This window comes from Trachypithecus francoisi, unplaced genomic scaffold (assembly GCF_009764315.1).
Source record: "Trachypithecus francoisi isolate TF-2019V2 unplaced genomic scaffold, Tfra_2.0 Lachesis_group9, whole genome shotgun sequence".
Classification (NCBI taxonomy): domain Eukaryota; kingdom Metazoa; phylum Chordata; class Mammalia; order Primates; family Cercopithecidae; genus Trachypithecus; species Trachypithecus francoisi.
This window is the reverse complement of record NW_022681474.1, coordinates 58,207,088-58,349,890: the sequence shown is the minus strand read 5'-3', so window position 1 is coordinate 58,349,890 and position 142,803 is coordinate 58,207,088. Positions and strand designations below refer to the sequence as shown.

At 50.4% G+C, this 142,803-nt stretch overlaps 1 protein-coding gene and 1 pseudogene across 2 annotated transcripts; one reads left to right on the top strand and one right to left on the bottom strand.

The window, feature by feature from the left end:
* Window positions 1–9,836: 9,836 nt before the first annotated feature.
* Window positions 9,837–12,735, bottom strand: LOC117082268 (annotated as a pseudogene). The gene has a single exon (XR_004436531.1). The product of XR_004436531.1 is annotated as an NADH-ubiquinone oxidoreductase chain 5-like (transcript).
* A 71,748-nt stretch (window positions 12,736–84,483) lies between these two features.
* Window positions 84,484–137,372, top strand: RET (ret proto-oncogene). Its single transcript, XM_033208985.1, has 20 exons — window positions 84,484–84,772; window positions 107,629–107,892; window positions 109,525–109,812; window positions 112,130–112,371; window positions 113,598–113,793; window positions 116,238–116,437; window positions 118,361–118,619; window positions 119,263–119,388; window positions 120,016–120,126; window positions 120,718–120,837; window positions 121,649–121,905; window positions 123,755–123,902; window positions 125,566–125,673; window positions 126,718–126,932; window positions 127,232–127,354; window positions 129,084–129,154; window positions 130,743–130,880; window positions 131,948–132,047; window positions 133,623–133,770; window positions 135,160–137,372. Exons 1-20 carry the CDS (start codon window positions 84,697–84,699, stop codon window positions 135,315–135,317), a joined length of 3,348 nt encoding a protein of 1,115 aa, XP_033064876.1. The 5' UTR covers window positions 84,484–84,696; the 3' UTR covers window positions 135,318–137,372.
* Window positions 137,373–142,803: the final 5,431 nt, after the last annotated feature.

Below are 142,803 nucleotides of genomic sequence, written 5' to 3'. Positions count from 1 at the left end.
CTAGGGAAATCCAGGGCTCTGGGGAGACTGAGATTCTGACTTTCATCTTTGAATGACTTCAATCAGTTCTCATGTTTTTCCTGGACATTTTCTGATGAGTTTATGTCTGTCAGGAGCCTCAGGACCGTGCTAAGCTCCCAGGATCTTAGGGTAGGAAAAACCATGTCTTGGATTTCCTGCAGACATTTAAGCATGATGGAAGGCTCAATGAAACTTCCACCTAAACTTGGCAGACTGAACACTTCATTGGTTTTCACTCTCTCCCAGAATCCTATCAAATGATCATTAGTAAATAGAGAATTCCAAACCCTACAAAGAAAAATGCAAGCAAATGAACAATGAATCAGTCAAAGCCTAGGAGAGGCCGTAGAATGACTGAAGCACACCCTGTGGGCCTGGAGGGCAGATGGTTTCAAGGAAACAGCCCTCAATGCCACAGAGGGAACTGGAGGAGCAAAGTGACCAACCCCCAGAGCTGGAACGCAGGCCCCTAACCCAGCCTGCAGGAGGTGCAACCTCGTTCCCAGGAGAGGTTGAGCCAGAGAGGCCCTGCTTCTGGGCACATCAGGTACAACCCAAGAAGAGGGAGGCACCAGGCTGGGGACAGGGGAATGAATATTTGTCTGGGAAGCAAAGACACAGCCCCTCCCATTCTCCAGGAGGCAGCAGCCCAGATACCAGCAGCCAGTCATGGGCTCCTCAGGTCAGAAGTGGGAGGACTTTTCTCCAGGGAAACTAAACAGGCCCAGAGAAGACAGTGAAGGGGAACCTTTAATTTAAATGCTGGCTCATCCATCACATCTCCCTAAACAAAGCTTCCAATCCATCTTTTAAAAATAAGCTTTTTGTTTTACAAAAGTTTTATTTTTACAAAGAGAACTTTATTTATTTTTATTTATTTTTATTTTTTATTTTTATTTTTTTTTGAGGCGGAGTCTTGCTCTGTCGCCCAGGCTGGAGTGCAGTGGCCGGGTCTCAGCTCACTGCAAGCTCCGCCTCCCGGGTTCCCGCCATTCTCCTGCCTCAGCCTCCCAAGTAGCTGGGACTACAGGCGCCCACCACCTCGCCCGGCTAGTTTTTTGTATTTTTAGTAGAGACGGGGTTTCACTGTGTTCGCCGGGATGGTCTCGATCTCCTGACCTTGTGTTCCCCCCGTCTTGGCCTCCCAAAGTGCTGGGATTACAGGCTTGAGCCACCACGCCCGGCCGAGAACTTTATTTTTACAGAAGAGCTTTAGATTTACAGAACTATTGTGAAGATGGCACAGAGAGTTCTGACACACACCACCCCAATTCCCCTGTTACTAACATCTTACATTAGTAAGGTGCATTTGTCACAACTAATAAACACTGTTGATGTGTTGGTATTAACGAAATAGCATGTTTTATTCCGATGTTTTTAGTTTTGACCTAGTCTCCTTTTCCACTTCCAAGACATCACATGACATTTGCTCGTCATGTCTCTTGGGCTCCTGATGGCTGTGGCTATTTCTCAGATGTTCCTTGTTTTCAGTGACCTTGAGAGTGCTGAAGAGTGCTGGCCAGGTGCTTTGTAGAATGCCCTTTAACTAGGATTTGGCTGATGTCTGTGTCATGATAAGATGAAGATAGTGTGTCTTGGGGAGGAAGACCACAGGAAAAGTGTCACTCTCATCATGTCACACTAAGGGTATTTGCTACTAACATAATTTATCACTGTTTTTTTTTTTTTTTATTTTAGATTCAGGGGGTATATGTGCAGGTTTGTTACATGAATATACTGCATAATGCTGAGGTTTGGGCTTCTACTGAACCCATCACCCAAATAGTGAACACAGTACACAACAGGGAGTTTTTCAACTCTTGTCACCCCCTCCTCTTTTGGAGTCTCCAGTGTCTATTGTTTCCATCTTTATATCTGTGTATACCCACTGCTTAACTCCCACTTATAAGTGAGAGCATGTGGTATTTGGCTTTCTGTTTCTATATTAATTCACTTAAGATAATGACCTCTGGCTGCATCCATGTTGCTGCAAAGGGCATGATTTTACTCTTTTTTATGGCTGCATAGTATTCCATGGTGCATATGAACCACATTTTTTTAATCCAATCCACTGTTGATGGGCACATAGATTGATTCCACATTTGCTACTGGGAATGGTACTGTGGCTCATCACTGTGGATGCTGACTTTGACCCCGCTGGCTGCGGCGGTGCTTGTCAGGTGTCTCTACTACAGTTACTCTTCCACACTGCACCCTTTGGAAGGAAGTCATTAAGCACAACACCCACTTCAGGAGTGGGGAGTTTTGCTACCTGACCTGAAGGTTGGGGTATCTATATAATTTGTTTGGAATTCTCCTGCACAGAATATTTGTCTTTCCTCCCCCTCTCCATTGATTTATTTATTCAGTAATTTATTGATGTCAATATTGACTCATGGATATTTATTGTATAACTTGGGTTATAATCCGATACTACTTTATTTTGTTGCTCAAACTGTTCCAGTTTGGGCTGTTAGGAGCTCTTTCAGTTGACTCCTGTGTCTCTTTAGCATAGTCCTATCATTGTGGGTTGGTTTTTTGTTTGTTTATTTGTTTTATCATATTCTTGCTTTCTGGTGCTACAAAGTGCTCTAGGCTCAACTTGAATATTTCTTGCCCCATTCCTAGAAACAACCATTCTCCAAGGATCCCTGGTTTCTTTCACTGGACAATGGTATTAAAAACCAAGATATGGGTGCTGGGGATGCTCATTTCTACTGGGGGCATTGTAGCTTCTAGGCCCCCTCAGTGGACAGAGCAAGGAAATCTGTATGGAGGCTCACCCATGTGTGTGTCCATGTGATGGTTAATTTTGTATGTCAGCTTAGCTAGGCTATGGTGCCAAGTTTTTTGGCCAAACATTAGTCTAGCTGTTACTGTGATAGTATTGTTTATATGTAATTAACATTTTAATCAGTAGACTTGGAGTAAGGAAGTACCCTTTACAGCACAGGTAGGTCTCATCTTATCCAATCATTTGAAGGCCCTAAGAGTAAAGACTGAAGCTTCCTGAAGAAGCAATTGTGCCTCCAGACTGCAGCCTAGAAACCCTGAGTTTCCAGCCTGCAAATTTCAGACCCAAGACTGAAACATCCATTCTTCCCTTAATTTCCAGCCTGCAGGCTTGCTCTACGTATTTCAGATTTACCAGGTCCCACAATCACATGATAGGACTCAGGTCCTTAAAAATTTCTGTGTGTATGTGTGTGTGCGTGGACGTGTATACACACACACAATTAGTTTTGTTTCTCTGGAGAACTCTAGTATAACACATATCTATGTCTCTATCTATATCTCCATATCTACATTAAGCTAAACGTTAGTCCACATGATGTCTCCCCCTCTAATCCACTATCACATGCATCATTCTCCCCTTCCCACCACCCTTGCTTCTTCTGTAACCTCCCACTCAAACAGCGAGACACTGGCTCCCACCATCCACGAGACACTTATCTAATTGTCTGATCCACATGTATAGTGGTTTCAGAATTGTTAACCCATACTTCTGTGGGGAACAACTTTACCAAAAGTAATACAGTGCTTACGTGCCTTTCTGTTTGTCTTTAGTCTTAGAAAAATCCACTCATTCCCAAAATTACTTAGGTCAGCACCGTTTCTCCCACCTTCTTCAAATGAGATTATTTCAGACATTTGTAATGCAGTTACATTATTTTGTCACATTCTGCATTCCATCCTAGGATCTCCAACATCCTACATTTTAAAAATGTACATGCATTTGTGTCAAGTTCTGTGTATTTTGACACACGTTTAATATCTTGTATTCACCTTCACAAAATCATACAGAATAGTTTCACTACGTTAAGCAATTTCCTCTGCTTCACTTGTTCAATGCCCCACTCCCAATCCCCTGGCAGCAGCCAATCTGTTTACCATCTCTACAGTTTTGCCTTTTTCAGAATATATCATTGGAATCACATGGGATGTAATTTTTTCAAACTAACAATATACATTTATAGAAGATTTATTCATGTCTTTTCATGGCTTGATGGTTCTTTTTTTATTGCTGATTAACATTTTATTGCATGGGTATAACATAGTTGGTTTATCCATTCTCTTGTTAAAGGCATTTTGGTTGCTTTCAGTTTTTGACAGTTGTGAAAAACACTGCTACAAACATTCACGTAGATTTTTTGTGGACCTAAGTTTTCAATCAGTTGGTAAATACCTGGGAGTGTGGTTGCTGGATTATATGGTAATCCTGTGTTTAACTTTGTAAGAAGCTGCCAAACTATCTTACAAAGTGACTGGCCCACTTTGCATTCTCAACATAAATGAACGCAAGCTCCTGTGGCTCTCTGTTCTCACCAGCAATAGGATTGTTCATTTTTTAGATTTTAGATATTCTAATAAGTGTGTATTAGTATCTCTTTGTTGTTTGAATTTGCAATTTCCTAATGACAAATGATGGTGAACATCCTTTTACATGTTATTTTATAATCTGTATGTCTTCTTTAGTGAGGTGTCTGTTCATATCATTTGACCATTTTTAACTGGGTTTTTCTAATTGTTAAGTTTTAAGAGTTGTTTGAATATTTTGTGTACAGGCAATTTATCCGACAGATGTTCTGCAGAGATTTTCTTCCAGTCTGTGGTTTGTTGTTTCATTCTCTTAAGTGTCTTTTAGGAAGGCAGAATTTTTTAATTAATAAAAGTCCAACTTAAAATTTTTTTCTTTTTTTTTTCCAACAACCTCTTGTCCAACAGAACCATTTTTTTTTTCTGTTTGTTCCATTTTGTGGAGAACAGGATCTCATTTTGTTGCCCAGGCAGGTCTCAAACTCCTGGGCTGAAGCTATCCTCCTGCCTCTGCCTCCCTAAGTGTTGGGATTATAGGCATGAGCCACCATGCCTGGCCATAACCTATTTTAATGGATATAATTGTCAATATTTGGTTGAGTATTTTTGAATCTATATTCATGAGAATTTCTGGTCTGTGGTTTTCTTTTCCTGTAATGCTTTCATCGGTTTTTTTGAATTAGGATAATCACAGCCTCATAAAAGGAGTTAGGAAATAGTCCCTCTTCTATTTTATATCTTAAATGTTTGGTAGAATTCACTGGTTCTTGTATTTTTTTAATATTATTAATTATTGATTCAATTTCTTTAATAGGTATAGGCCTATTCCAATGATCTATTTCTGCTTCTGTAAGTCTTAGTAGCTTGTGTCTTTCAAGGCATTGGTTCATTTAATAATGTTATCAAATTTGTGGTCATAGAGTTGTTTATAGTATTCCTTTATTATGATTTAAATGTCTGTGGAATCACTCCTCTTTCATTTCTGATATTGGTAATTTGTGTCTTTTCTCTAACCTGGCTATTGGCCTATGAATTTTATTGGTCTTTTCTATAAAAGATAGTTTTGTTGTTTTCGTCTTTTCTATTTCATTGATTTATGTTCTATGTTTTACTATTTCATTTTTCCCTCTTGATTCATGCTTAAATTGTTCTTCTTTATCTAGTTTCCTAAGGTGAAAGCTTAACTTATTAATTTTACGTAGTTTTTATTATTATTATTATTATTTTTCGAGACAGAGCCTCACTCTGTCACCCAGCCTGGAGTGCAGTGGTGTGATCTCGGCTCACTGCAACCTCTGCTTCCTGGGTTTAAGCAATTCTTGTGCTTTAGCCTCCCCAATAGCTGTGACTACAGGCATGCATCATCATGCCCAGGTAATTTCTTTTGTATTTTTAGCAGAGGCAGGGTTTTGCCATGTTGGCCAGGCAGGTCTCTAACTTCTGACCTCAATGATCTGCCTGCCTTGGCCTCCCAAAGTGCTGGGATTACAGATGTGAGCCACCATGCCTGCCTTTAAATTTCTAATACATGCGTTTGATGCTATAAGTTTCCTGTTTACCAGTCCTTTCACTGCATCCCACAGATTTTGATAAGTTATAGTTTATTTTCCTTTAGTTCAAAATATTTTTAAATTTCTTCTTTTTCTTTCTTTTTTTTTTTTCTTTTTTGACAGGGTCTCGCTCTGTCACTCCACAGGCTGGAGTACAGTGGTACGATCATAGCTCACTGTAGCCTTGACCTACCCTATAGGTAGGGTGGGGTAAAAAAGAAATTAAGATTGAGAGTAGTGGGATGAAATGAGGGTTATGTTAGTTGAGGGGTAGCAGTTAAAGTTGTGCATAGCTAAAAGATGGAAACACAGGCTCTGGCTAAGTGGATTAAGGGTTTTGTTTTTGGGGTTTGGCAAAAGTGTATTTTTAGGGAAAAAGTCAGAGATGGGGGAGGGGGGTTTGGAAAAAATTTGTTGTAGTTTTATAGTGTAAAGAGGGATATGTTGTATAGTCGATTATTGGTATGTCCTACAAGCATGAATTAAATAACACCTTATGGTATTATGCGGAGCTGGAATATTGAACGTAGGTGCGATCAACAGTGGTATGTACTAGGAATCAAAGACAGATCCTGCGACATACGGTGTGGCGGGGCCAGCTTTCTGCAATGGGGTCGCGTGCACACCCGAGATAAAAAAATGCCAAATGCATGGAGAGCTCCCGTAACTGGTTAATAGAGTGATAGACCCGTGATCCATCGAGATGTCTAATTTAAGGGGAACGTGTGGGTGATCTTGATTCTTATGGCCCTGAGGTAAGAACCAGACGCCGGATACAGTTCATTGTAGTTAACCCCACGAGTTATGGGCCCGGAGCGAGGAGAGAAGCACTCTTGTGTGGGATATTGATTTCACGGAAGATGGTGAACAAGGGACACCTAACTGAGGGGGGTATCCGTGGTGACAAGGATTTATTTGACCGAAATGTGCTATTTCCTGTGAATGACTTAATGTACTATGTACGATAAATGAACAGCTGTGTCGGTTGACATCCTTGGGGAGGTGCTTGGTCTTTGAGTGTTTGTGTTATGTTCTATAGTTGGTTAAGTCATTAGGATTCTTGCTTGTAAGCATGTTTTTGAGAATAGATAGTAAGTATGTAAGAATATGTGCTATGTAGAGTCAAACATTTGTAGTACTATATAATATTCATGTTGGCTAGCAGTAATGCATGATTTACATAAGGGACTGATAAAATAAATTAGTACTTAAGTTGCATTTAAAGCTTGCACCCCATAGAATACAGAAAGTAGTTTAAATTAGAATGCCAGTTTTGGGTGTTGGTGGTGAAGTTGGGTACATTCTTTCTGAACTGTCCTGGGGAGAAGTTTCCATTTCCAGTTTACAAGACCGGTGTATTGATTTATACTACAAGGGCAGGTTCATTTGAGTAGACTGTTTTCGGTTAAGGAGGCAAGTGGTATTAAGGTTAGGATTGTAGTAAAGTATATTATGGATGCTCCTTGTCCAATAATGATGAAGGGTTGGTTTATTGGTTGGCCTCCGATTCAAGTGAGGGTTAGTAGAATTATGATTAGGAGTCAGAATAGGGATTGGCTAAGTGGGCGGAATGCTATACTTTGTTGTTTGGATTTGTGGAGTATGGGGATGAGTGCTAAGATAAGGATTGACAGGAGGAGTGCTAATACTCCTCCTAATTTACTAGGGATAGATCGTAGGATTGCATATGCAAATAGGAAGTATCATTCTGGTTTAATGTGCGGGGGAGTGTTTAGGGGATTAGCTGGAGTATAGTTGTCTGGGTCGCTTAAAAGGTCGGGTGAAAATAATACTAATATTATTAAGGTAAGAAGGAGAAGGACTAAACCTAGGATATCTTTAATTGTATAGTAGGGGTGAAAGGTAATTTTGTCGGAGTGAGAGGAAATTCCGGAGGGATTGTTTGATCCTGTTTCGTGTAGAAATAGTAGATGTAGAGTTGTGAGGGCTGTGACAATAAAGGGTAGGATGAAGTGAAGGGTGAAGAACCGTATGAGAGTGGGATTGTCAATGGAATATCCGCCTCAGACTCATTGGATGAGGTTAGTTCCAATATGTGGGATGACTGATAATAGATTTGTGATTACTGTGGCGCCCCAGAATGATATTTGGCCTCATGGGAGTACGTAGCCTATGAAGGCTGTTGCTATAGTTATAAGTAGAAGTATAATGCCGACATTTCAGGTTTCTAGAAGAAGGAATGAGCCGTAATATAGGCCTTGGCCAATATGTAGAAAGAGGCAGATAAAGAACATAGAGGCATCGTTAGCGTGGAGATAGCAAAGGGTTCAGCCGTAGTTTACATCTCGAGTGATGTGTGTGACTGAGGAGAAGGCGGAGGAAGTATCTGGTGAGTAGTGTATTGCTAGGAATAAGCCTGTAATGATTTGTAGGGTTACACAGGTTGCAAGGAGTGAGCCAAAGTTTCATCATATGGAAATGTTAGATGGGGTGGGTAAATCAATGAGGGAGTAGTTGATTATTATGAGCAGGTTAGATTTGCGTATTGGGGTCATTGGTGTTTTTGTAGTTGAAATACAATGATGGTTTTTTATATCATTAGTCATGGTTAGAGTCCATGTGGAAACAATGACATGTATTTTATTCTTATTAAGTGTATTGTTGGTTATGGGGTTTGTGGGGTTTTCTTCCAAGCCTTCTCCTATTTATGGAGGTTTAGCATTGATTGTTAGTGGTGTGGTTGGTTATGTAACTATTTTAAATTATGGGGGAGCTTATATGGGTTTAATAATATTTTTAATTTATTTGGGAGGTATAATGGTTGTTTTTTATTATACTACAGCAATAGCTATTGAAGAGTATCCTGAGGCATGGGGCTCAGGGTTTGAGGTTCTGGGGAGTCTTCTAGTAGGGTTAGTGATGGAGGCAGGGTTGGTTTTTTTTTTTTTTTTTTTTTTGAGACGGAGTCTGGCTCTGCCGCCCAGGCTGGAGTGCAGTGGCCGGATCTCAGCTCACTGCAAGCTCCGCCTCCCGGGTTCACGCCATTCTCCTGCCTCAGCCTCCCGAGTAGCTGGGACTACAGGCGCCCGCCACCTCGCCCGGCTAATTTTTTTGTATTTTTTAGTAGAGACGGGGTTTCACCGTGTTAGCCAGGATGGTCTCGATCTCCTGACCTCGTGATCCGCCCGTCTCGGCCTCCCAAAGTGCTGGGATTACAGGCTTGAGCCACCGCACCCGGCCAGGGTTGGTTTTATGAGTTTTAGATTTTGATGGATTAGTGGTGGTGGTTAATTTTAACAATATAGGGAGTTGAGTGGTTTTTGAGGGAGAGGGGCCGGGGTTAATTCGAGGGGATTCTACTGGTGTGGGTGCTTTGTATGACTATGGGCGTTGGTTGGTGGTAGTTACTGGTTGAACATTGTTTGTTGGTGTGTATATTGTGATTGAGATTACTCGGGGTAATAGGTTACATTATTAGAAATAATGTTAGGGTGAGAGGGATAAGGAAAGAGAGAAAATAAAATTTGATTATACCTTTTTGAGTAGTTGTGATGATGGAGGTAATAATGTGGGTGTGTGAGATTGTTTTAGGTATAGATTTTTCTAGTCAGATTGAGTCTAGTAAAAGGGAAGCTAGGTTTTGACTTATAAGCAGGTTTTGGGCCGGGCGCGGTGGCTCAAGCCTGTAATCCCAGCACTTTGGGAGGCCGAGACGGGCGGATCACAAGGTCAGGAGATCGAGACCATCCTGGCTAATACAGTGAAACCCCGTCTCTACTAAAAACTACAAAAAACTAGCCGGGCGACGAGGCGGGCGCCTGTAGTCCCAGCTACTTGGGAGGCTGAGGCAGGAGAATGGCGTGAACCCAGGAGGCGGGGCTTGCAGTGAGCTGAGATCCGGCCACTGCACTCCAGCCTGGGCGGCAGAGCCAGACTCCGTCTCAAAAAAAAAAAAAAAAAAAAAAAAAAGCAGGTTTTGGTAGGGGGCTATGCGATGAATTGTACTGGGAAATATCCTAGTATATTAGAGAATTTAAATATGTATGATGGGGTGTATATTTTAAGTTTATTGGTTATGAGAGTGAGATCCAAGGCTACTAGAAAGCCTAGAGCGGTTATGTACAGGGCCGAGAGTTTTAGGTGAGATGATATTGTTAGTTGAGGGGGTGAGGTGGGAGAGATGCTATTGGTGATTAGAAATCCTGCGAGTAGACTGCCAATTGTGAGGCGTTTGATTGGGTTTAATAGGGTGGGGGTGTTTTCGTTAATGTTGATTGAGGTCAGGAAGCGAGGTTGTCCTGTTAGGGTGAGGAAAATAGTTCAAGTACTGTAGGCGCTTGTTAGGGAAGTGGCAATGAGAGTAATAAATAGGGCTCAGGCGTTGGTATACGACGTGTTTGCGGTTTCCATGATGAGGTCTTTGGAGTAGAAGCCTGTGAGAAAAGGCATGCCCATGAGTGCCAGGTTACCGATGGTTAGGGAAGTTGAGATGAGGGGTATTGTTTTAAATAATCCTCGTATTTTTCGAATGTCTTGCTCATTGTTTAGGTTGTGGATGATAGACCCAGAGCAAATAAATAGTATGGCTTTGAAGAAGGCATGAGTGCGGATGTGTAGGAATGCTAAGTATGGTTGGTTGATGCCGATAGTGACTATTATTAGGCCTAGTTGACTTGAGGTAGAGAAGGCTACGATTTTTTTGATACCGTTTTGTGTTAGGGCACAAATTGCTGTGTATAGGGTAGTAATGGCTCCTAGGCAAAGTGTAAAGCTTTGAATTAATGTGTTGTTTTCCATTAGGGGTGGAAATGGATGCGTAGGAACACTCCAGCAATGACTATGGTGCTGGAGTGGAGTAAAGCTGAAACTGGGGTTGGGCCTTCTATGGTGGAGGGTAGTCAAGGGTGGAGACCAAGTTGAGCTGATTTTCCTGTTGCTGCTAAGAGAAGGCCTATCAGTGAGAGAAGATTTGAATTGGAGTCTAGGATAAATATTTGTTGAAAGTCCCAAGAGTTATAATGTAGGAGAAACTATGTTAGGGTTAGGATAAAGCCAATGTCGCCAATGCGGTTGTATAGGATTGCTTGGGTGGCTGCTGTGTTGGCGTCTGTCCGAGCATGCCATGAACTAATTAGTAGAAAGGATATAATTCTTACGCCTTCCCATCTGATAAAAAGTTGGAAGAGGTTGTTGGCAGTGACTAGAATTAATATAGTGGTGAGAAAGATAAGTAGATACTTAAAAATTTGATTAATATTTGGGTCTGAGCTTATATACCATAATAAGAACTCCATAATAGATCAAGTAATGAATAGTGTGATTGGAATAAATATTATGGAAAAATAGTCTTGTTTGAAGCTTAGTGTTAATTCTAATGTTTGGATTGTTGTTCAATGTCAGTTTGAAATAATTATTTCTTGGTCTAGGAAAATACATAGAGTTGTGGGAAGGAGGCTAGTAATAAAAGCAGATCTAATAATTGTTTTTACATAGTTTGGGTACAAGTGTTTTTTGTTAGGGTTGATAAAGGTAATAATGATAGGGAGGATTAGAGGGGTTAGGGTTATTATGTTAACGGAGGTGTACATGGTTATTACTTTTATTTGGAGTTGCACCAATGTTTTTGGTTCCTAAGACCAATGGATAACTGTTATCCTTTAAAAGTTGAGAAAACTGTCTTGTTAAATACGGAAGCATGGGTTAGCAGTCCTTGCGAGCTTTCTCGGTAAATAAGAAGTAATAGGCTTCTATGGTTAGATTCATAATCTAATGTTTTAGTTAAACTATATTTACAAGAGGTGAAACCTAGAATAATATTAGGGTTAAGGGATAGAAGGAGAATAGGAGAGAGGTGTATGAATATTAATGTGTTTTCTCGTGTAAAGGAGGGTTTTATGTTAATAATATGGTGTGTAAGTGTCCTCGTTGTGTTGTGGTAAATATATGGAGCGAGTAAAGGGCTGTAGTTAGTATGTTGAGTCCTGTAAGTACAATGGTGATATGTGATCAAGAAAATGAAGTTATTATTACAAGGAGATCTCCTATCAAGTTGATAGTAGGGGGTAAGGCAAGATTGGTAAGATTTGCTGCAAACCACCAGAAGGCTATTAATGGAAGTAGAGTTTGGAGCCCTCAGGAAAGTATTATGATGCGGCTATGAGTTCATTCATAGTTTGAGTTTGCTAGGCAAAATAGTATGGATGAAGTGAGTCCATGGGCGATTATAAGGATAATTGCACCAGTGAAGCTGCAGGGGGTTTGAATGAGGGAAGCTATAATTACTAGGGCTATGTGGCTTACGGAGGAGTATGTGATGAGTGATTTTAGGTCTGTTTGTCGTAGGCAGGTTGAGCTTGTTATAATTATGCCTCATAAGGATAGTATGAGGAATGGGTAGGCTATATATTCTGTTAAAGGGTTAAGAATAGAGGTGAGTCATATTATGCCATAGCCGCCTAGTTTTAGGAGTACTGTGGCAAGGACTATTGATCCGGCAATAGGGGCTTCAATATGGGCTTTAAGAAGTCATAAGTGTAGGCCATATAGGGGTATTTTCACTATAAAGGCTATTATGCATGCTAGTCATGTAAGATTGTGGGATCAGGTAGTTCTTAGTTTTTGAGCTATAAGTGTTAGGAATATTGTGTTTAGTGAGCCTAGATTATTATAGGTATAGATTAATATAATAAGCAGGGGGAGAGAGCCGGCTAGCGTGTAGAATAGAAAGTATGTGCTTGAGTTGAGGCGTTCTGCTTGGCTACCTCACTGGGCAATGATAATTAGGGTAGGAATGAGGGTGGTTTCAAATAAAATATAGAATATAATTAGTTCTGTAGCTATAAATGTTAGAATTAGAGAGATTTGTAGGGAGATCGTTATAGAGAGATAGAGTTTTTTTCGTGAGGGAGGTTCATTGTGTAAATGGTACTGGCTTGCTATAATTATGAGAGGTAAGAGTCAGGCTGTTAGTGTTAGGACGGGCATTGTTAGTGGGTCGGAAGATAAATAGGTTGAATGGTTGAAGAGATTATTATTGATTTGGTTGAAGAATAGTAGGGGAATAAGGCTAATAATTACACTATGTATGGTCATATTAACTCAGATTATACTGTTTTTGGAAGACCATGTTGTTGGTAGTAGTATAATTGTAGGAATAACTATTTTTAACATTGGAGTAAGCTTAGCTTGTGGATATAATCTAGGCCATATGTACTAGAGATTGAGATTAGTAAGGCAAGGCCTACTGCTGCCTCAAAAGCAGCCAATACTAATAGGGCAATGGGTATGATATTAGCTAAGGAGAAGTGCATGTTTGAAGCTGTAAGAGTACTTATAAGAAAAAGTGATAGTATTATTCCTTCTAGGCACAGTAAGGAAGATATTAGGTGTGAACGGTAGGTTAGTATGCCTAGGAGTGAAACGGTAAATGCTAGTGCAATGTTTATGTATATGGAGGGCATTTGGTGAGTATGATTACCATAATCTAATGAGTCAAAATCATTTGTTTTGTTTAAACTACTTACCAATTCAGTTCAGTCTAGTACTTTTTGAGTTCACTCATAGGCTAGACTAAGAATGAGAATAATAATTAACATGATGGATGATTTAGTTATTATGGGAAGGTTGGTTGTTTGGAGAGCTCATTGTCGGGGCAGTAGTAGGGCAATTTCTAAGTCAAATAATAGAAAGGTGATGGCAACTAGGAAAAATTTTATGGAGAAAGGAATACAAGCAGAGTTTAGTGGGTCAAAACCGCATTCATAAGGATTAGCTTTTTCTATATAAGAATTGAGTTGAGGTAGTCAGAATGTGATAGTTATTAGTAGTAAGGCTAGAAAGGCATTAATTGTTAAGGCTAATACTAGGTTAATTATTCTCTTTCAAATGCTATTGAAACTAGTTGGGAAGTCAACCGTACTGATTATACTAAAAGAATAGGATCCTCATCAGTAGATAGAAATATATAGGAACAGTCAGACGACATCTACAAAGTGTCAGTACCAAGCGGCGGCTTCAAAGCCAAAATGCTGGTTCGATGTAAAATGATGTAATAGTTGGTGAATAAGGCAGATAATAAGGAATGTAGATCCAATGATGACTTGAAGTCCATGGAAGCCTATAGCAACAAAGAATGTTGAACCGTAGATACCATCAGAAATAGTAAAAGGTGTTTCAAAGTATTCTGAGGTTTGTAGAAGGGTAAAGTAAATGCCTAGTAGGACTGTAATGAGTAGAGCTTGGATTGTTTGTTTTCGATTATTTTCTATTACGCTGTGGTGGGCTCAGGTGATTGTGACTCCTGATGCGAGTAATACAGAGGTATTTAAAAGAGGTACTTCTAGAGGATTTAGGGGAGTAATGCCTGTTGGTGGTCAGTGTCCCTCTAGTTGTGGGGTAGGGGCAAGGCACCACACCTGGCTTAAATTTCTCTTGAAAATTCTTTTTTGACTCGGCTGGGAGCAGTGGCTTATGCCTAAAATCCTAGCACTTTGGGAGGCCGAGGTGGGTGGATCACAAGTTCAGGAGATCAAGACCATCCTGGCCAACATGGTGAAACCCCGTCTCTACTAATAATACAAAAATTTGCTGGTGTGGTGGCACATGCCTGTAATCCCAGCTACTTGGGAGGCTGAGGCAGGAAAATCTATTGAACCAGGGAGTGGGAGGTTGCAATGAGCTGAGATTGGGCCACTGCACTTCAGCCTAGCGACAGAGCAAGAGTCCATCTCAAAAAAAAAAAAAAAGAGAAAATTCTTCTTTGACTCATGTGTTATTTAGAAGTGTCTTGTTTAATTTCTGTATTAAATACTTGGGGGATTTTCCAGCTATCTTTCCATTATTGATTTCTACTTTATTTCAACTGCAGTCTGAGAGCATACTTTACAGAATATCTATTCTTTTAAATTTGTTAAGGTGTGTTTTGTGGCCCCAGAATTTGATGTATCTTGTTGAATATTCCACACAAGCTTGAGAAGAACCTGTATTTTGCTGTTGTTGCATAGAGTCTTCTACAAATGTCAATTAGATCAATCTCATTGAAATTGCTGGCCGGGCGCGGTGGCTCAAGCCTGTAATCCCAGCACTTTGGGAGGCCAAGACGGGCGGATCATGAGGTCAGGAGATCGAGACCATCCTGGCTAATACGGTGAAACCCCGTCTCTACTAAAAAAAAAAAATACAAAAAACTAGCCGGGCGACGAGGCGGGCGCCTGTAGTCCCAGCTACTCGGGAAGGCTGAGACAGGAGAATGGCGTGAACCCGGGAGGCGGAGCTTGCAGTGAGCTGAGAGCCTGCCACTGCACTCCAGCCTGGGCGGCAGAGCCAGACTCCGTCTCAAAAAAAAAAAAAAAAAAAAAAGAAATTGCTATTCAGGTTAACTTTAGCCTTTATTTTACACCTGCTTTATAAATCAGTTACTGATAGGTGCTGAAGTCTCCAACTATAATAGTGGATGTGCCTATTTTTCCTTTAAGTTCTATTAATTTTTGCATATATATTTATTTAGGTGCATATAAGTTTAATATTGTTATGTCTTCTTGGAGAATTCAGCCAATTGTTTTTACATAGTGCTCTTATTTATCCCTCATAAGTTTCCTTGTTCTGAAATCTGCTTTGTCTGAAATTAATATAATTGCTCCCATTTTCTTTCAATTAGTATTAGCATGGTATATTTTCTCTATTCCTTTGCTTTTAACCTATCAGAGTCTTCATATTTAAAGGGTTTCTTGTAGAAAACAAAAAGCTAGGTGTTCATTCTACTTCTTTAATCCACTCTGAAAATCTCTGTCTTTGAATCGTGTGTTTAGATCAGCAGTACTCAACCTTTTTGGCACCAGGAACTGGTTTTGTGGAAGACAATTTTTCCATGGACCAAGGGTTGAGGGAGATGGTTTGGGGATGAAACTGTTCCACTTAGATCATCAGATTAGTTAGATTCTCATAAGGAATGCATAACCTAGATCCCTTGCATGTGTAGTTCACAATAGGCTTCACACTCCTATAAAAATCTAATGCCACCACTGACCTGATAGAAGGTGGAGTTCAGGCAGTAATGCTCGCTCACCCGCTGCTCACCTCCTGATGTGCAGCCTAGTTCCTGACAGGCCTTGGACCAGTCCACAGCCCAGTTCCTGTCAGCCTGTGGACTGGTTCACAGCCCAGGGGATGGGGACCACTGGTTTAGACCATTTACATTTAAAATGATTATTGATGTATTTGGATTATTATTATTCATAGCTGTAACTATTTTCTGTTCATTGCCAGTGGCTTCTTTTTCTGCCTGGTCTGGCTTTCATTAATCATTTTTATGTGATTCTATCTTATCTCCTTAGGGTATCAATTAAACTTCTTTTCAAAATTTACTTAGTGATTTCCCTAGAATTGACAGTGATCATTTTTAACTAATCTAAGTCCATCTTCAAATAACACTATCCTGTTTCACATGTAGTGTGTGTATTTCATGATACAATATTTCCATTCCTCCCCTCTGTCCCTATGATATTGTTGTCTTTCATTTCACTTATCTGTAAGCTGTAATCACCAATACAGTGTTACCACTATTACTTTAAAAGTTATCTTTTAGATCTACTAAGAATTTAAAAAAGATCTTACATTGCTTTTCTTTATTTTTGTGGATCCAAGTTTATGACCTATTTCAATGTTTTCCTGCTTAAAGAAAATTTTTGAACATATCTTGCAGGGAAGATATTATAATATGAATGTTTATGTCCCCTCAAAATTCATATGTTGAAATCCTAACCTCAAAGGTGATATTAGGAGGTGAGGCCTTTGGGAGGTGTTTAGGTCACGAAGGTACGACTTAGTACTCAGAAGTGGAGGGGGCTGCCATAATAAATATGTAAAATGTGGATGTAGCTTTGGAGCTGAGTAATGGGGAGAGGATGGTAGAATTTTAAGGCACATGCTAGAAAAAGCCTACACTGCTGTGAATGGTTCATAAAAGGAAATTCTGGGGAGGAATCTCAGAAGGAGAAGAGGAGTGCTATAGAGGAAGACTCAATCTTCTGAGAATATCTAAGTTGTTGTGAGCTGAATGTTGGTAGAAATACGGACAATAAAAGCCATTCTGATGAGTCTCAGATAGAAATGAGGAACATGTTATTGTTGGTAATGGAGGAAAGGCCATTTTATCATAAAGTAGCAAAGAATCTAGTTGAATTGTGCTCATGTCCTAGTGTTTTGTGGAAAGTTGAACTTGCAAGCAATGAAACTGGATATTTGGCTGAGGAAATTGCTAAGCAAATAGTGAAAAGGTAGGCTGGTTCCTCTCAGTTGCTTAAAGTAAACTTCAACAAGAAGAAATAACTTAAAAGATGAAATTGTTTGTCAAAAGGGGAAGCAGAACTTAAAGATTTGGAAAATTCTCAGCCAATCCACATTGGAAATAATGAAAAAGCCTGTTCAGGACACCTTATGATAAAGAGATTACTATGGATCAGCCATCTCACCAGAAGCCTCATGCTATACATCAAAATAAAGGGGAGATTCGTCAGTCATCTAAACAGAAGACAGGACCTAAAATCTAAGACAATGGATGACTACCCGCAAAGGCATTTCAGAGATCATCAGGGCTGCCCCTCCCATCACAGGACTTCAAAGGAGGGGCCATCACTATCCAGTAGCCTCACATTGCAGGCTGTGCTCTCTACTCTCTATCACCACACTCTCCAGTAATCCCACGTAAGCACTGCACCAAGCAAAGCCATAGGGGGCAGAGCTGGATTTCAAAGGATGCCCTAGAGAGCATTGGGGCCCAGGCAGAGAACCACCACAGGGCAGGGCCACTGCAGAGAGCTCCCAGCTAGGAAAATATCCAGAGAGCAATGAAGGCTTGACCTCAGACTGGTAGAGCCACTACCATGCAATTCCAGGCCCAGGAGAGCCACAGGTCCACAATTCCAATCCATGAGAGCTGTGGCATGGGCTATACACAGCAAAGTCATGGAGGTGGGGCTGTCCAAAGCCATGAGGGCAGGCAAAGCTGAGGAGGAGAGATCACCATCCCAGTAGGTCCAGAAGGCTGTCTTCCACCCCAGTGGGTGGTGTCAGGTCAAGGAATATTGCTCCTGAGCCTTAAGGGTTTGGACTTATTGAGACCTGTCACACCTTTCTTTATTCCTATTTCTCCCTTTTGGGATGGGACTGTCTGTCCTGTAACTGTCCCACCATTGTATTTTAGAAGCAAGTAGCATGTTTTATTTTAAATATTCAATTTGGAGAGCTGGAGAGCAATGGCTTAAAATGAATCATACCTTGAATCTCATCCATATCTTATTTAGATGACATTTAGATAAAACTTTGGTCTTGAGACTTTCGAGTTGATGCTGGAATGAGTTAAGACTTTCAGTCTGTAAACCAGGAAGAAGTTGAATCCCTGAATAGAACATTAACAGGCTCTGAAATTGAGGCAATAATTAACAGCCTACCAACCAAAAAAAAGTCCAGGACCAGATGGATTCACAGCCAAATTCTACCAGAGGCACAAGGAGGAGCTGGTACCATTCCTTCTGAAACTATTCCAATCAATAGAAAAAGAGGGAATCCTTCCTAACTCATTTTATGAAGCCAACATCATCCTGATACCAAAGCCTGGCAGAGAAACACACACACACAAAAAGAATTTTAGACCAATATCCCTGGTGAACATCAATGCAAAAATCCTCAGTAAAATACTAGCAAACCAAATCCAGCAGCACATCAAAAAGCTTATCCACCATGATCAAGTGGGCTTCATCCCTGGGATGCAAGGCTGGTTCAATATAAGCAAATCAATAAACGTAATCCAGCATATAAACAGAACCAAAGACAAAAACCACATGATTATCTCAATAGATGCAGGAAAGGCCTTTGACAAAATTCAACAGCTCTTCATGCTAAAAACTCTCAATAAATTCAGTATTGATGGAACGTATCTCAAAATAATAAGAGCTATTTATGACAAACCCACAGCCAATATCATACTGAATAGGCAAAAACTGGAAGCATTCCCCTTGAAAACTGGCACAAGACAGGGATGCCCTCTCTCACCACTCCTATTCAACATAGTGTTGGAAGTTCTGGCCAGGGCAATCAGGCAAGAGAAGGAAATTAAGGGTATTCAATTAGGAAAAGAGGAAGTCAAATTGTCCCTGTTTGCAGATGACATGACTGTATATTTAGAAAATCCCATCGTCTCAGCCCAAAATCTTCTTAAGCTGATAAGCAACTTCAGCAAAGTCTCAGGATACAAAATCAATGTGCAAAAATCACAAGCATTCTTATACACCAATAACAGACAGAGAACCAAATCATGAATGAACTCCCATTCACAATTGCTTCAAAGAGAATAAAATACCTAGGAATCCAACTTATAAGGGATGTAAAGGACCTCTTCAAGGAGAGCTACAAACCACTGCTCAACGAAATAAAAGAGGACACAAACAAATGGAAGAACATTCCATGCTCAGGGATAGGAAGAATCAATATCGTGAAAATGGCCATACTGCCCAAGGTAATTTATAGATTCAATGTCATCCCCATCAAGCTACCAATGACTTTCTTCACAGAATTGGAAAAAACTGCTTTAAAGTTCATATGGAACCAAAAAAGAGCTCGCATTGCCAAGACAATCCTAAGCCAAAAGAACAAAGCTGGAGGCATCATGCTACCTGACTTCAAACTATGCTACGAGGCTACAGTAACCAAAACAGCATGGTACTGGTACCAAAACAGAGATATAGAGCAATGGAACAGAACAGAGCTCTCAGAAATAATACCACACATCTACAACCATCTGATTTTTGACAAACCTGACAAAAACAAGAAATGGGGAAAGGATTCCCTATTTAATAAATGGAGCTGGGAAAACTGGATAGCCATATGTAGAAAGCTGAAACTGGATGCCTTCCTTACACCTTATACGAAAATTAATTCAAGACGGATTAGAGACTTAAATGTTAGACCTAAAACCATAAAAACCCTAGAAGAAAACCTAGGTAATACCATTCAGGACATAGGCATGGGCAAGGACTTCATGTCTAAAACACCAAAAGCAATGGCAACAAAAGCCAAAATTGACAAATGGGATCTAATTACACTAAAGAGCTTCTGCACAGCCAAAGAAACTACCATCAGAGTGAACAGGCAACCTACAGAACGGGAGAAAATTTTTGCAATCTACTCATCTGACAAAGGGCTAATATCCAGAATCTACAAAGAACTCAAACAAATTTACAAGATAAAAACAAACAACCCCATCAAAAAGTGGGCAAAGGGTACGAACAGACGCTTCTCAAAAGAAGACATTTATGCAGCCAACAGACACATGAAAAAAATGCTTTTCATCACTGGCCATCAGAGAAATGCAAATCGAAACCACAATGAGATACCGTCTCACACCAGTTAGAATGGCAATCATTAAAAAGTCAGGAAACAACAGGTGCTGGAGAGGATGTGGAGAAATAGGAACACTTTTACACTGTTGGTGGGACTGTAAACTAGTTCAACCATTGTGGAAGATAGTGTGGTGATTCCTCAAGGATCTAGAACTAGAAATATCATTTGACCCAGCCATCCCATTACTGGGGATATACCCAAAGGATTATAAGTCATGTTGCTATAAAGACACATGCACATGTATGTTTATTGCAGCACTATTCACAATAGCAAAGACTTGGAATCAACCCAAATGTCCATCAGTGACAGACTGGATTAAGAAAAGTGGAACATATACACCATGGAATACTATGCAGCCATAAAAAAGGATGAGTTCGTGTCCTTTGTAGGGACATGGATGCAGCTGGAAACCATCATTCTCAGCAAACTATCGCAAGAACAGAAAACCAAACACCGCATGTTCTCACTCATAGGCGGGAATTGAACAATGAGATCACTTGGACACAGGAAGGGGAACATCACACACTGGGTCCTATTGTGGGGAGGGGGTAGGCGGGAGGGTTAGCATTAGGAGATATATCTAATGTAAATGACAAGTTAATGGGTGCAGCACACCAACATGGCACATGTATACATATGTAACAAGCCTGCACGTTGTGCACATGTACCCTAGAACTTAAAGTATAAAAAAAAAAAAAAAATGTGGCACATATACACTATGGAATACTATGCAGCCATAAAAAAGGATGAGTTCGTGTCCTTTGTAGGGACATGGATGCAGCTGGAAACCATCATTCTCAGCAAACTATCACAAGAACAGAAAACTAAACAGCACATGTTCTCACTTGTAGGTGGGAACTGAACAATGAGAACACTTGGACACAGGAAGGGGAACACCACACACTGGGACCTGTTGTGGGGTGGGGGGAGGGGGGAGGGATAGCATTAGGAGATATACCTAATATAAATGACAAGTTAATGGGTGCAGCACACCAACATGGCACATGTATACATATGTAACAAACCTGCATGTTGTGCACATGTACCCTGGAACATAAAGTATAATAATAATAAATAAAAAGACTTCAAGTCTGTTGGGATGAGATTAATATACTTTATACCTAAGAAGGATATAAATTTTGGAAGACCAGGGTGGAATGTTGTGGTTTGCATACATATTTTGTATACAGGCAATTTATCAGATAGACATTTTGAAAATATTTTCTTCCAGTCTGTCTCTCCCTCAAATTCATATGTTGAAATCCTAACTCCTGAAATGATGGTATTTGGGGGTGGGGTCTTTCAGGGGTGATTAGGTCATGAAAGTGGAGCCCTCATACATGGGATTAATGCCCCCTATAAAAGAGGCCTGAGAGAGACCCCCTGCCCCTTCCACCTTGTGAGGACATCACAAGAAGGAACCATCTATGAACCAGAAAAGGGTTCTTCACCTGGCACCAACTCTGCTGGCAACTTGATTTTGGACTTCACAGCCTCCAGAACTGGGAGAAAGAAGTTTATGTTGTTTATAAACTACGTAATCTATGGTATTTTGTCAGCAGCTGAAATGAACTAAGACAGTAGGTCTGCTGGTGATCAGGCCCCCCCAGTTTTTATTTTTCTGAGAAAGTCTTTATTTGCCTTTCACTTGAACAATGAGTTCACTGGATATAGAAATCTAGGTTGCTGGACTTTTTTTTCTGTCAATACCTTAAATATTTCACTCTACTACTGACTGGGTGGGTAGAGTGGGTTTTAATCTCCACAAAATGCCCCATCCCAGAGGAATTATCACTATTTGTGTTGTCTAGTAGTTCCCTAAAAAGCTGCATGCTCAAGGCTTGCCTTTATTTGACCTGACTCAGAGCTCACTGTGTATAAACAACTCTATACCTAAGGTGTTTATTGAAAAAATGAGCAATTTTTCTACACTGTAACTGCCTGAGATAATAATAACAGCTGTGGCTAACAAAGGCTAACCAAAACCTTTTAAAGTGTAAACCAAAGATAAAATCCTAAGCCCCCAACTGACTGAATGAACCCCCTCTCAGCCAAAGGGAACCCAGAGAAACCTGAAAAACTAAATTCCAGGCCATGATGGGAAAGGAGACTGGACTTGCCTCGTTATACTCCTGCCTTTATGGAGTTTAGGCACAGGTGACCAGCATTAACATTAAAACTGAGATCATAACACTGACTAAACCGACTCTTTGTGACAATAAGATACCAAATGGCAACTCGATTCTGATACAGTATCACATGACAGATAGCAGACCCTGAAGGAAATAAAAATATTTTATCCCAAAATATATTTCTTTGACATATTTTGAAATGGCTGCCACGAACCAGCAGATTGATGTGGAGGAAATTTGCATCGGAGGAGAATCTCCATTAATGCAGCCAGGCCTTCCCTTTCTAGGCCGTTTCTGGATCTAGAAAAGAATGAGAGTCTGACACCTTTAAGTTTAAAAAGAAACCTTTACTATCTAGTCTCTCTGAGGGCTGCCACCTAAGAAGCTTCATTTACACAATAAGAACCTTATTGTTCACAACCTCCTTATCTTAACTCAGGCATTCCTTTCTGATTTCAAGCCTTTAGACAATAGCTTAACTCTCTCAACCAACCATCAACTAAAGAATCCTTAAAACCCATCTAGGACTCACTTTGAAATGTCCCACCTTTCTGGGCTGAACCAATGGGTACCTTACATGTATTTATTTATGTCTTTACTGTAACTTCTGCATCCCTAAAATGCATAAAACCAAAATGAAACCTGACTGCCTCAGGCACACTTCCCAGAACCTCTTGAGACTGTTCCCTGGGCCATGGTCACTCATATTAGCCCAGAATAAACATCTTTAAATATTTTACAGAGGTTGGTTTATGTTCATCAACAAAAGGAAAAACTGAAAAATGAGATATCCATAATGGGCTTAGGAAAGTGATGACATATTTCTATAAATCTAAACACCATATGCAAGTGCAGGGCTGTGTACATGCTCAGGAAAAAACCTGATAAAGATCTAGTCTCTCACTTATAGCTTAATTTGAGGTTCTGCATATGCAGGAAGTGAAAGTTAAGGCAGATGTATAAACTGCAGGCCTGAGCATTGACAGTGTGCTCCAACATATACACAGAGTTCCCAGCAAAGACTGGGAGACTCATTGGTCCAAGACATTTGAGGAAATGTCTGTCCAATCATTAGCTGACCACTATACCAACTAAGAAGAGACATCAGTGGCTGCACATAACCAAGAATACAGACTTTACAGAATTAACCTAGGAAATTCACCAAACAAACAAGCAGAAGCAACAATAACAATAATAAATAAACAAAAAAGCTTGGTTGGAAAGGGGAATCTTATTTTCCATGTTGCCACATTATATTGTTTAATATATTCCGTTTTCAACAAGAAAACATAGGAGATAGGCAAAGAAACAGGAAAGTATGGCCCATATACAGGAAAAAAGTCAGTCAATAGAACTGTTCCTAAGGAAGAGCAGATGTTGGACTTACTAGACAAAGACTTTACATCAGCTATTGTAAATATGTGTAAAGAACTAATGAAAATCATGTATAAATAATTCAAAGAAAGCATGACAATGACATCTCACCAAGTAGATATATAACTAAAAACATAGAAACTACAATAAAAACAAATAGAAATTATAGAATTGAAAAGTACATAATTGAAGTTAAAAATCACTGGAGGGGCTCAACACAAGATTTTCTCTTACAGAAAATAGAATCAGTCAACCAGAAAATAGATGAATTGAAACAATACATTTGTAGAGTAGGTTGAAAAATTAGTGAAATAAATGAACAGAAGCCTCAGAAATCTGTGGAAAAACATCAAGTGTGACAACATACAGGCAATGTGAGTTAAGAAGGATAGGAGAGAGAAGGGGTCAGACAGAATATTTGGAGAAATAATGGCTGAAAATGTGCCAAATTTTATAAAAACATTAATCTATGTATCTAAGAAGCTTAATGAACTCCTAGTAGGATAAACTGAACGTGATCCACACCTAGATCCATCATAATCAAATTGTCAAAGTGACAAAGGCAAGAAGAATCTTGAAAGTAGCAAGAGAGGCTAGACACAGTGGCTCATGCCTGTAATCTCAGCACTTTGGGAGGCTGAGGCAGGAGGATTACTTGAGCCCAGGAGTTGGAGACCAGCCTAGGCAACATAGTGAGTCTCCATCTCTACAAAAATACAAAAATTAGCCAGGCATGGTGGTACATGCCTGTGAGCCCAGCTATCAGGAGGCTGATGTGGAATAATTGCTTAAGCCCAGGAGATGGAGGCTGCAGTGAGCCATTATCACGCCACCGCACTCCAGCCTGGGCAACAGAGCAAGACCCTGTCTCACAGAAAAGAAGAAAGTAGCAAGAGACAAGCAATTCATCACATGCAAGGAATTCTCAACAGAATTAACAGCTGAGTTCTCATCAAATATCATGGGAGCCAGAAAGCAGTGGAATGACATATTCAAAGTGCTAAAAAAAAATTACTTTTAACTAAGAATTCTATATTTGGCCAAACTGTTTTTCAAAAAAGAGCCAGAAATTAAGACATTCCTGGATAAACAAAAATTGGCAGAATTCATTATTAGTAGACTTTCACATAATGACTCAAACAAATACTAATGGGAGTGCTTTAGTTGAAATGAAAGGACACTGGACAATAACTAGATTCACATAAGGAAATAAAAGTCACAAGGTATCTACAATGTAAATATGAATGACAATTTGTTTTGTGACACTTTTCTTCTATCTGATTTAAAAGACAACTACACAAAGCAATAATTTAAATGTATAAAGATGTAACTGTATGACAATGGCAGAAAGAAGAGATACGGAATAGATTTATATTGAAGCAAAGTTCTTTGTATAGTATTGAAATAAAATTCATATTAATACCAACTATACTGTTTTAATTAATATGCTATTGTAGTCCTCAGAGGCCCACTAAGAAAATAACCATATATATGTATATATACATATATGACAGACATAAATCCATTCTTCTCAGGAATTACATTAAATGAATTAAACACTCCAACCAAAAGTCAGAGATTGGCGGAATGGATTTAAAAAGTGTGATTCTACTATACTTCAGCAAGACACATACTTTAGATTCAAATACACAAATAGGTTGAAATGAAAGGACGAGAAAAGATATGCCATGCATATAGCAAACAAAACAGAGCTGGTATGGCTACACCAATATACAAGATAGGCCTTAAGGCAAAAATTGTTACTAGAGACAAAGAAATACTTGTATAATGATAAAAGAGTCTACCTATTAGAAAGACATAACCAAAGTGGTTATGTCTTGCCATCTAACAACAGAGCTACAAGATATATGAAGTTAAAAGTGAAAGAAAGGAGGAAGAAATAGTTCAACATAATAGCAGGAGACTTAAACACTCAACTTTCAATAATGGATAGAACAACTAGACAGAAGACCAATAGGGGACCCGAAGACTTGAACAACACTCTAAACCATTAGACCTAACAAACGTCTGTAGCACACTCCACCGTACCACAGCAGAATACATATTCTTCTCAAGTGTACATAGGACATTCTCCAGGATAGACTATATGTTAGATAATGAAACAAATTTCAATAAAATTTTAAAGATTAAACTCTATAAAGTATCCTCTCTGACCACAATAGAATTAAACTAGAAATTAATAACAGAAGGAAAACTGGAAAATTCACAAATATGTGGAAAATAAACAATGCGCTTCTAAAAACAACCAACGGGTCAAAGAACAAATCAAGAGAAAAATTAGCAAATACTTTGCAATGAATGAAAATGAAAAAGTACATGATATGGTTTGGCTGTGTCTCCATTCAAATCTCAACTTCTATTTTATCTCCCAGAACTCCCACATGTTGTGGGAGGGACTCAGGGGGAGGTAATTGAATAATGGGGGCTGGTCTTTCCTGTGTTACTCTTGTGGTAGTGAATAAGTCTCATGAGATCTGATGGGTTTGTCAGGGTTTTCCCTTTTGCTTCCTCCCCATTCTCTCTCTTGCTGTCGCCATGTAAGAAGAGACTTTTGCCCTCTGCCATGATTACGAGACCTCCCCAGCCATACGGTACTGTAAGTCAAATTAACCTTCCTTTTTTTCTCAGTCTTGGGTATGTCTTTATCGGTGGCATGAAAACAGACTAATACAGTACAAAAACAAAAAATTGTTTCATTTAAAAGATAATCAGAATTGCAAATCTTTAGCTAGACTGACCAAGAAAAAAGAAGATTCAAATTACTAAAATCAGAAATGAAAGAAGAGACATACACATTCTTTATATTATTATAAAGAATTATTTATATATTATTGTAAATAATTATTTATATTCCTTTGGGTATATACCCAGTAATAGGATTGCTGAGTCAAATGGTATTCCTGGTTCTAGGTCGTTGAGGAATCTTCCACAATGGTTGAACTAATTTACATTCCCACCAACAGTGTAAAAAGCATTCCTATTTCTCCACAGCCTTGCCAGCATCTGTTGTTTCTTGACTTTTTAAAAATCACCATTCTGACTGGTGTGAGATGGTATCCCATTGTGGTTTTTGATTTGCATTTCTGTAATGATCAGTGATGTTGAGCTTTTTTCATATGTTGTTGGCTAAATAAATGTCTTCTTTTGAGAAGTGTCTGTTCATGTCCTTCACCCACTTTTTAATGAGATTGTTGGTTTTTTCTTGTAAATTTGTTTAAGTTTCTTGTAGATTCTGGATATTAGACCTTTGTCAGATAGATTACAAAAATTTTCTCCCATTCTGTAGGGTGTCTGTTCATTCTGATGACAGTTTCTTTTGCTGTTAGTTCCTTTTTCTTTTAGATCCCATTTGTCAATTTTTGCTTTTGTTGAGATTGCTTTTGACATTTTCTTCATGAAATCTTTGCTGGTACCTATGTCTTGAATGGGCCTAGATTTTCTTCTAGAGTTTTTATAGTTTTGAGTTTTACATTTAAGTCTTTAAGCCATCTTGAATTAATTTTCATATGAGGTATAAAGAAGGTGACCAGTCTCAATTTTCTGCATATGGCCAGCCAGTTTTCCCAGAACCATTTATTAGAGGAAATCCTTTTCCCATTGCTTGTTTTTGTCAGGTTTATCAAAGATCAGATGGTTGTAGATGTGCGGTCTTATTTCTGAGGTCTCTATTCTGTTCCATTGGCCTGTGTGTCTGTTTTTGTACCAGTACCATGCTGTTTCAGTTACTGTAGCCTTGTAGTATAGTTTCAAGTTGGGCAGCGTAATGCCTCCATGTTTGTTCTTTATCTTAGGATTGTCTTGGCTATACGGGCTCTTTTTTGGTCCCATATGAATTTTAAAGTAGTTTTTATCTAATTCTGTGAAGAATGTCAATGGTGGTTTAATGGGAATACCACAGAACCTATAAATTGCTTTGGGCAGTATGGCCATTTTAACAATATTGATTCTTCCTATCCATAAGCATGGAATGCTTTTCCATTTGTGTCCTCTCTGATTTCCTTAAGCAGTGGTTTGTAGTTCTCCTTGAAGAGGTCCTTCGCTTCCCTTGTTAACTGTATTCCTAGATATTTTATTCTCTTTGTAGCAATTTGTGAATGGGAGTTCATTCGTTATTTGACTCTCTGCTTGTCTATCGTTGGTGTACAGGAATGCTTGTTATTTTTGTATGTTTATTTCATATCCTGAGACTTTGCTGAAGCTACTTATCAGCTTAAGAAGCTTTGGGCTGAGACAATGGGATTTTCTAGATATGGGATCATATCAACTGCAAACAGACACAGTTTGACTTCCTCTTTTCCTACTTGAATACCTTTATTTCTTTATCTTGCCTGATTACCCCTAGCCAGAACTTCCAATACTATGTTGAATGGAAATGGTGAGAGAGAGCATCTTTGTCTTGTGCCAGTTTTCAAGGGAATGCTTCCAGCTTTTGCCCATTCAGTATGATATTGGCTGTGGGTTTGTCATAAATGGCTCTTATTATTTTGAGGTATGTCCCATCAATACCTAGTGTGTTGAAGGTTTTTAACATGAAGTGATGTTGAATTTTATCAAAGGCCTACATCTATTTCCTGCATCTATTGAGATAATCATGTGGTTTTTATCTTTAGTTCTGTTTATGTGATGAATTATGTTTATTGATTTGCATATATTGAAGTAGCCTTGAATCCCGGGGATGAAGCTGACTTGATTGTTGTTGATAAGCTTTTTGACGTGCTGCTGGATTCAGTTTGCCAGTATTTTATTGATTGAGGATTTTTGCATTGACGTTCATTGGAGACAATATCTTTCATTAAATAGACATAAAAATACTAGCAAACCAAATCAAGCAATGTATCAAAAGGATTATATATTACAAGCAAGTGGATTTATCTAGGAATACACGGTTGGCATAACATCCAAATATAAATCACTGTGAAATAATATTTTTTTGTAATAGACAAAAAAAGCATCTGACAAAATACAACACCTTTTTCTGTTTAAAAAAAAATCAACAAACTTAAAATAGAAGAGAATTTCCTTAACCTTCTACAGGGCATCCATGAAAAACACAATAATGTAGTAAGAGACTGAATACTTTCCCACTAAGATAAGGAACAAAACAAAGATGTCTGCTTTCACTACTTCTATTTAACACTATACTGGCGGTTCTAGCCAGGGAACTATTAAAAGGCATGCAGACTGGAAAGGCAGAAGTAAAACTATCTCTACAGATGACATAATCTTGTATAAAGAAGATCCTAAGGAATCTACAGGAAAATTATTAGAGTTAATACATGTATTCAACAAGGTTGTGGGATACAAAATCATTAGAGAAAAATTCATAGTATTTCAATGCTTTGAATGAACAATTTGAAAATGAAATTAAAGGCCAACCACAGTGGCTTGTACCTGCAATCCTAGCACTTTGAGAGGCCAAAACAGGGGGATCGCTTGAGCCCATGAGTTCAAGATCAGCCTGGGTAACATAGGGAGACTCAGTCTTCTCTACAAAAAAAAAAAAAAAGCCGGGCATGATGGTGCACGTCTGTGGTCCCAGCTATTCGGGAGGCTGACGTGGGAGGATCACTTAAGCCCAGGAGATCAAGACGGCTGTGATCACACCACTGCATTGCAGCCTGGGCAACAGAGTGAGACTCTGTCAAAAGAAAGGAAAGGAAAGAGAAAGGGAAAGGGAAAAAGAGGAAAAGGAAGGAAGGAGGGAAGGAAGGTAGGAAGGAAGAAAGGAAGGAAGGGAGGGAGGGAGGGAAAAGAAAAGAAAAAGAAAAAATTCCATTTATAATAGCATTAAAAATTTAACAAATGATTTGCAAGACTTGTTCACTGAAAACTACAAAGCATTTCTGGAAGGAATTAGAGAGCATCTAAGTAAATGGGAAGGCATCCCATATTTATAACTTGGAAGATTTAATGTTTCTAAGATGACAATACTCTCTAAATTAATCTACAGATTTGATGTCCTAAAAAATAAAATCAGATTTTTATCTTTCATTTTTATAATTTGTTTGTTTTTACTTTTTTGCTGATCTGATGTTAAAATTCATATGAAAATACAAGAGACTCGGAATAGCTAAAACAATCTTGAACAAAAAGAGCAAAGAGAACTCGTATTTCTTGATTTCAAAACTTACCACATTTGGTTATATTTGGTACAATAATCAAAACATTGTGGTACTGACATGTGGATAAGTCAATATTTCAATAGAATAGAATTGACAGCACAGAAATAAGTGCTTACATTTATAGTCAATAAGTTTTCCACAAGGGTGCCAAGACAATTCAATTAGGAAAAAAAAGTAACATTTTAGATCTCTCCCTCACATCAACCATATACAAAATTAACTCAAAATGGATCACGAACTTAAATGTAAGTGCTACAACTATAAAACTCTTTTTTTTTTTTTTTTTTCTGAGATGGAGTTTCATTCTTGTTGCCTAACTGGAGTGCAATGGCATGATCTCGGCTCACCGCAACCTCCACCTCCCAGGTTCAAGTGATTCTCCTGCCTCAGCCTCCTGAGTAGCTGGGATTACAGACATGTGCCACTATGCCCTGCTAATCTTTTTTGTATTTTTAGTAGAGACGGGGTTTCTCCATGTTGGTCAGGCTGGTCTTGAACTCCCGACCTTAAGTGATCAGCCCGTCTCGGCTTCCCAAAGTGCTGGGATTATAGGCGTGAGCCACCGCACACGGCCTATAAAACTCTTTTTTTAAAAACATGGGAGTAAATCTTCATAATCTTGAATTAGGCAAGGTTTTTGTTGTTGTTGTTGTTGTTGAGATAAAGTCTTTCTCTGTTGCCCAGGCTGGAGTGCAGTGGTGCAATCTCAGCTCGCTGCAACCTTCACCTACCGTTTCGAGTAGCTAGGATTACAGGCCCATGCCACCACGCTCAGCTAATTTTTGTATTTTTAGTAGAGACGGGGTTTCACCATGTTGACCAGGCTGGTCTCAAACTCCTGACTTCAAGCCATCCACCCAACCCAGCCTCCCAAAGTCCTGGGATTACAGGCATGAGTCATTGCACCCAGCCTTGAATTAGGCAATGGTTTCTTAAATACGACGTCTAAGGCAAAAGTGACAAAAAATAAAAAATTGATAATTAGATTTTCTCATTTCCTCAAAATTAGATTTTCAGGGTATTCAACGGACACCATCAAAAAAGTGAAAAGACAACCCTGCAGGATGGGGACAATATTTGCAAATCATATATCTGATAAAGAACTCTTAAAAACTCAATAGTAAAAAGATAATCCAATTTAAAAATGGGCAAAGGACCCATTTTTTTCAAAGAAAATTTTCCAAAGAAGATACACACAATAAGCATGTGAAAAGTCGCTCGCCATCATTTGTCATCAGGGAAATGCAAAACTAAAGCATAGGAGATACTGCTGCCCATTTATGAAGATGGCTAGAATCAAAAGCAGCCAACAACAAGGCTTGGCAAAGGTGTGGAGGAATCTGAACCCTTTTACTGCCGATGGGAATGGATGATGGGGCCACTGCTTTGGAGAAGAGCATGGCAGTTCCTCAGAAGGTTAGCCTCAGTGCCACGTGATCCAACAATTCCACTCCTAGGTATCTTTTTTTTTTTTGTGATGGTGGGGGACGGAGTCTCACTCTGTCACCCAGGCTGAAGTGCTGGAGTGCTAGAGTACAGTGGAATGATCTCAGCTCACTGCAATTGCAACCTCCGCCTCCCAGGTTCAAGCAATTCTCCTGCCTCAGCCTCCCAAGTAGCTGGGACTAGAGGCATGCGCCACCACGCCCGGCTACGTTTTGTATTTTTAGTGAAGATGGGGTTTCACCATGTTGGCCAGGCCGGTCTCAAACCCCTGACCTCAAATAATCCACCCGCCTCAGCCTCTCTGAGTGCTGGGATTACAGACGTGAGCCACGAAGCCCCACCCTAGGTTTCTATTAATACCTAAGAGAGCTGAAATATATTTTTACAAAAAAGCTTGTCCATGGATGTTCATCAGCAACACTGCTCACAATCACCCAAAAGTGGAAACTGCCCAGGGTCCATCAGTTGAGGGCATTTATCTGAGAGGAGTTTTCAGGAGGCGGGAGGTAAGACAGGATAGGAAGAAAGCTCAAGGCCCGGGATGCATTCAGCAGTGGCTGGAAAGCCTGCCGCAGGGCCTGTGTGCTCCCTACTGCACTCCCACCCCTTGCTCCATGGAGAACTGAGACCACAGAGAACTGAGATGAAACCTTGAAGATCCCAAATGCAGTTGATGGAAATGGCAGTTGCTGTGGTTATTATCTACGGAGTGCCTGTGAGAATCTAACAAGATAATGCACTTAGAGAGCCCCATTAGCCATGCCGAACAGGAAGCTTGGGTTCTCTGTTTCCAGTTCCCTCACTGCCCTGTCCTGCCCTGCCCTCCTTCCCACTCAATGGCTACACAGAGTCACCATTGGTATCACAGGAGGTCTTGGAGCTGTGTGTGTGTGAGAGAGACAGACAGACATAGACAGACAGACAGAGTCAGTGGGAGCCAGAGAGAGAGCATGGGAGCTAATTTCTCCCTGGCTCCCAATCAGGAATGAGGACAGGCAAAGTCATACAGCATCCAGGCTCCTTGGTACAACTGGATCCCAATTCCCATCCTCCTGCCATCAGCCTCGGTCTGTGCCCACCTTGCCACTGCCCCCAAATTAAACGCTTCCAAGCATTTACCGAAACTGTTTTTCTCACATCACCCACCCATTCCTATTCCCTTAGTCAAGGCTCTGCCCACCCTTAGCCCACCGGACAGTCAGTTTTCCCAGCTGCTGGTGAGTTTCTGGTTTGCCAAGACCCAGAGGCTGGGGGAAGCCAGAGAGCAGGTGGCGGCTCTCCCGGCTGAGGAGAGGAGAGGGACAGGGCTGGCTCCTCTACATGAAGAGGTGAAGGAGCTGTGCCAGGATCAGGCAGACAGTGTTGCTGGCAGGGGCCGCTGCAAGGGCACAGGCCCTGAGGTGGGGCTGAGCTGAGCTATCCCAACAGTGAATGGCAACCCCTCGGGGGCCTTAGAGGGTGAGAAGGGGTGGAGAGAAGTGGGGTAGGGTCACCAGGGGCCAGGTCACACCAGGCCTCATGGGGTCTGGTGGCAGCTTCAGGTTCTATTTTTGTTGCAGGTTTTAATCCCAAGAGTGGTGTACCCTGGTCACACTTGAGAAACGTGGGCAGCTGCTATATTGAATGCAGGTTGAAGAGAAGGGGCATTAGGGGGGTTTGCTGTGGTCGAAGTGGGCATGATGACCACATGGGCTAGGCATTGGGGGGACAGGCTGGAGAGACACAGGAAGACTGGATGTGTGAAATGATGTCACCTGCCCAGGACTTGCTGAAGCCACAGCAAGTGCATGAGGAAGCACGGAGTCCAGGGACTCCTGGCCTCCAGCCTGAGCAGCGGGTAGACAGGGTGTGAATCCCGGTGTGGGGACGTATAGGGCTTGGTGGAACCCTTGCTAGGTGGGCTCTGAAGCTCAGGGCCCTCCCAGGCATCATTTTATGTACATCACGGTGCAGGCTGGGTAGTGCTGTCTTGGGGCAATGTGAATCCATTATTTATTGTGGCACAGCAGTATTGTCATTTTGTTTATTTTCTCAGTTATTGTTCATCCTTTGAATAGAATTAATAACTTGCTGAAGTATTCTTTGTGCCTAGAACAATGCTGGCACAGGGCAGGGGCTCAACTGATATTTGTTGCATGGGTTGATAAATGGATGAATGGATGGATAATGGATTATTGGTGGATAGATGGTGTATTAGGGTTCTCTAGAGGGACAGAACTAATACATATAAAGGGGAGTTTATTAAGTATTAATTCACATGATCACAAGGTCCCACAATAGGCTGTCTGCAAGTTGAGGAGTAAGGAAAGCCAATCTGAGTCCCAAAACTGAAAAAAATTGGAGTCCAATGTTCGAGGGCAGGAAGCATCCAGCACTGGAGAAAGATGTAGGTTGGGAGGCTAGACCTGTTTCCTTTTTTCACAATTTTCTGGCAGCTTTTCATATTCTAGCCATGCTGGCAACTGATTAGATGGTGCCCAACCAGATTAAGGGTGGGCTGCCTTTCCCAGCCCACTGACTCAAATGTTAATCCCCTTTGGCAACACCCTCACAGACACACCTGGGATCAATACTTTGGATCCTTCAATCCAACCAAGCTGACACTCAGTATTAACCATCACAGATGAATTGATGGATGAATGGATGAATGGATAAATGGATGGGTGATGGATGGGTGGATGGATGGATATAGATGGACGGACGGACAGACAGATGGATGGATGGATAGATGAATGAATAGATATATGGAAGAAAATGCAAATAGATACACAGATGGGCAGATGGATAAATAGAAAAATAGATGGACAGATGGATGATGGATGGATGAATCATGGATGGATAGATGGTTGGTGTTAAGGACTTAATTGTGTCCCCCCAAATTCATACTGAAGCACTAATACGTAATGTGGTTATATTTGGAGACAAGGCCTTTAGGAAGGCAATTAAGGTTAAAAGAGGTCCTAAGGATAGGGCCCTGATTCAGTGGGACTGGTGTCCTTATAAGAAGAGGAAGAGACACAAGAGAGCTCTCTCTCCATGTGTGCACAGAGGAAAGACTCTGTGAGGACACAAGGAGAGGAGCATCCTACAAGCTGGCAAGAGAGGCCTCACCAGAAACCCGCCCTGTTGGCACCTTGATCTTGGATTTCCAGTCTCCAGAAGCGTGAGAAATTCAATGTATATTGTTTAAGCCACCCAGTCTGTGGTATTTTGTGATGATGGCCTGACACGGATGACATAGATGGATGGAGGGACTGATGACTCCCCCAGCCCCTCTGAGTCTTCCCTCTCGGTGCAGGCAACCCTCTGCAGGGACAATATGAGTGCATGGATGCTGCTGGAAAGACCAGTCTTGGGAACTGTGGTTATGTTTGACTTCCTGGCTCTTCAGTTTGATGCTCTCTAGTCCCAACCTGGGACAGGGCTCCTTTCCTACAAGGTTCAAGTTTGCACAGGGACCCTGGAAACCCTGAAGGCAATGCCTCGGGGCCTTCACACCTGGACCCACTCACACATTTCCAGGTATTGGTGCCTTCCCCAGGAGCTTGCCTGGAGCCCTTGTGGAGGACCTGGGGCAAGGGAACAGGACGGGAAGCTGAGAGCCATTTTCCTTGGAGCTAATGGAACCTCTTCCATCACCACTGGCTTAGCCTTTAATCATCCTCACTTTCAAGTGGAAGGCAGCACTCCCCAGACACCAGACGGGTCAGGGCCATCATCTTCCAACTAGGGGTGCACAGCAGGACTAATGAGTGAAAGGAGGCCACCTCAGGGCTTGGGGAGGGGATTGGGCCAACAGCTGGAAATCAAATAATCTCCCAGAACCACAGCTCAGCAGACCCTGGGGAAGGGGCACCTCCACTCTCTGCATAGCTCTTGGGTGCAGGCTGGCAAGGCTGGGGACAGTCCTGAACTGCTCCACCCAGGCATTGCCCCCTGCACACTTCTTGGCCTCAAAACTTTCATTATATGGAAGCTTGATGAGTAAAAGCTGATCTGGTTGACGGCAGGTAAGGTCTTTCTCCCTTCCTGCCAGGCTGACCCTGGTAGGACACCGAAAGGAACATTGGAATGGTCCACTTCCACCCTCCTCAACCTGCCTACAGTGGCCACAGCTGTGGGCGGCCACCATCCTGCCCAGACCACACCCACGACCCTTCTCACAGCCTCCCCTCTGACCCCTCCTCCTCCACCTGCCCCTGGCACCTGCCGTGGCCCTGCCACCACTCCCACCGCAGTCCCAGCAGAAAGAAGAGCCTCCTTCAGTGTGTGGTTACAAGGAGTGAGGTGCAAAGTTTCCCCTTTCCTTTGCAGTCTCTCTTAAGTGTTGTGGTGGCTATGTTTGCTACTTAATGGCATTCTAGTCAAGAAAAGTTGAAATTTTAAATTATAGAAAAAATTAAAATTCTAATTTTAATGGTAAAATAAAATGTACCATTCATCTTTGTATCATTCAATGCCAATTTTAAACGTAAATGCTGTGTACGAGCATTTAACTCATGCAGAAACACCAAAATTTCTGTAACTCGTACATGCATGTGTGTGTTGCCCTTTTCAGAAAAGCACAAACACTTCACTGAACTAACTCACCTGATTGAACTTCACTTCCTAATACAGGCGCATTGTACCAACCTTCTCTACTTCAGCTTACCTGGAGGGAGGAAGGCCACCGTCTTTCCTTCTTCCATGTCATCCTCAGCGTCGGTGCTTGTGCAGTACAGGTAGGTGACAGAGCCAGCAAGGATGCCCAGGGCTGATCCTTTGTGTTTCTTAGGAGCCGCTGCCCCACCGTGCTCAGGCAGGGCAGCACGTGTTGGCCACGCTCACCAGCTGGCTGAGCTCCACCCGGAACCCTGTGCTGGGGCCTTGGGAGGCCTGATGGGGATGGGCTCACACTCATCCACAGGTCCCCCCTGCTCAGAGGGCCCAGGGCTTCACTTAGCACAAGTTCAGACATGAAATCTTTAAAAATTCCAGCATAGCCGCAACCCAGCATTGAACCCAATGCCTGCTCCTCTGCCTGTCTGCCTTGGCTGATTCCTGTGTCACTGGAACCTCAGGAGGAAGGAACCCCTCCCCCGTCATCATGGTTGTTCAGTTTGGGGGCCTGGCACCATCACCCAACAACTATTTGCTGAATAAACGCATCGATCACCCTCTGAGTATTTGCTGAGCACCTACTGGCAGGGCGCCCTGAGGGCGCACAGATACAGCGGAGGACAGTGCAGCTTCTAACCTTGCCATCCCTGAGGTGCGTGGAGCCCTCAGGGTGACCCAGCTTGCTGACGGGCAAGGGGAGGTGGAGCAGGTGAGATTGACCTGAGGCAGACCTGTTGCCAGGGCAGACACAGGACAAGGCTGCTTTTTTGCCTCCGGACCTCAGGATCCAGGCCCGGTATGCCGAGGGCAGGGGCTCCGAACCCCGCGGCTCGGCCCCTCCCCCACCGCGCTGCAGCCAACCTGCTCCTCCCGTACCATCGATTTTCAATTGACCTCCGCTTCCCACTTTGCACTTCAGAGCGCTCAGCGGCCTCCACACCTCCTGAGCAAGCGGGAAGGCCAGCGGGCCGCGGGGCTCCTCCTCCCTCCCCAAGGGAGTCCTCGGCCAGGCCACCACCACCAATCTAGCTCCTCTCCCTTTCCTCTCTGTAAATCACACCAATGGTATTGTAAGGACTATAACAGGCACTTGGCCTTTCTAACTTTTTATTTGAAAATAACGTCACACCTACAGAAGAGTTGCAAGAACAAGACAATGGATTCCCCTGGGCCCTGTACTTAGATTCGCCCATTGTTAGCAAGACAAGGACTTTCTCTTTCGGGACACAGCATCATAATCAAAATCAGGAAATTTAACCATGATGCAATACTCTTTTCTAATATTCAGTCCATATTCAAATCTCATCATTGTCCCAACCCCGTGTGTCCTTCAGAGCTCTTTTTTTTCCCCTCATGCAGGATCTGACTTCACATCACACATCTCATTTCCTTATCATGTCTCTTCATTAAGAACGGTTCAGAAAGTCACAGCATATGATTCTGACAGGCACGGTGCCCTGCTCTCATGCTTCCCACACGTGTGTGTGTTCATGTATGTACACACACATGCGCGTCATGTGCACACATATGCACCTATATGTGCACACACGTCCATACACATACCAGCCTACAGTGGTCACTCAAGGTCCCCCGCCATCCTGCAGTCCCTCCCAGCCCAGTGGCCATCACCTTCTCTGCACACAGCACCCCACCAAGCTGCCATAACACCTAACAACCCCTCTGGTGGCTGCATGACGATGCCCATGGTAAACATACTGTGCTTTATTTGTGGATTTTTGCCAGAGAATGGGGTGTATGCCTGCCTCTTGTGATTCCTTGAAATCATAAGGCCTGCTGGTCTGTGTCGGGCTTTCTCTGTGTGGCCTCCCTCTGGGTCAGGGCCCAGTCCTCCAGGCCAAAGGATGCCCATCCAGACTGGCCTTTTGCCCAGTTGGCTTGTCCTGGTCAAACCTGCTCCAGGGGCACCTCTAGAGCTGAGGCCCGGGCCTGGGGGCAGTCCCCCAGACCTATCGGGAGGCACATGAAGCTGCCAGCACAACAGGAAAGTGGCTAAGCTCAGTGACTCTGGGGTTCTCAGCTACCTGTGACCTCAGGCAGGTTCGCTGCTCTGTTAGCCACAACTCTATCTGGAAAATGGGAAGAACATTATCTATTACATGAACACTAAATGCTCAGAAAGCCTTTCCTTCCTGGAATAGGTTAGTGATGCAGCACTGCCCTATCCCTTCTTCCCTTTTGAGGAGAAGCACAGAACCCTATGAGTGCTGTCCCCAGGGCACTCAGGCACCCACTGCTCCTTGGTGCCATCTGAGGCCAGGAATCAGCTCAGGCTCTGGCAAAAGGATTCTTGTTTCTCGTTCAAGCGCCATCTCTTCCTCTGCAGATGCTCCTCTGTAGTTCTGCATGTACTGCACGCATGCACACATGCATGTGCAGTGGTCCCAGAAGGTAGCCACAAATCTACAGGCTCCACAACCCCAGGGCTCAAAGTGTGGCCTAGCACAGAGCGACTCACAGGCCACCCGGGGCCGTGGAAGGCCAGGACCTGGTGCCCTCCTTGGCAGCAGAAAGGACAGAGAAGTTGCCTGTTGGAGGCATGGCCCAACACAGTGATACTGCCTAGTTTAAGTCACAGGACCTGCAGGAAGAGTGCGGGGCTTGGGTCCACTCACAGTGATGTTCCAATGACCTGTGGGGTCTGAGTGCCCCAGTGGTCTCAGACACCAATGCTTGGGTCTATACATTGAGACAAGCCAGACTCCGTGGGTCTGACCCCCAGGCAGCCTCCCATGCCACTTTCCCCTGGATCAGGCACACCATCCACACCTTGTCTGGCTTCACTCAGGCCTTTTTCAGCGCTAACCCACATGGCTGTTGGCTTGCTGCTTAGGTGTGTGAGACAGTAGCATGCATCTTCTCCCAGAGCTCACAACCTACTGGCTTTATCTGGTAGCACACCTGCTAGTGCTCCACTGACCTGTCTGTTTTTCCTAACTCATTAGGGCAACATTGTTTTTCTGAAGGTAATTATGACTACTTATAAAATATTATCTGAACTTGAACATACTAACAGATACTTCTCAGGTATATGTCTGAAGATGCTGCTCTGAGATGCGCAGGAGTGTAGACAAGACGCCATCTGAGATCAGAGTTTACTTCTTGCAAGGCCATCAGAGGAGACGATGTCATGGAGGATGTGGTCATGGGTAGTGCCTCTGGCTCCGGACAGGCACAGTGTGCAGAGGACTTTGCAGGAGCATGGGCATGAAGGGAACAATGAGCAAGGGTGAGCCAAGAAATTTTCTCGGGGACAGAGCCAGCCAGGGCCAAGCTGGGACAGTTGGATACAGCCAGACCGAGCAGGGCCTCCACCCGGGTTGGACTCTGGTAGCATCCGCTGCAGTCTCCATCCAACCACGTGCTGGGGTCACAAGGCATGAACATGATCTCACGGTGAAAGCTGTCTGTCTATGGCTGTGGGAGTGATTGCATTCCCATCCTCTCAAGCTTTCCCCAGCAGGAGCGGCAATGCTGAGCCTCACTCCCTGGGGCCTACTGTGACAGACGCCATGGCCAGCTTCTCAGGGTGGTGGTGAGGGTGAGGGATGCAGACCCCACAAAGTTCAGCCCAGCCTACTCTTCACTGCAGCTCTGACTTGCAGATGTCAATGGGCTCCTTGGAATTCTTCAAATTCAGAGTCACAGCCCATTGAGGGGGCAGCCTGAAGCTGGTTCCCTGGAACCTTTTTCTGCCCACGTTGAGTGCTTGCTAGAAGCTATGAGAGCAGCTCCTTCCCACTGTTGTGGTGGCATAAACTGCAGCCTTAACCCCTGAGCCTGCCTGGGCTGGAGTTGGGCTCCTTGACCCCTCCCTCTCCTTCACACTCCATACAATGAGGCCCTATTCACCTTACTCCCATAATCCCTCTAATGTGCAGGTTCTTCACCCACCTCCTGCCCCGACACTGTGCTGCCCAGTTTAAGCCCTCATGAGCCCTCACATTGATCCCCTGCCTCCAGTCTCACCCTCTGCAATTTCCTCCCAACCTAAGTGCAAAACACAAGTGGCATCATGGCAATCTTCAGTCTGAAATATCTAGTGGGCATTCAGGTAAGAGAATACTTGAGCATGGGCATCCAACTGCCCCTCCCAAATGCTGGCCCAAATGATTCCAGAAATAGAAAAGGAAGGAGAAACCTGTATCCATTTTAGAAATTCATCAGGACACCATTTACATGCCACATGCAGAGTCACTTCCATAAGTTACAGTGCAGGCAAAAAACAGCCTGAAGGAAACTTGACCCTCCTTGCTGAGCAAGTACAGGCATGGGAGAAGAAACTGCAGGGGCCTGAGAAAGGCCCAGGAATAACCCAGCTATAGAGGATGGTGCAGATGATGAAGGCCTGACACACGGAACCTCTTAGCACTGAGGGTCAGCATGTCTCGAAAGCAAACCAGGGCAGGGGGGCCAGGGCAATACTCTTCCTGAGGAGTGGGCAGTAGTCCAGGAAACAGGCTAGACAGACAAGGGATGGACCAGTCCAAGCAGAAAATTATTAAGAAAAATAGGTTCAAGGAAGAAATTCCCCTAGACAGAGACAAAACACCCTGTTGGAACTGACCAGACCATCTCCTCCATCTTGGGCTTGTGAGACCCTTAGGCCAGTTGATTGTGAGACCTTTAGGCCATGTAACACTCTAAGCAGAGGATTCTGTTGTTATTTGGGTGGACAGCAAGGAGAAGCAATGATGTAAGGAAATACCATACTTGTTTGAGGCAAATGCCAGGCTTTCATAGAGTCCTTACAATTCAATGCTAGGTCAATGGAAACAGCAGATATGAGAAAGAGAAAGGCTTTGCAAAGAAAAATAAAAAAACACACTTCTCAAAAGATAGATGAAGAGTGATGAAAATGATTTACCAAAGGAAACAGAAATAGTCTTAGTCCATTTGTGCTGCTGTAACAACATCATGGCCTGGGTAATATATAAAGAACTGAATTTTTTCACAGTTCTGGAGGCCGGGAAGTCCAAGCTCAAGGCATCAGCAGGCCTGGCTGTCTGCTAAGGGCTATTCTCTGCTTCCAAGATGGCTTCTTGAGTGCAGTGTCCTCACATGGCAGAAGGCCGAAGAGCAAAAAGGGTGAAATCCTTCCATCAAGCTCTTTTTTTTTTTAAGTTTTATGGGTACATAATAGGTGTATATACATAGTATGTATATATATATATATATATGGGTTCAATGAGCTATTTTGATATAGGCATGCAATATATAATAATCATCTCGGGGGTAAATAGGGTATCCACCACCTCAAGCATATATCCTTTGTGTTTTAAACAATCCAATTATACTATTTTAGTTTGTCAAACCCTCTTATAAGAGCACCTAATCCCACTCATGAGGGCAGACCCCTTATGACTGAATCACCTCCCAATACTATGGCATTGGGGATTAAATTTTAATATGAATTGTGGAGGGGACACAATCATTTAAACCACAGCAAAAATAAATTTCAGAAACCATCCATTTGATATTTTCAATAAAATATAAATTTAAAAATAGCTCTTAGGAGTAGTGACATTGCCAAAATGGCAGAGTAGGGAGCTCCAAGCCTTCATTCCCCCATAGAAACACCAAAAAACAGCCAGAAACTAGCTGTTTAAAACTTTATAGGCACTTTGGAGAGCAGTAAAAGGTCCACAGTAGCCATATTCAAAACAGCAGAAAGTTTTCTGGCATTTTTACACACTCTTGCCTCACTCCCTTCTTGGCACAGCACAATCTTGGTCTGGAGGAGGCAGCAGCCCAATTCTCAGTTTCCTCCCTCAAACTGGAGGGAGCAGAGCAGATCTTAGTTGCAATGTTCTAACCTGTGTAGGAGCTGCCTGAAGAACTGCTCTCTTCCATGCCTAAATCACATCTCAGGCAGGGAAAAGTGGCAAAACTCAGGACTCAAGCAGGGAAAAAACAATGGGCATTTCCCATAAAGGTTTCAGGGGGACTACAGACCCATAGATACCTGGGGTAAAAGATTACAGGTGGAGACATACAATAGAACATCTAAGGTCCCAAGGAAAACTAGGGTGAGACTCTTTGGAAAATTAAGACATTCAAAAGCCACTGTGTATATAGAGAAAATTGGGGATGGGGGTGCAGAAGCACACACACAAGCACAGGCAAGATGCATGCTCAAAAAATACCTGAGAAACTTTCACATCTGGCTGATCTTAAGTCTCAGAGCACACCCAGCCAAGCAGGAAATGATTGCCCTGGTAAAAAGTCAGTCTGAAGAGACAGAAAGAGGTGACTGCGTTCCACGTGCCCAATTTTCAACAACAAAAAATTACAAGGCATACAAAGAAACAAGAAAACATAGCTCATTCAAAGGAACAAAATAAAATGGCAGAAGCTGACTCTGAAGAAACATGGGCATTGGACATACTAGACAAATAACTCAAAACAATTCTATAAATATCCTCAAAGAGTTAAAGAAAACACAGAAAAAGAACTGAAAAGAATCCAGAAATTTATATAGAATCAAAATGATAATATTAACAAAAAGATAGAAATGATAAAGAACCAAACAGAAATTCTAGAGCTGAAAAATGCAATAATGAATTGAAAACTTCACTAGAAGGTTCAACAGCAAACTTAAACAGGTGGGAACTTGAAGACAGGTCACTTAATACTAGTCTGAGGAGCAAAAAGAAAACAGAATGAAGAAAAGTAAACAGAGCCTAAGAGATTTATGGGACACCACAAAGCCGACCAATATATGCATAATAGGAGTCTCAGAATGAGGAGAGAGGAAAAAGGGTAAAAGAGTTTATTTGAAAAAGTAACAGTCAAAAACTTGCCAAACTTTTATATCCAAAGAAATGGATACAAAAATACAAGAAGTTCAACAAAGTCCATTAGGATAAGCTCAGACAAGCCCACAGAAAGACACACTATAATCAAGCCACTATAATTACACACTATAATCAAATCTTTGAAAGACAATACCAAAGGAAGAGTCTTGAAAGCATCAAGAGAAAAGTGACTCACCAAATACAAGGGAGCCACAGAAAGATTAGCAATGAATTTCCTAGTAGAAGCCCTGAGGACCAGAAAGCAATGCAGTGATGTTTTTAAAGTGCTGAAAGAAAGAAAAAGCTGTCAACTGAGCATTCTATACCTAGCACAACTGTCCTTTTAAAATGAGGGAGAAGATATTCTCAGATAAACAAAAGCTGAGGGAGCTTGTTACCACTAGACTTATCCTACAAAAAATATTAAAATAAATTATTTAAGTTGAAATTAAAGGATGCTAAATAGTAACTCAAAGCCATACAAAAATATAAAGTTATGCAATAAAGGTAAATACATAGACAAATATAAAAACCAGTATTATTATAATTTTGGTTTGTAATGCCACATTTTATTATTTTATAGAGTTTGTAAGTCAAAGGCACATAAAATAATTATGAATCTATGTTAATGGGAACATATATAAAGATGTAATTTGTAACATACATCAATAACATAAAATGGGAAGAGCCATTAGGTTGTAGAGTTTTTGTATTCAATTGAAGTTAATTTGTTATCAGTTTAAAGTAGATTGTAATAACTTTAGGAGTTTTACGTAATTCACATAGTAATAGTAAAGAAAATATCTATGGAATACATACAAAAAAATGAGAAGGCAGCCCTGATGTATGGCACATACATATTTATAATTGTTATACCTTTTTGTTGAATTGACTCTTTATCATTATGTAATGTCCATCTTTGTCTCTTGTAACAGTTATAAGCTTAAAGTGTATCTTATCTGACATTAATATAACCACCCTTGCTCCTTTTAGTTAATATTTGCATGAAATTTTTCCCCATTCTTTTACTGTCAACCTATGCATGTCCTGTGCCCTTAAATCTAGTGTATTGTAGACAGCATACAGTTGGATCATAGTTTTTGTTGTTCTTGTTGTTGTTGTTGTTTGAGATGGAGTCTCACTCTGTCACCCAGGCTGGAGTGCAGTGGTGTGATCTCAGCTTACTGCAAGCTCCACCTCTCAGTTTCACACCATTCTCCTGCCTCAGCCTCCTGAGTAGCTGGGACTACAGGCACCCGCTACCACACCGAGCTAATTTTTTATATTTTTAGTACAGACGGGGTTTCACCATGTTAGCCAGGATGGTCTCAATCTCCTGATCTCATGATCTGCCCGCCTCAGCCTCCCAAAGTGCTGGGATTACAGGTGTGAGCCACCACACCCGGCTGGATCATAGTTTTTCTTTTAATCCATTCTGCCACTCTGGGTCTTTTAATGGGGGAAGTTAATCCATTTACATTTAATTCATGTAATTAATAATAAAAAAGGACTTACTATTGCTGTTTTGTAGTTTGCTTTCCGTATGTCTTATAGCATTTTTGTCCTTCATTTCCTCCCTTCCTGTCTTCCTTTGTGCTTAGTTGAGTTTTTGTATTGACATCTTTTGAATACCTTCCTATTTCCTTCTGTATGTATTCTATAGATATTTTATTTGTGGTTACTTTGCCCAACACTAATCATTAGGAAAATGCATATCAAAAATCACAGTGAGATACTATCTCATACCCATTAGGTTGGCTACTATTTAAAAAGCAAAAATGAAAATAACAAATGTTGTCAAGAATTTGGAGAAATTAAAACCCATATGAACTGTTAGTTGGGATGCAAAATGGTACAGCTGCTGTGGAAAACAGTACAGCAATTCCCCCCACCTTCTCCAAGAATTACCATATGATCCTGCAATTCCACTTCTGGGTATATACTCAAAAGAATTAAAAACAAGGACTTGATCAGGTTTTTGTACACCTATACTCATGCCAGTGTTATTCCCAATAATCAAAAGGTGAAAGCAACCCAAAGGTTCACTAATAGATGAACTGATACATGAAATGTGGTATATCTGTATGATGGAATATTATTCAGCCTTAAAAAAGAAGTAAATTATGATACATGCCACTACATAGATAAACCTTGAAGACATTATGCTAAGTGAAATAAGCAAGACACAAAAAGACAAATATTGCACAATTCCACTTACATGAGGTGCCTACAGCAGACAAATTCACAGAGAGAAAATAGAATGGTGGTTGCTAGGGACTGGCAGAGGGGAGAATGAGGAGTTGTTGTTTAATGAGTGTAGAGTATCAGTATAGAGTATAGAGTATCACCTTCCTTTCATCAGGAAGATGAAAAAGTTCAGAGCTGAATGATGGTGATGGTTGTGCAACAATGTAAATAAAGTACTTAATGTGAACTGTACACTTACAAATAGTCAAAATGGTTATTTTATATTATGTGTATTTACCACAATTTTTTAAACAGCTTTTGAAGTAAAAGATAAAAATGAATTAGATGACTGACTCCAACGAGGAAACCAGCTGAGCTAAGGAAAAGATGAAACGACTACAGTGAAACAAAAAGAAGACTTTTCTCTGCTGAATACCGGGGGCTTAGGGCAGGCACAGCTCCTTCTTAGGCGAGGAGTAGAATGAGCAAGGAGCAGAGATGTACCACTGGGGATCTGCACCCAAGGAGGGAGGTCACACAGTTGAGGTTCACACTTTGGAAAGGATGCAACCCCTGAGGTTACATGGAGAGAAAGAAGAGACAAAAGGCTGAAATTAAACCTGGAACAAAACCAGCAAAATGAAGCTCAAAATAATGAGTTATTGGAGGAAATGGAAACTAAAACCATAAGGAGATGCCGCTACTAGCCACTGTTAGTCATTTAGCCATACAACAGCTAAAACTAAAAACGTTGACAATGCCAAGTGTTAACGGGGACGTGGAGCAGGTGGGACTCTGAGATAGTGCCAGTGGAAGTATAAGTTGGTACAACGATAATGGAAACCCAGTTGACAGGATCTACTAAAGCTGAATATATGCACCCCTATAATCCAGCAATTTCACTTCTAAGTATTTACACAAGAAAAGAGAAAATTTATGATCAAACAGACTTGTACGTGAATATTCATAGTAGTTTTAGTCATAATAGCAAAAAAACTGAAATGAATCCAAAAGTATCACAACAGGAGAATGGGGAAACAAACTTGATATGCCCACCCAACAGAATACTGCTTAGCAATAGAAAGAACCAAGGTGCTAACACACACAAGAAGGACGAAGCTCAGAAACATCATGTTGGGCAAGCGAAGCCAGCCAATTATTTGACATTCTAGAAGAGTCAAAACTACAGTAACAGGAAGCAAATCAGTGGTTGCCTAGGGATGGGGTGGGAGGCTTGACTGCAAAGGGGTACAAAGCAACTTTCTCGGGTGCTGGAAATATTCCAGATCTTGATGGCAGTGGTTACACAGGTATAGACATTTGTCAAAATGCATCGAACTGTCCACTTAAAATGGGTACATTTTATTATACAAATTATATAATACAGTAGTCGTTTTAAGTGAAGGATTTGAACTTTATATCCAGGACAGATGAGAGTGGGACTGAGACATGGATTGGGGACAGAGAGATGTATAAGAAAGCAAGGAACTCACAGGAACTATAGAGGGCTCTGGGTTGGGATCTGGATCCAGCTTATCAGCTCTCTAGAAGCAAGGAGGTCCAGTCAACACATGGGGTATGTCAGGAAGGCTACACCAGAGTTCAATACTAAGCTGCAAGCAGTAATGTGCAGAATCAGTACTTAAGAAAAAGAATGTGGGACATGGAACATTTGCACAGGAAAGAGTTTCAAGACATAAAAGTCATGCAAGAGAAAAGGAGAGTTGTGCAAGAGCAAGAAGAGAGGCCCTTGTGTGGGGCACTGATGTCCCTGGGATTGAGGCCAGAGGTGGAGCAGTGTGATCTGGAAGGAAAGCAGAGGCGTCAGGTTGCAGGAGACACTCTCACTCGAGGCAGCAAGCTGAGCTGTAGGGACCAGGGAGACCATGGCTGTTGGTCGCTGTCTGGAAGCTGAGGACAGAGTTGTTTAGGATGAGCATCCTTCTAGAACATCCACCAGCATTTGCAGCCCGCTCTGGGATAGCTGGAGAAAAGGGCCTGGAGGCTGGTCCAGGGTGAGCAGAGGTCCCTGGCACACGTGGGCTCCTACCAGGAGGGCTGTCTCCTATGGACCCCTGGCCTGAGTCGCTGGAATGGCTCCTGAGCCCCCTACCCCCGGCCCGTGCTCCTGCCTGATGTCACTCATGCCTGCGTGAGCCTGGCTGGGGCCAAGAGCCAAAGTGCTCAGGTGATTGAGTGCTCATGGAGGACCACCGGGCCTTTGGCCAGGAGCAGGGGGCCCTCAAAGACACCTCCAACTTTTACCGCCCCTCACTGACCCACTCCTAGCTCTGCACATATGTGCTGATAGCCTGAAGTCATGCACCTCCTGGTACCTGTCTCCAGGTACCCATGGAAACTGGAGGTGTGGCCCCCTAGAAGGTATGGCCTTGAGAGGGGGGCTTCATGGAGGCTGCAGTTGCCTGGGGTCTGGACGCAAATTACTTTTTGGAGTGGGATGAGCTGGGGTCTGGGCTTCACGCCCTGCCTGGTCTGCGTACCTGCTGCACTCTCACAGCAGTGGGAAGGGGAGCCAGGTGGGAGCTGTGACTGTCCCCGGCCCCTCTGCAGGTCTCCTGCAGTCCGCTCTCACAGAGGGTGGTGGGAACAGTAAATAGAAGATGACGGAGAATGGCCAGGTGAATTCTAAGCATGTGATATCTGTGTGCTGTTATTTTATACCTCTGATGTAAACCTGTCTTCTCATCCAACCCAGACATGGGGTGTGGAGGGTGGCATAGAACTCAGAGCTGGCCTGGGTGCTGGAGTGGGGCATGGGTGGGAGTGGACCAGGCTGACCTCTGGCTGGGCCCAGAGCTGCAAGGTCCCCAGTTTCCTGGACCAGGGTGAGCTGGAGACCAGGGTGGGGTTCCCAGAGGCCAGAGGGAAACCCGAGGCAAGGGCCTGAGGGGCCGGAGCAAGTGAGCTCCAGGAAAAGACCAAGGCTAGAATTCAGGACTCCCCACTGGGCTGTCCTCTAAGGGACAGCGTGGGTTTGTGAATGTGAACCCCAACCTTGGGCCTCACAGGGGCCCACAGCAAGTCCAGGGGCCCACACTGTCCTAATACAGAAAAGACTGCCACCCTCTCCAACTCCACTCATCTTTTTTGTTAAATATTTTTCCCCCCAGCTAATTCCCTTGGTTTTCCTTCGTGAGTTTTTGTTTGTTTGTTTGTTTGTTTTTAATGCTTGAAGTTTTAAAACTATAGAAAAGTACAGGGAACAGACACCAGCATATCTACCACCAGCGCCTCATTTCACAGAAAGGGAAACCGAGGCAGCAGTCCACAGCCAAAGGCCTGGGAGTGTCCATGGGCATGGACTGTGGAGCCGCTGCTCACCAGGGAGCAAATTGTTCTGCCTTCTCCTTACTCGGTGACACCAAGCCCAGCCCGAACCGCAGAACAGGCTGACAGGATGTGGAGGTCAAAATAACCTCCCAAGCTGTGTTCATTGTGTTTAAGGCTTTATCGCTTCAGTCCTTTGATACAGCAGTGCCACTGGGACTTCAGTGGCCCCCGGGGCAGGCAGGGCTGAAGCTGCTCCCAAGAGACAGCTGTGACCAGGAGGCTGCGAGGGTGGAAAGAGGCGGGGTCCTCATCCAAGCATCCACACTCTGAGGAGGCCAGGGACCACTCCCACCCAAGGACCTGCACTCCCCAAGGTGGGAGAGCCTTTCTGGCCACCGATGCTTCCTAAAGGCCCAAGCCCACTCTAGGGGCACCTGGAGAGACTTCAGGTCCTGAGTCCCCTCGGTGTTGCACAGCACAGCCTCCTGGAGAAGGCAGCAAGTGAATTGCAGCCTGTCTGCAGGCACAAGAGGACCATGTATGACCCCAGCTATGCCCCTGGCCAGCCCTCCATGGCCCCACAATGCCCCTCTGCCCTGGATGCAGTGGGATGCAGAGGGCAAGTCCCACGGAGGCTGGTGCGCACTCTCTGCAGCCGTGGGCAAGGCTCTGAAGCCCCTGCTCCTCTCCAGCTTCCAAAGAACCTACAGCATCCCTGGAGGTTGTGCTCTCTGTCACTCAGGGCCAGAAAAGCTCCAGGGTGAAAAGGCAGGTCCCTCAGAGAGGCCCACACCCAGTCGCTCGCTCAGGCCTAAAGAGAGCTCAGACTCAGTCATGGGAGCCACAGTCCCTCTAACTCCTGCCACAGGATAGGCTTCTCAGGCCCAAGTCACATCACAGGAACTGAGGGAGGCGAGAAGGAGTAGGTCAGCTAGGGGAGGTTAGCAGCTTGCCCAAGGTCCCTGGCTGAGTGCACCTCCAGGGCTGGGGGTATTGTGCACTTGGCTGCAGGGAGCTCTCCACCCCGGAGGAAAGCTTTCTCACCACTGTTGTTGCTGGCTTCTCCCTGAACTCCTCTAGGCTCCTTACCCAAGCTGGTGTCCAGCAGCTGGACTCTAGGGACCCCTGCCACCCATCTAGTGCCCTGTAGTATGTATGCCTCACTCCCACTCTCTCTGGGTGGGGCTGCCCTGAGCATTCACTGTGCATTCTAATTTTCAGAGGCAGCCTGAGAACGTGGAATGATTCCTGTCCCTGTTTTATCGATGAATGTACTGAGACTGCTGAGATCGAACCACAGGGTAGCGTCATGGAGTTGGACGTCTGAGTTTCCAAAGTGCTTAGGTAGCCCCTGATGCTGTCTTTTTAAAAAGGCAGAGCAAAGCCTGCCTCCTCTCTCTGCACAGACCCCTAGGTCCCAGAGGAGCTGCCACACAGCCACACACAGGCCCACGCACACATACACACACACATGTATACGCACACACACACACACACCTGCAGGAGCCCCCCCACCGCCAGCAGGCCAGCCATTCCCCTGGCTCCGGGGAGCTAATTACATCACAGGAAACTGCGGTGTGAGTCTCATATCATCGTGGTCCCCAGTGGAGCACCGAGACAGAACACATGTGGTGGAGCTCCGGGCCAGGCCCAGCTGCCTCAGGTGTCCCCGCAGCTGGAGCGCAGCCAGGCTTCCCGTGTAGCTCAGCCAGGGAAGGGCCTCCTTGCTAGGCCAAGAGTGGTTACAGGGTTCTGAGAGAGGCCTCAGGCCCAAGCAGCCTCCTCTGCTTCTCCTCTTGGGTGTCCTGGCCTGGGGCATGTTGTCCTTACAACAGTCCTGTCACCCTCAGGGAGGGTAAGTGAGACCCTGCATAGAAAGGCGGCACACAACATCTGGTGCAGAGGCAGAAGGACAGTGTCTCTGACAACAGGAATACCGTCTCTGCCCACAAGGGGCACATTCAGGGACATGAGACCCACGTGCCTGAGGCTCCATCCTCACTCAGGGCCTGGGACACATGGGTGCCTCTCTCTTAGGTGATACACCCAGTGAGCCCATGGCCCATGGGACCAGAATTCTGCTGGGGACTCTGAAATTCCTACAGAGGGTTGGTTGGAGGGCTCAGGCAGGGCACTCCAAAGAGACATGTGAGCTGAGGCTGAGGGGAGAGGGCAAGTCAGATTGGAGGGAGAAAGGGCATGGGGCCGAGAAAACAATAGCAAAGGCCCCTGGCTGCAAGCTCCAGCCAGAGAGGCGGGCAGTGTGGCCCAGGAGGAAACATAGCAGGAGAAGGAAGGGACAGGTCTCAAAGGGCTGGTCCTTCAGAAAGAACACGGGATATCCTGTGCAGGTATCCCACTCACAGCAGGAAGCTACCAAAAGTTGTGCATGACAGTGACATGCACACAAGTCCTTTTGGAAAGCTCATGCTGGCTAGTGTTGGGGAGGGCACAGGATGGTGGTGACTCCAAGGAGCAGGTGATGGTAAAGATGGAGTTGTGAGGGGTCCCAAGGACACAGGACCTGCCGTGCTTTGGGGGCGGGGTGCTGACAGGACCTGCCATGCTGTGGGGGAGGGGCTGACAGGTCCTGCCATGCTGTTGTTGGGGGGACGCTGACAGGACCTGCCATGCTGTTGGGGGATGCAGCTGATAGGACCTACCATGCTGTTAGGTGGTGGGGTGCTGACACGACCTGCCATGCTGTGGGTGGGGGGGTGCTGACAGGACCTGCCATGCTGTGGGTGGGGGGTACTGACAGGACCTGCCATGCTGTGGGGTGGAGCTGACAGGACCTGCCGTGCTGTTGGGAGCGGTTGACAGGACCTGCTATGCTGTCAGTGGGGGTTAACAGGACCTGCCATGCTGTGAGGGGGTGCTGACAGGACCTGCCACACTGGGGAGCTGAGAGGACCTGCTCTGCTCAGGAGGGGGAAGGGGGAGAAGACAGAGAGGGTGGAGGTAGTGGTGGTGGGGGATGAAGTCCAGGCACGAGTGAGGAGGAGGCTGGGTTAGTGCAGGAAGCTGTAAGTAGACATGGAAGGCAAGAGAGGTTCTGGGGTAGAATCAGAATCAAAGAATCTCAGAAAGTTCAGTGGAGAAGGATCCTGTGGTTTTCTATCTCCCGAAGTAAAATGAGAGGCCAGAATTTGCCTCTAACCGCCATTCACTATAACCCATCCCTCTATAACCCCTGAAGCACTCCCTGGTGACCCCGTGGGCTCATGGAACACAAGTTGAAAACCCTGGAGTGGGCCAGTGGGTGGCCTAGAGCCACATCATGGGTTAGTGCTGGAGCAGGGCAGTTCCAGGGCATCAGAGGCCGGCCCTGGGCCGGCTCCCTGTCAGGGGCTGAGTCCAACCAAGGGCATCCCTCACCTGAGAGCTGGCCTGAAGTCCCTTCTTCCCTTCCCCGGTCCGTTTTAGTGACCACCTGCTCCTCCCTCCTCCGCTGCATGCTCCACTAAGGCGGGAATGCAAAGGCCGGTGGGGAGGCAGCCCCTGGACTTTCCCAGGCAGACAGCAGTCCTGGAAGAGCGTGCTGAGGGAGGGACAGACTGACTGCTGCATCCTGGGTCACCCCCACCCAACTCAACCCACCTCCTGGTGCTGAAGCCCCTCACAATGTCTCAGCCATCAGAGCCCAAGAGCTGGGCAGCTTCTTGAAGCTCAAAGCTGGCAGGGGCAATGTCAGGCTTTGCTGGCACCAGAGGGACCCTGTGGGTGTAGCACTGGCTTCCCCTGAAGCCAGCTGCTGTGTCCACGCAGCCTGAGGACCTGAGGAGACCTTCTGGCTGTCCCAGCAGGAATCCCCACATGAGCACTCTTGAGCCAGGCGCCCAGCCAGCCTGGAGCTCACCCAAGATCCTCAAAGGTTACAGAGGGAGTTCTGCCTCCTCACTTCCCAGTCCTGCACCCTCCCTGGAGCACCCCAGGAGACTGCCCCCATACCAGCCTTGGGGCCATGGGCAGGTTGGAGACCGGCCAGGAATGAGCTCCTCCTCTCTGGGCGCTGCCTCCCCATGGCAGGTCCTTCCCTGTGAGGGAGAGATAGGGGTCTTCACAGCTTTCTGGCTCTGTGTGACTATCCAAGACCACAGTTCTGGGGGGCCTGGGAAGCCCAGGGTCCTTCAACCTTGGGCCAGGCCATGGAGCCATTCCTCAGGGCAAAGCCAGAGTAAGTGCAGGCAGGAAAGTAGGGGTTACCTTTAGAAATGGGACCAATCTACAGGTATGGCTCCTTGTCCTGGGAGGAGAGGACAGTTACATTTTTTTCTTCCATCTATGCAATACTTAAAGGCCAAGAGGCCATTTGAAGCAGACCTCCCATGTTCACTCCAAGTCACACAGATGGCCTACACCCCCTCATTCATGTCTCTGCCGAGGCTTGGAGGCCCCTCTTTGGACTGGGGCCACGCTGAGGGGGCTGTCATGCCATGAGTCAGCCAGCTGTCAGGGACCTGGCCCCCAATTCTTCCCTCCTGCCCTCCCCACAGCCTGCTTCATACTGAACGGGTGCCCCGACTGGCTGGTCTGGGTGTCTTCAGGGGCCACAGCAGGTACCATTGGCTGCAGCCCCTGGAGGGATGTCACCAAGGCCAGATCAACCGCAATCCCTGGCTCTCACACTGTCACCCTGAGAAGGAGGCAGCATGGCCTGTGTAGTTGCCCCTCCTAATCCACAAACATGTGGCCTTTCCTGCTGAGTGTGATGGTGATTGTCAGCAGTCAATCTCAGCAAGGAGCCCCATGCCAATTAAGATGGAAATGCCACCCTTTGGGGCCTTCCCCGTCTACCTGGGAGCTTCAGTGGAGGGAGTATGTTTACAGCCAAATGCAAAGATACTGCCCAGTACAGCCTTCTGTCTCAGGGACGGATGTCATTAAGGCCAGATCAGCCACAATCCCTGGCTCTCCCTGCTGGGAATTCCCTGGACAGCAGGACTAAGTGGCCCTTCCTTCCTCCTCTGCAAAAGCCCCAAGGTCGCAGACACCTCTGAAACATGCCCCATGCTCCCCCTGCTTACTAGGCCTCATTTCAGGACCTCCTACCCGGCCTACACTCCAGGCCCAGTGGCAAGACAGAGATACCTGCAGGGCTCCCGGATGGGGGGCAGTGAAAACCTGCAGGGTGCACATCCCAGCAGACCATAATCCTCATGCCAGTTGGCCAGCAGCTGCACGGAGGCTGGTGGGAGGCAACTCCCTGACACAGTCACCCCTCCCCAGAAGTGCCCTGTGAGGTCAGGGAGGTGAGGACAGGCAACCCCTCCTCAGAAGTGCCCTGTGAGGGCTGAGGGAGCAGCACAGTCTCAGCTGGGCCTGGCCATGGAGGCGTATCCCAGTGAACAACATTAATTGTTAGTGCAAAATGTCACCCCAGCCGCTCAGCCTGCTTGCTGCCAGGGCGCCTGGCGGAAACTGACACAGACACAAAGGAGAGGAAGGGGCACAGCATGGCAAAGCTGGAAGCAGAGCAGTGAGGCACAGCCGGGGGCCCCCGGGTCAGCACGGGCATCTGGGGCCCAGCCACAAGAACTGCGGTCCCGCAGAGGAAGGGGTGGGTGTTGTCTCACTCCCAATCTGTGTGGCCCCTCAGAGCCCTGCACAGGGTCAAGCAGAGACCAGGAGGGTCCCTGAGCCTGCAGGGGCTGCTGCCTAGGGCTCTGCAGAACAGAGGGAGGGGAGCAGCTGCAACCCTGTCCGGACGGCTCCTGCTGAGTGCCAGCTCCTCACCCACCCGCCCTGGGTGCTGTGGGCCCCAAGGCAGAGGGCATAAGCTCTGTGCAAACATCCTGCCTTCTCCCCAGGATATTTCCTTTAATAAAAGACCATGGAAATGTCAGCTAGTCTAAACAAATAGCCAAGGTTTTCAGAGGATGAGCAGCCTGCATAGGAGAGCCTCCAGGGCCCGCTTTTCGGGGTGGCTTTAGGAAATTGTGTGCCAGAAAGGCAACAGGAGCCCTTCCTGGTGGGGTGAGCACTGGGGGTTGTGGTGACTGAGCACAAAGAGGCAGGGCCTGCGAGGTCCCCTGGGAGGAAGGGGCAGACCCTGAACTAGGTGCAGGGTGGCTGTCCAGGGTCCCTGAGGTGCCCAGAGCCTTCAGATGAGGGCTCCCTCCTGAGGACCCTCAGAAAGGGCCTGCCTCAGAGACGCACGCAGAGGTGGGAGTGGGAGGCCGACAGCACATGCTTCTCAGGACACCCTCCTTCCCCTCCTGCTACAGGAGCCACTTCTGGAGCTCCATCCTCCTCCTTGTACATAAGCTCCATGGTAGGGGAGGCCCCTGCTTGGGGAGGCCCAGGTCGGCCAGGGGGAGGTGAGAAGTCCAATAATGGAGTGAAACTTGCAATCCCCTGCCTGACAAAAACGTGGCCCAGACCCAGCAGTGGCAGGGTTGGAGTAGGGGTGAGATATGTGTCCCAGCTCCCGACAGCATCCAGGGCCTGCATGTGGAGGTCAAGTGTTCCATGATTCTACTGCCTGAGCAGCAGGCCATGGCATCCCTGCTCTTCCTTGGTAGGGCAGACCCAGCTTAAGCCATGTGCAGGGCACTGTGGGCAGGGCCCAGACCGCCTCCCCAGTCAAGAAAGGTTTTCAGGGTGTGGATCTCCATGTGGGTTCAGCCTCTGTGAATGGTGTGTCCGGGCAGAGGCCACACGTGCAAGAATTGCTGACCCTGCCTGGGCCAGTACAGGAGAGCGAGGCTGGGCTTCCAGGCGCTGGGTTCGGGCTGTGCCAGGTAGGTTGACGCTCCTCAGGAGGCCAGCAGATGCCTGCAGGGTGGCAGTGAGGGTGTTCCCAGCCCTTAGGACCTCCATGCAGCCACCTGCACCTGTAGCCATGGGTGGAAAAGGTGAGCCCACAGCAGGTGGGATGGCCAAGGCTGACGAGGTCCACAAGGAGCAGAGATGGAAGCCAGCAGTCAGCTCTGCACCAAGGCAGGGCCTCTGGGCACCGCCTCGGAAGAAGGGCATGGGCTCTGGAGTCCTGTATGCTGTGCTGGAATCCCCGCTCCATTTCCTCTCCTGTGAGCAGAGAATGGTTTCTAGCCAATGCGGTGTCAGAAGGAAAGAACAGGATGAGGTGCCTGGGCACGGCTCAGCACTGGGCACTTGGTCCCTCCCCAGTCCCTCTGACCAGGCACCCAGGCAGGCCCTCCCACTAGCAGAGGACGCCGTCCTTGGGCCCCTGGGTGGCAGATGGTATTTTCTCAGCATGGCCACAAGAGTATCTCCAATCCCACGCATTCTCAGAACCTTGCTACTCTCCAGGAGCACACCTGTTTCCCCTTCTCTGGACCCAGGTGCAGGGCAGAGGTGGTGGGTGGGGCCTGCAGAGGCCACGCAGAGTGAAATCAGAGACTGGGGCAGATAGGGCGACTCATTTCTGCCTGATTTCCTCTCTAGGGAGGTTCCCCTTCGAGTCCGGTCCCATGCTGTGAGGAAGCCCATGGCCCTGGAAAGGCCACATATAGGTGTCCCACCTGAGGGCCCAGCAGCAGCCTCTGCTGCCAGACCCGAGCACCAGGAGCCCTCAGATGCCTCCAGCCAACCCAGCTGACACAAGTGGAGCAGAGACACACTGTCCCCACCGCACCGGGCCCAATGTGCAGTTTGAGGAGCAGAATTAATATTGTCAGTGAAGCCACTGTGCTGCGGGGTGGTTTGTTAAGCAGCAGCGTGATGGATCATTGGTGCGCAGGCTGAGAGACAACATGATCACATGATCGCAGTGCCCCCATGTCTGTCAGACTCTAGCCAGGGGGCGGGGCCCACTCAGAAAGGCCTGTTTCAGGAGACAGGGCCTGGTGACCATTCAGTCCCTCCCAGCCGGAGGCCCCAGACAAGGCTAGGCTTGGAATCCAGAATACCTGGGCCCTTGGGACACAGCACCCCGCCTCCCAAGAGCCAAGTGCTGAGATACGCACTGTTTAAACGGCCTCATTCAGATGCGCCCGGGAACCCCATGCAGTCAGGACTGGCGTTTTTCACAGGAGGAATCTGTTTTTCACAAGGGACTCCAGGATGGGCTGAGTCCCTTGTCTAATGTGCCCTGCTTGACCTTGGAAGAGATACGTTGGGAACTGATTTAAAGCCCCTACTCCATACGTTCTCCCTGCAGCTCCCATGCCAGCCACTGCCATCCCTGCTGTAGTAGCACAGCTCTCAGCCACGGACGCCCCCATCAATCAATATTTTTAATTAGTTACATGATTGACTAATAAAATTCTCCACCAACTAATTGATTTTTTGATCAGAGGGAGCCTCTATTTTTATTAAAAGGCTACTTAGATGAATTTTTTTTTTCACTTAAGTGGGAAGTTGTATTTCTTTTGGTCATTTTGGAAGAAGAAAAATAGGAGGGGGCTGGAACAAGGGAAGACCCCAAGTCCAGGAAGATTACAGGCCCAAACTGAGAGACCTGTGATAATCATCAGAACCCCCTCACCATGTGCCCACCAAACACCCAGTGGCTCAGGCTCTGGCCAGAGGGGCCCTGCGGCATGGGTGGGCAGAATGGTGACACACACCACCCAACCACCGGCAGCTTTCATCATTTTTACAGGTGAATTGTAAACTTTTCTCTGCATTTTAATAAAAGAATTGGGCTTGAAATTATAAAAGCAACTCATACATTGTGTAGAGTTTGGAAAAGATGGGCAAATTTCACAAAACAATGAAAGTGGCCCATGGTGCGTGGGGCAGGTGACCTGAAGCTATGAGAAGAAGCTGCAGGGTTGACTTCAGTTTCCCAGGGACCCAAGGCCCCAAAGAGCCGTGACCACAAAAACAATCTGGACAGCCACCCACCACCCAGAAAACTGCTCATGGGCTCAGAAATCAGTGGACTTTCTATTGTTTTCCTTTTTCTTTTCCTTTTTTTTAATTATTTTTTTTTTTAGAGATGGGGCCTCATGCTGTTGCCCAGGCAGCAGGCAGTGGTGCAATCATGGCTCACTGCAGCCTCGAACTCATTAAGCGATCCTCCCACCTCAGCCTCCTGAGTAGGTGGTACTAAAGGTGTGTGCCACCACTCCCAACTAACTTTTAAATATTTTTGGAGAGACAAGGTCTCACTATGTGGCCCAGACTGGTCTCCAACTCCTGACCTCAAATTGATCCTCCTGCCTCAGCCTCCCAAAGTGCTGGCCTCCCATTTTCATTTTTCTTTTACCAGATTGGCATCTTACTGTAGATCAGGTGTGGCCATGTTCCTCCACTTGCAGTGGCCTTTAAAGATGTGTTTGTAAGTGGCTCCAGGGCAGCCCATCCTGGGACCCTTCATGTGGCACACACTGATATTGTTTCCTTGGCAGATGCTGGGCATGGGATGATACTGGGCAGCTGGTAGGGCCGGGGGCTTGGGAGTGATGATTAGAGTAAGGGATGGTGGGCATGTTTGGTGAAGGAGGGGCAAGGTACAAGGTCTCCACCACAGCCATGGGAGGCTCCTTCTCTCCTGGCTGGAGGGTCTCAGCCGGCGGGACACAGTGGGTGGGGGGGTGTTGCCTGCAGCTCAGCACTGGGCCTGCCACTGCCTCTGCCTGTTACTTCCACAGTCATGGTCATCCACTGATTTCACTGTGACCTCATCTCTTGTTGGCTGCTCCATGCCCTACAAGCAGAGCAGTACTCAGGACATGGTGGTGCTCTGAGACCAAGTCACAAATGCTTGCTGAGTAACCCTACAGAAATGAACATTCCTACCGTGGCCTCCACATGGCCCTTCTGAGTGAGGCCCTGGGGCTGTGGGGAGGATAAGTCTGCTCCTTTAAGAGGGTCACTGCAGATGTGCAGAATGACAATGGGGTGCAGAGGTGACAGAGGCAGAGCTGTCCCTGTGGCACAACTCATCCACACAGACTGGGTGAATGCTCTGTGCCTCATGCCAGCCCCATGCACAGAACTGAGTCCTCGAACACAGAGGGGCTGAGTGACTCCCCAGGCCACACAACCTGTCTGGTTCTCCCCATGGGACACTTCTCAGGCTCACCTGGAGCTTTCAAAATGGATTCCTTTGCTCATGACCTGCTCTCAGCCTCATGTGAGGCCTCAGACCAGACACAGCTAATGACATGGTAGGGAAACATGTGGACGTTTAGCAACGTGAAGGACCTCCCAGCTGGCCCTAGAGTGTCTCGCCTGCCTGGCCAGTAGCTCCAGCCTGTCTGTCACCCTGACTGGGCACATCCAGAAGCCTGACCCTCCGTCCTTGGTGATCTCATGCTTCATGGCTTGCACCCACTGGGAGCCAACGCCAGCACGCCAATTGCTGCAACCCTCTGAAAGGCACCTCGAGGTGTCCTGATCTGTCCCCAACATGCACCCTGCCCCTAGATGCCCTCTCCACCGCAGCAGGAGGCAGTTTTGTCCTGCTCAATTGGAAACCCTGGGAGCTGAGTGACCCTGCCATTTCCCCCGCCCACTGACAGCAACATCCCTGCTGAGAAGACCAAGTAGGGAGTTGGGGCTTTGATCCTCACTAGCTGATACTGATTTCCCCACCTGCAGCAGTGTCAGAGAAGACCACACAGAAAGCCAGAACTCCCATTCCCACCCAGCTGTAATGAGGAGTCCCCACCTGCACCTCAGGTGTCAGCAGAGGCTGAGTGAGAAACCCGAGCTTCTACTTCTACCTGGCAGTGAGAAGGTGCTGCCTCCCTTTCCCTGACAGAGGCTGACAGAAAGTACCAGCTGAAACAGAGGCTTAAATAAGACCCAGAAGCTGGGCGTGGTGGCTCACACCTGTAATCCCAGCAATTTAGGAGGCCAAGGAGAATGGACCACAAGGTCAGGAGTTTGAGACCAGCCTGGCCAATATGGTGAAATCCCATCTCTACCAAAAATACAAAAATTAGCCGGTCATGGTGGTGCACACCTGTAGTCCCAGCTACTCAGGAGGCTGAGACAGAAGAATCGCTTGAACCCAGGAGGCAGAGGTTGCAGTAAGCTGAGATCACATCACCGCACTTCAGCCTGGGCAACAGAGTGAGACTCTGTCTCAAAAGAAAAAAAAAAAAAAAAAGACCCAGGGTCTCGTAACAAAATATGAGAATATCCAGGTTTCTAAAGAGAATTTCTAGTCATACCGAAACCCAGGGAATCTCAAACTAAATGAAACAATAAATAAATGCTGACATCTAGATGAAAGAGATGCTAGAATTACCTGACAAAGATCTTAAAGCAGTCATCAAAAAAGCAATTCAACAGGCAAATTATTATTATTTGGGTTTGTCCACTGTCTCCTCGGGATTAGATTCAGGTCACGTATTTTTGGCAGGAATGCTGCAGACCTACTTCCGTGCCCTCCTTGAAGCACCACACCAGGATGAATATGGAAGTGTATTCCATCACTGATGATATCAGCTTTCACTATTTGGTGACGTCAATATTCACTTGCAGTGAAAATTCACTACAAGACACACAAAATAGAAAAGAAATTTAATACAAATTCAAAAAGCATTTCATTTAGTAAAAACAAAAATGATCTAATAGAAAAATGAGCAAAGATTACAGATAATTTAAAAAATAACTGGAAGCCACGAATACATGAAAATAAGCTCAACATCACTAGTGATGAGACCAATGCAAATTCGAGTACCTGTGAGATGACTTTTTGCTCCTAACACATTGACAAAATTATTTTTCTCCTTAAACCTCATGTTTGAAACAATTCCAAACTTAGAGAAAAGTTAAAGAATAGTGCAAAGAACTCCTATACCTCATCTCCCCAGATTCACCACTGTTCACATTTTTCTTTCTATGTTCTCTTTTCTTTCCCTGTGCCTCTCCCACTCTCTCCACATGCATATGCAATTTTCTCTTTTGAACCATTTGGCAATAAGTTACATCCATTCACCATGTCTCCTTGCTCCCAAATATTAAACGTTTATCTTCTGCAAACAAGGACATGTTCCTACTTAGCCATGATACATCTGTCAAGTACTGAACAGGAAAGTTAGCATTGATACAATACTATTGTACCTTGTACATTGATACAATACTAGTATCTAACCCAAAGTCATATTCCAGTTTTGTCAGCTGATCCAATGTTGTCTTTGACAATAATGTTTTTCCATCCAGGATCACGCTTTGCATCCGATCATCCTGTCCCGGTGGTCTCTTTTAACCTGGGACATCCTCCACCTTCCTCTCTCTAACGTTTGCATTTTGGAAGGGAGCTTTCCACTTACGTTGTGGACTATGCCTCCATTTGGGTTTGTCCACTGTCTCCTCAGGATTAGATTTGGATCATGCATTTTTGGGAGGAATGCTGCAGACCTACTTCCATGCCCTCCTTGACACACCACACCAGGATGAATGTGGAAGTTTATTCCATCACTGATGATGATATCAACTTTCACTATTTGGTGAAGTCAATATTCACTGGGCTTCTCAATTACGAGGTTACTATTCTTCCTTTTGTAATAAACCAGGACTTTTATGGGCAGATACTTGGAGTCTGTGTGATTCTGTATTCTTGCACAAACTTTCACCCTCAAATTTAGCATCTGTTGATGGTTGTTGTCTGAATCATTTATTCTAATTGTTGCCAAATGATTATTTTTCTAAATTCCACCTACTTTTACTAGCTGATGCTCTATTATACTATAAAGACAAGCTTTTCCTTATCTTTTTATTTCATATCATTATTGGATGATGAGCTCATGGAGTTTTATTTTATTCAGGGGCCATAATTCATCCTAGCATTCATTCTGATGCTCAGAATGTCTCAGCTGGGCCAATGGGAGCTTGGTTCCTGTGCCCTGTAATATGCCTTCCTTGTTCTCTGAGTCTTTCCTCACTTTCAGTGAGATGTTCTAACCTCATTTTTTTTCTGCTCTAGCCCTGGAAACCTTTCTCCAGGGAGCCCTGGTTCCTTTTAGTGGAGACAGAATTTACAAACCAAGATGTGAGTGCTGGGTGTGCTCATTGTTGCTCTAGAATTCCTGAGGGCCTGGGGACGGAGCACTCTCATTCTCACTTCGGGGAGAGAGCTGGTGCAACAGCTTAAGGGGCATTTGGCCATCCCTGTCAAACGTGGCCATGTGCGCATCTGCACACAGACACGCCATTTGCAGGAATCTGTTTGACAAAGAGTAGCACACAAGTGCCTAACAGTAACCCGTGGAAGCAACTAGAGTGTCCATCAAGGTCAGCTAAAAAAACCACTGAACTCCCCTTCTAAAGGACACTCAGTGTACACTGAAAATAATGAGTCTGATTTGTTCAAGTTTAAGAATTACTAAAGAAGGCCGGGCGCGGTGGCTCAAGCCTGTAATCCCAGCACTTTGGGAGGCCGAGACGGGCGGATCACGAGGTCAGGAGATCGAGACCATCCTGGCTAACACGGTGAAACCCCATCTCTACTAAAAAAAAAAAATACAAAAACTAGCCGGGCGAGGTGGCGGGCGCCTGTAGTCCCAGCTCCTCGGGAGGCTGAGGCAGGAGAATGGCGTAAACCCGGAAGGCAGAGCTTGCAGTGAGCTGAGATCCGGCCACTGCACTCCAGTCTGGGCGACAGAGCGAGACTCCGCCTCAAAAAAAAAAAAAAAAAAGAATTACTAAAGAAGAAGTAACTTATAGAGTGGCACATGTAATCTGGTTTTTAAATACATTTAAAATAAAATGTGTGTGTGTGTGTGCACATGTGCACATATCTTACATACATTAGTGTGTTCGTACAGGAAATACTCTGGAAGGATGAAGTCCAAGCTCCCAAGTAATGTTATCGCTCAGAGAGGGTAGTGAGCAGAGGTATGGAGGCTGGTAATACAAGCAGAAAATTATAGTTTTTATTTATAAACTTCTGAACTACTTGAAGATTTTATAGCAGCCATATAGTTCCTCTGTCTGTAATTTTTTTAAAAAGTGTTAGAAGATAATAGGTCAAAAATGACAGCCGGCTTTCTAGCCGGCTCTCCAGCCTACAAAACTGGCCAGCACTGTTGAAATACACTGAAGTAGTTTCAAAAATAAAGAGAAAGCTACTCACCAGAAGTGGGATCAATCGGCCTTGGAGGCAGAGGAAGAAGACGAGGAAGAGAAAATCTTGGCAGTGTTTATTATACCTGCCCTGGAGCAGAGGTGGGGCCCTGGCCCATCTTGGCTCTCTGTGAAGTGGCCCTGCAGGCTCTTGGGGACATCCCGGGTGTCAGCTCTCCAGCTCTGATCCTACCCCCTACCCCCTACTGGCTTCCCCTGAGTGGTCCACAGCGGGAGGGGATGTAGTGGCACTAGGCACAGGACCAGAGGTCGCTGACCTGGGCTGTACTGTTCTTCCTCATCTCCTGATCGTATAGATGGATCCGTACGTGGTCAGAAGGATGGATTCTGGAGCCAGACTTTCTGAATTCACACCCTGGTTCACTGCTTACTGACTTGGAACTTGGAACATGGCAAGTTCCCCCCGCCCCAACCTCTCTGTGCCTCTCTGTGCCTCAGTTTCAACATCTGTAAAATGTCCCCTTAGAGTTGTTGGAAAGATCAAATGAGTAAATATGCCAAGTGCCTAGGACAGTAGCTAGCATGTAGTAACACTCCAAAATGGTTGTTTGTGATATTATTCCTAGAAGTCACGGTGGGCACACCCTTCTCTTATTTCAGAATGTAACAGGAATGAGGCCAGGGTTTTACTCTTAGGTGTGATATTCCTGATGCTTTGCCATAGTGGTGTATACTCGCTAGGAATGCTTTCAACTGCAAGAGTTCCAAATATAGCAGCCTAAACAAATAATGTTTTGTTTTGCCTCCATTTACAAGAGGCCTGCCAGTAGGCAGCTGCTAGCCTGGGTTCTGCAGTTCAACCCCATCAAGGCTTTGTCTGTCTTTCATGCATTCTGCCTCAGGGTTGCAATATGGCTGCCCCAGTGCCTGGCATCACATCTATCTTCAATGTAGGAAGAAAGGAAATGAAAAGAAAAGAGCTGCATTTGGATCTTTTGACAAGAAAACAAGCCTTCTCAAAATATCCCAGCTGACTGCAGCTTAGGTCTCATTTACCAGAACTGTGTCATTTGACTACACTTAGTTCAAGAGAGGCTGAGAATATATTTAGACGTTTAGCTTCAACAGCGCAGATCTCAAGGGAAAGGCGGTTGGAAACAACCTCATAGAGCCTGCCTCTATTTTCTTTATCCCATTAAGAAGATCTGTATGGCCCATGTTTAAGTGACATGTGTTTGAGTGAGGAGTGGTTGGTGGCATTCACCAAATGTTTTCTCAGCAGAGGGACCATCCCAGTGTCTCTACCCCCCTCCTACTCTAGGGGTTCAACTAAACAGAGTCCCACCTATTATGAAGCAGCAGCAGGGGAAATTCATCTGTGGGGGCGGCTGGGAGCTCCAGGACTTAGCAAACCTGAGAGCCTGTGCAGACCAGGATGCAGGGCTTCCAACCCCAGCCACCTCCCTGCTGGAAGGCCACCACTGCCAGCTCCAGGTTAGCTCCAGGTTGGAGGAAGCTGGAGGCTGCCAGTCTGCTAGCCCCAGCCTCTCTGGTTAGTGCCTCCTGGATTGTTCAACCTGTTTCCATCAGGAGCACTGAGCAGTGCAGTGGGGTGGGGGCTTGGGAGCTCCCATGTGTGACAGACACAGCTCCCAGCTTCCCTTCACATCCGCAATGCAGGCCTGGCTGATGGTATCTAGTTCCTGAGACCCTGCTGTGAACCCAGACCCCAGATACTTTCCCTTGATAACAGCTTCACCTTTTTCATCTCTTTTAACAAATACCAAATCCTGGCTGAAACCCAGACTCCTGGCTGTATACCAAGTCCTGGCTGAAAACCCCTTGCTGCTTCCCAGAAATAGCCTGGTCTGAAATGGTCGGTGGAGAAGAGAGTGGGCCTGGTGCCCACGGCCACTTACTGCCTTCTCTGGGCCCCAGTTCCTCCTGGTGAAATCAAGAGGGTGGGTAGGATGCTTCCTGGCTACCCCCTCTGTGCACAACTGGTGGCTGTGGGTCCTGGTTGCCCCCACTGTGCATGCCCAGTGGGTGTGGGTCCTGTCACCTCCTCTGTGCACACCCGGTAGCTGTGGGTCCTGGTTGCCCTCTCTGTGCACACCCCCTGATGTGGGTCCTCATTGTCCTTTTGTGCACACCCAGTGACTATGGGTCCTGGATGCCCCCTCTGTGCACACCTGATGGCCATGGGTCCTGGTTGCCCCACCCTGTACACACCCAGTGGCTGTGGGTCCTGGTTGCCATCTCTGTGTACAACCTGTGGTTGTGGGTCCTGGTTGCCCCTCTGTGCACACCTATCTTGCTCCTCATCTGGATGAAGTCACTACCCGTGGTGGCCTCGTGCAGCCTATGATGCTGGGCTCTCACCTGCTCCACTTTCCAGATGAGGAAGCTGAGGCTCAGAAAAGCTGCCCCTTGCCTTGATCTGAGCCTGGTCCTGTAGCCCAGGGCTCTTGCCACCTGGCTGCACCCCTGGCAGTGACCAAAACTGTTGGTCCCAACCCAGACCTCAGACTTGGTGAAGAGTGTCCTAGGTTGGCCTCTCCTCCCCTCTTCAAACCCTCTCAGCCCACACTCTTTCAGCTTCTCACAGACCGCATGAAACAGTGCAATAGATGCAATATGAGATTAGGAGCTGAACCTCATCCAGGTCAGGAAATTCCAAGTGCAGTCTCCCAGCTCAGCTTGGGCTCCTGTAGGCTGCCCCCAGGTCGCAGCGGGGTGTGCAGGGGACCCTTGCAGACTTCAGGGGCACCTGCATCCTCTAGAACTTCCTGAAGATCAGACGCTCTGATTTGCCAACCAGCACTGGCCCGATCATTTCCCTCTGCCTCCCTGGGGACTGTCCCAGCCGCCATCCCTTGCTCCTGCCTCGTGCGGGTTTCCTCTCTAACCAGATCCTCCCCGTCTGTATCCAAAAATACTGTTACCTCCCTGCCTTTAAGACAGTCCTCTGTTTGACTTGCTTTGCTTGTTTGTTTGCTCCTCTTGATGGTATAACTGCTCCAGAGATGTGGCCCCACCTGGGGTTGCCCTGCTTAAGCCCTCCACGGAGACTTTGTGACACCTGAACACTAACCTCACCTTGCTAAACTGAGGCAGAGCTTGGCAACAGTGGTGACTCAGTGGCAGTCCTCCTCTTGAAATACTGTCCTCGCCGAGTTCCAGGCCCCCTCTGCCAGGCTCCTCCCTCCTTCTCCATCCCCCACACCTCCTCCCCATCTTCCCATGGGGGGACCCAGTGCTCATCTGTATTCACATTCTACAGACTCCGTGTGCCACCAGACCCCACCCCTGCACCCTCCACCTCAAGGTTGGACAGGCCTTCCAGACTGCACCTGTGAACCCTAGCCTCCAGGTCTCCCCAAAACCTGCTCACCATCACCTTCTCAGGTACAAAAACAGCCGTCTTCCCTCACACCCCCACCACCCAATCTGTGGTCTACCTTGGAAACAAACCTCACACCTCTGGTCATCTCTACTGCCACCCACTCCCCACCCAAACCACTCAATGGCCACCTGGACCTGGGAACATGGCAGCTGCTGGAGGTCTCAAAGGTGCCCTTTCCCTAAGGTGAGCTGAAGCCCAGATGCCAGCACGGCCCCGTCTCCTCTCTGCCTTGGTCCCCACCTCCTCTCACCCCCTCACTCTACTCCAGCACCCTGGTCTCCTGAGCACCCTCAAACACATGTCCCCAAATCCAACTCTGCCCCCAGGTCCGATGATTCCCTCTCTTCTTCTACAACTCATTTCTCAAATAACTCCTGCCCTGCTACCCCATCTTAAACTGCACCCACCTTGGTGGTGGTTAGGCAGTGCTGAGGAACAAATCAGCCCAAACCTTAGGGGCTTCAGAGAACATTGCGATCTCGGCTTCTGCGGGTCAGGAGCCCGGGCATGGCTCAGTGCCATTTCCCCCACCCCCAGCCCAGTGTCTCCCATAGGCTGAGCCCAGGCTCGGCTGGATCGGGTCATCTCAGGGCTGGGTCCACCTCAGGCTCCCTTACAAGGCTGTGGGCAGGAATGGGCTCCTCTCAAACTGTAGCAGAGGCTGCCCAAGTCCCTGGCACATGGTCCCCCAGAGCGCTGCTGAGGATATCGAAGCAAGCAAGGCAAGAGAGGGAGCAAGCACCAGTAAGACAACCCGCAGACCTCTGTCAGACGGGGACCTTGGAGGTGGCAGCCATCCCTTCTGCCTTTTCCGTCCATTAGAAGCAAGTCCTGGCCCAGGCAGCCTCCGGGGAAGGACAGCTCAAAAGTGTGGCCCCAGCAGTGGGTGTGAAGCTCTCCTCCCCACTGCAAGCTCCTCACTCTCCATGTAGGCGGCTGCAGAGCCCAGCTCTTTGTCTGTCTCCCTCAAGAACGCAGGCTCTTGAGGACAGGGCGTTCCCTGTCATCACAGGCTTCATCCCTAGCACCTGCCCTGTCACAGCATCAGCACAGCTCACAGCAGGTGCTGAGTAAACACTTGTGAACTTCAGAAAGCCCCTCACAGTGCAGGAGGAGAAATGGCCTTCCTCCCCCAGAGACTCCGCTGGCATTTTCCTGTGTTACACCCTGATCCTGGGACCCCCTGAAGGCTGGCTTCTGCAGGAGTGAGGAAGCCTGGGTGCTAGCCCCTGAAGCTGGGGCCGTACTGGTTATCTCAGTCCAGCGGCCTGGAAATCACACCCTCCCCAGACTTGGCCCCAAGTCTGAGAGGAGAGACACATCACAGAGCCTGGCCTCGAGGTCTCAGGGGTCCTGTAAGGGGTGGGGCTAGGTTCATTATTTTACATATGTTTTCAAATATTATTAAAAGTCATAAATTGGGCCAGGCATAGTGGCTCAGGCTTTTGGTCCCAGCACTCTGGGAGGCTCAGGTGACAAGATCTCGAGTCCAGGAGTTCGAGGCTGCAGTGAGCTGTGATTGCACCACTGTGCTCCAGCCTAGGTGACACAGACTCTATCTCCTTAAAAAATCATAAATTGTTAGACATACTTTTGGGGGAGTCATTTGGTACACACTCTTTGACCAGTATGTCCAGATCCTGGAATTGCTGATGTTTTTCTATCGTCACACGTGAATGCAGAGATGTGCAGTACAGCTTTGTCTATAGCATCAAATAGAAAAGCTAGATGTCCTCAAGTAGGAGTGGATGAATTATTACAGCACAGCCCCACAGTGGAACGCCGCATAGCCACCGGAGTCCTAGGCAGAGCCGCATCTGGGTGCATCACCATCTCCTTCTTCATGTAACCAGGAGACAGCTATAGGGCCTGCACCTCCACAGCACTGGAGGCAGGCAACCACGTCGCTGCCTTCAGGAGCTTTATCTCAGGGTTAATGCCAACATGCAAATAAGAATGCAAACACACAGACGAATGCAGCTATCACAGGAGCATAAGGAAAGCAGAGCAGGACAGGGAGAGAGGGAACACGCTTCACACAGCAGTCTGGGTGGCTGCGCAGATGCCAGGGCACGGCGAGGGAGAGGCCGCAGCAAGCTGGGGCTGGCCCCTCCCAGGCAGAAGGGACCGTCAGGCAGGGCAGGTGGGGGTGAACCACAGTGGGGAGGATCCTGTGACACCTGGCAGATATACTGGCATTCCACACTGATCTGTGTTATAACACAGGCACCCACCTATCAGAGCAGCCTGGGCCACCCACTGCCAGGTGCAGACAAGGGTCAGGCTAACTGGTGCTGATAACACACCAGTCCCCATGCACCTGGTGTGATAGGGCCTTGCTGCCTGCCAGTGTCACTCTGGAGCAGATCAGCACGGGTGAGGGGGAGGAGTCTGCATGACTCAGGGTGGGGAGGCCGACCTGGAGAAGCAGAGTAGGGCAGGTCGGGGAGACAGATATTCTGAGGGGCCCAGGACCTCCACGTTCTGAGATGCTCCGCACACAGCTTCCAGAAATGTTATGTGGAATGAACCATCCGGTCTTACCCTTCCTTTTTTTTTTTTTTTTTTGAGTTGGAGCCTCACTCTGTTGCCCAGGCTGGAGCATAATGGCATGATCTTGGCTCACTGGAACCTCCACCTCCCAGGTTCAAGCAATTCTCCTGCCTCAGCCTCCTGAGTAGCTAAGATTACAGGTGTGTGCTACCTGTAGCTAAGCTACAGGTGTGTGGCTAATTTTTGTATTTTTAGTAGAGACAGGATTTCACCATGTTGGCCAGGCTGGTCTGGAACTCCCACCTCAGGTGATCCACGTGCCTCGGCCTCCCAGAGTGCTGGGATTACAGGGGTGAGCCACCACGCCTGGCCTTTTTCTTTCGTAGACCTTTGAGATTGCCGAAGTCCCTTCCAAGACTCAAATCTACTGGCTCTGATACAGGACATGGGCATTTGGAGTAGATCTCCACCCAGACACAGGAAAGTAGCCCCCCATCTCTGTCCTCACGGGGGTCCACATGCAACCCAGCTGAGCACTTGGACACAGATGGCCTACTCTGCCCCAGTGCAGACAGCTCCAGGTGCCAGGTGCTCCTGAGTCCTGGCCACAGGTCAGACCCCATTCTGAGAATGGTCAGAAGCCAGACAGAGGCCTCAGGTCCCATGGCCCCGAGGTGCTGACCAAGGACCTCGAATGTGTCTGGCAGCATACTGGGCCTCAGAGGAGGAAAGGGGGCCCTGGGCCCTTCATGCACATTGCTGCAAGGTAGGCGCTGTCATGTGATGGGGAGGGTAGAGGCCTTGGGTGACCCACACTAGGCAGTGGGAGGACAAAGCTAGGGCCCAGGGCCAGCAATTATCCATCACATCCTGTGTGCTGAGCAGCCATCCTTTACCCTCAGGCTCCTCCTCTTGGGGCGGCAGGGGACCCTGGCTCGGGGAGTCCATCACTTGCATAGGTGTCACAGGTATAGAAGTCCAAGTCCAATGGATGCCCTTGCCTCCAGCTCCCAGCTGAACATCTGGCTGGCAGGAGCTGACTGCCCTGACTTTCCTGAGGTAGGTGAGCTCTGGGGGCTCCATGGGGGAGGTGGCTGTGTCCAGGCCACACATCTCTCTCCACCAAAGCGTCTGCCCTGATGACATCACTCACACTGCCAAACCGTTACTCACAGAATTACAGCTTGTCTGGAAGTTGGATGAGATGTATACAATGCCCCAGGATGACAAATCCTCCCTTTGAGTGGGTCATTTCCTGAAGGAGATTCCAAGGATTCACAGATCAGCATGTCCTGGCATTGCAGGCAGTGGGAGCCGAGGCCCCTGAGATGTGTCTGGGTCTGGTCTCGTTATGCTAATGAGGGCCAGAGTGGACACTGATGTCCCGGTGGGGCAGTGCCACATGATCACATCCATGCAGTGAAGAGGCATTCTGGACTTTGTCCCTAACTCCTGGTGGTGAACCATCTCTGGAACCTGACCCCTGGGCCCAGACTCCCTGGTGGGTCTGACCTCTAGCCCACGGCACAGCAGGTTGCAGATCTCATGGTCCAGAAACAGCCACAGCAGTATTTCTGAGCTCCTCCAGAATCTGGCCACTCATTGAGAGGCAGAGTCTATTTCTCCTCTCCTTGAAACTGGGGGTGCCTTCACAACTGCTGAGACAAAGAGGACAGAGGGTTTTAGGTGACTTAGGACGATGGGTTACAGACAGTAACATGACTCTGGCCACCACATTGTAAGGAAGCCCAGCAGTCCCGGCCTACAGCTCCAGCAAGGGAGCTGTTAGTCAACCGACAGTCAACAACAGCCACCAGCCACCAGCTGCATGAGGGACCTCAGTGTTGCCAGCCCCAGCCTGCAAGCCGCCTGCCCTAAATGAGTCAGAGCTGAGCAGAGACAAGCTACTGCACCGAGCGCTGCCCGGATCGCAGACTCAAGAGTAAGGCAAACGATGGTGTTGCTTTAGGACACTCAGCTTGGGGGTGGCTTCTCATTCAGCGCCAGACAGGGAGAACACACCCTAGGTGATTCCCAGCCTTCCCTGGGTCTTCTGTCTGCAGATCACTGGTACAGATCCTAGGCGGGCAGAGGGCCAGAGCCCATCTGCAGTGATGGTTCTGCATGCTGGGCGGGCTCCAATGGGTCGAGAGCAGCTCCTTGGGCCTGGGGGCAGGACTCAGAGCCACATTCACGGCTGCAGGAGTCATGGATCCGTGGTCACCAGGGTCTGTGAGAGGGAAAGTGTCACAGGCTGGAAGCCCTATCTGGGGTTTTCTACTTAATGGGAGATGTTTTCATAGTACCAAAAAGTATTAGTCTTCAGAATTAGATATTTGGTCATTTTTCCAAAGGCTGTGAGGTCTCCGAATCCCTCCTGTGGATCTGTGGCAAGCTGTGCACTGTCCTGTAGAGACATGGCCCTTTCTAGATCTCCACTCTAAAAGCAGCAGTAACGGGACAGCGTGAGAGCAGAGCCTGGCCCCGAGCAGCGTGGGTCCCCAGGCATTAAGCAATACGCTGGGATCCTCTGTGATGGATTTCATTAGATGAGTCGTCTTTGGTTTTATTTAAAATACGTATGCCCTTTTTATTAAGGCAGTATTGACCTGTGACCATATGGGAGGACAAGCCCGTGCCCCAGTCTCTAGCTAGAGGTTGTTGCGCCCTGGGCCTCCACAGGCTTCCTGATCAACCACCCTGCCATCCATGGGCACAGAAAACATCACCAGGACAGCAACAGGGGGAGGGCAGAGTGCAGTTCCTACCATGCCATGGCCCTTGGGGTCCTCGGTTGGAGATGAGGGCTGCAGCTCCCCTCCCAGGTCACAGCCCACGCCCCTCTATCCCAGCAACCTCTGGAGCAGCCTCTACCAAGGCCACTGCCAAGACAGCACCAGGCCACCTTCCCACCAGTCAGCAGCTTCCTCTCAACCTCTGTTCGTTAGTAAATAAATTCTGATTCATGAAGCCATAACAAAACAAATTAAACAACAAAAAAACCTAAGACACCAACTTCCCTGAGAAAACAAACAAACAAAAACAAATGGTGCTTTGCATTCCCTAGAGTGAATTCCTTTGCAAGGTACACAAGTTGCTGGGGCTGCTGTAAGGAAGGGCCACAGATCAGGTGGCTAAGTTTACTGCCCCCCAGTTCCAGGGCTGGAAGTCTGGAATCAAGGCCTCCAAGGGCCACCGGCTCCCTGAGGGTGCTAGGGAAGGGTCTATTCCAGCCTCTCCTTACTTGTAGACAGTTGTGTCTTCCCACGTCTCTCCTCATGGTCTCCCCTCTGTGTGTCTACTGGTGCCCAAATTTCCCTTTTATGAGGACACCAGTCACACTGGATCAGGGCCCACCCTAATGACCTCATCTGACCTCGATTACCTCTTTAATAAACTTAGCTCCAAATACAGTCACATTCTAAGGTCCTGGGGCTTAGCACTCCAGCATGGGAAGTGGGGCCTTTCCTGGGTCAGTCCAGAGTGGGCGGTGGGTACGGGAGTCACCCAGGCTGCTCAGAGCAGGGCACACAAAGGAGACAGCAGCACAGAAGCACTGGGAAGGGCTGGTTCTGCCATCATCAGGGACAAAGGACTGAGCCCCCCCATACCAGCTAGCCTTGCGGGGGTTTTGCTGGGAGCTGTATGACCAGGGTCCAGCAGAAGCAGAGGGCACATGGAGGGGACAGGGACTGGGGTTTCCTGTAGGGCCAGAGGTGTGGGCAGCATGGGGAACGTACAGGCCTGGAGAGAGGCTGACCCAGCAGGAGCTCAGTGAATGGTGCTGGACCTCCAAACCTGGCTGAGAAAGAGGGACTTGGGTGTGGGGGTGGGGGGCACTGGGGCCTTGCTAGGAGGTGGTAGGGGATAAACACATAAACACACTGTCCTCCCCTCACCGGTCTCCCACAGGGCCTCCAGGTGGAGGGACGGGTGGCATAGCTCAACTGCCACACGGCACCCCCATCCCCCTTCTGCCCCATGTGGTGTGTGCACAGGATGGGGCAGAGCTGAGCAAGCACAGCTCCTAAGGAGGAGGGCAGGAAACCTGCTGCTCTTGCAGCCCTGCAGCTGCGGGGAGACTTGATGCTCCCAGTAGGGGAAAGGAGAGAGGCAGCTCAGGCATGGCCAGCAAGGGCTTGGACTTATAACTCCTTGAAGGCATCCGCAGCACTTAGACTGGGGATGGCAGAGTGAACAGTGGCCATCATTCTCACGGAGCCACAATGGCGGTGGGTCACACAGAGGGGAGACCATGAGGAGAGACATGGGGAGGGGATAGCTGTCTATAAGCAAAGAGAGGCTGGAACACACTCTTGCTTTCCCGCCCACACCTTCAGTGGGTGGGTGGCCCTCGGAGGCCTTGATCCCAGACTATCAATGCCATGAGCATCTCAAAGCCCAGGCCCCGGGAGAGGTCCCCACTGCATGGGCCTCAGGCAGCACCTGACCAGCCAGCCCTACCCTGCCCCACCCTTACCTGCCCTCTCCTTCCCTGGAGAAGCTTGATGAGAGGTGCCCTGGGCCAGGCCTCTGAAAATCCTTCTGCTGCAGGCCTGGAGCTCACCAGGGTGGAAGAGGGAGGGGATGGGACAGCTCAGATGGGCCCCTGCTCCCAGCAGCCTCCCCGCTCCCTGAACACTCCCCTCCACCCCGCACGGACGGGCAGGCCCAGCTGGCCCCATTTCTCATTCCTATCGATGATGGTGGCAGAGACCTGCAGCACAGAACGTAAATCAGCATCCCCAGGGTATTTAACCCAGGAAGGGTTAGGTGAAGGTGGCATCCCTTATAAGTCCTGCATCTGATGTTTTTATATTAATTCCTATAGTGGCCAGATTAATTTTTATTCCACTGACTATTATCTCTTCTTCATTGACTAGGAGACATTTCTGAGAAGTGCGTATCTGTTGAGTATCAGTCATTTAGTCGGGGGCTTCCCTGGCTGCAAGGTTTTCATTAAAGAAGGAAAATTCCTTTGCTCCAAAGACTCAGTCTGGAAATAACAATGCACAGGCCAGCTGGAGTCACTGCCAGCGCCGCCGTCACTTGGGAGTGGGGTCTGCAGCTGCCTGGGAGCCTCAACTAAAGAGGCAGGGCCCCCTAGTCGTCCCTCATCCTCCCTCTCCTCCCAGCCTCCCAGGCCCAGCTTTGGCCTCACACAGGCTCTGAGTGAGCCTTCAGCAAGTGACCAACTCCAGCTCATCAGCCCTTGCTCTGTGCTGGGGCCTCCCCTCCCACATCTCACAGAATCCGCGCCCCGACTAGGAGTGAGGTGGGACTGTCGCTGCAGCCATTTTGCAGGTGAAGGAAATGCATTTGCTGTAGATTCCCTGACACTCAGTACTGTACAGGGTCATGGATATCTTGGGTGGGATCCAGGCCTAGATCACAGAAATGACCACCCTTTTTGCTGGGGTGGCAGAGGCACCGGATGGGTGGCTTCCAAGGGCTCTGGGCCTTGCATGAGGAGTCCAGCTGAAAAAATGGGTGTCAGAAGGCTAAGAGCTGTCTGCAAACCCAAGTCTCTGCAGAGTGTGGTGTGGTGTGTTCTAGAAGCGTCCTTCCCCGCTGACCAGTGAGGCCAGGGCCAGGGGCATAAGTCCAGGGCACTGAGGCTGGGAACAGAGAGGAACACGGGGAGGAAGATGGAAGGAGGGGCTTGGCAGCTCTGAGGATGCCTGGCCAAGCTGGACATGCTGCCAGTAGGTGGGGGAGTGCCTCCACTCTGAGACCCTCACCTGTCCCTCTCCCATCCTACAGGATTGAGAGCAGTGGATCCCAAGTGTCGGCCCAAATGTGGAGCCAGCAGCACCCCAGCCACTGGGAGCTCATGGCAAGTGTACACCCCGGCCCACACCCCACATCCACCTGGTGACCAGCCTCCACTGGCACTTGGGAACCATGAGCAGGGTGGCTTGAGGGCCCCAGAGAAGAAACACCTGAGCTGGAGCCTCAGTTAGCTCACCTATAAGACAGGGATGTAGCTGCCACCTGGGGGTGTTGTGATCCTGAGTGAATTGGAGGGGCCAGTCCTGGGCTGCCCACTTGCCCACATGGTAGGGAGGATCTCCACCAGCTGTTCTTACCCCCCCAAAAAAGAGGGCTGCCTCTTTGTCTAGAAAAGATGATTCAGGGACCAAAGCTTTACCTCCCTGAGGGATCTCATTCAGCCTTTCTTCCAGGGGCCAGATACGCATGACTAAAACCCAAACCTTTATGGTTTGGAGAAAGCTGATAAATTACAAATGCAAATGGGTAACCAGGTAACAGCTACCCTCTATGCCAGGCTGGGCATCAGGGCTGGGAAATAGAGCAGAGGTCACTTCCTCCCACCTGGCACAGGTGACAAGAGCCTCAATGACGCGTCCTTTATGGAGCTGCTTTTATTTAGTTGGAAGTTGCTTCAGAGACACAACTGTGAAGACAGAAAAGGTTGCTGTGTGTGGTGGCTAAGACATCAGCTGCATCTGAGGGGCTGGATTCTGCAAGGAAATAAACTATGAGGCAAGAGAAAGACTTTAGAAGATCTTCCAACTATTCTCATCCTTTCATTAGGTGGTCTCCTGATGAGGTTCTGGGCGAGTCTCAGGGGCTGAGGAGGTGAGTTTGGGCCCCTAGGAGAAGAAGGAGTGGGGCAACATTTCCCTTCCCAATGTGGGCCTCTCCACACCTACCCCTCATTTACAGCCTAGGATGAATCAACCAGGGAGGCTGTTCACACACAATCCCGTCCTGACCCTGTCCCAACCCCATGTGCACCACCTCTCACCCAGGAGGGTGCCTACGTCCCCTTGAGTGCAGGGCTGCGTGGGTGAGTGTCTGAGACAGGCCCTGAGGGCCAGGCCCAGGGAGGCAGGATACCCACAGAGGTGGAAACCTGAGGCCAACTGTCTCTTGGCTCCAGCACTGGAGCTGTTGAAAACGTGGCCCCAAATGTGCACAGAAATCAGCAGGGCGGAGGGTGAGCTGCCTCGCCACCTCTGCCATCTACATGGAGGCCTGGAACCTTTCTGCAGCCTTCGGGGGGGATCCTGGAAAACGGCAAAGACACCCGTCCCTTCTCTCCCACTCCCCATCCACAGCCCTGCCAGGAGGAGGCCTGCCTGTGCCCTCGGAGCCCCCAGCACCAGGGAATCCACCTGGGCTGCCTCTCAATTCTTGTTTCTGCCTGTGTGTTTTCTGTGAGCCAGGTCCTGGGACCATGATGCAACCCTTCTGCCTAGGCTCCCTGCGACCCCGCCCACACCCGCCAGGCCTGGAAAACAAGCCTGCAGTCAGCCCAGCCTGGCCCTAGGACCTCCCACCCAAAGTGGTCCCAAGCCACGGCACGGACGATCTGGTGTATAGTGCTTAGATGCCAGCCTCACTAGAAGATGAGTTGCAATTGGGACTGCAATTCCAGGAGGGCACCCACACCTTCACAGCTCAGCCCTATCCTGGGGCTGGGAGGCTGAGAGTAGAGCAGCTCAGGTAGGATGGAGTCAGCCCCACCAGCGGCCGCTTGGTATCCAAGCCTGAGCTGGGCAGAGGGCAGCTACAGGACCCTGGGCAGGGCCCAGGATGGATGGGTGGGCAGCAGGGTGGGGGCCCATCTCTAAGCCAGAAGGAGAAGCTTCCAGACAAGATTGCATCTGACCTTCTCCTAGTGTCTCCTCTCTCTGGCTCAGAGCCCACAGTGAGCTCAGCTCCGCACTCCTGGGCTTCATCCTGGGGAACTTTGTAGAGTATCCAATCTACAGAAAATTGCCAACCTCTGGAAGCCTCAGCAGGACCAATGTCCTCCACGCAGAGCCCTTCTTATCCCCTAGGACCACAGGCCCAGGCTCCTCTGGGGATCTGGGCAGGGCACAGCTGCGAGGGGAGGGGAGTTGCTCTGGGTAAGCAGGATGCTTCTAAGCTTCTAAATCAGGTTCCGGAGAGACCCCCCCCATCCCTGATCCCCCGCCCCCTGCTGGCCTGGAGCACTGAGGTCTTCCAAACCTTCCAGAACATTCTCAGCTGAGCAATCCCAGCCCTGGGCAAATCCCAAGGGAACCTGGAAAAGGAAGCCCCTCCCCTTGCTGGGATCATCATATCCTTATGTTTAAAGGGCCAGAGGGAGAAGAATGTTTCTGTGCTTTTTAGAGAAACTCTCTCCACAAAATACTTCCTGATGCTTGTCTGACACCAAAAACCTATTAAAGTCATAAAGTTCTCCTGCGGAACGCTTCTCAAAAATGTATTTATCTAAAGGGCATCTGTGTTTGGTCTCCAACGCAAACGCTCCAAATGTCGGGCCCCGGGTGATTTATTTGGGCGCTTTGTTCTCTCCCTGCGAGTTGTTTTCAGCTCAAGTCCCTGGTCGCATAGCTCCTTCCCCTGATATTTATAGATGGCTTCGATCCGCGCGGAGCCAGGCCGGCCAGGAAGAAGGGGCTTGGAGGAGCAGGTGAGCATGCATCGAGGGGCTGCAGAGAGTGGGGCAGCGGACAGATGCTCCCAGCAGACCCCTGCACTCCCCTTCTGCTGGCTGAACACACTCCTGGCTGGACCCAGGCTGTCCTCCCCACCCAGAGGGCATTCTCCTGGTAGACATTTGAACAGCAGCTAGGAATCCTCACCAGGTCCCCAGCTGCCCTAGATGCTGGGAGTTCAGCAGTCAACACACCTGAACCCACTCAGGCAGACTGGACACACGAGACAGACCAAGGAACAGACAACAGTGAAGAGTGATGTAGGGAGCCTGGGGCCACAGACATTGCAAGGCCTCCCTCAGGCGACAGGGAAATGCAGCACAGCTAGGGCAGAGGGCATGCTAGGCTCCACGCAGTGCCAGTGCTGAGCATCTAAGTAGGGTGGGAAGAGGTGACTTCTGAGTGACAAGTAGGAGTTGGACAACAGAGGTGCCGGGAGGAGCCAGGAAGAGCCTCCCAGGCCGGTGGGGGTCCAGGACAGGGTACACCTGAGTCTGAGGGATGGGGAGTCTGGGGCAGAGGAGAGAGGGCTGGATGCTGAGGTCCCAGCATTCGTGATCATGCCTGGGCCTCAGGCTGCATAGAGAGTCCCCTGACAGCTCTTCATCAGCCTCTTAATACGCAGTAGCTCATCAGCCCCTTTCCAAAGAGGTCCCTGAGGGCAGGGCTCTGCCAAGGCTAAGCTGTGTCTGTGCTCCTAGCCCTGCCTGCTGTAGGAAGGAAGTCCTGGGGCTGGGCCTAGAGGAAAGCAGCAGACTCTCCAGACAGGGGGTGCCCAGGGTGTACCCCTGCAGTGCTCCCCATCTCCTCAGGGCTGTGCATTTTCAAGCTGCCTGGAAGCCAGGGCACAGAGGGAACGCTGCAAGAGCAGAGGTCCCCAGGATAATCCAGGCACTACCCAGCCGGCTGCTTCTCTGCTCTCCTTCCAGTAGGGAGGTGGGTGGCAGGAGTCCATCTTCCCCAGGTACCCCAAGGAGAGGCTATGGAGATGTTTTTTAGAGCTGCATTGCTCAATAAGTATCCTAGCCACATGTGGCTATTTAATTTTACATTATTTTAAATTCGATAAAATTAAATATTCAGTTCCTCAGTCGCACTAGCCACATTTTAAGTGCTCGGGCAGCACAAAGTTCAACATGGTCATCGTCACAGAACCTTCCCCTGGACAGACAGAGCCAGCAGGGAGGGGCCTCTCTGGTCTGTATGAGGGGTCCAGGCATGGTGGGAAGCCCTGGGCAGGCCTCAGCTCAGGTAGCAGCACAGGGTTTGCAGGGGCTGGAGGGGAAGTCCTGGGGGCTCTGCCTGCAGCCAGCCCCAGGGCTTGCAAAGCAACAAAGGCCTGTAGGAGAGCCAGAAGGGGTACCAAGCACCTGGGCCCTCTGCAGTACCTGAGCAAGTATCAAGTGCCTGCACCCTCTGCAGATACAGGGGCTGGAAATCACGCACAACCTGCACTCTGCGCCCCACACCCAAGGGCAAGCAGGATACAGGAAACAAGGGTGGCCTGCAGGCAGCTAACAGTTCCCTCCTGTCCCTGCAGCTCACAGCAGCTCCTGAGTGTGGAGCAAAGCAGGCTCCCCTGGGCACCCACAGGCCTGGAGGGCCCTGGCAGATACACACCTCGCCAGAGCCGCAGCCACCTCCATCCTGAGCCCATGGCAGCCTGCAGACACCACTGGGGCATTCAGTCACTGGCTTCCTGTTTGTCAGCATCCCAAAACAACACAAGGTTTTTTGGCTCCAAAAGACCTCCTGGGCCAAAGTGAGCCTCTGCAGGTCCTGAGGGCAGGACCCCTCTCAGAGGACGGAGGGCACACTGCAACTTCCAGGGAAGCCAGCCAGAGGCTGCTGCGAGGATACTCTCCTGGGAGGGTGAACGCCTGCTGTCTCTGCTGGGGCACTGTGGGGAAGCCAAGGCTGGCTGGCCTCCCACCACCTCCCGGTGTCTCCAGGGCCGCACTGCACCCCAACACCATCCTCTTTGCCCAAGGTCAGCTCCCAAGGACGCCCAGGCCTGACAACCACCACCTACGTCTCTTCTGCCTTGGACCCCTGCACACGTGTCTTGAGTTTGGGGGATTGTTCCCTAGATGCACGGGGAATTGAGGGACTTGGTTTTCTTCACTGTTACGTCTCTGTTTCCAAAAATGGTGCCAGGAATACAGCAAGGGCCCAGGAGATGTCTGTCAAATAAATAAGTGGGCTTTTCAAGAAGAACGAAGGGCAATTGTGCAGACTGAGGGAAAGACAGATTCTCCTACCAGTGTTGGAGCAAAAAACAAATCCCAACTTCATCCTCAGTGGTCATTTTGGGTTTGGCGACTGAAGAGGAGAAATGCTGAGGACACCGGGAGCTGGCGGGGGCACACTTCCTCCCTGGAACCCCGCTGAATGGCAGCTCATGGTAGCCTTGGATGCCAGGGTTCCTCCTTCGAAGTGGCTCCTTTGCGGCCTCTTTGTGGTCCCTCCAGCTCAGATCTCGTTGTAGTTTAGAAGCCCAAGGAGAAGTTGTAAATAGGTTTTGCAATGGCAAAAGTGAGCTTAATTTTTCATTGAGCTTACCTCCAGCTAATAACGAATAGGGAGGCACTCTTTCACTCACAGAAGCAAAAAGGAAAAGAAAGGGCTTCCTAGTGACAAGATAATTTGTCAGAAAGTTATGAGTGGGCACGGCAGGGCTGTATAGGAAGTGCGTATTGAACAATACGACACACTGGCTTCTAATTGCTGCTGCCTTTCTGATCAATAATACATGTTTTCAAAAAGCCTTCTGCTTGCATTTACACAATGGACTGTAACTACTGCAAAGATCCATTAAGGCCTATTTTAAAAAGTGCATTCGTAAAAAGTTGTCTAAATCTGCATTACAAGGCAGATTATGAAACTGCCTTGGGAGATGTTTTGTCTAAAAAGCATTCAGCCCGTATCTGCTGGACGGCTGACTCGAGCTCCCCACTCTCCATGTTGCTTGGAGCCAGGATGCCTTCTCCAGAGGATGCACCAAGCAAGGCACCGACAGGCCTGAGGTCCTGTCCACAAACCAGCCGGACTCTGAGCCCCTCAGGCTGGGGCTGTCTTATGTAAGCCAATCCCCCAGGAGCCTGGGTGGGTGCAGACATTAATCAACCCACCACTCCTGAATGTGTAATTCAAGGTCAGATAAGTGGTCCTCTGTGGCAAATACGGCTCTGGGGTCTTGGGTCCCTCCAGCACTGAGAAGGCTTCGGGTTGCATGGGGAAGGCTCAAAGCCTGTGGCCAAGCCACGATGCAGAAGACAGGTGTGTACTCTGGCAAGCCAGTCTTGTTGACCACCAGCCCCACACAGCATGCACGTGCACCTGTGCAGGTGGGAAGTCTGGACTGTTTGGGTCCAGGGTCCCCTGGCTTTCTGTGCCACCCTAGCACCGTCCAGTGGCTGCTTGGGCCTCATGGCCTCAGCTCCTACAGCTGACAGGATAGAGGCTGATGACAGCGGCAGCTCATGTTGATGGCAAGGGTCCCTGGGCTGAGGGCTCTGTGCAGACTGACTGGCTGCATCCCCAGGGAACTTGGGGAGAAGGAGCTCTGCCTTCCTACTGAGGCACAGAGACTCTCGGTAACCCGCCAAGGACACGGGGACAAGAGACAGAGCAAAGACACACTCAGAGCCCCCTGTAGCCTTCCCACCATGCTACTGCCCCAGGCCACACCTAGACAGCCTCCTGTAGGAGAGAAAACCCTGGCAGAAGGGCAGGAAACACCGCCACTATCTGCTGAGCCCACTGATGCATCCTTGGGCTTTACCCTCAAGGCAGTGCCCATGTTATTGCTCTCATGTCACAGAGGATGACACCGAGGCCCAGAGAGCACCACAGAAGCTGCTGAGTGGTATGGCTAGCCTGGCTCTGGTACTGGGCAAAAAGGATGGAGATTCCTCCAAGGGAAGGGGAGGGGAAGAGGGGTAGAGGGGGAAGAAGAAAGGAGGACGAGGGAAAGAAATTCAGAAGAGAATGAAGTGTGGGGGCATAGAAAAGTGAGGTGGGCAAAGTGATAACGATGGGTCAGCGGGAGTAGGTGGGCAGGCTGGTGGGAGGAGGTGGGCTTTCCCTGAACCCCTCAGGGTTTCTGATGGATATGTAGGCCCCTGTTGCTTTTGTTCAGGGACCCAGCTCCTAATCAGGCCCCAGGGAGGATGCAAAAGGGGTCTTCTCCCAGGCCAGGCTGAGGGCTCTTCTACAAACACCCCTGAGGGCACCTGAGGTCCACAGGCAGGCAGGACTTGCACGGTTAGGTAAAGCCTGTCCTGCACAGCCACACCCTTTGAGCCCAGGCCAGGTGTTCTGTAAGCATGCTCACGGAAACAGCATATCTGGCATGCGGTAGGCTGGCTGAGCAGCCCTTCTGGGTGCCCTGAGAGCCAGCTGGTGGTCACTGGCTTCCTCCTCACAGCTGCCCTGGAGGGCACCAACAGCAAGGCCAGGGAGGCAAACCATGGGGAGCAGTAGACCTGCCCCTTACCTCAACAGCCCGATGGGGGAGCAGAGGGCAGTGGCAGGCAGATGTGGAAATTGAGGCACCAACCACTTTGCTAACAGTGCACATAGCCAGTCTCAGAGTCTATGTTTCCAACCATTATGTCACACTGCCCATGGGAGGGACCTGGACCCCTGCCCACGTCCACTCTGAGAGGCCTCGGTCAGCAGTTCCAGGACTGCCACCCAGCCTTCCAGTGTCACCAGGACCAAGCTGCACTCTTGAATGTGTTTCCCCCTACCTGCAAGTCACTAGACACCCCCAGAGCCAGAGTTTCCTGTCACTGCACTCAGCCTCACTCAGACCATGCTTCTCAGTGCGGGCAGAGACCCCCACGTCACCTGGGTCAGAAGACACAGAGCATCCCGCCCGCCTCCTGCCAGGCAAACTTGCACAGGCATGGCCCATGATGGGCTTGCCCTCCTCCCTCCCTTCCCTGTGCTGCGTTTTGGTGCTTTGGACTTAGACCTGAGGAGCTCCAGGTAATCTTCACCTGCTCAGAAGCAATGAATGACCTCCAAGTTCTCACATGCTGCAGGGAGATGGTGTGAGCTGCCCACCCACTAAGCATCTTACCCTGCACTGGGGCAGAGTCTTGAAAATACCATCTCCTCACAGTCACCAGGGAGGGACACTATTTCAGTCTCCATTTGAGAGATGGCAAAACTGAGGCTGAGGAGTAAAGTATGCAATGTCACACAACTATGAATGGCAAAATTCAAATTCAGGTCTAATCACTCCAAGCAGATGCCTGCAGCAGAACCTCTTGGGGATTTTTTTTTTTTTTTTTTTTTTAGAGACAGAGTCTCACTCTGCTGCCCAGGCTGGTCTCGAACTCCTGGCCTCAAGTGATCTTCCTGCCTTGGCCTCCCAAAGTACTGGGATCACAGGTGTGAGCCCTTAGCCTGGCCCCTGAACTTTTCTTTTAACATGGATTTTTAGGGAGCGGGGGACCCAGGATGTGTGTCTTCATAAAAGCTGCCCTAAAGATTCTCCAACGGGACCTACGGGCAGGGACAGGGAGCACTGACCACATTTTGATGTGCCCTCTTCCAGCTCCCAGAGAGCCCGTGACCCTCAGAAGGACGGTGTGGCCAGGGTGCCCAAGCCCAGGCCCAGGGAGGTCCAATGGCTGCAACTTACTAACGGCTTCCTGTTTGTTGGGCACTGGGCTCTACCCTCACGTGCACCCCTCTTTCTATCTTCACCCCTTCTTCTGAGAGGGAGATGTTTATAGCTGGGGAAGCTGAGGCTCAGAGAGATGACTAAGGGACAGAGCCCCCTGCAGGCCCTTCCCACCCCATGGACTGAAATAAGTCAGGGCCAGGCCTCCTGGGCACCCAAAGACCGGCACATCTGCCTTGTACTTCACCTGGCCTCCGCCTCCCCTTGTGAGACCTCAGGGGTGGCCTCACTTCCCCTCTGCTGGGCGAGGAGCTCTTTCCTGCTGCCTGATGTTCTGGATACTGAGCCTACACCCAGGCAGGGCTGAATCTCCTCTCCCCGCAGTCCCTGAGACCAGCCGGCTCTGGGCCTCACCTCTGTCCTCTGCTGAGCAACCCTTTGGTCAGATCCCTGGGCGTGTACATGTCAGGGAGCCATGCATCTGTGTGTGTGTGTGTCCATGTATGGGAACACAGGTGTATCCTGCGAGGGCCCCCAGACCTTTTTCTAAGGAGTAAATGACACCCTTTCATGGTGTCAGGTGTTCACTCAGGACCCCCAAGGGTGAGGGTGGAGCGAGAGGGTGGAAAGGTCTAAGGTAGGGTAGGCAGGAGCATAAGCCCAGATGGCTCCTTAAGATGGCCACACAGAGCCCAGCCAGACATCAATGTCAGCCACGGGCTGGCCAGGGTGGTCCCCGGGAGGTGTGGGGGTGGGGCTATTTAAGCCACTTCCCTCTTCATTCACCTAGGAGGCAATCACAGGAGCTTGTTTGTAGCCAAAAGATGCCCCCAGCCCCTCCCTACCTATCAGGTCCCTTCTCTGGGCACAGGCCTGAGTGTGCAGCCTGGGTAGCCACTGGCACCAGAGATGGAACCTGTCTGCACCCAAGGGAGCCCCTTGTGGCCAACTCCAGCTCCATAAACTGGAAGGGTGTGGCAGGCAGCCGGAGTCCAGTGGCCCAGAGTGGCTCTCCTGGGCTGCCAGGCCTGTGCCCGGGCCACCTACCCCTCAGTAAGCCAGGTCTGGACATCATGGTTGGCTGAGTGCAAGCCAGCCTCTGTCTTGGCAGTTCCCCCTCCTGCCTGTGAGGGTGACTTCACTTTGACTTCATATCTGCAGTGATGTGCAGATCACTTACTCAGCCCTGAGCTCAGCCAGGCAAGAGGGCGGGGTTCTGCACACAGCAGGCAAAGGAGCGGCTGGCTCAGGGGCGCCCGGTGCCCAGGTTCCCAGGCTCTTCATCCTCAAGGGCCCATGGGCTTCCCTTCCTCCATCTCTCTGCGCCTAGGTGCAGGCCAGACCTCAAAAGGCAGCGAGGGATGGGGCGAGAACAGAGAACCTCCCCACTGAGCCCATATCCAGCCTCACCCAGAACCCCTTCTCAGGTCTAGTTGCTGCTCCCTACTAGAGGTAAATGTGTTTATACGCATCATTTCCATCATTTCTTTGGGGGAAAATTGGATTCTTTGGGGCTCTAGTTCCTCCCCGTTACTCGCTCTCCGACTCTGTCAGCCCCACCTCTTAGGAGTTCTGCTGTGTAAGGGATGCAAGGGCCACCAGCACCAGGCCTCTGAAAGGCGGCCAGAGCCAGTTTCCGGTTTCCAAGGGTTGGAACAGTACTGGTGGGGGGAATCACAAACTGTCCTTTCTCGACCCTACCCTCCCTACTACCCCAGGATGTTGAAAAAGGCTATTCTGCCACTCTTCCCCTGCTCAGTTCTTCCCCGCCTCCCGCCTCCCACCTCCAGCCCCAGCAGAGGCCGCGCTCCCACTGCGCCTCCCGCCTCTGAGAAATGGCGCAGCATGCGCTCCGCGGAGAGCCTGGAGGCGGGGCGCCCTTCTCTGAGTCCGCGGGGTCGCACCCCGAGCCAGTCGGCCAGACCTGCATCCCACGTAGCATCCCTGCCCTTTCTGTGCAGCGGAAAGGGCAAAACGCAGGACTGCAAGTGGGCGCGCACAGGGTAGGAAAAGCGGTACTGCGTGCAGAGGTGCATGGACCCGGGCCTCGGGGTTCCATCCGCACCGCGCCCCTCAGGGCCCGCACCCGACTCCTGCCGCGCGCTTTTCGGCCGCATCCCGCTCCTCCCCAAGGCCCACCCGGCCCGCGCCCCACGTCCCGCACTGAGCTCCTACGCGCGTCGCGCCCCGGCCGCACCCCGCGCAGCCAGAGCAGGCACCGGAGCCCCGCCCCTGCCCGCACCCCGCCAGCCTCCGGCCCCGCCTGGCCCACCCCTGGACCGCCCCCGCACCGCCCGGTCCCGCCCCTACCCGCTCCTCCGGCGCAGCCGGCGTTTGCCTGGCTTCAGTCCCGCGACCGAAGCAGGGCGCGCAGCAGCGCTGAGTGCCCCGGAGCCCCTGCCGCGCGCCCAGTGTCCGTCGTGTCCGCCGCGCCCCGGGCGGGGATGGGGCGACCGGACTGAGCGCCGCACCGGCCACCCAGACCCGCCGGCCCTCCAGCCGCGGCCCCAGCGCGCACGGGCGATGGCGAAGGCGACGTCCGGTGCCGCGGGGCTGCGGTTGCTGTTGCTGCTGCTGCTGCTGCCGCTGCTGGGCAAAGGTGAGTCCTGCCGGCTGCCGGCGCCCGCAGCGGCCAGGGCGAAGTTGGCGCCGAGCAGCGGAGAGAATGCATTCAGAAGCGCCTTTCTGTTTGCTGTGGGCAGCGGGCTGTGCGGTCGCCAGCCGCCCGGCCGCGGCTGGGAGCGCAGTGGCTGCGGCGGGCGGTGGGCAGGGCGCCTCAGGCTGGGGCTGGGCGGGTCTCAGGCGGGAGCGGAGCGCGGCCGGGCGACGGGGGCCGGTGCTCAGAGCCCTAGCCATAGCCGCAGGTCTCAATCTGGCCGCGCCCTACGCCAAAGCCGCGTCCTGGAGCAAACTGGACAGCAGATTCGGGGCCGGCGTGGCGGATGGGTCAGGGAACCCCGAAAGCCCGCGATTCGTGCGGGGAGTTCTGTTTCGGCAGGAGACGGCTCCGTCCTGGTTTCCTTTTCCCGCTCAGCGTCCGTGCGTTACTCCCCCAGCTCTGCCGTCCTGGCCAGCCGAGGGTTTCGGAGGCTCTTTTGAAAAGATTGCTTTTCCCTTGTGCGCTTTTGCCGCCCTGGTCTTTAAACACCTAAAAACCGTGGATTCTGGGGTGGCTCCCCCCGAGGGGCCGCCGTGATCGGAGTCCCACCCGGCAGCCCTGGAGTCGTGTGGCGCTGCTTGGCAGAGATGCTGAAGATGCGGCCATAGGAGGCCCAGGGCTTGGGGTGGGGTAGGGGTTTGCGCCGCCAGCCAGCGTGGGTGCCCGGCCTGGTGAAACCGCAGATGCCTGAGGATCCCAGCATTAGGTGTGGCCTTGCAAAGATGGTCATCGACCCCACCCAAACTCTGGCAGAATGAGCCGCAAGGCTGTGGAATCTTTGACGACCCCTTGGTGCGCGTTTTAGTGTCCCTCAAACAGGCCCTGACTTAATTCCCTCCAAGTGCTTGTGTATGAACCAAGTTTCCCTCTAAGAGGGTAGGAGCCCTGGCCATCCTCCCTCACTCCTTACGAAGGGCTTTCTCTCCCCACAGCCTTTGGGAACAGAAGAAGCCCTGGGCAGTCAACCTGTCTCTGGCCCCAGGCCCTGCACAGACTGAGTTTCCAGGCCTGCCTGAGACTTCATGTGTGAGACCTGCGCCTCAGCTCAGCATATGCTGAGGCCAGAGTGGGTCCCCAGTCCACCTAGCGAGGGACAGGGGAGAAGCCCTTGCCCTCCTGTCTGTTCTGAGTGTTAGGACTTTGGGGTCCCAGTGCTGCAGGGGGAAGACACGGGGCAGAAGCAAACAAGGCGCCCTGAGGCTGTCTTGGGATTCTGGGCTGTGGCTTTGGCTTTGAGGTTGTGGGCAGGAGGTCAGGTGTGAGCAGCTGCTGGTGTGCTGGGCAGGGGACTTCCCCACACCCTTCCACAGCGTTGCTTTCAGTCGGGGTGGCCAGTGAGGCTGTGGGGGCCAGGCTCTGGGGGGTCGGCTTGTGGCACTCAGCAGGCATTCAGGTAGCTTTCCATCCCCAGAACCCTGGCCGACAGACAGCTTCCGCAGTCCAGAGATCGTGAGCCCCTAGCCCCTGGGATAACCCAGACACCACAGTTGGTAGCACTGGAAGTAGAGAGGCAGCCCCACTCCCTGTTGTAGACAGCTGGGGCCTTTGGAGAGGCCTGCGGGGCTCTTTCCCAAGAGCCACAGCTCAGGAGGTTCAAGCCGCACTCTTGGAGCTGCCAAAGATCGCCCCAGTGAGCCCCGCGGTTCTACCTAACCACCCCCCGGGGACAGCTCGGCCTCGAGCGCCCTCTTGCGGACGCTGCCCTTTAGTAGCTGGGCCTGATGAGAGCCACAGACTGGGTCTCTAGAGGATGAGGGTCCTTCGCCAGCTCACACACACACACTCACACTGGATCACCATCAAGACACACTCCTGTCCCTTCTCATGGCACTTGCTCCTAAGGCTGTGGACACGCACAGCGTGGTTCCTTCACACCCTGCCTCACCCAGGTCCACACAGGGACCCCAGCCCCTCTCATCACTCGCACACACAGGGACCCCACGTGAGGGACACACACTCCTCATACCTGCAGGGCATAGCCTGTCAGCCCCAGGTATGCTGGAACCAGAGTGAGAGAACCTCCATCTAAAAGTTACATTCATTTAAAAGTTCCTCTTAAAGGTTTCTGACATTTCGCTGCTCAACACAGATATGGCTGTCCCCATTGCTTGGATGAGGAAACTGAGTCTCAGCTTCTGGGGTTCCCCGCAGATCCCAGGCTGACCCTGCACCTCAACCTCCCACAGCTCCTCAGCAAGCCTCTTGTCCCTTGTCTTCCTGGCCTGGCTTCTTGGGTCCTGTTTTGCAGCAAGGAAGGACCTTCCCTCTCTGCCCCCGGGCCCCAGGGCCTTCTGCTCCCAGCATAGAAGAGCTGGGCAATGTGACTTGGCAGAGCCCCAATCCAAGCTGCCAGACCACCCTTTGCAGAGGGCCTAGGCGGTCCACCTCTGCCTGAACCGCCAGGTGTCAACATGGGCAGCTCAAGCCAAGGGTACAGCTCCACCTGCTTCATCCTTTTCCTCCTGCCCTTTCTCTGGCCAGAGGCTTCACCAGATTCACCTGAGCCTGGCCTGCTTTCTTCTCCACCCCAGCTCACTGACCCTGTCTGGCGTCCAGGAGCTGCCTGCAGCCCACAGTGGTGGGCTGGGCCTGCTGGGGACCTGCAAGCAGAGAGAAAATGGGGAAGTGCACTGAGCTAATTCACTAAATTGCCTTTATTCTGCAGAATCACTTTAGGGACAGGTTGAGGAAATCGCTGTTTCCTTGGTGGTGTGAAGAAAATGGGATGCATTCACCTCGTGGGGAGCTAATAACCTTTTAGCCAGGGGAGGAGAAAATCAATTAAAAATTATGATATCCGTTAAAATGGAACCTGGGGTGCCAAGGGGAAGGGAAGGCCCCAAAGTTGCCGTCTCCCCTGAGACCTTCCCCCTCTGCAGCCTGGCTGAGGACCCTCTAGGTCCCCTCATCCTAACTGGATAAGGCTAATACCAACAGTAGCACCCCATGGGGGCTCACAGTGCACTGCCCCTGTGCTGTGCCCACTCACCTCATCTTTTCCAACAAGTCTGCAAGAGTCGTGGCCTTGGTCCATTTCACAGGTGAGGAAACTGAGGTTCTCATAGCCTATGGACTCGAACCGGTGGAGAGGATGCAGGAGCTCCCCAACCCTGGCCCTCTGGCTTGCTCCAGCCTGTTCTCTGGGCCAGTGGTGTGGGTCCAGGGTGGGGCTAAGGAGGGCTTCCAGGGAGGTTGCCCTGAGCCTGCCCACCCACTGGTGAGTCCCCCTGCCTTGGGCTCCAGGTGCCCTCAGGACATCCCAACCCAGATCCCAGGGTGACGTGTGGCACCATGCGCAGACACTGAGACACTCTCTGGGTCTCATCAGCTTTAATTGATGTCTGGGAGTCCTATGGGTCTGGGGACGACCACCAGGCATGGCTGTGCCAGCAGAACGGCCGGCCACGTGTGCTCCGTGGATGGCAGGAGGGCACCTTGCTGCCAGTGGCGATGCAGATGTTCAGCTGGGACACCAGGCTGTGGCCCTTGCAACCAACATATGCCTGAGGTGCTGGCGTCGGATGGAAGCTACTGTGCTGAGGACAAGGGTGTAGGGATGGGGGTTGGGCATCAGGGTCGGGGTACAGCTGTGTTTCCTCATGCAGGACAGGGCCTTCCCCCTCGTCTTCCCCATCCTCTAGGACAGCCTGGGAGAAGAGAGCCAGGGAATAGGGGCAAAGCGGGGCGCAGTCCCCAGGCTCCCTGCTCCCCTCCTCCCTGCCTGCAGAGGCACTTCCTTTCTACTTCGGGAGCCCCTCCCCCAGAATTGGGTCCCACCGTCCCCCCTCCCTGCCTCAGAGGATGCTCCCTGGTGCTGAGTTATGCTCCCTCCCCGTTCTCTGCTGTGTCCTCTATCTCCCCTCTCCTCTGCAATTATTTTTCAGCAGTGTGACTTAATAGTAACAATAATAGTACCAATAACAGTAGCAATATAGTAATAGCAGCTGGGAGCACTCCTGAGGGAGCCTTGGCTCCTGCCTTGCTGCTCTAGGGCTAGGGACTCTCCAGAGCTGTCTCGTGGCAGGAAGAGACCATAGTCAAGGAGACCCTGTGTAGTGACTTCCACATGTATGTGTGGCGAGGGGCGGGGACTGGGCGGTGACCACCAGGCAGGGAGCACACCTCGGTCATGGTCACAGAGAAGCTGATGGCACCGGGGCCGTCTCTCCCTGCCCATCTGCACCTGGGCCTGCCAGAGCCTTCTTCCATGCTCCATGGGGTAGGGGAGCACCCCATGGCCCCTGGGAGGCTGCCAGTCAGTGGGACTATGAGGTCAAGCTGGGAGGTCCCTTGGGGTCCATAACCCAGACACTGCACCCCTTGGGGCTGGGAGGGGAGAAGGCCCCAGGCCCACCAGAACCCACCTGGTTCCCCCACTAGAACAGCAGCTGGGGCCGGCTCAGGGATTGAGGCGGAGCGTTGGGAATTGATTCTTTGCTCCCTGAGGCAGGCTCTGCCTCTCATAGGAGAACTTTGGAGGACAGGCCCTTTCCTGACCAAGGCTCTGGGACACTTGGCAGCCGCTGAGGTCCTGCCTTACCTCTCTGCTTCATCCCGACTTCCCTGAGCTCTGGGGCCAGGCCTGGGCTTGGTTGAAGGTGTTGAGACAATGAGGCCTGGACCTCCATGGAGCTCTGGTCCCGCAGCTGGGTGATCATGGGGGCCTCAGGGACCCTGCTTCCCTCCATTTCCCAAGCCTAGAGGCCATGAAGCCCGTGGGTCCCTGAACTGTCCAGCCTGAGACCCCAGACAGAGCAGGGCTGGGCAAGAGCAGGCAGTGAGGTGTTCTTGTTCCCGCAGCTCCTCCTGGCTGGACTCCTGGCCTCTGGAAAGCCTGGGGCAGGGAGATGGTGCCAGCAGGACCTTAAGGACAGCAGTTCAGGTAGCACCTGGCCCTGGAGGGAGCAGGTGGCCAGCTCCGAGCAAACACCTCTGTTTGCTTTTGCCTCAAAGGTGGTTCCACAAAGTACAGCAGCCCAGGCACCACCACACGAAGGTCACCGCTGCACCTGGACAGGTGTGTACCCACCTGGTGGACCAGCGGGCATAGGCTTTCTTCCCTGATACCAGGGATACCTGGAGGGCCTGGTGCTGGGGCTCTATGCTCAAGGGAGAGCCTGTGGCCCTACAACCCCAGGTCCTGGACCCCCTCCCAGATTCGGGTGCTGCAACTGTGCTTCCACTTCTGGTTCTTGCTCCTCTGTGCTGCTGCAGTCTGTGCCCTGCAGGAGCTAGGGTTCCAGGGAAGCACCTGGGGGGCAGTGTGGCCCCAGGGCAGGAGGAGGGCAGTGGCCACCAAGCTGTTTCCAGTTCCCTTGTGTGCCTGACTCCAGAGGATTCTCGCCCTTGTATTCCTGAGAGGGAACAAGGAAACATGTTATTTCTTAGAATTTAAGTAATGAGCGGGGAGATGCTGGGGTAGATGTGTGCTCTGGGTGCCGGGATGAGGGTGGGCGAGCTGGGGGTGCAGCATGAGCTGGTGCAGCTCCAGAGGGAGGGAGAGGGCTCACTGGGTTTCTTCCTCATACTACTTGCCAGTGCAACTGGCACAGACCCGGCAGCTGTTGCTGGGCTAGGGGCCAGGGGCTTCCTCCTGCTCTGCTCCCATTCCTGCTCCACCACCATTGCCTGTAGGGCATCTGCCACCCCCGGGAAGCCTAACACTTAGCCCAAGTGGGGCTCCAGGCCTGGCCCTCCTCACCCAGGAAAACAACGGGGCTCATAGGCACTTGGTGACATGGGCACATTGCTCTGCCATCGTGAGGGGCCAGCCTGGCTGTGGGACCCTGCACTGGTGGGCAGCCCGCAGGTTGTCTCCGCAAGAGACTCCTCTGGCAGGTCACATACAGGACGCCCTACAACACCTTGAAAACTCATGACCCAGGAAAGTCTCAAATTGTCTTTACTTCCCTAGCCTCCCCACCACCTGTATCTGTTGGGGCAGGTGAGACTGTACTTGGTGACAGGAACGCCCCCAGTCTCAGAAGCTTAACACCGTCTACTGTGTCCTCTTTGTGGCACAACCTGGCATGGCTCTTACCTGCTGGGTGGCCACACCTCCCAGCCCGTGTGCCTGGCTGTGTGCATAGGCGGGCACAGAGTTTCGAGAAGCCTGAGGCTTGAGGAGCTTTGAGGCCTGGGAGGGGGCCACTGTCACTTTCCCTGTCTTCCCTGGGATCCTGTCACATGGCCCTTCTGAACACCTCAGGAGGCTTCAAGTTCAGAGGACACAGGGATGCGGGCATGCAGGGGTGTGGCTGCACACACTTCTGCCTCCCGGCTCTCCAGCCCTTGTCCTGGTCCACATAGCAGGGGCTGGTGGCAGGCCCAGCAGCTGAGGGGGAGGGAGGGGAAAACAGGGTAGCAAATAATTATGGGTTACACTTTTTTAATTGTGAAATTTATATAGCATAAATTTAACCATTTATAAGTTAACCATTTGGTGGCATTTAGCACATTCACATCATTGCACAGGCGTTGGCTTAATTCCAAAACATTTGCATCACCCCAAAAGAAAACCCCGTACCCATTAAACGCTGCTTCCTGTCCCCGGGCAACCCCCAGCCTGTGTCCTGTCTCTGTGACTTGGCCTGTCCAGAAACATTTCATCTGCATGGACTGTTGTCTGGCTTCACTCAGCATAAGGTCTTCAGGGTTCCTCTAGGCTGTGGCATGCGTCAGCCCCTTCCTGTCAGGGGTAAATAGTGTGCCGTCACCCATTCATCTGGGGATGGACACATGGGTGCTTTCCATCTTTTGGCAGTTATGAAAAATGCTGCCAGGGACATTCCTGTTACAAATATCTGAGTTCCTGCTTTCAGTTCTTTTGGGTACATAACTGGACATGAAATCGCTAGGTAATTCTGTTTTATTTTTTGAGGAGCCGCCAAACTGTTTTCCGCAGTGGTTGAATTGTGTTACATTCCCAAGGGTTACAATCTATCCACATCCTCACCACCACGTATAATTCTCTGTTGTTTTCTGGTTCATGTCTCACTCTGGCCGCGCAGCCAGTGCACAGTGCTAGCTCATTGTGGCTTTGGTTTGCCTTTCCCCGGTGATGGCGTGCTAGGCATCTTTTCCTGTGCATGCTGGCCAGTTGCATGTCTCTTTGGAGAAGCATCTCTTCAAGCCCTCTGCCTGTTGTCTAACTGGGTGGCCGTCTTGCCGTACAGCTGACTTTGCTTCGGATCTGCATCAAGAGCTGCAGAAAAGCAGCTTCATGCAGGGCTGTCACCGTCAGTGATTGAGCCCCAGGTCCCTTGTGAGGAGAATGTGGATTCGTCTGATTCCTCACATGGGCATTGAATCACCACTGCCCTTGGGGACCTTGGGGATATTCTCGGAAGATCCGGACTCTGAGGCCACATTGAGGACAAACATCTGGAAGCCATGATGTCAATGTTTGTGCATAAGAAGGGGCCTCCCAGGAACCACCCTGTGAAGGATGGAGGAGGGGAAAGGTGCAAGGAGCCAGCGGACCCCCATCCCACTGACGAGACAAGACTTAGAAGCATGGGAACCCAGGGCCACCCTCTCTCGCTCACCCTGAATCCTGACTCTAAAAATAACCAGGCTGATAATCGGATCTGCCGTAAATTGATTATCGTCATTGCTGTGGTGTTATGTCATGCTGCCGGGGCCTGGGGCAGTTTACTCAGGACAGTGGTGGATGCACCTAGGTAGCTCGGGAGGTCAGCACGGAGCCAGGGTCCCTGGCCCAAGGGTGGCAGGCAGCCTCTTTGGGCTCCTGCGAATCTGCTTGGTGAGGGTGAAACACTGATATCCATAGGCAGGCACTCTGTGCTCCCACGGAGGAGTTCCTGTCCCCATTCGCAGCTAGGGACAGAGCTAGGGAGGTCAAGCGCCCAGCCCTGGCACACAGTGGGGAGGCACAGGGGGATGGACTGGGCCACTCTGCCCTGCCTTTCTGCTCCCTCCTGCTGCTGAACTCTCTTCTTTGGACTAGGCCTTTGTCTTCTTGCCTCATTGTCAGTGGCCTGGGAGGACACTTGCAGTCTTAATCCTGTTTTGGCCCCATGTCCCTCACCCCTCAGGGGCTACCTTGGCCAGAGTCTGTCCCAATTTCTGTCTCAGCCACCGTCAGCCCCTCGGCCCCTGGTCAGGAGCTCATTCTGTGAATACTGCACAGACATCACGTGGACTCAAAGGGCATGAGGACCTCGGCTGAGAGGAGCTTACACATCAGTGCAAACCTCTCATTTTACACATGGAGAAACCGAGGCCCCGAGGCAGTGTGAGTTGTCACACATGGGGGCAGTGTCAGGTGAAGACTTGGCACCACTCCTCTGGGCATCCCCTTCCCTGCATGGCACCCCCAGCCTTGGATTTGGATTCCTCTTCACCCTTGATGTTGAGGTCTTTGCTCCCAGGACCTGGATAACAGCATCCAGATGCAGGTGGTGCCCCCTCATTGGGCTGCCTGGCCGTGACCTGGGGCATCAGGATTGGCAGCTTGTTTGGCCCCAGGTCTGTGCTGGGCTGAAACCTACTGTCTCAGAGGCTGGCGACTCTCTTCCCCCGACTCTCCACCAGAGCAGACCCTCAAGCCTTTTTTGTGTCCTCTCCCCAGGGAGAGCCCAGCTTCTGCTCTGCAGCCAGTGCAGAAGGGGAGGTAGCTCACAGTGCCCCGGCTTCTCTGCATGCCTGTCACTGAACAGACAAGCCCAGGCCAGTCTGCAGCTTAATTCCTAGCCTCTGTGTGGCCTCCAGCAGGGTACCTAAGCTAGCTCTGCCTCATTTTCCTCCTGTGTGAGATGGAAATCCTCATGGTTCCTACCTCTGACGTTTTGATGCAGTGGGTGACGCAGATGAAGCGCCTGGAGCAGACTTGCTTACAAGGAGCACACCGTGGATTCCCACTGGTTAATGTTGAGCAGGGATGAGAAGGGGCTGGGGTAGGGCGAAAATGGGCAAGACCGTCTCAGCTTGAGGAACATGAGCTGACAGAATGACTTAAATTAGCACATGGACGTGCTCTGAGTCACTGCCTTGCTGAGTGCATGGGGACAGTTGCCCAGGCCAGAGGCACCAGGGTCAAAGCCAGTGGTGATGCCCTGGCCCCGTTGCCCCAGGCCGGGGCCAGTGAACAATGTAATCAGCTGGGGCAGACTCTAGAGCTCTGCAGCCAAGGGTGCCAGTGACCCTTACACGGTCATCCATAGGCCACTTGGGTGGCCAGTCTTGTTACAGCCAGGCCTTGCCCTAGGAAAGAAATTAATTATAACCTAATTGGCAGTTTCCTTTGCATAGAAGCCGGAAGCAACTGCCAGTGAGGCTGGTGATTAACTCCGCAGCAGCTGGGAAATCGCTTTTGGGCAGGAGCGCCCATCATCTTGGCCAGGCCGCTGCAGCTGGTCTGGGTGTGGAAGTGTGGGTGGTGGCCATTGTGCAGCTTAGGGCCTGGACCCCTCAGAGCAGAAGGCTGGGTCTGTGTGCACAAGGTAGCCCTGGGGTGCCAGGTCCCCCAGTGCCCAGTTGCGGACCTCCTTCTCCCAAACCTCAGCCATGCCTGGACCCCTTCCCCACTCACGGCAGAAGGCTGCATGGCTTTTAGGGGTGTCAGGAGGCTCATGCCCTGGTTGCAGTTCTACCATGAGTGTGCGGCAGGAATTCTGGGCCTCTGTTTTCTAGCATGGGATGGGGTGAGTGATATCTCTGTTCTACAGCAGGGGCTCAGACCGGGTGTGTGAGAAGAGCCTCAGTGAAGGAGGGCCATGCTCGTGCGTGCAGGGATTGTGGTGCCTCCCAGGCCAGGGCCAGGCCCTATCTCTCCTCCTCCTCAGCTGCTCTTCCAGCTACTGGCCACCCTGCCTGGCTGGAGGTCCAAGAGGAGAGGTATCTGAGGAGATCCTGCACTCCGCACCGGGTCTCCTGCCCAGCATTTTGGAAGAATAAATTTTTAAGTCTGGTACTGAGGCTGCACTGCCATGATGATAACTGGTGTCACCAGGACACCAGGAAAGTAGCTGCCCTTGGTGTTTATTGAGTGCCCAGTATATGCATTGAGCTGCAGAGGCCAGTGTTTTCTTGATGGTTTTACAGAGAGATGCTTAAACTTAGCGTACGAAGAATGGGACAGGCTGTCAGATTTTTCTTGAAGGAGGTGTTGCCTTGTTCGTGGGTACAATTGGGCCAAGGAAACAGGGGCTGATGCAGTGTGCTCCTGAAGAGGGGCTTCTATGGACTCCAGTTACCAGAGCCTGCCCCAGGCTTTTCCTTCACACCTGCTCTGTGCTGGGGATCAAGCAGGGTTATAAATACAATAGTGGGCAGGATGAGCCAGTGGTGGCCCTGTGGGTCTTCACAGCCCAGATTTCCTTCCACGGTTAGTGTAGATTAAACCTGGCAAAGCTGCTTTCATTTGGAAGTCTCAGGATGCCAGCAAAGTGATGAGAGTGGTGGGGATAGAGGTGAGATGGGGGTGGTGCTGGTGATAGTGATGGTCATGGTGTTGGTGTTGGTGTTGGTAGTGGGGTATTGATATTGGTGATGGTGGAGGTAGGGATGATAGTGGTTGTGGTGGAGGTGATGATAATGTTGATGGTGGAAGTCATGATGGTGAGTGGTGGTGGTGGTGGTGGTGGTGGTGGTGATGGTGAAGACGGTGGTGGTGGACATGATGGAGATATTGATTGTGGAGGTCATGATGGTGAAGGTGGTGATGGTGGTGGAGGCGATTGGTGGCGATGGTGCTGGTGGAAGCAATGGTGATGGTGGTGGTGGAGGTCATGATAGTGAAGGCGGGAATGGTGGTGGTGGAGGCAATGGTGGTGGTGATGGTGGTGGTGGAGGCAATGGTAGTAGTGGAGGTGATGGTGCTGGTGGTAGTGGTAGAGACAGTGGTGAGGAAGGTGGAGGTAATGGTGGTGGTAGAGGTAATGGTGATGTTGATGGTCATGATGCAGCCATCTTCTGTGAGCATTTGCTTGGTGCCAGCCACTGTTCTATGAACTTCACGTGCATTAATTCCTTCTAGCTCCCAACACCCCTGTGTGGTGGGAGCTCTGAGTCTCAGTGGGTACAGAGGGGAAACTGAGACACAAATATATGCCCCTTGCCCCAGGCTCGTTAGCACTGCAACACACACTTTCTCTCCATCACCCAGATGGAGTCCACAGCCTTGCCTGGAATCCACAAGCTTGCCCAACCCTCCTCTTCTTCCAAAGTTCATGCCCTCATGGCCCAGGGAGGTGGCCTTCTGTCTCCAACCAGCATTCGCCTCCAGCTCTGTGCTGTTGCTGCTCATCTGAACTGCCTCCACCTCCTACTGCTTTTCCCCTCCTCTCACTCTGGCTCTGCCCCCAGCCCTCCCGTCCTGCTGGGCACTGGCTTCTGCTTGTGGCTGCAGCCCCAGACAGTCCCTTCCCTTTAGCCTCCACTTGCCTGTCTGTGGCTGTCTCTTGGTCAGGCATTTTTTCAGAACAGGCAGCATGGGGTAGCCCCCTTGGCCCCTCAACTGGGCTGGGCACTCTTCTCCACCCAGGGCTGGGCACTTTAGACAGGTTGGGCAGTGTCAGCTCAGCAGAAGGGTGTGATGACTTCGCCAGCCCGCTGACCTCAGGGAGTGTGCACATGGGTGCCCCAGTCAGGTGTCCCAGGGTCTCCAGCGTTAGGGTCTAACACATTCATCTCTCCAAAAGTAAGGATTCCTTGCCAGGGAAAGGGCTGACAAGCTGCCTATTTTCTTGGCCAGCGAGCATCCTCCCCATGAGCCCAGGACTGTGTTTGACCAGCAAGCCATTAGCATGTGCGTGTCCATCTGTCTTGCCTGGTTTGTGGGCTGCCAGGATAGCCGCTCCTTTTGCTGCTCAAGGAAGTACTCAGGACCCAGTTGCTGTCACCTCTCCCAAGGCATGCAGGCAGCATGGGGAGTGCATGTCTATTCTTTCTGTAGGACACACCTCAGGACCCCAGGGTTCATCGTCAAGAGGCATAACTGGGTGCTCCTGCTGTGTACGGGGCCAACAGCATTGTGTTGGGGAGCCCGCCCCCACATGCAAGGACACACCACACACTGAGAGGCGTGGAGCATGTGTGGCCTGTCCCACCTGCTTGGCACCACCATAGGCCGGCCAGTGGGGCCTTCCTCTGGCTCATAGGCAGGGCATCTGGAGGAAGCCATCCCAGCAAAGAGCAGGTTGAGTGTGTGGGCACCGTCTGTCAGCCTCATACTCTTGTTATCATCAGACAAGAACCCTGAGAGTTAAGGGAGGCAAAGGCCAGCAGGGTCGGGACTTGGGGCAGAGATTGGGGCTGGGACAGGAGCTTGTTCAGGACAGTGGGCAGGACTCCCACAGGTGGAGAGGACAGGGACGGTCATGCACCTGGGAGCCCTGGGCCAGGCTGAGTGAGCGAGCGAGCACCAGGGCCCAGAGTGAAGGGCTGATGGTGGGGGCATGCAGGCAGCTGCACATCCCAGGCTCTGTGTATGAAGGGGAAACTGGACATGTGTGAGCAGGCCCAGGCCTGGCAAATGGCTCAGAGAGACACCTGTGAACAGCTGTGTGTGGTGGCTGCCCTGGGCAGGGTGAGGCTCAGAGGCCACTGAACCTCCTGAGTTAGAGGTGATGAGAGCCACCCCCAGATGCAGGGAAGACACAGGAAATTGAGGAAGAGAGCAGGACGCCAGGCAGAGTGCACTTAGTCGTCACTTGGAAACCAGTGTCTGGTAGTGGCTGCCTGGAAAGCTCTTGGGTTGGCACCTGGGCTTGTGTGAGGAGGAGGCGTGGCAAAGGGAAGGGCTCTGCAACAGAAAGCAGCTGAGATTGGGCCACCTCTGGGTGCTGCCTCCTCTGCTGAGGCCTCGGATGGGTCCCTGCCTTGCCCAGGGCTGTGTGCTCCATGCTAAGCCTTGTCCTCCTGGGAGCTCAGGCACCACCAGGTGACTCAAGCCAGGGCCACATGCGTGCACCATGGACCCCTCCCACATTCAAAGGCAAAATTGTGTTCTGCAACTGTGTTGGTATAAGACAAACATAATCCAGGCCACTTTATTATTATTTATTCCTTATTGTTATATTTATTTCATCCTTTTGATTTTAAAATTAATTAAAACAAAAACATTTTTTGCGCACCCAGGCGCATGCAGCAGCGGTGCTGGTCAGGAGCAGAGGTTCCTCCTCTGCAGGCTCCTGGCCCCCTGGGACCCTGGCACCGAGGGCTGGCGCTAGTGGCCCAGCCCTTGTGAGCCCTCACAACTGCCTAGAGATGGGGCACTCCCTAGCCAGTCAGGGCGCTCCCGTGCCTGGATGCCGTGCTCTTCTGAGTGGACAGCAGCTGAAGTGGGAACTGCAGCAGAAACTGGCCGTGCCCAGGTGTGTATCTGCCCCAGGCAGGTGGCCAGGGCAGCAGGGCGATGCCAGATGGGACCAAAAACTTCATGCTTCTGTTTGACCTTGGTTCTAGCTGAAGATTTAGCTGGGTACACATCTTTAAAACTGTAAAAACCAAATGCACAGGCAGCTGAAGAAAGGATGGATGAATTGGGCTACATCAAATGTAGAACTTCTGTGAACCAAGGCCACAATCAAAAGAGTGAAAATGCAGCCCATGGAATGGGAGAAAAACTTGTAATTCATAGATCTGATCAGTGTTAATCCAGAATCTGTAGAGAACTCCTCACACTCAACAATAGCAACAAAAAAACCTGATTCCAAAATGAGCACAGGGGGCCAGGCGTGGTGGCTCACTCCTGTAATCCTGGAACTTTGGGAGGCTGAGGCAGGTAGATCACTTGAGGTCAGGAGTTCAAAAGCAGCCTGGCAAACATGGTGAAACCTTGTATCTACTAAAAATACAAAAAAATTAGCCAGGTGTGGTGGCAGGTGCCTGTAATCCCAGCTACTCGGGAGGCTGAGGCAGGAGAATCGCTTGAACTCAGGAGACGGAGACGGAGGTAGCAGTTAGCCGAGATCGTGCCACTGCACTCCAGCCTGGGTGACAGAGTGAGACTCCATCCAAAACAACAACAACAACAACAAAAATGAGCACAGGGCTTGGATGGACATTTCTCCGAATAAGATTTGCAGATGACAAAGAAGCACATGAAAAGATTCTCAGCATTGCCACTCATTAGAGAAATACAAATCAAAATCACAGTGTGATACCACCTCACACCCATTTGGATGTCTACTATCAAAAAAAGAAAAGAACCAGTGTTTGCGAGGATGTGGAGAAATTGAACTCTTGCGCAGTGCCGGAAGGTAAATAGTGCAGCTGCTGTGGAGAACAACAAGAAGGCTCCTCAAAGGTTAAACCTAGAGCCAACTTCGGCTCCAGCACCTCCACTCTGGATACATACAGGAAAGGAAGCAGGAAGCGGTCAGGATACATTTGTATGTCCCCGTTTTCAGCAGCATTATTCATAGTAACCACAAAGTGGAAGTTACCCAAGTGTCCATTGACCAATGAATGGATAAGCAAAATATAATACAGACATACAATGGAATATTACTTGGCTCTAAAAAGGAAAAAAATCTTGCCACATCCTACAGCATGGATGAAACTTGAGGGCATTATGTCACAAAAAGACAAGCACTGTATGATTCCACTTACATAAGGTCCCTACAGTTGTCAAATTCGTAGAGACAGTAGAATGGAGGGTTCCAGGAACTGGGAGAGGAGAGGAGGGGGAGTAATTGTCTCATGGGTACAGAATTTCAGTTTCACAGGATAAAAAGAGTGCTGTGGAAGGATGGTTTGCACAGTAGTGTGACCACACTTAATGCCATTGAATTGTACACTTAAAAATTGTAAGATGATAAAGTTCGTGTGTATTTTACCACAATTTAAAATAACTTTTTAAAACTAGAATCTCTCTTTATATACACCTCCAAATTTGTTATTTATGGTACAGCCTCCCTTGATCTGTGTTTTTTTCCTAAAAGCAAAGTTAGATTATAGTCCCAGGCAAAAGCAGCCTCCAGCTGGGACAGAGCCCGTCACCCAGGTCTGTGCAGCGTGCTGCAGGTGGTCCTACCTGAGTGAGTCTGGAGAGCCGCTCCGGTGCCTAGGGCTCCTCAGGCACCTGTAGATCATTTCCTGAGCTGAAAAGGAGTGGTTTTGTTCTCAGCCTCAGGCTTGTTTGCTCAGCACAGTGGCTGGCCCCCCAAGGCTGCTGGTGCACTAGTGGGCACTGCACAGGGCGCATCCACACAGCTCTGTCCTGCCACTGACAGCCTGCCCGTGGCTCCAGTGCCCATGAGACCATGTCACAGTATCTCCCCATCCCCTTACCCTCTTCCTGTCCCTGAATTCTGACCATTTCCCAAATGTGCCCAGTCCTTTCACACTCCTGTTTATGAAACCATTGTACTGGCTCGTTGATTCATTGATTCATTCATTGGTTCATCAATTTATTGATTCAGCTCACAGAAAGTGAGTTGGCAGATGTGGCAGGAAGGTGTGCACCCTGTAAGAGTGAGGAGGAAGTGAGTTGGAGGGTAGAGGGGGCCCTGGGGGCCCTGATGAGGAGCTATGTTTTATTCTGCAAGCAGCGGACAGTTAACACAGGGCTCCACAGAGGGTGCCATGATTCAGTGGACCCTGGCTCCTCTGTGCGAAGTTGCCTGTGATGCCCAATGTGTGGTCCAGGGTTGGATGGGGGTGGCAGAAGGGATTCGGGAGGTGGGGTGAGGGGTTAAAGAAAAAGGACTCCGGGGACTAAGGTGTGTGACCTGAGCAGTGAGGTGGGGCCATGCCGTGATGAGATGGGGAAGAGTTGGGGACAATTTGGGGTGAGGAGGGGCCAAACTGAGGCAAAGGAGTGGAGGGAGCAAGGCATGGAGATGCCCAGGCTGCTGATCAGCACATCGCACACCAGCATAGAGACAGGATTAACAGCCCAGGGCCTGGATATGGCTGGCGAGTGAGCCACTGCCACCATCTGGAGGACAGGGTGCAGAGGAGGAAACCAGCCAAGGGGGTGAGCAGCCTCGTTAGCATCCCAGTGATGCTGGACAACACCAAAGACAGAGGAGGTCCTGGGAGCAGCTGGGAGAAAGTGGGTTACCCAGGAGGGGCCGACTTGAGCATGGCCCCTCAGCAGCAGTAGTGAGGCTCAAAGAAGGGAACCAGACCTTATGTAGAGCGGAGGAAAATAGCTGTCCACATGGAATTCTCCACCCAGCAAAAATGGGCCTTCCATGAGTGACGTCAAAAAATGAGGCAAGAGAAAGGACGGGTGTGGGCTCCTGCTGTTGGGGGTGGACTCAGTGGCAGATGGGGAGGCAGGAGGGCAGCATGTGGCCAGGCATCCAGTTCAGCAGGGCCACGGGCTCCTGAGTGTTTGTTCAGCATAAATGTTCTGTGAAATGTATTCGTTGTACATGTCAAATATTTGACTATAGTAAGAGAAAACATGAGTGGGAAGTGGGAGAGAAGCAGTGGGGGAGGTGGGGGGAGGTAACAGGTCACATCCTGAGAGGATAACAGTGCTCAGAATGGGGCTGGAGGGACCCCCATAGGGACAGCTGGCCTGGGGAGACAGGGACCGCCTCTTTCTACTCCCAGCCCCCAGGGAGGAGCCCTGGGGCCTGTTTCCCATTCCCAGGAAGATGATTGCATTAGGAAATCGTCTCTTAAGGAGATTCTGCTGGGCCATAATAAAGCTGTCATCTGCATCGTCTGCCACCCATCAAGGGCAGGCGTGGGGCTGATGTCGCATGAGGGGTTCTGCAGGAAGGGCCTGCTGTACACACACGCCCTGTGCTGCTTCTAATTCATGCAGTTTTTGGATCCTATTGTTGTTGTTATTGTTTTCTTTTTCGGAAGTCCCAAATTTCGGCCCTTATGCTGCCATCCTAGGGAAGTTTTTCATTGTCTGGAGCTCCATTTGTGTTTCTGTGGCAGGGTCACCATGCCATGGTGAGGGTGACCTCACAGTGCCCCATCAGAGCTGCTGGTCGGCAGTGGGGGAGTGGGAGACCAAGGGCCACAGCCAGGAGCCTGTGCACAGCTGGTGAGCCCCCGCCTCCACAGACAGGGCCAGGCCACGCTTAGTATGTGTGCACCTAGGGTGCAGGAAAATGTGTGTGCTTGTGTGTGAAAGTGGGTGTGCACCAGTATGAGCGAATGCATGTGCTTGTTAGAGCCAGATTGGCAGTGTGATAATGTGTGAGCATATGGAAGAACAAGTGTGTAACTGTGTGCCCCCGTGGTGTGTAATGGTATGCATCCGAGAGAATGAGTGTGTGAGAGAAGGAATGCGTGTGTGCAGTGTGTCCGCCCGAGTCTGACCAGGAGACAGCCCCATGTGGTCCCTGAGACAGGAGCAGTAACATGAGAGGCACTAAACTGTGATGAAAGAGGGTCGGGTAGGGATGGGGAGAGCTCTGTGGGGCACCCTCGGCTGCAAGTGGGCACCAGGGAAGGAACCCCCTTCCCAGCCGGGGTCAGAGCCTGAGGGAGGAGCTGGATGCCCAACTGGGGGTGCTGTGCAGGCTCAGATCTGGCAGGAACTCTCCTCAGGGCATGGGAACTGAGGCTGAGGGCTGCAGGAAGCTGATGGCTGGGCTCCGGTGTGGGCTGCATCAGTGCCGAGGGATTGCATGCGCTGGGGTGGAGCACACCCTGTCTCGTGGGCTGCTGGGCAGCAGGACTCAGAAAAGGCAGGTATAACAACCGGAGACAGCAGCAAGCCCTGGCCTGTCCCCAGCATCCCTCCAAAGCCCTCCACCAATGAAGCTTTGCCTTGTGCTGCCTGCAAAGTAGCCTGCTCCAGGCCCGCCTGGAGAACATGCACACCTGGACAGAGTGTATGGACTGACAAGGTGTGTGTGTGCACACGTGTGGGACGAGGGGGCTTGGGACTGGTCCCCTCTGCATCCAAAGATGAATAAATTAAACAGCCCAGCCAAGTGTGGACCATTGGAAACAGTCTAGCACTTCACTCTGTCAAACACTAGGGCCAAGTCTTTCCAGCTGAGGTGGGCAGGGTGGGAGCAGATGGGGTCTTGGGTGGGCGTGCCTCCATCTCTTTTTCTGTCTCCTGCATGCCCTGTGCATGCACACATATACACACACTCATGACACACACTACACAGGCCTTGAAGGTTCCTGAGGTCTCTCTGAATGTGAGCAGCAACTTGGGTCTTTGGCAGGTGTGCTGTGAGCAAGCAGGACCTTTCCCCACCCCATCCTGCATGGTGCCAGGGTACAGCCGGCCTGAGGAACCAGAACCACGGTGGGGGAGTCATTGAGGGTTGATGTGGGAATCCTCTTGGTTTCTCAGACAAGCAACACTGCCATTTGCACCGTCGGTGGGTGTGGTGTGTGCCAGGCCACTGTCGTGCTGCAGTAGCACAGGGTGGGCCCAGCCCTGGCAACCAAAGCTGTCCAGGCAGACACCTGTGTGCTAGGTGTGAGGGAAGATTCTGTCTCCACGTGGCATTTGGACCCTGAAGGCAATGGGGTGGGAAAAGCTTTGCAAGTCCTGCTGGTGACCTTCCCATGGTGCCAGGAGTGGCTCTCACCAGAGCTAGGTCTCAACCCACAGGCCCGACTTTGGTCCACAGGCCAGTCAGCCCTTCTAGGCAGAAAGGCGGCAGCAGGATGGGAAGCCAGCCAGCAGGGCCCTGGGTGTCTTGGCAGGCTCAGCACCTGCTGGAGCCTGACTTCCACCATCCCTTTCTCAGCTGTTATTCTAACCCCCAAGACACAAAGCCTCACAGCATGTCCAGCTGTTTAACTTGGTCAGGCTTCTCGCCACCCAGCCTCACCGTTCTTATCTGTGAAATGGGCAGTGAAGGGATCTGTACCCAGTGGCTGAGTCTGCAATGAGAGGCTCATGATGATACAACCCTGGGCAGAGGTGCACACCTGCCTACACCTGCACTGGCTGTTGCTCCTCTCCTTAGCATGCCTTCACCACTTCGAAGCTGGGGAAACTGAGGCCCAGAGGAGGCCAGTGTTCTGCAGAGTCTGCACAGCCCGGTGGTGCCTGATGCCAGCAGCTATTCCCCGGCCCTCCCCCGTGGTTGACTCACCACGATTGGCTGCATCGTTTGTGGGCCCCTTGTTCTAGAATTATGAAGAATTTCAAGACTGTAGCAAAGAGCATTAAACCAAGCGTGAGACCTCTGAGCAGGGCCCACTGGGACTGCCCAGGCTGCACTCGCTGAGGCCGGCCCTGCACCCACCTCCTTCATTCTCCCACCTTGGATCATGTGTTTTTCCATCTAGAAGTGTTTGTGACAAGCGGGAACATTAAGACAGCTGTGCCCAGCTGCAGAGACCACCTGGGAGGCGAGGCATTTTAAGTGCATTTAAGTCTGTTTCTGCTCGCAATCATTGCCTGACCCACAAATCCCTTTTGGCAGCAGGGAGACCAATTGGGATTGGGCCCCCCACGATCCTGTAGGGGTGGGCTCTGCCAGATGGGAGCAGAAAGGCCCGTTCTCCCCTGCACATGTGGTCTTGTGGTGGGGGCTTTGGGAAGCCCAGACCTATCTTATGTCTAGTCCCTGGACCACTGAAGGTGCTTGCACATCATGGAGGCCCCAGAGGAGCACCTGCAGGATTCCCAGACTGGATCTGCTCCTGCGGTAGATGGGGTGTCAGGGCCCCGCCCACTCTTCTGCAGCCTGGGCATCACCAGAGCCACCCCACGACCGCACAAGTGCAGATGTTCTTATTGGGAAGACCAGGACCAGAGGTGTGTGTCCCAGAGAAAACTAGACCCAGCTGTGCTGCATTGCCTCTCCCCACCTGAGCTCAGACAGGTCCCTAGCATCCCCTCTGGGAAAAGAACACGGACCCTGTCGCCTGCATGGATAGCCCAGACATACGACACCACATGGAATTGGGAGGGGGCTCATCAGGGGCCAGGGCATCTGGACCCTCCTCACCCTGTGAGGCCACTGTGAGTTACAATCTCTCACCCTCTTTGTCACCAGAAATGCAGCACCCCCTCCCACCCTGAGGGCATTGTCATGGAAGCAATGTTCCTGATGTGCAGTGAGCACTTCAAGAGAACCCTTCTCCTGTTCTGTTTTCCCACTGTGGGACTCCAGACGTCTCACCTGTTCTCTTCCAGGGTCCACTTGGCATTTGATTGTTTCCCAAACCCAGATGTGTCCCGGAGGAGCCAGTGGCCCCGGGGGGCATTCTCAACTGCTGCTGCAGGCCCCGTCCTCCAGACCCCTCAGCAACCTCAAGCATCAACTGTCTGGGTGGGAGCAAACTGATAGAAAAGAGAGATCGATTGCATATAAGTGCAGTATTCCTAATGTCTGCTTTGGATGTTGGTATTGTTTGGGCATTCTAGAGTCTATTTGCAGGTTCTTAATGCATTTTAAGCATTTTTGCCGATTTATCCATCTTTTAAAAAATTCATACTATTTTTTATTGTGGAAAAATATACACAAAAATAAGATTTACAATGTAGCTATTTTTAAACATACATTTCAGGGACATCACCACCATCCCTGAACTTTTCATCTTCCCAAACTTAATCTCTGCCCCTATCAAACACTAAGTCCCCATCCTGTCTCCCTCAAGCCCTAGCAATCACCATCCTATGTTCTGTGTCTGTGAATTTGACTACTCTAGGGATCTTACATAACTGGAATCATGCAGTGTTCATCCTTTTGCAATGGGCTTATTTCACTTAGCATAATGTGCTCAAGGGTTATCAATGTTAATAGCCTGTGTCAGGATTTCTCTCCTTTTTTTTTTTTTCTCTGAGACGGGTCTTGCTCTGTTGTCCAGGCTGGAGTGCAATGATACAATCTTGGCTCACTGCAACCTCCGCCTTGCGGGTTCAAGCCATTATCCTGGCTTAGCCTCTCAAGTAGCTGAGATTATAGATGCCCGCCATCACGCCTAGCTAATTTTTGTATTTTTAGTAGAGACAGGGGTTTCACCATGTTGACCAGGCTGGTCTTGAACTCCCAACCTCAACTGATCCACCCACCTCAGCCTCCCAAAGTATTAGGACTACAGGCGTGAGCCACTGCGCCCGGCCAGATTTGCCTACTTTCTAAGACTGAATATTCCATTGTATGTGTAGACCATGTTTTGTTCATCCATTCATCCATTGATGGCCACTGGGGTTGCTTCCACCTTTTGTCTATCTTGAATAGTGCTGTTGTGAACATGGGAGTGTAAATATCTCTTTGAGACCTGGCTTTCAATTCTTTTGCATATGTACCCAGAAGTGGGATTTCTGGATCATATGGTAATTCAATTTTTAAGTTTCTGGGTACTACCTTCTTGCTTTTCATGACATAACTGTATATTATTTTCCATTCTCTCCAACAATGTACATGAGTTCCAAAAACTATTTTAAAAGCTTTCTACTGTGGGAAATGTTGGCCACACACAGTCAGCAGTGTAGTGCACTGCACTCCTGATTGGGCTCACCTGGCCACAGCCGAGGCCAGCATCCTGCCTTCTCCGAGGAAGCTACGCCTCTGTCCGCGGCGCCCTCAGTGATTCGTTTTTCAGTTATTTAGGTAAAAATTATATAGATAGGCTGGGCGTGGTGGCTCACACCTGTAATCCCAGCACTTTGGGAGGCCAAAGTGGGTGGATCACCTGATGTCGAGAGTTTGACATGGAGAAACCCCATCTCTACTAAGCCTGACCAACATGGAGAAACCCCATCTCTACTAAGAAAATACAAAATTAGCCAGACATGGTGGTGCATGCCTGTAATCCCAGCTACTCGGGAGGCTGAGGCAGGAGAATCACTTGAACCTGGGAGGTGGAGGTTTTGATGAGCCGAGATCGCGCCATTGCATTCCAGCCTGGGCAACAAGAGCAAAACTCCATATCAAAAATAAATAAATAAATAAATATTAAAAATTACATAGATAAGATGCCAGCCTGGGCAATAAGAGCAAAACTCCATATCAAAACTAAATAAATAAATAAATACTACATAGATAAGATGCACGGACCTTAGCTGTACAACGCAGACAAACGAATATACCCGCATGATCTGCACCCCTCTCAGGATATGGGACCTTCCCCAGAAAGTGCCCTGTGGCCCTTCCCAATCTGTCTACCTCCCCCACACCCCTGCCTGCCACAGGCAGCCAGTCTGATCCATTGCCTAATATCCATCCAGAATCGTGCCATGTGTGCTCTCCTCTGCCTGGCTTCCTCACCTTGGCATAGTATGTGTGTGTGTGACCCATCCAGGTGTTCGTGTGTATCCATAGTTCATCCTTTTTCATTGCTGGGCAGGATTCTGTGGTGTGGCTGGATCATGGTCTGCCTGTCCATCCACCTGCTGAAGGGCCTCTAGGCTCTTGGCTTCCATGAATCATCCTTCCAGTTCCAACTATGGCATTTGATAGACGTATGTTTTCATTTTTCTTGGATGAATGGAGTGGAATTGCAGGGTCATATGGTAGGCGTATGTTTAGATAAAGACTTACGACTTTCCTATAAAGTGCTTTCTTCATTTGTTGGCAACTGTTGCCTGCCCTGCGTGGCTGGCAGTGTCACCTGCCCTTGAACACTCTGGCTCTGGGTGATCTGTTGAGAACTCTGTATGGTTCGGGCGCCCTTCTGGCTTGGATGATTGAGAATAGGCTTGTCATTGAGGATACTGCCTCCCCTGTTTCCTTCTCTTTTTCTATTTTAAAGCAGTTTTTTTCTAGCCCGTGTGTAACTATACAAATAATTGAGTGTTCATGTTATCAGGAACAGAGATGAAAAACTCCTGCTAAGATCAGAATTTTAAGTTAATGATTTTGTGTGTGTGTGTGTGTCCTTGAAGAAGCCTTATCCTCACCATCCCTCACTCACTTCCCTACTTCCCACAGTGGCATTGGGCCTCTACTTCTCAAGGGATGCTTACTGGGAGAAGCTGTATGTGGACCAACCGGCTGGCACACCCTTGCTGTACGTTCACGCCCTGCGGGACGCCCCTGAGGAGGTGCCCAGCTTCCGCCTGGGCCAGCACCTCTACGGCACGTACCGCACACGGCTGCATGAGAACAACTGGATCTGCATCCAGGAGGACACCGGCCTCCTCTACCTTAATCAGAGCCTGGACCGCAGCTCCTGGGAGAAGCTCAGTGGCCGCAGTAAGGGAGCTGCCCCAACACCCACCCCTGTGCCCCGCCCCACCCCTTCCTCAAGCCACCTCATCACAGCCACTGGCACTGAGGCTCAGCGTGGCTCCCCCACCACCCCTGCTGTGGAAGGTGTCAGGGGTTAGGTGAGGCTGGCCTGCCTCTGTGTCCAGCCTGGAGAGAAGCCAGGACAAGCTTCAGGGCTGCCTGAGGCTGTAGGAGTTTGGAGACACACAGGAATCACCTGGGTACACTCTTCTGCCAGACCCGAATCCCTCTTCCAGTGGGGCTAAAAAGGATTAGGAGGTTTCGAGAGAGGGAGTAAGTGGGACTAGAAAAATCCCAAGGTTTTGATTTAGCAAATGACCTGCAACTCTCTGGAGAAGCGGCAGTTCCCAAGGAAAGCCTGACTTCTTATCGGCAGCTGGCTGCCCTTGTACCTGGCAGGGACTTGAGCCTGTCCCAGGTGTCCAGGGAGGAAGGAGGAGCAGTCAGAGCCGAGTCATGGCCACATGTGACATTGGTAATGGGAGGGGTGTGGAGGGGAAGCAGAGCCCCTGTGACAGGAAACGGTCACCTGGTAGTTCCCATCCTCAGCACCCCTCCAGGGCCACGACTCTCAGCTCTCACAACTACCCTGAGCCCTGTCTGCTGGGGAGAGGCAAGCCTCAGGCTGTGAATGCAGAGTAGGCATCCCTGCCCTACCCAGTCACAGTGACTGATCTGTCTGCCAGGGACAGCCAGGGTGCAGGGGAGGGAGGGGGCTTGGGTGGGCAGCTCCCTCTAGCACAGCCCAGGTAGTTCCTAGAGGAGGCGGCATCTGAGATAGGTCGTGGTTTCATGCACTTAGTTGCTGCCCTCTTCATCCTGCTCCCCTAGGGTGGAGCTTGAGGAACGGGAGTCCCTGGGAGGGAGCCAGCATGGAATTTGCCCTGGGCCTGGGTTTCCTAGGAGGCCTAAGCCCTCCAAGGTGGGGAGAGGCTTCATGCACAGCCAGTTCCTGTTGAGGAAGAAACCACAGGGTAATTTAACAGGGAAAGTTTGTGTAAAGAATTAATTACAACAGGGGATTGGAGCAATGAGGCACAGGCTACAGGCTAGCAAAAAGTAAAGAGAATGCCAGAGAATATGGGAAGAGCAGCTGTGAGGAGCAGCTGCCCACCTAGAGCTAAGATGGAGGCTGGGAAAGCCCTTGCAGCCCAGCTGAAATGGTTGTGACACATGGGTGATGGAACTTGCCGGAAATGCCCCCCTCTAGGCGTTGGGGAAGTATGCCTGTGGCCAGTCCAAACCTCCTGGGGAGGGTGTGGAGGGGGGGCACTGGTCACTCCTTACTGGAGAAGTTGCCAGCGTCAGAGTTGGGGAGCCTTAGACCCAGTGCTCAGCGCACCTCCCTGAGGAAGGGGCCTCTAAGCTGAAAACTGAATGATGAGAGCTAGGCCTGTGGGGCACTGGTACTCTGGGCTGCAGGGCCGTGCAGCAGAGGTAAGGAGGTAGCAGGCAGAGCTGGAACACCAGGCTGAGCTTTGTGGACCTTGGTGGGGACCAGGGTTTACACCAGCCCTGGAGCTCCTGCCTCCTCCCCATTCCCGACTGCCTGGCAGGTGTGGCCGACGCCCCCACAGACCTGACTTCTCTCTGCAGACCGCGGCTTCCCCCTGCTCACCGTCTACCTCAAGGTATTCCTGTCACCCACGTCCCTTCGTGAGGGCGAGTGCCAGTGGCCAGGCTGTGCCCGCGTGTACTTCTCCTTCTTCAACACCTCCTTTCCAGCTTGCACCTCCCTCAAGCCCCGGGAGCTCTGCTTCCCAGAGACAAGGCCCTCCTTCCGCATTCGGGAGAACCGACCCCCAGGCACCTTCCACCAGTTCCGCCTGCTGCCTGTGCAGTTCTTGTGCCCCAACATCAGCGTGGCCTACAGGCTCCTGGAGGGTGAGTGCCGTTGTGGGGCCACCCCACAGTGCCTGCTACTGCTGGGCTTGCTCTGTGAGCCCTTGACACAGGCCATCTGGTTTATTCTTCACCTCCATGCCATCAGTTCATTCAATATTCCAGAAGTACCTCTTGCATGCCTGCCAGGGGCCAGGTACTGTTCTAGGAGCTAATGATATAACAATGAACACAACAGGTTGGAATCTTGCCTGCCTGCAGCTTTCATTCTTGTGGGGCAGACAGAGCGTCTGAGCATGCCAAGGAAACCGGGTGGCTTCTGGAAGGAGCTAGCTTCCAGAAACTAGGAAACTGGGAAGAGGGAAACGCTGAGGAGGAGGGTAACAGAGGAGGAGACCTCCATTCCTCCATCGTAAATTGGGTGGTCAGGGTGGGGGCTAGCAGAGCAAAGGTGGGAGGGTGCCGGGTACGCAGGCCTAGCCCCTTGGAGGGCACCACAGTGTGACCCTCGTGTGCCTGGAGTGCACTGAGCTACAGGGAAGAGCTGAGGCCGATAGGGCAGAATAGTTCTGGGACAGGGGGCAGGTCTGGGAGCAGCTTTCAGGGCCTTCTCCAGAGGAACATGGGGAGCTATGGAAGACTTTGGAGGGACGGAGTGCTGGCAGGACCTGTCTTAGTTTTAAAAGGATTAGTCAGACTGCTGTGTTAGGAATGGTTTGGGGTGGGAAGATTCAGGGGTGAAGCTGGGTGACAATCAGAAGGCTACAGGAGAAACCTCTGAACAGGAGTATGTGGGCTGTGATGCCGGGATGCGGGTGTAAGCCCAGGCATGGCAAGAAGCAGGCAGCTGCCGCCAGTCAGGGGGTGGGATGAGCTGGATCCCAGCGGAGAGGGGAGAAGGCAGCTGACCCAGTGTAGGGAGGCCCCATTTGACCATCTGAAAGTCAGGAAGTGGGGCTCAACCAGGTCACAGGCTGCACCCCTGGTAAGTGTGTCCTCCATTCACACTAACTTTATCACACAAACATGGCAAGAATATTAAAATCTCAGTAAAGGAAGAAAAGCCATAACTCATGCTTCCCCAGATTCCTTTCATTCTCTGGGGCAGGAATAGATGTCTTTGAACTAGATTGTTGATGAAGCATTTGGTTTTTTGCATGCCGCCCTTTTCCACTAAAAATTATGTCATTAAATTTAGTTTAGTGGGGTTCTTTTCGTAATCACACTTGACAGAGGAAAGCATTATATGATAAGCATTTCCCACATGTGTAGTTCATGTGCAAGACATGGTTCTGCCTGGGAGGCTTGTGGAGTTGCCCCCTCCTCCTTGGGGTTGGCTGTGGAGTCTTCAGCAGTGACCTTCCGCCTTCAGCATGCCCCCTTTTCTGGATTATTTCTGGATTATTTCTGGAGGACGGATCGAGGGCAGGCTCACTGAAGAGTGTGTTGTGGTTCCTGGCCCTGCTTCAGGGGCGATGTAGAGCGCGAGCTGCAGTGCAGGGCACGGAGCATGCGCTTTTGCCTCAACATCCGGCCTTCAAAGGATGACCAGCCTGGCGACGCACTGGACAAGGAGTTGTAGAGTGGAGATGCACACTAGGCGGTCAGAAATCATTATGCGTTAATGTCACATCATACCCCAGATGTCTACCGTGTTTGTTTTCAAGTGGTAGAATCGTGGCTTTATTTCTCACGTTCTCTAAAATGAACACATACATAATTGAAAAAAAAACTAACATTTTTAAAAAGCAGCCAAAGTCACCAATATGGTGAAACCCCGTCTCTACTAAAAATACAAAAATTAGCCGTGCGTGGTGGCGGGCGCCTGTAGTCCCAGCTACCCGGGAGGCTGAGGCAGGAGAATCGCCTGAACCCGGGAGGCAGAGGTTGCAGTGAGCCGAGATGGCGCCCCTGCACTCCCGCATGGGCAACAGAACGAGACTCCGTCAAAAAAAAAAAAAAAAAAAAAAAACCGGCAGCCAGGGCCAGTAGCTGGCTCTCTAGGGCTGCAGTGCAGCTTGGTCTGAGCCGGAGTCACCCTTCCCCACACAAGGCCACTTCTGATCGAGGCCAGGTGGATGGAGGAGTGTCCCAGTCCCTACCGGTTGCTCAGGGTGCTGATCCCCGCTCTTCGCTCTTCCCCACCAGCACGAGTGAGGACGCAGCTGCAGCAGGACGTAAGCGCAAACTCGTGTTCGGAGCCCTGCGCTCACCTGTGGAGCGGAGGAGGGGAGGCCTGGGTCCTCGGCTGGCGTGCGGTGTGCGCCCCGCTCTGACCGCAGAGCCCCCTTCCCGTGAAAGGCGGCTGGCCCGGTCCCAGCTGGCGATCACGCGGGGCCCCTGTCTGCTTGGTGCGCAGGTGAGGGTCTGCCCTTCCGCTGCGCCCCGGACAGCCTGGAGGTGAGCACGCGCTGGGCCCTGGACCGCGAGCAGCGGGAGAAGTACGAGCTGGTGGCCGTGTGCACCGTGCACGCCGGCGCGCGCGAGGAGGTGGTAATGGTGCCCTTCCCGGTGACCGTGTACGACGAGGACGACTCGGCGCCCACATTCCCCGCGGGCGTCGACACCGCCAGCGCCGTGGTGGAGTTCAAGCGGAAGGAGGTGCTTGTCCGCGCGTGCTGTGGTCTACCCAGTGTCTGTCTCCCACCGCTGTTCGTTTCTCTGTCGGTTTAGTGTCCGTGTAGCCACGCAATCATGTGGCCGACCATTCACGCGTTCATTTGTCCTTCGTCTCCGTCGGCCCCCTCTGTCCTAGGGGGAGAAGAAGGGGGAGTCCTGTCAGCACCCAGCGGGGCCTTGCTTCGGGAGACTGGGAACCCTGGGTGCCCAGTCTGGAACTGACCAGGATGAGGCCTGAGGGCTCGCGTCTGGGGCACACTTGTGCCGCTGCAGGCGGGTGCGGCGCGCTGCCCGGGCGGGGAGCATCTGCCGGGAGGGCACTCCCTCCCACCAGCAGTCAGCCCCCAACGGGAGGGCCCTTGAGTGACCAGGAGCGGTGCCGGGGATTGGAAATGGACAGGAAGGCGGATCACCTCCGGCGCCCGGGTCGGTCCCGCCCCGCCCCTCTCCAGTTCGCGCTGGTGGAGCGCCACCGCCACCTGCTGAGCCTCAGGCCTTCCTGCAACCGGCCCACTCCGCCGGGGCCGTGGGAGAGGGCGTGGGGACTGCGGTAGTGCGTTGCCTTGTCCCGCTTCTCTGGGCACACCACGTGCAGGTTTGGCAGGGAAAGGACGTCTGACCGAAAGTACACCTTATGAGTAAAGGCTGTGTGGGCCTCCCTGGGCCGCCTAGGGGTGACAGCAGAGGCCTGGTGGGCAGAGCCATCCCAGGTGCCCAGCGGCTTTCCTCACAACCCCCTCCAGCCTGGGGGAGGAGGATGCTTCGAGCAGAGCGCTTTGATGTAGACCTGGCCTCGGATCGCGGCTCTGCCATCTGTTCCTGTGTGACCTTGACCTGACCTTCACCCTGTAGGGCCCAGCTTCCTCAGGGGAGAGTGGAGGTGCTCATTCTGCTCTCTAGGGACCTTGATGGGACCTGCCAGCAGGGTGCCTGGGCATCAGCTGTAATTCTCCTTATAAGAGGTCTACATTGCACTTGTTACACAGGCGAGGGTCAGTGGCTCAAGGAAGGTGACTGGGCCAGGCTGGCCAGTGACCCCATAGGAACTTGAATCTAGGTCAGACAGTCCCCAGACCTGGCTCTGACAACACACACCTGGTCCGCCTGTGGGCTGTGTGGGACGTGCAGCATCCTGAGTTCTCTGGTTTTGGGGGGTCTGAGGGGCCACTCTCAAACCTGCACTGACCAACGCCCTCTGCATCCTGCAGGACACCGTAGTGGCCACTCTGCGTGTCTTCGATGCAGACGTGGTACCTGCGTCAGGGGAGCTGGTGAGGCGGTACACAAGCACGCTGCTCCCCAGGGACACCTGGACCCAGCAGACCTTCCGGGTGGAGCACTGGCCCAACGAGACCTCGGTCCAGGCCAACGGCAGCTTCGTGCGGGCAACCGTACATGACTATAGTAAGAGGGGCTGGTGGCATGGCCTGGCTGGGCCCCCAGGAAATGAGGTGCTCGCTCTTCATGGGCAAGCAGCACCCCACACACATGCACACCTGGCATGTCCCTCTATGGCCCAAGCCACTTCCCCTCCACCCTCTGCGAAGCACTTCCTGTGTCTCTGCCAGGCCTGCCCTCCAGCCACCAGCAGGGCTTTCACCATGGGTCCTCTCTCCCTGAGCTGCCCCATGGCCAACCCTGGCAGGGCCCTACCACACCCCCATGCTGACCTCACCAGGGCTCACCACTGATTGCAAACACACATGTCACCTGAGGCTTTCCTCCCACCCCTGGCACTCCATCATTGCCCCTAAGGTGTCTCAAATGCTTAGGGATTATTGCTCCAGCCTTATCAGCTCTCTGCTAAACAGTCTGGTGTACAGAAGCAGCCCCGAGCCAGGTCAGGGCTTCTGAGCCCATTGTCCTGCCTGACTCCTGACATGTACCACCATGCTCACCTGCTTGCAGGGCACCTTTCAGCTGAGGTCTTGCTTCCTGCCTCCCTCCCCCACCTCCTGCTGATTTCTCCTGGGATCGCCTTCCAAATAAACCACCTGCATTTGGGGTCTGTGTCTGGGGGAACCCCGGGCCGTGGGTCCTTCGCCCCTTTCTGCCTGGCCTGGTCCTGTTCATTCCTCAGTCCTCCCCACCTCACCAAGCCTATGGAGGCCCCACTCGTCAGAAGGGAGACAGCCTCCTTACCCTGGCACTGAACACCCTGTCTGCCGGAGTGCCCCTCCCATCTTTGTTTCCACCACATGAGAACCAGAGCGGCAGCACGCGGCAGGTACACAGGCGGCATGACTTCCAAGGCTTGGCCTGCAAGGTCATTGGGTCTGCTGGAGGCTCCTGCAGTGGAGGGGAGTTCTGCCATGCTCTCGGGGAGCTGTCTGGAGGGCTCTAGCATGTTCTTCCCAGGGCCTTGGTAATGCAGACCTTTAAGCCCTCATGTCACACACACATACACACACACGCACACACACACCCTGTTACCCCAAAAAAACGAAACTCTGTAAAACATTTTAAAGAGGTTTATTCTGAGCCAGGATGAGTGACCACAGCCTGGAGAAAACACAAACCCAAGAAACTTTGAGTAAGTGGTCCCCAGGTCCAAGGTGGTGGGGTTACAGTTTGCTTTTATACATTTTAGGGAGACAGGAGTTATAAGCAAGGACATAAATCAACATTTGGAAGGTATGCATTGGTCTGACCCCAAAATGCAGGGTATCTTAAAGCAGTGGCTTACAGGTTAGCGGTACATGCAGAGATTCTTTAATTTACAGTTGGTTGAAAGAGTTAAGCTTTGCCTAAAGACTTCAGGTCAGTACAAAGGAATGTTAACGAGGGCTGCTATGTGTTGCGTGATGCTCTACAGGGTCAGGATGGAAAGTAAACCGCGTTATACCTGGGTAATAAAAAAAAAAAATGGTTTTTAACAAGATTTTATGGGCCAGGCATAGTGGCTCACACCTATAATCCCAGCACTTGAGGGAGACTGAAGCAGATGGATTGTTTGAGTCCAGGAGTTCAAGACCAGCCTGGGCAACATGGTGAAACCGTCTCTACAAAAAAATACGAAAAATTAGCCAGGCGTGGTGGCACACGCCTGGATTCCAGGAACCTGGGAGGCTGAGGTGGGAGGATGGCTGGAGCCTGGGCGGTTGAGGCTGCAATGAGATGCAACAGAGCAAGACTCTGTCTCAAAAAAGAAAACCAATGTTACGGTTTGTAGGGTGTTACTTAACCCTTGCCTGGCATGGCCTTAGGTCCTGTTTATAATTTGGTATCTTACTGCCACAAAGAGTCTGTTCTGTCAGTCTTATGATCTCTGTTTTAATGTTAATGACGGTCAGTCGTGTCCAAACTCCAGAAGGAAGAGGGCCTAATAAGGCAAGTCCACCCTGCCTTCCTGTCATGGCCCGGAATTCTGTTTTTAAGGTTTTTGTGGTGTCCTCTTGGCCAAGAGGGGATCTATTCAGTTGGTCTGGGGACTTAAGATTTTAGTTTTAGTTTACAACTCTATACACAAACACCCCATACATACAGGCACAAATACCCTATGCACAGACACCACACACATGCATACTACACACCTACACATACCACATACACGCCTACCACACAAGCGTATCATACACACAGACACCTCATACAGTGCATGCACATGCACACACACACAGGCTGCCTCAAACTGAGAAGGGTTCCCTGGACTTTCAGTTCAGCAAATCCCAACATTTGAACATTGGTGCTAACTTAGGACCAGCCCCAGGCTGGTCACATGGCACTGTACATGTGAAAGTGCATGTTTGCACCAGTGTGTGTGCAGGGCTGTGTCTGAGAAGAGGCGTGCTACATATGAGGAAGCAGCCAGAGCAGCTCGGTGGTCATTGTTGTGCCCCCACCTGCAGGGCTGGTTCTCAATCGGAACCTCTCCATCTCGGAGAACCGCACCATGCAGCTGGCTGTGCTGGTCAATGACTCGGACTTCCAGGGCCCAGGAACGGGCGTCCTCTTGCTCCACTTCAACGTGTCGGTGCTGCCGGTCAGCCTGCACCTGCCCAGTAGCTACTCCCTCTCTGTGAGTAGGAGGGCTCGTCGATTTGCCCAGGTGAGCCCACACCCACTGCCCGTCTGGGGAAGACTGAAGGGCCAAGGGACATGGGGGCACAGGGAGGCAGGTGACACTGCCTCTTGGCCCAACCAGCACAGAGTAGACTGGGTGGAGTCCTGAACCCAGGGCCAGGAGGTACAGCTGGGTGCGCAGAAGAGGTCTGGCAGAGCTCACAGTGGGCAAGGCTAGGGGCTCCTTGGGCCTCTCTTTTTTCCCCCTTTCCATTCTTGGTATCTTTAAAATGTTTTTTCAAAAATGCAAGAGCAGTACTGGGTAAATCTACATATATGGTGACTTGGAAAAATCTTCCTGGTAAATTGGTAAGTGAGAGTGGCTTGCAGAGATGTTGGTCCCACGTGACTCCCTTTGTGCAAAAGCAGATCTTCCCTGACGCGGATCTGCAAGTGTGCAGAGATCATAGTGCTGTCCACAGTCAATGCCCCCAGGGGGAGGCAGAAAACGCTTCCACTTTTTACCTTTTGTAACTAGGTTTGCTAAAAAGCGTACATTTATATTTGTCTTTGGAAAATAATGATTAGAAAGAGAAAACATAAAAGTAATAAATACTCATTAAAGAAGATGAGGCATGAGGCGTGATCCCTTCTGCCCGTAGATACCAGTGTTGCACGTCATGGCGTTCTTTCTGGGATGTTTCTCGTAAGCGCTTATTAAGTTGACCTGAAACTGCAGCATGCATGGTCTCACATGCCGCTCTCCCTCGCAGAGCAGCCCGCAGCGCCTCCTCTTCAGAGGGCCATTGGCCAGTTCTTTCAGGTGGTTCTGTGCCCACATCAGCTCCTGTCAGCCACCTGTGTCCAGCCCACAAGGGAGCCCACCCTTGGACATATCCAAGCTCCCCGACCATCCCCTTGGTCTTTAATAGGAGAGGGATCAGAGACGGAGGGGCGACAAGGCAGAGGGACCTGGGGGTCTCACGGGGGCGGGGCAGGAGCAGGTTTTGCTGGAGGTGAGTCACCTGCCCTCCGTCAGGCTCAGGAACAACGAGGGCCTGAATCCCAGTCCAGCCTCAGCCTCACTGTGGTCTCACCCCTCTCCCCAGTTTGTAAAGCTGTGAATTAGGGACAGGAACCCTGGACAATTTGGAGAGTCACAAGAGAATTTGGAAGTGGGCTTTGTAGGGGAAAGTGAGGAGGCCCAGGAGGCTGGTTTTTGCTGTGGTCACATGGGCCTGGGAGAGCCCGGCCCTACTCTGGCTGGCCCCTGTCTCACCATCTGTGGAACTCTTGGTTTCAGGCAACCACAAGAGTTGCCATGAGGCTGAAAGAATTCAGCTGCCTGGCTCCAGGACCTGGCATCCCCAGGAGAAGAGGCCCCTCTTTCCCAGGGGCTCTAGTCAAAGTCACAGGGAGGCCCCTTGGTCCTGCATGGGCTGGGGCAACCGTGCTCCCGAGTGTTGTGGCTGGGGTTCAGTGCTCTGACCAGGGGACACCAGGGCAGGGTGGACCTCTAAACCCTGTGCACTGAGGGAGGAGCAAGGGCTCCCCAGAGCGCTGCTGGGGCAGCTGGGAGCAGCTGGGGAGGAGCGTGGGAGACATTCTGGGGGCCTTGGTGTCTGAGTGAGGGAGAAAAGGAGAATCAAGGGTTAAGTCAGGGCCTGCCTGGGGCTTTTCCTGCCACCAAACTGAACCTGGAGGCCCTGGGTTGCTTTGACCTCCAGCTCCCAGGAACAGAGGCAGCGGGTGACATGTGGCCTGAGTGGAACTGGGCAGGGCAGGGCCGGGACAGGTGGGTGGGTCTGCAGGCGCTGAGGGGATGGAGGACAGGGCGCTCAGGGGGGCTGCTGTCTCCAGGTTCAGTTGGGGGCTGTTCCAGAACTCAGGCTGTGTGGGAACCTCTACCCTCAGGCCACTGCAGGCCGGTCCAGCGGCCTGGTTAAAGTGTTCCCCTGTGCCCCCCTAGATCGGGAAAGTCTGTGTGGAAAACTGCCAGGCGTTCAGTGGCATCAATGTCCAGTATGAGCTGCATTCCTCCGGCGCCAACTGCAGCACGCTAGGGGTGGTCACCTCGGCTGAGGACACCTCGGGGATCCTGTTTGTGAACGACACCAAGGCCCTGCGACGGCCCAAGTGTGCTGAGCTTCACTACATGGTGGTGGCCACCGACCATCAGACCTCCAGGCAGGCCCAGGCCCAGCTGCTTGTCACGGTGGAGGGGTCGTGTGAGTGCCTGCTCCAGGAAGGAATGGGTTGGAGACCTGGGGGCTTCCGGAGCCTGGGCCTGCTGCCCTTTGAGAAAAACAGTACAGGTGCAAGGCTTAGCTGGGGAGTGGGGAAGGCATGGACCAGCTTTACCCTGAGTGACCCAGCAATAAATGGTTTTCCCTTCCAGATACCATACAGGACCTTGGTTAAATTTGAATTTTGGGTAAACAACAAGCAGTTTTTTGGTATAGGTGTGTTCCATGCAACCTTTGCAGCTTCTTGAAAGACACACCTCCAGGCCCATCCATGCCCTCTTAGGAACATGCTGAGCAGCTGCCATTCATGCCATTCATTGTGTATCTGAAATGCAGGTCCCACAGGGCGTCCTCAGCGTCGTTGGCCGAATCTGGCTGCCCTCACATCCTTCCTCCTGTACTTACCCCAGCCCAGGTGACCCCCGCTTTGTGACCATGATGTCCTATACCCTGCCCTGTGCCCTGTGCTCCTGGCACTGGCTTTGCTGCCCTGGGTCTGCCACTCCAGTCCCCTTGGGCTCCATCTGTGGGGCAGCTCAGCTGGTACTGTTCCCTGTCCTTGGGCACTGGCTGGGCGCTGGACCCAGGCCAGCCCCCTGTGACCCTGCTTGTCTGCCACCTGCAGATGTGGCCGAGGAGGCGGGCTGCCCCCTGTCCTGTGCAGTCAGCAAGAGCCGGCCAGAGTGTGAGGAGTGTGGCGGCCTGGGCTCCCCAACGGGCAGGTGTGAGTGGAGGCAAGGAGATGGCAAAGGTGGGTCCTGGAAACGCCCGAGGGAGGCCTGCAGGGGCAACGGCGCCGGTAGAAACGGGGTCCTGTGGCCCTGCCAGCCTGGGGTGGCTCTCCCTGCTCCAGGTCTGCTTCTGGCACCTCATCCCCCACGTGGCTCACGATGCCAGCATAGTGGGCAGCAGTGCAGGGCTGGGGAGAGGGCTTGTGAATACAGCAAATGGTCCCCAGGCTGGAGTCACTCTGGACTTGGGAAGGTCTGAACCAAAGTTGGGATGTGCTGGGGACAGAATGGCCTTTTCTGGGAAGTCCTCGGCCAGGGGATGTAGTGTGGGCAGGGGACTCGTTGTCTGCATCAGCCAGAGGCCAGCCTGGATGTGCCCACCACCATGAGGGGCCCTCACTGTGCAGCCCTGAGAGTGTCCCGGCCTCTTTGCTCTAAGGGCCACCTGTGTGAGGAACCCCTCATACCACCTCTCCCATAAGCTGTAGCACCCCAGGATGCTTCCGCTGGCAAGGCTCTGTGTGTGGTGTTTCCCTGCTCAGGGCTCCATTTACTCCTCCCTGGAGGGACAGGATTGGCCTAGGAGGTGGTGGGGGCGTGTGGTGGGGCTCCCACGTGGGTGACAGACTGCTGTGTGTCCTGTGCAGGGATCACCAGGAACTTCTCCACCTGCTCTCCCAGCACCAAGACTTGCCCCGATGGCCACTGCGATGTCGTGGAGACCCAAGACATCAACATTTGCCCCCAGGACTGCCTCCGTAAGCAGGGTTTAATGAGGGCATGGGAACAGGTAGGAGATAGTAGGGGAAACCTGGATCCCACATGCACTTCAGCCAGAGTTGCCAGGGCTGTCAGTTTTATGCATCAAGCTGAGCCTCCTGTGCATTTCAGCGTCACCCTGGCCATGGGGAGGGAGCAGGGAGGGTCAGGGACGGGGGAAGGCAGGGACACACAGACTGTCCAGGTCCCTGCTGAGGCCCCAGAAATTGGCACACACAGATTTCAGAAGCAGAGAATGGTCAGTAGGGACACTGACAGGGAAAGTGTGGCCCTGAGCTAGACAAGGGCCCCTGCAATGTGCTGGTCAGGCCACCAGGCTCCAGTTTTGGAGGCAGAGTCATTTGTTCAGATGAAATGTTAGGAGGGGGCCTGGCTTCACCCATGGCTTCAGAAAGGCACTGTGACCGAACCCTGCCCGACTGAGCCAAGCTGCTGGGCGCCTGGCCTCCCTGGGCCTATGCTTGCGACACCAGTTGGGGAGGGGGCTCCTTGGGACACTGCCCTCGAAATATGGGGGCCTGCAGTGGTCAGGCACCCCAGGGGGCTGAGTGGGCTACATCTGCCCTCAGGGGGCAGCATTGTCGGCGGGCATGAGCCCGGGGAGCCCCGGGGGATTAAAGCTGGCTATGGCACCTGCAACTGCTTCCCTGAGGAGGAGAAGTGCTTCTGCGAGCCCGAAGACATCCAGGGTGAGTGGGTGGCAGCCAGGACCACCACCACCTCCTGGGCCCATGGAGGTCTCAACAGCACATCTAAGGTCCCAACAAGGGAGGAAATTGCTGGGAGGCGAGTGGGCCCCATGAGACTTCCCTCCCTCCCTCTGGGCCTCTGTTACTCCACTGGTGCAACCCAGGAGAGGGGCCAGGGCCCCTATAAAGTGTCCTCTGGCCCTAAGTTCTATGATAAACAGGCCAGAAAAGCAGTTCTTCCACCAAACAACTTGTCAGGCTGACAAGTCACTGTCCCTGTGACCATGCATCTGGGACCCACCCAGGAACACATTTCAAGGTCAACAGGTATGGTGGGTGGCACAGCCACACTGACTACACTCAGGGATGCGGTTCTGCCTGAGCACAGGGACACGTTTCTGGTATTGAGTTTTCCGGTATGATATAGCTCTATGTCATGAGCCACTTAGCATTTTCATAAAGAAAATGCCAAAGACATTTGGAACAGAGGAAAATTTTGACCTCCCCTGCCAGCCCTCCAGTGCCAGCTGGTGTAGTGAGCATAGCCTCTGCTGTGTGACCTTGGCAGGCTGCTCAGCCTCTCTGAGCCTCTGTCACCATCTGTAAGAGGGCAATAGTAGTCTAGGAGGGGGCAGTAAATGGCAGTACCCATGCCCAATGGGGTGTTCTCAGGCCTTCCCACACCTTCACGGCCACTTCCCCGCTGGTGCAAACACGGTTGCCTGGAGAGCCATGCGGTGGAGCATGCGCAGTCTGTACCCAGTGGTGCCGAGCCTCTGGGCCCGGAGCCTCACACCGTCCCCACCCACAGATCCACTGTGCGACGAGCTGTGCCGCACGGTGATTGCAGCCGCCGTCCTCTTCTCCTTCATCGTTTCCGTGCTGCTGTCTGCCTTCTGCATCCACCGCTACCACAAGTTTGCCCACAAGCCACCCATCCCCTCAGCTGAGATGACCTTTCGGAGGCCCGCCCAGGCCTTCCCGGTCAGCTACTCCTCTTCCGGCGCCCGCCGGCCCTCGCTCGACTCCATGGAGAACCAGGTCTCTGTGGATGCCTTCAAGATCCCGGTGAGGGTCCCCATGGGGCAGGGAAGACCGCCTGCCCTCCCCAGATGCCTTGCAGGGAGGGAGGCCAGCTGGGGAGAGGAGGCCATCCCGTGAGGGACTGCCAACGCTGGGCAGATGAGGCCCATGCTCTGCCCCTATTTCCGTAGGGTGCTGTGTGGGGACAGTCTGTGGGGTGGGACTATGATGAGGTGCTGTTCCCATCCGGGTGAGAGGCAGTGGTCAGGGTCGCAGCATCGGGCAGGGGAGCAGCAGTGTGGACGGAGGGACACTGAAATCAGAGGGGGGTGCCTCTCTGGGGTGCCTGGCCTGCAGGTCTGCGTGTGCTGCTCAGAGCCTCTCAGGCTGTGCTGAGCACCCTGGAGCCTCCCTGTCCCGGCCAGGCCTGCTGTGTGGTGCTTCTGCCCTCTTCTGGTGGTGGCCTGCCCCTTCAGTGTCCCCACTAGCACTGTCCAGGGCGCTGGAAGCCAAGCCTCGTTCTGGGAGGAAAAGAGGCTCAGAGCCAAGGGTGTGAGTGAACGGTGAGCCATGCAGCTTATGGTGGCATGAATACCTCCTCAGCAGGAGCCTCCAGGGAGGAAGCTGAGCACCCAGTGGCCACAGGGCCCTGGCAGTTCCCATCTCAGGCTGGGAGGTGACCTGGGATTCCTGGGAGGGGCCACATCCCACAGCACAGCTCAGCCTAAGGCCTTGGCCCTGGAGCCTCCGTTCAGGCAACACCCAGCCCTCGGTAAGGGTGTGGGCCAAGAAGGCCTTCCCAGATGTGGCCACTGCCGCTTCCCCACCAGCTTTCCTAGTTGGTGGTCCCCGTCCTGGCCTGGCCACAGCTTACTCTCACGGCAGGGCTCTAGGATGAGCCTCCAGAGTCCTTCATAAACCCAGCGGGTTTGTGCGAGGCTGCCCAGGAAGGCCGCCCTGGTCTGGGCTGCTGCTGGCAGAGACCACCACCCTAACCCCAATCAGCTCCAGAGTCACACTCATCAGCACCAAGTCTTGGACCCGTGACTCAACCTCAGTTTTTGAGAGGATCAGGTTGATGTCGCCCTCATGTGCTTACTGCAGTCTCTGGAGTGTGGTAAACAGGTTTCCAGTGCCAGCTGTGGAGGTGACAGCCGCAGGGAAGCCATGGCGATGTTGACATTGACCTTGACTGTGGCTTCCCAGGGAACATGGGGCCAGACCAGGACAGCCCAGGAACAGGAGACCTCGGGTGACAGATGCCCATAGCTGGCACATCAGGGGAGGGTTCCTGGATCCTGGCAGGCTTTGGCCTCCCTGGTCAGAGTTCAAGCACTGGGGGTGGGGGTCTGGGAAGGCATCCAAAGCAGTCCCAAGTGGGCCCGATGTGTGGATAGAACTTTGATGGGAGGGCAGGGTGGTGGTGCCAGCAGGCAGAGTAAATGGGTGCGTGAGGGCAGGTGGCAGCCCTGGAGGAGCAGTGGTTCCACACTTGGAGGCAGAACATGGTGGCGCCTTTCTTTGCAGGGATGGCTATGTAGAGAAGTTGCCCTGGACACTTCCACTGTAGCCGGAGGTCCTGGGCTGGGCCAGTGCTCATTTAGTCCTGGGGCAGGGGTCGGGGAGACAGTAGACCAAGAGCCAGAGACGGTCAGAGTACTGAGTCCAAGCCATGCTGTGACCATACCTGTCATGTAGCAGCTCTCAGGGGCCTGGCTGTGGGGTCCTGCCCTGGACAGAGACAGGCAGCATTGCCTCTGGCTCAGATGACAGCTGGTTCTCTGCACATTGGAACTTGTCCATGGGGGCTCCTTTAAGGGTCTTGCCTTCTTCCTCCCCTGTCATCCTTACACTTTTCTCCCCTCTTCTCCCACTTCCCTCATTTCCAACATAGGAGGATCCAAAGTGGGAATTCCCTCGGAAGAACTTGGTTCTTGGAAAAACTCTAGGAGAAGGTGAATTTGGAAAAGTGGTCAAGGCAACGGCCTTCCGTCTGAAAGGCAGAGCAGGGTATACCACAGTAGCCGTGAAGATGCTGAAAGGTACCTGCCAGGCACAGGCACAGTGCACCTGGGGGAGTTTCTGGGGCGAGGGGGTGGAGTGAGGCCCCTCCTGCCCAGCATGGGACCCCAAAGAGCCCCCATTGCTGTTTTAGAGCGGCTGCAGTTGGGGGACCCCTCCCATGGGCCACTTGGGCCTAGAGAAGCAGAGCGAGGACTTTGTTCTCCCTGGAAGGCTCTAGAGGTGCTGCTGTGCCAGTGCCACTGAAGATCTAAGCTTTAAACATTTAAAAAGCCCTTTGGTTTTGAGCTGATAGCTGTCTTCACTCCAGTCTACCCCATTCATTCCTCTCAGCCCAGTGTCTCCTGGGGTCCTGGTGAAGAGACCACCAGTAAGGACTGGCCCTCAATCTCAAGAGACCCCCATGGGCCTATCTCGCCTGCATGCCCAGTCAAGCCACAAGTTTGGCTCTTGATGGGCACATGCACTTACCCACACAGGCATGCATGTCTGAGGCTGGTGACTGTACTGAGTGGCCCCCTCTTCTGTGGCCAGGCCCCAGCCCTGTGGACAGCCAGGCTGAATGGCAGTGAGAGAGAGTAGTTGGTGTACACAAGAATTATTTGCAGTAGTTGGGGGCTGCATAGCACAGGGTGCTTCCAGATGCCTACCCAGCCCCTCAGACTGGGTTCACCTCCAAGCCAGTAAAACCCTGGACTCTCCAGGGGTACGGGGAGACCCTTGGATTTCCTTCAGCCATGCACAGCCCCAGGCCACCCACATCTGATCCAAGGGGTCCTGGGGCCCCAACTCCCAACTGTCCTCTCCCTTCCAGACAATCCTTCAGGACAGAGGAGGTGGCACGGCACAGCTGGGCAGTGGGACAGCTGACCTGGGAGGGATGGCTTAGCCATGTGCTCTGACTCTTGGAATACCTTCAGGCCCAAGCACCTGCTGGGCATTCCAGGACAGCACTAGCCACCCTCGGGACGCATGTGCTGAGCAGGCCACCCCTGTGGTGCCTCGTCCTCTTTCCATCATGCCTCTACAGTTAGACTCTCTGGGGAATCATGCTGTTCATTAAGAGTAAGCCAGAATGTCAGGTGTTCAGTGCACTGGTAACACTGCTTTATCTCAGGTGCTAATGTGGGTCTTCTTGGTAACTAACGGAGTTTGAGCTGCTGACATGCATGCGTGATGGATACATCAGCAGCACGGGAGATGCCTAGGCTCCAGGCTGGCCATCTCAGATGGGAGTGGGAAACGGGGAGCCTGGTCGCAGTGTGTGGACCTCTTTCATGGCTCTCCAGCTTCTCCAGGGCCTCTTCCCACAAATCGGCGTGGGTACCTGGGGGAGTCCCCTCACCTTTCCAGAAGGATTAAGGAGGGGGATTTCTGTGGACCACTGTCTTCTAAAGATGACTACAGGAACATAATGCCACATACACAGGTGGCCCAGCCCTGGGACACTGGGGAAAGATCTGACATGTGTGGATGCTGGCTCCTCAGGGTGCTTCTTCCTCAGGGCGGATGAAGCCCCTGTCCACTGACCCCAAAGGCTGGGAGAAGCCTCAAGCAGCATCGTCCTTGCAGGCCTCTCTGTCTGAACTTGGGCAAGGCAATGCTGGTCCATCCTGACCGGTGTGGTCATGGAAGGGGCTTCCCGGAGGGATCGTTTGCAACCTGCTCTGTGCTGCGTTTCAGAGAACGCCTCCCCGAGTGAGCTGCGAGACCTGCTGTCAGAGTTCAACCTCCTGAAGCAGGTCAACCACCCACATGTCATCAAATTGTATGGTGCCTGCAGCCAGGATGGTAAGGCGAGCTGCAGGGTGAGGTGGGCAACCACAGCACCCAGGCTGGGGGCTCCATACAGCCCTCTTCTCCCTCTTTCTCCCTTTCCCGACTGCTCCTGCCCTGTTTCCTATTCTCCCTCTTTCTGAAAGCCTGGCTCAGGCCCCAGCCTGGAGCTTGTGTCTAGCTGAGTCCGCGGGCTTAGTGGGCACTTCCCATCAGAGGGGCCCCGTGCTAGCGGCACTCCCTGGGCCCAGAGGGCTACTCAGAGGTCTCTGGTGTGACATTGCCATGTGTCCTCACCCAGTTCCGGGCTGAGCCCGCGGTGCAGGGAGCTCTAGGAATGGACAGTGCATCCTGGGTACTAGGGTACCCTGGGTACCACAGGGCACTAGGTGTGCTGTGACCTCAGGTGACCCCAACCCCACCCTGCGTGACAGGAGCTTTGTCACCATTTCTCAGATAAAGATCCAGGAGACCAGCCTGGTTTGTTGGTTTTCCAAACCACCGTGCTGCTCAGGGGCTTCCCAGCATGCATGTGCGGGTGTGTGCGAGAGGGCTAGGGAAACACCGGGAGCGTGCAGTAGGCACTCTGGTCAGCACCAGTAGAGTTGGAGGCTGGGCCTGGGGCAGGACAGGCGGGAACAGGGAGCAGGCTGCGTGCAGAGCCCAGCGCCAGGCGGGAACCCTTGCATCTGCGCAGGTCTCTGCCTCCATCAGCACCCCCAGCCTGCACTGGGGCAGGACCCAGGAGGCAAAAAGGCATGGGGTCCTAGCATCAGGGAGGGGTGCCTCCCAGGGCAGTGTCGCCTGCCTCAGGCAACTCTAGAAGGAGGCGCCCACACGAGCAGCAGGAGGCAGAGAGCAAGTGGTTCAAGAGAGAACTGAGACTTCAAGGTCTTTGGTCTCCACGGAGCTGCAGCTGTACTGCCTGAGGCAGGGCTGTGTCTGCCCCCTTACTTGTTGGGTGGCTGGGCCTGGGGGTCCTGCAGCCTCCCACTCCGGCTCCCGAAAGACCGGAGCTGCCTGACCCGCACGCCCAGGGCCGCCTTTCTCTACCCCCAGGCCCGCTCCTCCTCATTGTGGAGTACGCCAAGTACGGCTCCCTGCGGGGCTTCCTCCGTGAGAGCCGCAAGGTGGGGCCCGGCTACCTGGGCAGTGGAGGCAGCCGCAACTCCAGCTCCCTGGACCACCCAGATGAGCGGGCCCTCACCATGGGCGACCTCATCTCATTTGCCTGGCAGATCTCACGGGGGATGCAGTACCTGGCCGAGATGAAGGTGCGTGCATATGGCTGTGCACCCAGCTGGCCCCGGTCAGGCCACACCCTGACTCACCATGTCCCTGCCACCCACATCCTGGCCTGCCACGCCCCCACCATGCCACGCTCTAACCCGCCACGCCCCTGCCATGCCACACCCTGACCCCACCACGCCCCTGCCATGCCACACCCCCGGCCCAGGTCTCACCAGGCCGCTACCCGGGCCACACCCTACCCCTCTGCTGGTCAAACCAGGCTGAGCCAGTGACTGCTGCTGCCGGGCCATGGCCTGAGGACTTGTGCTGTTTTTCCTCGCAGCTCGTTCATCGGGACTTGGCAGCCAGAAACATCCTGGTAGCTGAGGGGCGGAAGATGAAGATTTCGGATTTCGGCCTGTCCCGAGATGTTTATGAAGAGGATTCCTACGTGAAGAGGAGCAAGGTGCCCAGTCCTGGGGGTGAGGCGGGGCTCCCGGAGATCCCAGCTGCACCACAGGGCGGGCAGTGCCCTTGGGACACCTAGGAAAGATACCGAAGATTTGTGGAACTCTAAGTTTTTTATAGCCCTCACCCCAAATCTTTCTGACCCTGGGTCCCCAAGGACCCAGTTAGAACTCCGCTCAGCCTCTGGCATGTCCTTCTCCTCCAGGGCCTCGAGGGCACCCCCTGCAGCACTGACTGAGGCCCTTGCCACACTTTTCAGAGGCCACCTCATGCTGCGGAACTAACAGTCCTCTTCTGCAGAATAAAGGTCACCGTTCTGATGTGACCTTAGCTCTTTCCTCAAAGAAGGGTGGGATGAAATTAGCAGGATCGTCATTCTTTGCAGAAAGAAATGTATTGCTTTACAAGTGAGGCTTCTCCTGCACAAGGGCCTTGGATGCTGGGCTAGGTGAGTTTAGAGGCATAGGAACCCCCTGGACAGGTTCCAGAAACGCAGCCCAGCTTTGTCCAAGGCTATGAAACAGGCAGTGGGCACCCTTGAGGACACCTGGTTCCCTACCGTGGTCCTAGTCCCAGGACAACTGCCTTGGCCTTCTTAGTTTTTCCGCCCACGTCAGCCCCTCTCCTGCAGCCTCCCAGTGGCAGCCCAGGCAGGTCAAGTTCAGGGGGCTACTCAAAGGCCATGCTACCCAGACGTTCAGAGCAGACCCTGCTCAAAAAAGAAGAAGAAAAAACACACACACACAAAAGGCAACTTCCTGTGATTCAGCTTTGCTCTGAGGGGTCTGGAAAAGTCATTTGTGTTGCCAGGGGTTGTGAGCTGTTCAGTTTCTTCTGGGGTTTCCCTTGTGACAGCAGATCTCAGAACTGCTGCAGGGGAAGGGGTAGGCGTTGGCCCGGGCTCTGTGGTATGTGTGGACACAGCCTTCCTGTTGATGTACTGGTCCTCCAGGGAGAGAAGCTGAAGGCATTCCTCCACAAGGTGTGCAGGCTGCACTGTCACACACTGCTACCAAGACAGCCACAGTGCACTAAGGACATAAATCCCTAATGTGTTTAAGTAAAAGAAGTGACAGTAATGTTGTGATACAACCTAAGGCACACATTTTAAAAATGGACTTGCACCTTCAGGCTTGTCTGTGGAGAAGCTGTTTCTCAAGTTACCCTGGAAAGGATTTGTTAGGTCAGACCCCAGCATGATGAGGGATGTAGGAGGCTGGGGGCACTCATTCAGAGATACTAAAAGCACCCTGCAATACAGTAAGAGAGAAAAAACAGCCTCCCTGAAGGCACACAGACAAATCCCTGCCCTCAAGGCTCCTTCAGTGTGGTAGCTGCTGGCAAAGTGCCCAACATGGAAATGCTAGATGTTGGTTTCCCAAATACATTGGCCCTCAGAACCCTAGGAGAGATCTTGCTGGAGGAGTTCCAGGCCCATGCATAGGGAAGCACTGCTCTACACCACCAGCAGGCCTGTGTCGTGTGACAAACTGGCCCTGTGTGGCTGTGGGCGGGCAGCTGACTCCCGCCAGCATCTCAGCAATCCCCAGGCGGTTCAGGCTGGAGCTCCGGCCCCTTCAAAGCTGTGTGTGGCCAGCTCTGTGCCCAGGAGTGTCTACAGCACTCTGGCTGCTGAAAGCTCAGGGATAGGGCCTGGCCTTCTCCTTCACCCCTCCTTCCTAGAGCGTCAGAGTAACTTAAATGTCTTTCTTCCATCCCCTCTTTAGGGTCGGATTCCAGTTAAATGGATGGCAATTGAGTCCCTTTTTGATCATATCTACACCACCCAAAGTGATGTGTAAGTGTGGGTGTTGCTCTCTTGGGGTGGGGGTTACAGAAACACCCTTATACGTGTAGTCGGGCCATGACGCCCATCCATGCAGTTTGTCCAGGGAATGGCACTGGCCCTGAGCACCTGTCTGCAGTGTCAGCCCTCCACAATGAGCCTCTCACTGAGGGCACTTCATGATGTATTCATGAGGCGAATGGCTGGGCCAGGCCGGGCTGCAGTTCTGAAAGCTCCAGTGGAGCATGAGAGCAGAGCAGGTGGCCGGTAACCCAGCTTCCCCCGCCCTTGCCAGCCCCATGCCTCCCTCTGGGCCCCTTGGTGACTCACAGGCCCAGCCCAGCAGTTACCCTCCTGTGGTCCTGAGTAGGGCTTTGGGCTCAGGCAGCGCACCCAGTGACTTGCCCTCACCCACAAGTGGAGCCTGAGGACTCCACCTGAAGATGGCCTTGTGTGAGTTTATAGATTGGTGTGCCCCAAACTGCTCAAACGTGAAAGCCAAAAATCCATTATTCAGGTCCAATGACAAGAGCTGATGGCTTTCAAAACACAGGATTCTTGCCTCTAAAGTGTTCTACAGTCAGCAGAGGTGTGATGTGCATCTCTTTTTTTTTTTTTTTTTTTTTTGGTGGGAGGATAGGGTCTCACTCTGTCACCCAGGTTGGAGTGCAGTAGCACAATACTGGCTCACTGCAACCTCCACCTCCTGAGTTCAAGCGATTCCTGTGCCTCAGCCTCCTGAATAGCTGGGATTACAGGCACGTGCCACCTCTCCTGGCTCATTTTTTTGTATTTTTTAGTAGGGACAGGGTTTCACCATGTTGGTCATGCTGGTCTCGAATCCTGACCTCAAATGATCCACCCACCTCAGCCTCCCAAAGTGGTGGGATTACAGGCGTGAGCCACCACACCCAGCCAACACGTGCATCTTAAATACTGTGGGCTGTGAGCAACCATTTGGACAACAGCTTCCCAATTACATAAGCTGAGTGTAGGCTAGTTGGAAAAGGCAGAGAAAAGCATAAAGAAGAGACTGAATGTCACTGGACCACACCACACAGTGACCTCTGGCTGCCCTCTGGTGTGTTCTGTGGTGTGCACATGTATGCTTTTTATTGCCCTAAATGGGCTCATGCGATGCTGTTTTGTGATATGATATGGTTTCCATTGCACAGCAAGTTTTCCTTCACAGTTAAAATGTTTTTCTATAGCTTTTTTCCTTCTAAGATTTTATGAAATTTTCCAAACACATAGAAATGGTGAAAGAACTATACAAGGCACTCTGAGTCTGGTGGTCTGCATTCTCACCCCTTTAAGTGCCAGACCTCATGTGCCCCTTGTGGGTGTGGCTGCTCCGATGGGAGTGGCTTGGGCAGGGACTTCAGCTTCATGGAGTAGGGGCCAGGCAGGCAGGCAGCCCTTCCGCACCTTCATACTACATCCATCTGAGCAGCCAGACCCAGGCTGACATCTGTGGGCATCTGTGCTTGGGGCCGACAGGGTCAGCAGGTGCTTGGCGGTGGGGATGGACATCTGGGCCCCCCGGAGGGTACCGTGAGGGCCAGGTGGAGCCACTCACTGGTCCTCTCACTCTCTGCAGATGGTCTTTCGGTGTCCTGCTGTGGGAGATCGTGACCCTAGGGGGCAACCCCTATCCTGGGATTCCTCCTGAGCGGCTCTTCAACCTTCTGAAGACCGGCCACCGGATGGAGAGGCCAGATAACTGCAGCGAGGAGATGTGAGCGGGGACCGGCTTTGGCCCAGCCTCACTTGGGAAGGGAGGGGACACCTGTGTGCATTCCCTCCCCATCCAGAGCAGCCCCAGGAGAAACCAGGAGAAGTTGGGGGTGGGGAGTGGGCAGGGCAGAGGTTAGAGAGCCATCCTTGGGTGTTGCCGTAGATGCTGGGAGTCCTACCCTGCTGAGGGCTGGTGGGCTTGCTAGGGGGTCTTATAAAAATGAGCGAGAGCAGGGACTGGTGCAATACAAGCTCGAGGGCTGAGAGCTGTCCCAGCACGACACTTGGGGAGGAGCTGGTAATTCCAAATGGCCCAGGGGGCACTTGTTAAGGAGTGCCTGAGTGGAGGTGCAGAGCCAGGCAGGGGCAGCCTGGGCTGCAACCTGAGAGGTTGAAGCCTTTACATTCTCGGGAGAGATGGTCTTAGAAACCAGGCCAAAAACAGATGAGAAAGGGCTGCCCAGAGGCAGAGATGCTTGGTCCATGCATTCCATAGAGTGGGGCGTGGAGGGGGCATCCTGGGCCAAGAAGCCAGGCACCGCCTCCCTGGGCCCCCAGCTGGTGGCCAGTTGGAGCACTGCGGTCTGCCTGGGCACCCAGGCAAGCAAGGATGGTGCAGGACAGATGTGTGATTGCCAAAGGTTCTTGTTTGTCTGTCTCCACAATTAAAAGCCCTCAGTCAATTCATCCTTCTTAAGAGTTTTAAGGACTGGCACTTATCACTTAGCTGCCAGAGCAGGCATAATATCCAGTGAGCTGTTTACCAGTGTCTTTGCAAGGGAAGTAAAAATGAATCTCCCTTGGAGGGAAGGGAAGCCTATAGGATTCTGAACCACAGCTCTGGGAGACCTGAGCACAGTGGCCCACAGGCTGAGATCCTGCAGATAGGCCCTGCCCCAGTCCCAGCAAGGCTCAGAGGAGATGTCAGCGATGCAGAAATAGCTTTGGGGTTGGAGACAGAGCACACTGGGCCCAGGGTGCAGGGCAGGGTGCAGTGACTGTGGTGGGCTGTCCTTCCGAGACCTGGCCTTGCTTGGGTCACATTGGCCTGTCTGCTTTTCCCACCAGGTACCGCCTGATGCTGCAGTGCTGGAAGCAGGAGCCAGACAAAAGGCCAGTGTTTGCGGACATCAGCAAAGACCTGGAGAAGATGATGGTTAAGAGCAGAGTGAGTGCCTGGGGCCATTTCCCACAAGCTGAAAGTGGCATGGGAGACTCCAGCCTCACCCCAGGCAGTGGTTTTAGCCCTCAGAGTTCCCAGTGTGAGGCCACAGTGGGATTGTGCAGAGAGAGACAGTCATGCTCTCCCCTGCGTGCAGACAGCAGACTGAACCCTTCTCAGGCCAGGCTGCTTGGGCTTCTTTTCAAGTCATGAAGAAACCAAAATTCTTGACATTTAGGAAGAGCTCTCTACAGACAGGCATGGGAGGAAAATATTCCAAAGCCAAAAAAATTGTTTTCCATAATGGAAAATGAGAAAGTCGAGTTGAAGCAAGTGCCCAAAATTCAGATGCCCAGAGGGGAGCCCGGCTGGGGGAGGGCAGTGAGTAAGGAGCAGTGGAGACTGTGGCAAACAGCCAGGCCCCTCCAAAAGGTTCCTTGCTGGAGTACCTGTGGCCTGCAGAGAAAGGAGCCAGGAATGGACCGGGTCTTCTGAATTTTACGAGGTTTATGTTGTCTCCCAGTTTTTATTGTTAACAATTCATTTAAATTTCCCAGAGCCAAATGTAGGCAAAACAAAGCTTATCGGGGGGTGACCAGAGTCAGCCCGCATGCCTGGAAGTACAGTTTGTGAGTTCTACACATTTTCAACCAGTTTCATCAGGCAGCTGCTAGGACCCGTACTGTGTCTCAGAGGCTGGGAATCCAAATAAACAAGACCAGCACAGCCCTGTCCTCACGAGGTTTACACACAGACCTTGTCTTAACATTGGCACATTTACTGAATTGTCACTTCTTCAGACTTGGATAGCAGGATGCAGGCCCTAGGACCCCGTAGGAACACTTCACATCACTGTCTCGCTTGGATGAAAACGCCAAGTCCTGAGAATGCAGGGTGGTTCTAAACAGAAGTGATCACTGGTGCTGGCCTTCCTAGAACAGTGCTGAGAAACAGCCAGGAAAACACTGGGCCCCTCTGTGCACATTCAAGCTGGGCATTGAAAGGAGCAGATGCAAGTGGCCCCTCGTGCTGGGGAGCCTGTGCCTGTAGCAGGGTCATGTGCACCCTGACAGCACTGTCAGATTTCAGAAGTCTTAGCCCTGATGTGATGTTCTAGATGACAGGGATCCTTGGGGAAAGCTGGAAAACATCCTGCAGGCTGGGGCTGCATCCTGGCATGTGGCTGCAGTGGGCTCCCCCAGAGCCCAAGGGTTTGTCAGCAGGCCGGTTCCCTGCCACCTGTCTCCGAGTTGGGCCAGGGGCGGCTGAATGAGGCATCCCCCGGGGCTGCCCTCCAGGCCCTGGAGATAGGACCCTGAGGGAGCACATTTCTGTCCCCAGGGAGGTGACTTTCCAGGGGAAGAGACAGAATAGACAACACCCAGGGGGACCTCAGAGCAGGACCAGGCTAGCCAGGAGTCCTGGGAGCTTAGCGCAGCCTGGCCCTGGTCTCGGAGAGGCCAGGAGATTGGTGTGAGGTGGAGACACAGCCAGAGCCTCTGCCCTGAGGGCAGCGGGGGACCTGAGTTGTGTCTAGTCGTGGCGCATGGCGTGGAGTGACCGGCCATCTCTCTCTTCCAGGACTACTTGGACCTTGCGGCGTCCACTCCGTCCGACTCCCTGCTTTATGACGACGGCCTCTCAGAGGAGGAGACACCCCTGGTGGACTGTAATAATGCCCCCCTCCCTCGAGCCCTCCCTTCCACATGGATTGAAAACAAACTCTATGGTAGAATTTCCCATGCATTTACTAGATTCTAGCACCGCTGTCCCCTCTGCACTATCCTTCCTCTCTGTAATGCTTTTTAAAAATATTTCTCGTCTGAACAAAACCAAAGTCTTGCTCTGAACCTTTTTATTTGTAAATGTCTGACTTTGCATCCAGTTTACATTCAGGCATTTTTGCAACTATGTTTTTCTAAAAGGATGTGAAAATAAGTGTAATTACCATATCGCCCAGCAACTTAGGATGGTAGAGGAAAAAACAGATCAGGGCAGAACTCTCAGGGGAGACCAAGAACAGGCTGAATAAGGCATTTCTAGGGTGGGAATCAAGTCATAGTACTTCTACTTTAACTACGTGGATAAATTTACAAATCTGGGGAGGTATTCAGTTGAGAAAGGAGCTGCCAGCAGCACCCACCCTGCACTGGGAACACAGCCAGGTTCCCCCAGACCCCTCCTGGGCAGACGGGTGCCTCTCAGAGGCCACCTGGGACTGGCAAGCGGCCACTGGCCAAGCCTCAGCCCCAGTCCCAGTTACATGTCCTCCATCCGGGGCAGTGAGATTGCAGGAGCTGGCCGGCCCTGGGAGGACACACCCCCACTGCTGTTTTCACATCCTTTGCCTTACCCACCTTCAGGACAGTTGTCACTTATGAAGTCAGTGCTAAAGCCGGAGCAGTTGCTTTTTGAAAGAACATAGTCTGTGGTGCTGTGGTCTTGCAATGGACAGTAAATATGGTTCTTGCCAAAACTCCTTCTTTTGTCTTCAATTAAATACTTGAAATTTTTTTCTGTTTCCTAACTTCATCATTGGTTGTTTGAAATCTTGGAGTTTCAAGCATTTTTTCAAGCTGAGACGGTTCCTTTTGCATGCCTCCTGACTCACTGACTCCTCACTGGCTTTGTGTCTAGTGCCACACTCCATTTGTGCTGACGATGCTATGAGGCTGGCCCGCGTGCGCCCTCGATTTGGAAGGTCCTCTTCTCCGTTGTAGGCTCAAGACAACAGACGAGTGCCTCCTTTATGTTAGAGAACGTTTTATAGAACGTTCCCGCTGCAGTAAGCCATTGAGTGTAGCAGTGTGCTGTTGCCCTACACTGCCTTAGAAAAAGTTAAGCAGTTTGACAAATATACATCAGATTTGAGAGTCTCAAGCTCATAAAAGTCAAAATTGGTAGTGTCTATTAAGTTACATTTACCAAGAGAGCACATGATATTTCCCTTAACGATAACAGTGTTTTTGGAAACCTGAAGCACAAAACCATTAATATAATTGGCACAGAAACCATGAGTTTGGTTTGAACATCAAAGGGAGTTTTGCCAAGGCCTTACTGTCTGCACTTGAAGTTTTGGTTCTTCAGTGCAGAACAAATGATCTGTTTTCATTTTTAGGCATGTCAGACCCGAACTGGCCTGGAGAGAGTCCTGTACCACTCACGAGAGCTGATGGCACTAACACTGGGTTTCCAAGATATGCAAATGATAGTGTATATGCTAACTGGATGCTTTCACCCTCAGCGGCAAAATTAATGGACACGTTTGATAGTTAACATTTCTTTGTGAAAGGTAATGAACTCACAAGGGGAAGAAACATGCTGAGAATGGAAAGTCTACCGGCCCTTTCTTTGTGAACGTCACATTGGCCAAGCCATGTTCAGTTCCCAGGCAGCAGACTCGTTTTTGGTAGTTTGTTTTAACTTCCAAGGTGGTTTTACTTCCGATAGCCGGTGATTTTCCCTCCTAGCAGACATGCCACACCGGATAAGAGCTCTGAGTCTTAGTGGTTAAGCATTCCTTTCTCTTCAGTGCCCAGCAGCGCCCGGTATTGGTCTGTGTCCATCAGTGACCGCCAACGTTCTGTGTTCACATGTGTGGGTCCACTGCTTACTACCTGGTGTACGAAATTGGACCTGAACTGTTCGATTTTTCTGGTTGCCGCCAAACAAGGCAAAAAAGTTTAAACATGAAGCACACACACACAAAAGGCAATAGGAAAAATGCTGGCCCAGATGATTTGTCCTTGTTCAGAATGAGAGCCTGGGAGGGCCTGGGGGTAGTGTCAATGCCCCTCCAGGGCTGGAGGGGCAGAGGGGACCCGAGGATGGGCCTGGGCTCAGCATTCGAGATCTTGAGAATGATTTTTTTAAATCATGCAACCTTTTCTTAGGAAGACATTTGGTTTTCATCATGATTAAGATGATTCCTAGATTTAGCACAATGGAGAGATTTGATGCCATCTTTGCTGTGTGGATGGTGGTATCAGGGAAGAGGGCTCACAAGACACATTTGTCTCCCGGGCCCACCACATCATCCTCATATGTTCGGCACCGAGCAACCACTACCCCTGATGAGAACAGTGTGAAGAAAGGGGGCTGTTGGAGTCCCAGGACTGCTGACAGCAAAGGCTTTGCTGCTGTGAATCCCACCTGCCACCAGCCTGCAGCACACCCCATAGCCAAGTAGAGGCAAAAGCAGTGGCTCCTCTGACCTGTTAGGAGCAGATAGGGCTTGTACTCACTTTAATTTGAATCTTATCAACTTACTCATAAAGGCGCAGGCTAACTAGCTGTGTTAGAAGTAGCAATGACAATGACAAAGGATTACTACACCTCTGATTACAATTCTGATGTGAAAAAGATGGTGTTTGGCTCTTATAGAGCCTGTGTGAAAGGCCCATGGATCAGTTCTTCCTGTGTTTGTAATTTAATGCTGCTACAAGACATGTCTGTTTCTTAGATTCTGACCATGACTCATAAGCTTCTTGTCATTCTTCATTGCTTGTTTGTGGTCATAGACGCACAACGCTCCTCCAGTCTTGTGGGGGCAGCTTCTGGGAAGTCCCAGCAGCTCTCCTGGCTGTGTCGTCAGCACTGTAACTTCGCAGAAAGAGTCGGATTACCAAAACACTGCCTGCTCTTCAGACTAAAAGCACTGATAGGACTTAAAATAGTCTCATTCAAATACTGTATTTTATATATGCATTTCACAAAAACAGCAAAATTATGGCATTTTGTGAGGCCAAGGCTTGGATGCGTGTGTAATAGAGCGTTATGGTGTGTGTGCACACACCCAGAGGGAGAGTTTGAAAAATGCTTGTTGGACACCCAACCTGGCTCTAATTTGGGCTGTTTTTCAGATACACTGTGATAAGTTCTTTTACAAATATCTATAGACATGGTAAACTTTTGGTTTTCAGATATGCTTAATGATAGCCTACTAAATGCAGAAATAAGAATAAACTCTCTCAAATTATTAAAAATGCCTACACAGTAAGTGTGAATTGCTGCAACAGGTTTGTTCTCAGGAGGGTAAGAACTCCAGGTCTAAACAGCTGACCCAGTGATGGGGAATTTATCCCTGACCAATAACCTAATTGTCTATTCCTGAGTTATAAAAGTCCCCATCCTTATTAGCTCTATTGGAATTTTCATACACATATATGCAGAAGTTACTAAGTATTAAGTATTACTGAGTATTAAGTAGCAATCTGTCAGTTATTAAAATTTGTAAAATCTATTTATGAAAGGTCATTAAACCAGACCGTGTTCCTTTTTTTGTAATCAAGGTGACTAAGAAAATCAGTTGTGTAAATAAAATCATGTATCGTAAAATGTGTAACCTTTTTTTTCTTTTTAACATTCTAGTTGAAAACAGATTTCTGATTTTGTAGTTTCTCATGTTTTAAATATTGTATGGAAACTACAAAATCAGAAATCTATCGTTTTAAATATTTAAAACGTCACAAAGAATTCTATCATGATAACCACTGACGCATCAGTAGTGGTCGAGGACTAGGGGCTCCCGTGATATCGCTGGTTTATCTGGTACATTTGCATGTGAATAGGCACATTGATAGAAACTGAAAACCTCAGCTAACTCCACTGTTCAAGGAATCCCTTCCTTAAGGTGTTGATCCCTAGAACAAAGCAGCAGCCAGCATTGAGTTTAGGTCTTCACGGTTCTCTAGCAATTTGCTTGTTGCTGATCTTTTGAAGTTGGCCTTAGAGTGTGTGAGAGAATATAAAATGCCGAGTCCTGAGGAAGGCCATTAGAAGTGTGAGGGAAAATGCTATCCTGACCACCATGAAGCCTGACACACTCACTGCTTCTGTTTATGTCTTCTCCAAGGAATTCTCTGAGCTTCTCATGCTGGGCATGGAGCTGGTGGGTCAGTGGGCAAATGGGAGTTGTTGTCAACATCAGTCTCATCTGCGATTACATTGTATCAGATGGCAAGGGCCTGTGTCACATGCATACATGTGTGTACACGTGGGCCTTTGCATGCCTTGCCAGGTGGTGTACACACAGGCCTTTGCACACCTGGCCAGTGCCTGCCCCAGGCCCATGAGGCCCCGCCTCCCAGCCGTGGGTGCCTGTGTCTGCTCACGGCTTCCTCCTTCAACCTGGACCACAGGAGCTGGAAGTGAACGTAATCTCCAGAGCCAGCTGTTTGCTATGGCCTTTACCTCTGAAAGCAGAAATCTATGCCAAGAAAAGTTAATACTAAAAGCCACCCCAATGTAGACTCTACATTAGGACTATCTGAGTGTGTATGTTTACTGTTTTATTTTCCCCTAGAAACACATTTTCTGCCAACCTTCACGAAGGATTTCTTCCCACCACAAGGCCAGCTTATGTGGTCAGAAATCTAGCTGAAATGTGCCTGAGAACAGGGCTTGAACAAATACTTCATATGCAAAAGAAATTTTGAAGGGAAAGCACAATTTCTAACTTTAAGAAAGCCTCTCCCACAGGCAGGTGGAGCAGTTAGTAGTGCCTCTTCCTGCCTCGGGTGCATTTACACATAGTGTCTGGCACACCTTGTTTTATTGCTCTTTGCTTTATTGCGTTTTTCACAAATTGAAATTTTTTGGCAACACTGAATCATCAGGAGTCTATCAGGGCCATTCTTCCAACAACCCACACTCATTTCATGTCTCTCTATCAGTACTGTTGAGCAATAAAAGTATGTTCAAACCAAGGTATGTACATTGTTTTTTAGACATAGTGCTGTCACATACTTAACAGACTCCAGTACAGTGTAAGTGTAACTTTCATATGCACTGGGAAACCAAGAAACTTGTGTGGCTCACTTATTTAGGATCTTCAATCTTCTTTGCTTTACCGGGGTGGTCTGAAACAGTATCTCTGAGGTTCGCCTGTGTTTAGTGGTCCTCACAACTGGGGGGTGGTTCTAGGAAGTCCTAGGGAATCCTAACCTTTGTGGCCCTGAAAAAGGTGGAAAGGTGGGTCTGCAGGGTGCATGCCACAGTGTGTGTGGGCCCTGGCATCTTCCACATGAAGATGCTCCAGGTGCGTGTCCTAGGCTTGCGCGCCTGCAGGGAAAGCACCCTCTCTGCCAGGGCTGCCTGCTGTGGCCCTGTCCCTTCTCCACGGCAGCAGCCTTGACCGAAACTGTGTAGAGTCTCCCACCTCTTCAGGGAACTGGGACTCAGGAAGGATCATCTTAACTGAGGTCTTAAGAACCTACGTGTAGAGAACTTTTCAGCGTGGGGCCACTACTGTGTCCTGCTGCTGAGGTCGGGTAGTGGCCGTCTGAGGGCTGTTAGGGCAGGCTGCTCCCAGGAGTTAAGGAGGCAAACACTCTAAACACCCTGGAGAAATCACATTTTATCTTTGCAACTACAAATTTGAGTGCTGTGTCAAGTGACCAGGTATTTTTGCAGATGTCTCTGAGGTGTTAAATCACAGGACCTGGCCAAGTGAGATCTCTCAGTTAGACCCCGGGCAGGGGATCCTTTATGGGGGCACAACTCACTGTGGGGGCTGCAGAAATGTGAAGTTCAGCATGGAGGGAGCTTGTGGTCTAAGACTACCCCAGCCACTGTGACTACCACACTAAGAGAGATCATAAACCTGCATCCTCTCAGATGACACTGAGCAGTTCAAGCTAAAAATGTGCTGGCTGGCAAGCAAGGTAAGTGAATTCTAAACTTTAAAAAATCATTTTTCATTGTTTAAGAAGGGAACAAGTTTGATATTTCATGCATAGACAATATTTACCATGCAGACTGTCGATTTTTTGAATAAAAATATGAAATTCTTTTAAAACATTCAAGTTTTTGTGTATTTTTGTCAATGTAAACAGAATCAGAGCAACCTGTTTCTTGGCTGCTCGATTTTCTCACCTGCACATCAATCCTTTTCTGTACTCTCCCATGGAAGAAGGGGTCTCTGGGGGCAAGAGACTTTGGTCAGAGGACTGCAGGGAGCCAGGCAGCACCCACTCTCCCTAGGGCGTGTTCCTTGCTCCGTATTTTGTGCCTTTCTTCTGGGAGTTTTCAAGAGCTTGAGAATTTTCCTAAAGACTCTGGCTACAGGGCCTGAAGCTCTTAGATTGCTTAGAACCCCATGGTAAAGGAGCATACTGAGGGTTTGAGGGACTTCAGTGTCTGGGAAGAAAAGTAAGATCATAGCAAATGATTTCTAAAAATAGGAATGACACCAAGGATGGAAGAGCTCTAGTGTCTCACAAGATAGTCACTGGAAAAAGTAGAGGAAGTGTGGTTGGACACTATTTTTAAAGGGATATTCACACAATTACCTATAATCTTTAACTTTGTAGAAACAAGCAAAGGCTACCCATATGAGAACCCACAGGAGCCATTGGTTCTGAACTTGCTATAGCAAGAGAGTGAGCCAGCATCACTTAAGACAGACACTCAAGGCAGGCAGAGGAGTGGAAAAGCCTTATAGTAAAAAAGGTGGGGAGGGTGAGGAGAAGGCTTCGGGGATGCTGTGATTGGGGCTTGTTGGCCTGGGGAAGCTGGAGGCAGCTAACTAGGAGGGCCTCTTATGTGATTGGTTTGGGGGACACAGGTGGCTTTCTCTGTTTAGTTCAGAGGGCAAAAAATAGGGAAGCTTGTAGATCCTGACCAAGTTCTAACCATTCTGGGATAATTGTTGCAGAGGCTATGGTTTAACTTCCTGGCTAGTTCTGCAGAGAATCTGATCCAAATCCTCCAGCCATATGTGGTCTGGCCATTGTCTGTTTGCATGTTCAGTCTCTCAGTCCCCTTCTTGGTCATTTTCTTGTTTGTAAAAGGTTGGCCGACTCAAGGAAGTCTAGAGATCCAGCTCTTCACTGCTCAGAGATTATTCAGTTGTCTTTCCGGTTAAGTGTACTGTGAGATCTTGATCCTTCTGTTGTTGTAGCATCATAGTGCTCATTTGACAAGAATGGGATGCAGTGGAACAACATCAGGACCACTATGACAGAAACAAGAGCAACTGTCCCTATGACACGCTTAGAATGCAGACCTCAGCTGACCAATGCAGGCAAACAGCAAATCCCATATAGGCCATGAGGATCAACCTTAGAAAGCCAAATAGCTTTTGCCTCAAGGTGATCTGTGGCCTGTTCTACCTTTCTGTTTCACTGGTCCAGGTGCAGTATTGGCAGTGGCAGAGGCCTTCACCAACCAACAAGAAATCTACAGCAATAAGACTGTCCATCACTACTCATGCCAATGAGTTGAGACTGATAGGTGCCCCATCTAGTGAAGAAGTGGCATTGCTAATGACTTCTGCCAGGGTTAATGATAAGTTTATGACAACAGGATTCCCACAGATGAGAACATTGCTCTGACTGTTTGCATAAACAATGAGTCAGTGACTCCCCAGTTAGAGTGCTAAATAACCAAGGGTGATGTTACGGTTTTTGTAGTTTTACACCAACCAGTTTGTGGTAAATCATTACAGCAATCCTAGGAAAACCAACGCACCATTTGTATGTATGGTTAATGTGTGGCAGGTGTTTAAAAGTATTGCAGGATACTGGTGCTTTTCCTTTCCCCAGTGCACCTCATTGATCTGAAGTGAGGGATTTTTCTTTTTGTCTTGATTTTTGTTTTGCAAGATTGAACAATCTTTTTTCCCAGCGTCCCTTCTGTTTACAGTATCTATAATTGCCCTTGTCAGTAGCTGACTGGTTGGGTAGGGGCCACCCAGCAGTTTGATCGGCAGGGCCACAAGTTAATTTTGAGTCCTGTCTTATTTTTGTTCTAAAGCACTTTTAAAATGTCTGCCAGGTGTTGTAGTTCAGGTTAAGGGGTTATTTCCCATTCTCATTTCTGTTTTTGATTAGGTCTCCAATTTCAGGTTTAGCTCCTTGAAAACAAGCAATGAAAGGGTTAATTTCTAGACTCCCAAATGGTACAATGTATTTTCTAGCCTATCCCAAAAAACATACTGTAGGTTCATTTTTTTTTTTTTTTTTTTGCATGACACTGGATTATGGTCTAACCTTTTTTTTGTCGGGGGGAATGTTTGAGGTATGGCTTTTAGAAGACTTTGCCCTGTTTTGAGCCTCTTTGTTAACTCTCAGTTTTATTGTGGACAGTGCGATCCTAGGATCCCTTTTGGGGCAGTCTGGTCAACTTTTGCCATTCAGGATTTAGCATGCAAGGTTCTGGTCAATGTGTGTACAAGTTGATATGGGTTAGGTAACACCGGGTCACACGCTTCCCCAGCCACTTTTTTTGAGATAGGGTCTTGCTCTGCCACCAAGGCTAGAGTGCAGTGGTACAATCACAGCTCACTGCAGCCTCGACCTCCTGGGCTCAAGTGATCTTCCCATCTGAGCCTCTCGAGTAGCTAAGACTACAGGCACACACCACCATGCCTGGGTTTTTGTTGTTGTTGTTGTTTTCCATAGAGGTGGAGATCTCACTATGTTGCTCAGGCTGGTCTCGAACTTGTAGGCTCAGGCAGTCCTTGCTGATTCACCTTCCAAAATGATGGGATTACAGGTGTGAGCCATAGTGCCTGGCCAAAGTATTTTTAATTATTTTATGAATAGTTGCTGATCTTGCCCGGGTTTGGGGAAATCCTTAATTTTATTAATTTAGCTTGGGTCTAAGGTTTAAATTCCACAGTTGTCTGTATATGGGGCTCATGGAGGGATAGGCCTTCAGAGAGGCAGTTGGCATTCTGGGGTCATAGGAGGGTTGTTGTGAAAGGGCAGGGATCTGGACAAGAGAAAGAGAAGGGAAGTGTGGACAGATGTGTGGAAGG

What these genes read in the sequence shown, in the direction of transcription:
- RET (XM_033208985.1), top strand. Translation starts at nt 84,697, where the DNA reads ATGGCGAAGGCGACGTCCGGTGCCGCGGGGCTGCGGTTGCTGTTGCTG. An exon ending in CGAGCCCGAAGACATCCAGG is followed by an intron (nt 120,838 to 121,648) that starts GTGAGTGGGTGG and finishes CCCCACCCACAG; the next exon opens with ATCCACTGTGCGACGAGCTG. An exon ending in AGTACCTGGCCGAGATGAAG is followed by an intron (nt 126,933 to 127,231) that starts GTGCGTGCATAT and finishes TTTTCCTCGCAG; the next exon opens with CTCGTTCATCGGGACTTGGC.